The 144,179-nt window shown below is 42.7% G+C and overlaps 1 protein-coding gene across 1 annotated transcript; it reads left to right on the top strand.

Annotated features, from left to right (window-relative positions):
• Positions 1–44,027: 44,027 nt before the first annotated feature.
• epha8 (eph receptor A8) lies at positions 44,028–140,129 on the top strand (the record flags this gene model as incomplete). The annotated part of the gene is made up of 20 exons (XM_079156746.1): positions 44,028–44,115; positions 69,122–69,186; positions 87,593–87,646; positions 90,087–90,230; positions 91,025–91,174; positions 94,359–94,674; positions 118,639–118,794; positions 118,959–119,372; positions 124,339–124,463; positions 126,742–126,904; positions 128,144–128,240; positions 130,215–130,282; positions 130,560–130,685; positions 131,242–131,427; positions 132,467–132,528; positions 133,205–133,414; positions 137,607–137,756; positions 137,843–138,033; positions 138,900–139,058; positions 140,015–140,129. 20 exons carry the CDS (start codon positions 44,028–44,030, stop codon positions 140,127–140,129), a joined length of 3,039 nt encoding a protein of 1,012 aa, XP_079012872.1.
• Between the last annotated feature and the right edge of the window lie 4,050 nt (positions 140,130–144,179).

Here is a 144,179-nt window from a genome sequence, read left to right as displayed (position 1 = left end):
CCTCCCACCAGGGATGCATGGAGAGACGCAAGGAAACCATGCGAGGAGAGAGGAAACAAGGAAATATATTTTAAGAGACATGAGACGTCCTTTCCTCAGTTGCGTCACGTGAAGCGATGTCTGTTTCTGATGACGGAGGATCAGCTGATCACAGCTGGATCAGCTGTCAGTTGGCTTTAACAGCTGGAGAGACTTTTGATAAGTTTGTGTCTGTTCACATGATCACTGTACTTAATAATAGTAACTAATAATACTAATAACTAATAAAGACACACAGTAATCATCACTGTAGAGGTGTTGTCTCTCTGTAGCCTGTTAACAAACTGTGTCCTGTGTTCTGTTTATAAGCGCAGGATTGATTTCTAGCGGCGCAATGCGATCGTCTTATTTATGACTTATTTGCGTCTGTACGTTTTGAAATTGTGACTGTGACGTCATTATTAAATAACCCAGAATATGATTATTGTTTCTCTTAAATGATAAAACTCATCGAACACTCTGAATGATCAGCCTCACGTGACTGAATGAAATGATGATAAATGATGTAAAAAGCTCTCTCTGACTTTAATTGTTTCCATAATATAGTTATTGAGGGAAATATCAGATCATGAAAACACAAATCCTTCTAATAAATGAAGAAAGTTGTTTGTGGTCCTTTTGTTGTTCAGTCTACAATGAACATTTATTTAAACCAGACGGTGAATCAGAAAACTAATCAAATATAAACTAGAGTTTAATCTGATCTTTCTTCACTCTGGTGTTAAACTCAGTCAGTCAGTCCGATCGGCTGCAGCGTCCAATCACATGACTGATGAACAATGAGGGGGCGTGTCGGCCGTTAAAACACTTCCTGGAAGTCTGTTCTCGTGGTTCCTCGCTCATGGCTCCTCAGAGATCCCTCCTCCCTCCTCGCTCCTCGATCCTCCGAGCTAAATAAGAGCTTTGGGACGGTCGTCAATATGGCGGCGCAGAACAACTTCCGGTTCGAGCGAGGATCGAGGAGCGAGGAAATGACAATTAGGAGACTTGGCATGTACCCATAGTGTGTAGTGCACTTTTATCCAGTAAAAATACGGGCCCAGTTGGGTTTATTTAACGGACGCACAGGGCTTTGCACAGAGCAGAGCGAGCCTGACAGGAAGTGGAACCTCAAGAGAATCCCCTCAATTTTCTAAATATACACCCTTTGCATATTCCGGATCCTATCACATCACTACAGCTACAAATCTCTCCATGTCCTTCTTATCCAAGGTGTTGTTCTGTGGATTAATTATTAGTTGTTTTTTTCTGGATTGTTTTACGTTCCATGTTATTATAAACATTATTATTACTGTACAACTGTGTCATTCTAAAAACGGTTATATTGTTACTTATTCGTTAAAGTCATGAAAGTAGTTTTTTCGTGTCTCTTTGTAGTCGTTATGGGTCTGTCTGAAGTGTTTTGTGACTCTTTGGGGGGATTTAATGTCTTTATTTTGGTCTTTTTGTGTCTCATTTAGGTCGTTTTAGTATTTTGTGTCGCTCTACACTCGTGTGTCTTTTGGTAGGTCTGTCTACTCATCCAAGGATAGGTCCAAACTATTTACCTTTATAGTTACTATTCTTTAGACGCTTCCAGCAACATCCCCATCTTTCAAACTCCACATCCCCCAATTTGCAGGCTTTCCATTATGAGTTTGTATTCTCCAATCCCAGGCTAAAATAACCCTGATGACATCACTAGATAATAATAATAATACATGAAGAGAAATGAAGATGATCTGCAAGCTTGTCAGAGAAGACACATTTTTGCATACTGTAGGTGTTATTGGGAGGAGAAGGGATGAAAGGATGAGGGTAGAGGGATGAAAGGATGAAGGTACGAAGGGTTTTGGGTAGAGGGATGGAAGCATGAGAGGAAGAGAGTGAGGGGTGGAGGGATGAGAGGATGAAGTGGTGTGGCTAAAGGATAGAGGGGTAAGGGGAAGAGGGTGGGGGATGAGGGGAAGAGGATGAAGGATGGAGGGATAAGGGGATGAAGGGCTGAGGCTAGAGGGATTTAAGGATGAGGGGAGGAGAGTGAGGCATGAGGGGATGAATCAGGGAGGTGAAGGGATGGATGGAGAACGATGTTGGACAGGTGTCAGCTGGGGATGGGACAGCCGTCTCTTTGAGACGTCTGATTTTTTGACAGATACCCCAGTGGCCCCTGTATTCAAATGAGAGACAGAGAAAAGGGTTGTTGGGGGGGGGGGGGGGGGGGGGGGGGGTGTGAATACTGAGTCAAGAGGAAGTGAACAGATCAGGTGTACTTCACTACTTTTGTGCTGTCGTTTAGGTAAAAAACGACATCCCCCGCCATTTTCTTTTCCCGCCTAAAAACGCCACCACCGGTAGGCAACAATCCGCACCGCTTTGTCCCCCCCCCCCCCCTGATGAACGTACGCATGCAGGACGCAGACAAGGAGTAAGAACAGAGAGCCGTACAGAGCGGGAGGCTAAGAAAAACATGCAAGCCGGTGATAAAGAGACTGTGTGTGTGTGCATGCTTGTGGTTGTAGCGATTGCTGGCTGAGGAGATAAGTGGACGGAGTTTGCCGCCCGACAAAAACAGCGGCCATGAGAGGAGGAGAGAGAAGAGAGAGGCTCTCGGGTAAAGACGCGTGCTGCACTTAAGAGCCAATTACCCGCCATGTACACATCTCCTCCCTCCCTCTTCCCACCGCCATCTCTCCCTCTCTGCCATCCAACATGGCACTCATCTTAGTTTAATGGCCCACAGGGACTCTGACACACACACACACACACACACACACACATGTACAGGCATGCTTGCATGTGTGAGATTGCCTCATGATGTGTGTGTGTGTAAGTTTGCAATCATTTAATCTCTCTTTTATTTGTCTGTTCTTCTACTATCTTCTTCACTCTCTACTTCTAACACACACACTGCTGCACGCTCACACATAGACACACACTCATCTTATTTTAATGCGTCTGAAGGGGAGGCACTCAGCAGCACAGCAGGGGGGCTTCCTGGCAAGTCACGGAAGCACTGAAAACATACACTGCTGCTCACGCTACCACCATACACACATAGAAACACACACACACACACACACAGAGAGAGGCAGTATATGCATGCATACGTGTGAGCATATAGCACAGAAATGAAGCACAATGCGGTATGGTGCACATGCTGACGGTTGTTTTATACAGGGGACACGCTGCCATCACGGTATGGCAGCAGAAAGTAGAAGTCTTCCTAATTCCGTGACTGGGAGGCTGAAAACACTCTCACCAGTCTACCAGCGCAAGACAGGGAACTCTGCCAGAGGCTGTCCTGATCTGACAAGGTCCTCTGGTCTTTTCATCAAACCCACTGAATCAAGAACATTTGCTTTCAGTCCGCACGGGTATAAAACTGTAACAATAAGATGTGGGGAAAAAAAACTAAAAATAGAGGTCTGGTGTTCCTGAAGCGTTTCCCAAAGTAGGATTACAACGATGATCAAAGCAAATCGCAAGGGCGTCGATCCATTTAGCAGATTTCTAGTGTTTCAGTTGAAATCCCTGCATGTCACTTTGACATTTTTTTCTTTTCCCCCTCCGTCTGCCTGGTGCGACTTCATTAACAGTCGACCTTTGATAAATCGGCCCGCTGAAGTGTGTATTCCCCGCTGGCATTTCGGCTTTGTTGATTAGATCGATAATTGCGTGAGTGCTGGGGTTTGGGGGGGGGGGGGGGCTCAGCTCGGTCAGTGTTAGAGGTGTAATTTTACAGGCTACAGAAGACGGAAGAATGGGGATTGTTTAAGGGGCCAAAAAAAATGACTACAAGGAAAGTCACTTATGGTGGTTTATTCCTCAAGAAGTTACATGCAAAGGAAATACATTGAAATATGTCATTTTATGAGAGAAAAAATCAATTCAAGTAAAAACTGAAATACAGAGGTGTTTGAATATGAAGAGTAATATAAACATCTCCATCCTTTTTCATGTAGCTTTCTCTTTCACATCCCAACAGCTGTCTGGTCAAAGAAGACTTTGATGAATGTGTTTTTTTTTTTTTTGTCACATCTTACTGGGTGAAATTGCCAATTTGGAGACCGAGGTCTTCGAAATTTAGTTTGCTACTAAACACTTGCCAAACTGCTGCACACTCACGACCTTCAGTGCACTTTAACTTGGCTCCTAAAAGCTTTTTAAATTGTTTTATTATAGATGTGTAAAAGGAAGTCTGCTGGATGCTTGAAAAAGATATTACAGCTCGTTCTTATTTCCAAGTCGTCAAATACCGACACTTTGTCAAGCACCTTGCCGTCTAACACCGTTTTTTGCGTCTGTATGAGACGCTTTCAAGTAACTCCAATGTGAACCTATCGGCATCATTATGAGATGGTCTGCGAAAATGCTATGAGGGTGAGATAAAAAAAACAAACGCAGGACTTTCAACCAGGAGGCCTGAGTTAGTGTCCTTGTTGAGTTATTGAAGTGACGTTAGCGATGTTTGTCCGTATGTTACGTCCGTGATGTTTTTCTAAACCTAACTAGGGGGTTATGTTGCATAAACTTAAGCAAAGTGTTTTTGTTTGAATTCCCAACGTTAACCACGTGTTTAATTCAACCGTAGTGGAGTTTTATAGTTTGACGCGGTGGGCTACCCAGTGCGTTAGAAAGTGATGCCGAGGGGTTCCTGAGCAGGTGACAGTATGTGACGAGTTGGGATGAGAATGTGTTGGATATTAGCAGCAACTGCTAAACTGTGAGAAACTATTCGTGAAGTAGATTGACTTGCCCCTCTCAATAATTCATAACTTGTCATTTTCCCAGTGTTATCTACAACTATATCTATCATTTTTCGATAGCACTAAGGGTTCATATATTCTCTCTATACTCTATCCATCTATTTATATATTTCTTTAGCCTAAGTCATTCAGAAAATATCAACATTTGGTGTAAGACGATTTCAAGATTTTCAATACTAATTTGATACCACGGTCAAAACCAAAGACAAAACAATAATTCCATATACTTTAACATATACTCCTTTATTACTATATGCATACAGTTATTTATTTAGTTAAACAGCTCATAATTCCCTCTCTATTATCTATTTCATATCGCAGTGAAAACATCTTCTTCAAACTGTATTTGTTGAAGTTTTAACACCAAAAACTAAATTTGACCGGATTGCATCTGAAAGCACCCCAATAACGTTAGAATTTGCCTTCGCCCAGTACTCACTTTTACTGAATAGAGCCTGAATGCATTGTATTGCAAATGAATGTTGGCTTTTCTACTAACCATTTGCAAACGTTGCTAAAGTTGCTAGCTCTCCTCCTGCAGATTTCAACACAGATTTGTTGATTCACAATAAGAATCAATGCCCCGCTACTGGAGGCCCGCTGGAGGGAAGGAAGGCCGGGAGAACCCGAACCAGGAATGTCTGTCAGGACTCTGCTGCAGTAAAATGAGAGGTTTTCTAAAAGGGACACTTGTTCTCGGAACCACTACCACTGTTGTCCACAGGGAGCGCCAAAATCGACACAAAAGGAAAGTTCCTCGTCGTAGCTTTCAATAGTAATAGTCAAGTCAAACATGGCCAATGTGTGGTACTAAAGTTTCAGAACTTTCCATAAAGAGCACTTTTGTATATTTATCTGCAGTGCAGTTGTTTTGATGTTTCTCACAGTGGCCAAAAGGGGAGGAGGGAGGGGGGGGGGGGGGGCAGGCTCGACATCACCGTTCCAAATTGCCTCTGTGGGACAAAGCCTGTTTTTGTTCAGCCCTGTATGCGGACGGAGTCACAGCGAGGCCAGTGGGCCGAAAGTCTCATGGTCCATAATCCCGATTTTACACTGCAAACAAACTGGCTGCAATTCTGTCGAGATGTACGACCGATACCGAAACATCAAGCTTATCAGCCGCACAAACGCACGCGGTCCGACACGCCAGCCGGATTGTCGAATCCCTTCCTCGGCAGATACAGACCATCCGAGAGGAGCGGACAGTAAAGGAGAGTATGGCCCCCGTCATGCTATGTATTATGCAAAATCCTGCAGTTTCCTGAAAAAAAAAAAAAATCAAGTTGTGTGAGGTTTTCAGAGCAGAACTGAAAGCGAGCAGAGCGGGACTCTGAGTCGTTGTGGTGCTGGTGGCGGTGTGTGTGGCTTTGAGCTACGGTAACAGATGTTTTAGCGAGAACACCCAGAGTGCCTGATGGGATGCTTTAAAGGTCACTGTTCTTCTGTAATAAGAGGCAGTTCTCCAGAGCCCCGCCACACTGTACCTGTCAGCAGATACCAGACCCGGGGTGTTTAGCTGCAACTACTTTTCACTGAACAGAAGCAAGGTACTATTATTACATTTCAGCAGCTTCAGAAGGCGGTGGACTTTTAAATATGGGATGACTTGAGGCTCTAATGCAGCTGTGATATAGTTAGACTCCTATTCTACCGTAGATACTTTTAATAATACTTAAATGATGATAAATTGATCTAATATAACATGTTAAAATGTTAATCTCCTATCACTGAATTTGGGCAAAAACTATTTTTCATGCACCGCTTGATTTGGAGATTTTGGTGCTGTGTTGCTTATTTTATTGTCTTCTTTCAGATTTGTGTAAAGAAACATTAAAAATACACATTTAGGTGTTTATTTTACTACTTTGTCTATTTGATCTGTAGAGTTCTACTGAATTCACCAACAGTTACCATTAGATAATGACTCCTTTACATATTGAAACATAGAATTTCAGAAAACATGAAGTACAAAAAAATAAATGTCTTAATGTTAATAATGAACTGGCAATTTTAAATGGTGATATGTATCGGTTAACTTGTTCCTCCTATTCACCTGTAGTGTCTTGTAAATTTACAAAACATATCTTTAAAGGCCGTTTTCTCTAAATATTGTTTTTAAACGAGTCTGTGCCAGAGTTCATATATCATTCATTTACATTATTTATACAAAATTGTATTTCTAAAAACATGAAGAAAATGTTTTTCTGATGTCTGCTGACAGCATTTTCTGATGTAAAACTGATACAAAAAGATATCTCTGTAAAAACATTTGGCTGTAATATGTGAACAAAATGAAACAAGAAATCTGAACGTGGCTTTATCCAATATATGCACATTAGCACATATTTAATTAGATAATGCCTCTATATTTAAACATACGTTTGTCTGAATGTAAATAATCAACCAGGGTAGTTTCATGATGATAATCTGTTAATTACATTTGTACCCGATTCACCTGAGGTGTGTCCCTGAGATGATTGAATACCTTTAGATACCCAGTGATTGCCCCAAAATCCATCAGTGAACTGTGCCGGTTTACTCCACAATATTAACACAATATCGCCTGATTTTTTTACGGAGCATGGGGCAACTTTTTTGAAAATCAAAGGAGCTGTTGTGATCACTCTCACTCCACTATCGCTCCCTCAAGCCAACTGCATCTGCATCCAAATGATGTCCATCTCTCTTTTCTAAATGCTGCACTGTTTTTTCTATTCATGTGTGTTTTGTCTCCAAAAAAGCTCACCGACATGTTGTTCGACTGACCGTGCTGATCTTTTTTTCTATCAACATGGTAATGTCATGCACCGCCTGTGTGTAGCTCAGACAAATTCATAAACAATAACCTCGTACTAATAACCTCAGTAGTGTTTGTTGTATTTCCCTGCATGCTCTCGTCTTCATGCTCCCGTCTCAAAACGTTGAGGAAGTAGAGACATCCAATCTGAATCCAGAGCTAAATCCCCGAGAGTGAATCATGTATGTTAGGGTCTGTCCAGTATTTATGCATCCATCCCCTATATTATCTGTTTACATCATTGAATGCATCGGTACAGGCAGCGCCGCACCACGTTTGCTGTGGGAAAACAGGACGGGGTTTTGTGACTGAAGGGTGAGTGGAGAGCAGCAACCAGAGAATGTGGAGAGCAGCTGAGAGTTTTAAAATTTGACAAAAAGCGTTGAGAGGGGAGCAGAAACCACAGCTCTGCTCACATACGTATAGTCCAGGCGCGGCGTTGCCTCTGCTTTCTCAAAGCACAGCTGGTTCTGGCTGTTAGAAAAGTCATTACCGTACGTACTTCGTCGTAAAAAACGCACAGAAAGGTGACAGCAGACGGTGAAGCAAGATGAGCTTTATTCATTGTCAAAAGTTATCTTTTTGTAGGCAATGTGAGGACATGTGGACCATCATGGCGGCAGTTCAAGCACACTTATTTGATGTGCGCGTGATGATTGCTGCATAGCCACCTCGCCTACGGCAAAAATGGCCGCCATACCCGAGTTTGTGTCCAGTATCCGAGGCTTTTATTAAAACTGTGCTGGAGCCAAAGAAAGAGAATTCATTTGACACAGTTCCACTAAATCAGCATCGCTACATTGTTAGCATCAATGGAGGTTGCAGAGCTGGCTAGAAGCTTGCTTTGTTAAGATTGAGTTGCTACAAAATGACATGTGTCAATGTAACACTCGTTAGTTTAGCTTCGTTTGCACCTTCATCAATGTGGCAAATTATGAGTAAGCACTGATTTGACTGATATTGAACAGGAAAACAAAGTTACTAAAAAAAAGTCAGCAGCTACTTGGCGTTCCTGTTTGGCATAAATGATGTGTGTGTGTGTGTATGTGTGTGTGCTCATATGAAATCACATGGAGTTGTTGAGGGGACGGAGGATTGGAAGACGGCAGAAGCAGGCGGTCCACATACCTGTCCCTTCCCTCCCTTCACACTATGCCACGGCAACATGAGTTCAGCATCCCCGTCAATGGGCAGCATCTCATAGTAATAACAATAATAATAATACAAAATGGTGTAATCAGTAAACACAATATGGACCTCATCAATAGAAGACAATCCTAGGGATGCACCCTGTCGTTGGAGGCTTCGAAGCTTCATTCAAGACGCTGACATTCAAATTCTAAATAAACGTTTTTTTTTGCACGTCTAATTATTCGGTTTAAACTTGGAGTTTCTACACAGTTGCAGAAAGAGATCAGGCTACACAAATATTATTTGTTTTATTCTATTTGTAGGATTAAATTCCAGTAGTATTGTTTCTTACTTCTGTGATCCAAACATTTCAAATAATTTCAGAGCGTTGCAAAGTCCAAAAGTCACATTTAAATGGAGCGACGTAATCATTTACAAAATGCACAGCAGGCCTTATCTACACATTCTGAGAGGTGCGAGTTTGCGAGTAAAGGAATGTTCCTGAAGCTTTTTTTTCTGCCATTTCCACAACTCCTCGTATTATGTTGAATATGTAAAGCAGCCACTTCAAAGAGATACAAGTTTAATAAATCACAATTTCATTGTATGCACTTGTTATTGAAAACATGTATGTTAAATATTTTATAAATAAGACTAAATTAATACATTTTAGACCAAATGAACAGGTTCTTCTTCACGGTAAAACCAACAGTATGTACGCTAGCCTTTCATAACCACACACACATGAAATATGACTTCTTCTTTTTAACATCGGGCAATATTACATTTCAATTTCATATGCAATATTATTTGTATTAATCTATGTGCAATATAACTTTCTACTAGTTTCTCCATATCATGCTCAATATTACCTTTCTATTTGAGTTTCCATTAGGCTCTCTAAAGACTTTGTATTTTCACTCTTGTATTTAATCTTTGTATTTAACTTTTTCTATTTTAGTTGATTTTCTTTTTTACTTTATTTATTTACCTTACTCTCGTTGCTATTATATTCTGTTTTGCAATGGTGTCAACATTATTTCTTTTACATTTAATAATTGTTATTCTACTCTTCATATATATTTGTATTCTATTGTTTTTTGCTATTGTTTTGTTGTATTCTTTAATGAAACTCTGGCACAAGAATTTCCTTCGGGACGAATAAAGTTATACAAATTAAAAAGTCTGCAATTATCAGAAGATTCAATGGTTTATTGCCGATGTATATGTCAAATAAAAGACGAGAGATAAATTCTGTACATTCATTTGCTGACCCAAACAAGACCTCCTGTCCCGACCCAGCCTTTGTGAATGGCTGCTTTAGAACATGTGCTATGGATTTAAAAAGGACCCGCGACGTCAGATGTGTGTGTTTTTCAGCTTGTTCTATTCCTCTGCCAGCATAATGCCGTTTTGTATAATAATAATAATTAGAAACCAACAAAGTGCATCAAACTCTTTTGTCGAGTGGATGTGAAATGTTCGGGTCTTCCTGTTCTCCAGCGAGAACGCTGTCGTTAAAAATAAAACCTCACAGCTCAGCTCTGTCCCCGACCCGGAATGTGCGGAGAGCTTTATTGCAAACAAACGTGCGCGGCTTCATCTTAGCAGGTAATTACTTTCTCAGCCCGCAGGGTAAGTTTCAGATGAAACTCAGCTCGCCGCTACGCTGCAGTCAAAGTCATTTATACCAATCTCTCCATTATCCAGTCATTTCTAAAGGTTCCCGGGGTAATATCTGCTGATGATCGCGTCACAGTACAAAAAGGTAGCGGCTCTTCGCCAGTCGCTAATTCAGCCGGCCTGGTGGAAGGCGTGGGATCGGAGCAGACAGCTTTTTAGGCCCGCGTGCAAAGAAAACGGATCGCTCTGTTTCGCTGCCGTACACTCCTTTGTGTTCATTGATGCGCTGGAATGAGAACAAACGGCTGACAAAACGTTTCAGCAGAGACGTCTGCGGGAAAAACACATGAAATACCCACAACGCGCGCACGTGCACGTCCCGGGGCGCTTATATCAGACACGAAAAAAGAAATAATTCAGCTTTGCACTCCGAATCACCTCTGATCGTCCCCCACAGCCATGAAATTTCAGCTTTGGCAAAGACACGGGGCACAAAAAAAGGGGGGAAGACAAGAAAATAAATCACACCAACGGACGCAGACACTCATGCACCTTCCCACCCACAGGGGGGCCTGCCAAATCTGGTTTTTGGCCAGAGAGCTGTGTCTCTCTCCACGTCTCACTCTGTGAGTTTGAGGACGGCACGGTGCGGGTGATTGGCGCCTGACGGGCTTGACGGGCTTGACGCCACCGAAGGGGCAGATGTTAATCGCCGGTCCTCTCGCTCTCTCTTACATAACGGGCTGTTTTATCCGGCCGGTTCCCCCCGCGGCGTAACGAGGCCAATAAAATCACAGCCTCGTTAGCATACTTATGTAAGCTGAACTAATGAACCGGGCTCATCCGCGACAGGAACCGGGGGTTTATTTAGGGTCCCGTATATTTATATGGGTACAAGTATTTCATCAATACCGGCTGAATTAGTTATGAGGTCCTGCTTTTTTCGTTGTGTTTTTTGTCAGCCTCTGTAGTCAGGAGTCAGCCCCACTTTGTGATCAAGAGCCATGGAAATGGTTTATGGCGCCGTCGACACATTCTCCCTTTAATCCGCTGAACACTTGCATTAGTGCGAAGACGGCGAGGCAAGCATAGCGTAAGCCATCCCTAAAATGCTTTCCAGGGTGACAGTATAGGAGAGGGGAGGGGGAGATAATAGCAACAAAAAAAAATAACTGGAGAGGGTGAGGGATAGGTCGAGGAGTGGATGAAGGAGGAGGACTGAGAGCAAAGAGGAGGCGAAGACAGTTAAGCTGGACTGAGGCTAGGACCGACGCACAGCGTGTCAAAGAGAGGAGGGGAGGACGGAGCGAGAGGAGGGGGGGGCAGAGAAAGGAGGGGAGGGGGAGTCAATAGGGTAGAGCAGGGAGTCGGGGCTCCTCCGTGGGGGTTTGACTTCGCTCCCCCCCCCGCTGTTCCTTTTGCTGCTTTTCTTCAAAAGCCCCATGTCTGGAATCTCACTTCATTTCTTTCATGACATCTTTGCCTGGCGTTGTCCATGCATCGGTGCCCTGCCCTCCTTCCACTGTCTGCTTCTTTGGCTGTCTTTGCAGAGTCGCGGTTTGAACTCTAGGTGTGTGTGTGTGTGTGTGTGTGTGTTATATCAAAGCTGGAGTTCAAGATAAGCCTCTCCTAAACAGTGTGAGATCGACAGAGCAGAAGGCAGCCGGCTAAGATTAGGAACACCCGCCCTCTGAGGAGACCCAACACAAACACACACGTACATTTACACAAGTACAAAAGTACGTCGCTAAAATCAGGCGGCAACCTCTGGGGTTTGAAAAGTGAAGCCAACTTGCATTCTCTCTACTGACCAGCAGGGGGCGACTCCTCTGGTTGTATAGAAGTCTATGAGAAAATGACTCTACTTCTCTCTTGATTTATTACCTCAGTAAACATTGTAAACATGAGTTTATGGTCTCAATCTCTAGTTTCAAGTCTTCTTCAATACAGCATGATGTTCATTTAGTAAATGATGGTCCATTTAGAGTCAAACAGACCATAAAGCAGAGTATGCTTTAGGGCGGGGCTACCTTGTGATTGACAGATCGCTACCAGAGCGTTGACCAGTCTAGGGGTTGTCTGTGTTTTCATTTCATAACTGTAACCCTTCCTCATTGTGTTTTCAGTGCATTAAAGTTAATTGTAACTTTTATTTGTTGCCTAAAAATGTCTTTTTCAGCATTTGGTTGAACTGGAGACTTCAAAACCGCAGTCCACAAATGGTTGCTGTCACAGTTACTTACAATCTATTACTAAAGTGCAGTTTGAAGCACATTACTTGAGCACTTACACTTTGCGCCCCTTATACTGCTACACCACAACATCTCAAATGTTAAATATATCTGACCGCTTTGACTACTAGTTACTAGGATTTCATACACACAAAACACAGTTTCCTTCAGTAACATTTTGAATGCAGGACTCCCGATGAGTGATGGGGTCTCATAGGAACACACTCTTATCTGCCATTATTTTCCTGTTATGTTTTGCTCTGCCTGTCATGTTGGTGGGCGGTGCTTGTTTTTTGCTGGACTGTTTACAACATGGCAGCTAGGTTGCAAACTTCCTCATGTTCACAGATTAAATAACTAAAATATGTTCCTGAAAACGTTTGAGGAGAGAAAAAGGCAACGCAGTATCAGAGTCTTGATTTATATTTGATCAGCGCTGCCTAGTTTAACGGTTTGATTGGAGTTCACGAGCAGTGATTGACAGCTGATTTAGAGACTCCTCGGATCTGATTGGTTGTTTTTCTTCAGACGTGGTGAAATCTGACAAATGTCATTAGCAGCACTAAAGGCAGACAGAGGAACCAGTGTTCTACTGTCAGGATATAGTGACAGTTTGAGCAAATATGATAACAAGTCATTTTTATTGTAATTACCAGCTGCAACTTTAAGTATCGCCACACTATCATCACACTTCCTCCAAGGAAGCCCTCATCTCTCCGTTCTATTTTCATTTGTTTCCATCAAAACAATAGCATTTGGTGTGTGTAGCTAACTCAAGTAAGTGTAAATGAAAAGTGTTAGTTCTGTAATGTGAGGCATTCGGTTTACCTTATCGACAGCATGATAAAGTTCCTTATATTCCATATCGAGGAAATGCTTTTTTGTTGCTTAGTATTTCTATCAGACTATTTATTCATCCTCTTGGGGAAATCAAATTTTTTCACTTGCGTTTACTTTCTTCTACACACACACATTAGCCGGAAGTACACACCCGTGGACACACAGGACCTATGGACGTGCATTTGTGGGCAGATGTCAGAGTATTTTTTACATTGTGGTATTTACTCTCCGAAGACTTTCTTCCACCTCTGCATATGAGGCCCACGCATGCATACCCACCCACTCTAAATCATGCCATACCCACACTTACATGTACTGCACAAAAACACACACAGGCTATTTCAGTTTGCCTTGAGTTTGATGTCTAACGTCCTCAGTCCCGCCCTCCCCTTTTCATCTGTCGGCAATGTTTCCATTTGGGGAAAAGTAGCGAAGCCCGAGATTACAGTCATCAGAGGCTCGGCTTTATCTCCGTTTTAAAAGAGAACGGAGAGAGAAGGGGAGAAAAGGGAGGAGGAGGAGGAGAGGCGGCTAATAATTGCAGCTGGCTTGTTTTAATTGTGCCAGGAGTCCCCCCGGTGTTTGCAGGGGCCAATGGAAGGACGGAGGCACCGTTGGGTTGATCAGCATGCTCTTTTTCTGCTCCACACAAAGCAAAAACACGCATAAACGTTGAGCCTCAGCGATTCACGCGCACGCAGCGTTTTCCACAGCAGCCATGCCGTCAACAGCAAGCACAACAACAGCGAGCATTATGCACCGCCCCCCCTGCAAGGCCCATTCCCATAGAGTGTGTGTGTGTGTGTGTGTGTGAGAGAGAGAGTACAGGATGTTTAGGAGCATTTGTGTGAGTGTGTGTGTGTGTTCTTTGAATCTTCAGAACACCCTGTCCAAAAGCGCCTCTGCCAAGTGAAAGCCGGTGGCCGGCCAAACACTTGACTCGACGAGCGGCAAAGCATTCACACGAAAGAAAAAAGAAAAACGTAAAAAAAAAATCCACTTTGATTTGGCTAATTTGCATAACGAAGGAGAAAGCGGCCCCTCGCCTCGTTTTTTTAATCTGAGGACGTCTTTACCCGGTCGCCTCGTTTTTTTCCGTCTGTGAAGTTGACCAAGGTTGTGCTGCTCAAAGAGAGCAAACGGCAATCAACCTGGTGGAGGAAAAAATCCTCGCCCATCTTTAATCAGGAGGAGACGAGCGCGTCAAGGAAAAACTTTCCTCTGGTCCGTCTACTTTTCTCTCTCTTGTCCTTTGTTTGATGTGCTCACGAGAGACACGACGGCGAGTGTGAGTGTGTAAGAGGGAAAAAGAAAGAGGCTGTGTGAGATTCATTATTCGGATAATGAGTCCATCTGGGACAATATGAGACAGTTCACTTCCCCCGTGGTTGTCTCCACCATTCGGGGAGAGGACACTCTTCCAGCTCGGAGCCAGAGGACGCCGAGCAGCGGCATCGGCCTCGTTAGCATGCCCGCCGCCGGACGCCGCCATGCGGAGTACCATTCAAGAGCACCGTTGAGTGTGTGTCCCTTCAGGAGTTTTCTTCTCTTTATCTGCGGGGCTGTGTAGTTTTTGTCCTCTGGTTAAAGGGCTCTCAGTACATTCAGATGGGTTTATTGTCAGTGTGACCGGAGCGTAAACAGGAAGTGACAAATCCTGCTTTTTCAGTGAAAGCCACGAATCCTCAAAAAAAAAAAAAAAGGCAGCTAGACCAAAAGTTTCTTCTGGGTGTTTATTGTGGAGCATGCAAACAGGTCACATTATCCAGTTACTTTTATCCAGTAAGGTATTATTTTAGTGGGTTCTGTCAATCGGATTGGTTCAATTATAGTTCAGTTTTAGTAAAGGCCTGATTTTGGCGTGAATCGCCATAACGCCCATAACGCCCCTAACGCGTGAGATGACATTTTTCAACTTCGGCGAAAAAATGGCGTGTCGCTGCGGCGCGATAGCCTATCAGCGCTGAGATGCTCCCCGTCATCACTGACGTCCTGCCGTTGTTGAATCAGGAAACAAATACTGTAGCCGTCTGTGTTCACCCAGATCTCTACGATACCTCATATCAGTAGAGACCGGACCAAACTATGTGTATAAATGTGTATAAACCATATGGTACAAACAATGAAAAAGACGCTGCCGTATTTACGTCTAGATGACGTTATTTTGAGTGTTGATGGAGCTGCTACAATGTTAGCTTAGCCTAGCACCGACCAATGCAAGCTCCATTGAGAAAACAAGTATTTAAAAAAAAATGTAATCTGCATAACAGTGCAGATTAAAAAAATATTATGGACGTGTGTATCATTTGGGCAAATTGATCATTTCTTTCCTCTCAGCCTGGTCGCCAATTTTTTTGGGGGAGTATTCTACATTTCTGCAAATCACGCATTTGTTAAATGTGGATGTTTTTGCATTCTGTCAGAGCAAGTGACTTGCAGTATATCAGGCAAACATTGAAAGTTCCGTGGTATAGACAGCCTGCCTATGGTGGTGGATAGTTCAAACAAACACAGGACTTTCGCAGGAGACTGCTGATCATTTGGGTTTTTTTCTTTGTATATTCTCTGTATGTACGTTGAGAGCAACGGAAAAAACAGAGTCAAATTCCCTGTATGCGTATGCATACATGGCCAATAACACTGATGCTGAAATCAAAAGTTAAAGTTAACTTCAAGGTTCTTAGGTAATAAGCGCTAAACGTTGTTACTAATTTAGGGTTATTAACAAAACTACTTAGTATTTAACCGAGAAGTTTTGTTGCCTAAACCTCACCAATTGTTCTACAACGTTAACCACATTGCATTGTGCGTTTTTGCAAGCATGATACTGATTTGAAACGTATTTATGAGAAAACATTATTCAGAAGCGTCGACATTCAACGTTGCAGAAACGAACAATGCAAAAAAAATTTTGTTCAGCCGACTGGGTAGCTCTTCTGAGTAGTGTGATTAAGATTGACAGGGCGCTGAGTGAGTAGTTCACTCGGCTCAGCTTGACACGCAATGACATATGCTGAATTAACAGCATGACATATGATGGTGATAATTGATAACTGTCAAAACCAAATGTCATTTCAGTTTATTACAACTGACTTGGATCCTTTTTTCCCCATTCCAATTATTCACAGCTACGTGATAAGAGAATTGTACAGGCTTATGACTGTACATATCAGTGAAAACTTGTATTTTTTAATGACTTTGTATTATAATTCTGTCATTGAGATTGTTTTTGAATCATACTGATAAAACAGAAGAACGCAGGTGAAAGGAGGGATTCTTTTTTTGTCTGAAAAACTGCCCAATCTGCAAAACACCAACCTCTTGCCTTGTTGGACTTTAGCTCTGTGAGTAAATTCCCAGACCTCAGCGATTAACTTACTGAGTATAATGTTATTATAACTAATGTACATGCGTTCCCTAAACTATGAAAAATGACAAGTTAAAAGATAATACACTCTACTGATAAAGCACAGTATGGTTTAATGGTTTAAGAGTCATACATTCATGAGCAACAATTATTAACCAAAGCCATAAAGTTGTTTGAACTGAGCCATGTTGGTTTTTAAAAAGCTGACTTTTCAAAATGATCACTTCACAGTTAAAATACGTCATGTCAAAAAGTCCCGTATTTTACATAGTTTACTTTATTCTTTATTGTTTCATTTAAGAAGTAGTAGTGTCAATCTGAAAAGTCATCAGCCTGAGATCGATAGCTAATAGTCACATTGGTGAGTGAAAGGCCCTGCACACCCACACAGGTGTGTTCAATTATTCCGGCTGATCAGACCTGTAGCCAGCTGGAGGTTGGGTGTGGTAAGTTTGTTGATAACGGTGTTGGTTGCCGCTTTCAGCAAGTACAATAAGCCCAACAGAACGGTGAGGGAGATGTCAATCAAGCACAGCACTAATGAGCCAACATAAGTGAAACACCTGCGTGGGTGCACTATGGGCGTGCAGACATTATGTTTCCCTTTGTACAATATGGTGCATTATTATTTATTGACAGTAAAATAACTCATTTGTGAGCTCCATCTCGACCAGCTACAGAATTGAAATGCTGCTCATACTTCAATCACTTTTATGAATAGAACACTGATAGGGTGCATTGTGCATTATGAATTTTGACTTTTGATACTTCTAATACATTGGTGATAATATTTACACACTTTTACTTAAGTCAAATGTTGAATTTATTTTACAGGTTACAAAAATGATAAATAATAATTATTTTCCATTACTTTCACTGAGTAAATGATCAGCCCTGATCATGAATACCAAATATTCATTCGTTTTCAGAATTGTAAGCCTTTAAAAAGGCACGTTTACATGGTGCCAATAATGTCGATATTTGCTGTATATTTAATGCTAGGGAGGTTTTTCTGTCTTTTTTTTCAATGATTAGCAAAAACATTGGTTTTGATGCATTTGATTTTTACTTGCGGTGTCAGATTTAATAAAAGACTTAAACTGCTATAAGATACTTTAGATTATTATTTTCCACTTTTACTGAGTACATTTTTAAATACCAAATATGTATACATTCTCAGAATTTGAACACTTTAAAAGCCACTTTGAAAAAACACTGCCGTGCTCCATAATGCAGCAGCAATGCCAGTGGAAACCAGGCCTACTGTAGAAACATGAAGAGGACCTGCTCCTTATGTAGAAACAAACAACTCATTCTAACCAAAACCCAACAATTCTTCGTCTCAAGTGATTAAACAATAATGATAACATACTTATTAAAATGATATTCCATTTCTGCCAAAATATGCCCCTACCAGCTACACACTGGCCCTTTTTAAGTAAAGCAACCAACCACTTCTTCTTCTACTGTTTAATGTAAGTATTTAAGTACTTAAGTAACTGAATGCAACGTTTCCACAGTAACTTCTCATCTGCAACATGGACGGCACAATGCAACTCATTTTGTCCTGTTTCTTTGTGTGATGCATAAGGTCTAGTTGCAGACTAGACTAACGTGAGCTGTTTGTGACACCAGAGAAAATAACTATGACTATGAGGCACGGTAAAACGCAGCATGATTTGCTGTCAGTCCATTTAGCGCTGATGAAGCAGGATGACATCACCAAAACCATCCAAAGAACGACTTGACCTCTCAGTCCGTATGGTTTCAAGTTTACAGCCCACGGTGTGATAGTGATAACGAAACATTTTCATTTTGTTCCAACCAACCGTGTGCTTAACCCAAGTTGTAACATATAAAACACCTGATCCATAGAAGCTGCTGTATGCACAAATTACAAGATATGAACTTGACATTAGATGAACAAAGACATTCAATGTGGAGGTATGAGGAGTTCAGACAGCTGCAGCATTACTCTTTTATTCTTTACTTTGGGGGTTCTTCTTAGCTTCATGTGGTGCACTGCTGCGTGGTGCATCCCAATAGCTGGAATAAACCTTCAAGTATGGATTTGTTCCATAGCGTTGAGACTCCAATTTAGCACCCATGGCTGATGTGATTTTACCCCAGCTGGGTATGGAGCTCACTTCCCGATGGGAGAATCAGAAACTTTAATCAATAGCCTCTCTCCCTCTCTAACTCCTCCTGTTTCTCTCCCCTCGAAAAACAAGCAAACAAAAGAGAGGTTTGCCCTCCCCGACGAGGAGGCAGGCGCGAGAGCAACTTTACAGCAGGAAGTCAGAGCCCTTTGAGGTCTTTGAAGCATCTTGGTGAATATGTCACCTTTGTCTTTTTTTCCTGTCACGGTGCCATGTCTTCCTTCCTTTTGCTCCTCCAAAAAAAACAACAAAAAACATCAGGCTCGACGGGCAAGCCCTGCAGGAGAGAAGAAAAGACGGTAAACGTGTGCAAGGTCGCAGATAAGTGGAGGTATTAACTTGTGGAATGAGACAGAAAGAGACCAACACGACGCGCACGCCTGCCTGCTAGTGCACGAGGCTCTGTGCAGAGCTGCACACAGGAAGCGCGCTGGGACACTTCCCTTGTCATTAATCACAGCGACAGGCCTTTTGTTGTCACTAAGCAGCGGTGCACTGGGTACCATAGCTCTCCCTGTTTCTGATGACACACTCGCACACACACATACGCTACACACCACAGTTGCATGTGCATGTGTGATCCTGTAGGACCATGCTGGCGTTGTTTGAACCCACAAAGATTGTTGCAATAGTTCTGTGTCTGCTTAACTGGCTCTGGTATCAAGGGTTTGATAAAGTGTAACTGCCTGGCACAAGGCTACGTTTACATGCACACTAATATTCTACTATTGTTCCAATCATGACAATATTCCAAATTTGGTACAGATCATGTAAACAGCATATTCCATTTGAATATTACAAATTAGACCTTATTCTGAATAGAGCATTTCCCGATTAAGATACATGTATATTCTTTTGGGAGCATTCTTTGGACGTATGTACAGTGACTTCAGAATTTACGTCTCAATTGTTTTTTTTTACCACAGTTTGCGACACATGGCCTCTTGCTTGTTTACACTCAGCCTTGTGCATTGTACACAAACCAGCCCATAATTCTGGTCGGGAGGAGAAACACACCTTTCAAAGATTTTGAAGGATTATAACAGATTTTCGGTTCTGCACAAATATCTCAACCCCGACCTTTTCAAGAAGGTGGTTGAAGGAATGAAAGAGGGAGGCTGTGTGTGCCAAACAAGTCAGCCACGTTTATCAGAGTAGGCATGTTAACGGGAATATTAGTGAAATGTACATTTTCATTAGCCATGTAAACAGCTTAGTGGGAATATTGTATTGGGAGTTTGGAGTGAGAACAGGTTGAAATATTAGATAACCAATGATAACCTTAAGTATTTCAATAAGGAAACTCAGAGGTTTGCATAAGTAAGGATGTCCATGGAGAGAGACTGACTGAACAAGCGTTTATAGCTCAGGAGCAGCCAGCTCAGCCGTCCTTCTGATGGACTTCATGATCACGTTTCCTGACAGGAACTGGAGGACTACAGGGCTGTCGAGTGCCATGTCATTAAAGTGCATTGACATACACAGCTTCGCCGCTGTATTGTATTTCTTTCAAAAGGTCAACTGTAATTTCTGTCCAACAATTACGGTAACATTCCAAAACAAATAATGGGACGAGCACGTCCACGTCACGCAGTGATTGGCCAGGTGTGCATTGGCGGTAAAGGACTCGGTAAAGGAGGCGCTAAGCATCACCGTAAAGTCCTCAGTGATACAGAAAGATAAGAGAGTAGGAACCTCTGCACAAACTAGGAGGCAGGACGTCTTCATTAATAAAGCATATAACTCCGGTACACTTTCAACGTCTTTGCATCAGTTTGCTCCAGCCTGAACAAATTAGCATCTCCTCAGCTTTTTCCATTGACTTTGAACACAATCGCGACACCACTTTCAATCTCTCCATGTCTTTATGCAAATTACAAATCCACTATCAATTGATAGTATGTGATTTCCCGACAAAAAAGTGTATTCAGTGTTAAAGTTGTGAGTTCGAGAGACAGAGACGACGACGAACTCCAGGAAAATGATTGTGTCTTTACAAAGTGTCTCTTTTTTTTTTGGTCACACTGAATAAAACGCTGCTCCATCTGATCCGTGTGTCATTATGCGATTCTGAAGTAAACAGCAGTCCGTAACAATAATTTGAATTACAGGTGGATGTTTCTGGCCCTTATTGCCATTTTGAGACAGCCTCTCACCAAAACAATCGGTGTAAAACTGTGGATAATGACCATGTAACATGACCATTACTTATGAGTGTGCATTATCGTGGTTATGCATAACTTGACCTTTGAAGAGCCGGGCAATATGCAATTTAGAATTTCTCACCTGATACGCCAAACTATCTTCCAAAGCCACACACACTTTGAGGAGTGATTGTGGATGCAGCCCCACTCTCCATACCAGTGGTTGTTGTTGCTTTGTCTGTTAAAGCTTAATGAAAGTAAAGCCTATTTTAACAAGACAATTCTCCATGCAGCCAGTTTAATTCAAGTATGGCTGCTGGCTGCCACATTGAAATGAAGTTAAATTAACTGCCGTCCTTCGCTCTCTGCAAGCCTGCAGCCCAATAGAAACAACATATATGCATTTCTCACAAGCAGCTGCAAATAACATGTACAAAGATCATTAAATTGTTATTGTAAAGTGCAACATAGAGCTATGCTACAGTCCATTAGCTAAAGTAAAAGACACCCTTATTTATCATTTTATTTTTTCTTTACATATTTTAATAAATTCCATTGACCTGTGTGCCTGTTGTTTCTGTAGTAATGGTAGATGCTAAAATGCATACAGTAAGCAGATTGTGTACAATCCATGTTTTGGATGTATGAAGAGATACAGCGTATAAAAGTTGCTCATTGGCAAAGGAAGCCCAGATTGCTCAACAGGGGACTGAAAAAATGAACCCGATCTTTTGCATCCAAGGGCACTAGAGCGTCCTTTAACCCCGCCTCCCAATTGCTCGGTCTCGGGGCTCGCTCACATAACATCGTTATGCCGAGAAAACAACTCCGACCTAATGATTTAAAATGAGGGCTATTCAATTTTTCATACTGTGAAGTTGATTTACAGACTCCTCTTTCCCAATGTAAGTCTATGGGAAAAAGCCCTTTCAGGCCCCATGGCATCACATGACGCATCGGGAAAGTTATAATTACACGGTTTGGCCACAAATGTCAAATTAGCTTGGCTCTTCCTGGGGGGGGGGGTTGGCCAAATAAATTGAAGTGGCAACAGACAACTTTTCAACCCCACCTCACTGCTGTGATGAAGGCAGAATAGAATGGTAAATGGGCTTGTACAATGCTATTCTTAGTCTTCCAACCACTCAAAGCGCTTTAACACTACATGTCATCATTCACCCATTCACACCTATTCATTCACTGATAGCAGGGGCTACCATGCAACCATAAAACACCCCATTGTTTCTGTTGCATTCTGCAGCAGCCGCCCGCTGCTGCAGAATTGTTTGTCATGAAGTCATATCAGACAAGAATAAGCCAGCTAGCGAGGAAACTACTTTGCGTGGGCTGAATTTGAGTTGCTGCAGCCGGTAACTGAAGGTCCGTCTGTTTTTGGTGGATTGGTTGACTTCCTTTGTGCTGTAAATGGAGCCTTCATCAGACCCCATGGCTGACTCAATTGCATAGTTAGAGCGAGGCTTATAGGGAACCAATCTAAACACTGATGGGGTCATTATTCTACAGCCGTTGCATTGTGCAATCAACATTTCACTCCGTAACGGAAGCAAAAAAAAACACGTCTATTGCAGCTTTAGTAAACGGTGAAATAAGAATTGTTTTTTTGTGCAGTATGGCAAAATGAAACAAAAGAACAAGAGTCCTGATTTGGTTCGCCTTACACATCTGCATTAACCGGCTGATCAAGAGAAGCTGCTCGATGATTCCAAATTAGCACCGCAAGAGTCGCCGCTGAATACAAATGTCCACCAGCTTCATGTGGATACATTGAGCTAAAGGGCTGACATTGAAGAGCGAGGAGCCCTTGTGTGAATCAACTAGAGCCGAGTCGGTTGATACTGGGCCGTACCCGGTAACACACATATGCTCGGGCACACACACACACACACACACACACACACACACACACACACTTTCTCTCACACATAAATGGATTTACAGTGGCGGGTGTTTTTTGTTCCCTCTGCTTTATCTCTGCTCTTGGCAAACACGTGAATAGCCCACATTCAGACGAGATAAGCTCATCAACTGTAGGAGTGTAGCGGGTGTTTGTGTACGTTTGTTTGTGTGTGTGTGTTTAAAGGCTTTAGATGGTGCTTTAAGGCACCACGGGCATTATGCCCCCAAGATGCTACAATTTGGATCAGACATTATCCTGTGTGTGTGTGTGTGTGTGTGTGTGTGCGTGTGTTATTGTGACAATGCTTCTGGGTCAACTCTCTCTGTGTTGAACTTTATATGACCCTACCTCCCATAATGCAACACTCCTAGTAACCTCCCACGGCTTCCCACAATTCCTAACATGCTTTTCAATCATGAAGGTACATTCACACAAACACACACACACTTATTGCAGAGATGCTGACACAAACACATCCGTCCTCTCTCAGCTAGATCCGTTTGCTCCCTCTCCTCAAAGTGACAAAGAGCTCTCGAGCTGGTTGGTGACAGTCCTTGTTTACTTCCCTTCCCTCCTCCTCCTCCTCCTCTTCCTCTCCCTATTTCCTGCTCATTTTTTCTCATAAACCACCCGTCGCTCTGAGAGAGTCTGTCACGGTTAAAAAAGATCCTCAGACGCGGACCAGGATTGTGTGCAGTAAGTCTCACAATACCTGAAGATCCATTTCTGTCCTCCTTCATTCACGCATAAGAGCGTGCGCGCACACACACACACACACACACACAGCAAGCCGTCACAGTTTATCAGCTGCAAAATTTTGTCCCATATCGATTCTACGCCTTAAATGAAAACGGGTGCGGGGAGAATCATAAAACACTGTGCAATGAATTGAGATAACGGTTCTCGGCTTGTAAAAAAGGAACCTCAAGGGGGCAAAGACAAAGCTTCCTCTAATCGTCCTCACATTGGGATGCCCGTACTCGCACTTATACACACACAAGGAAGTACCTCCTTAAGGCAGGTAGGCTTCCTTTAGAAGTGTAAATGAGCGGGGGAGATGTGTTTGGAGGTGACAGGAGGAGGTGCCTGCAGTCAGATCAGATGGTCTTACCGTCAGTAAAAAGGCTCTACTCACCATTACGTTCCTCCTCATGGACAAGTGTTCCCTCGGCAATATTGAACACGTGGCTCTGTAATTATAGTGCAACATATTCATATAAACAGTGTTTGTTTTGCTTCTCTTTATTGCTGATTTGCAAAGACATGTCTTCTCAGGAAACAGTCAGGTGGCACGCAGGAAGTGATGTGATTCATATCTCCAATGGCAGGAACAGTGGTGTGTTTGAGATAAACAGAAGAACTGCACCGGGGGGAGGATCCCACATGAGTACAGCTGGGTGACGAATTCAAGTTAAAGGAGTACCTTACCCACAAAATGGTCATTTGTATATCAGTTACTCACCCCGTGTTACCATGAATTATGTTTTTTTCCGCACATGACTCCACAACAAACGAAGAACCAAACAACTAATCAATGTTGATACTGTGTGCTAATAGAAATAAGAGTGATGATAATACTGTTCATGCTTTGTAATCCTTAGATATTAGATATATTAGCAGACCGTTCATTATATATCTAAGAGACTCGAGACTTGAATTCTAGCTCAAAGACCAGAGACTTGGCTTGGACTGGAATGTTAATCAATATGTATCATGAAACTCAATCTAACTTCTACCTGATCAATTTCTTTTATTACATTGGAGGACTCATTTATTTTGAATAATGATCCTTTTTTTTTCTTTTACTGTGAAGCACTTTTTGGTTGCTATATTGGTGCTATTATCTAAATCCCTGTTTATCTTTCTGCCATTTAAAAATGATGAAGATACAGGTCCATGTGTTGCGTTATTGGAACTTGTGTTACGAATAGCCTCCGAACCCCACTCATTTTTTTTGTCAGGTTTTGCTTTAATTCGTCTCTACAGTACATAACTGTACTCTCAATATTTATACTAAATGCTCTAAATGTTTTCATTCAAGAGTATACATATGTACCCCAAATGCACCTATGGGCCGAAACATAGTAAGATTATTAAAAAATATTGAGGAAATCCATGTATTTCTTTTCTTCTCTGTCCTATCAATGTGTCCCTGTGAAGAGATTAGCTTCCTTCCTCAGTCTGTCTTTAACACTAGGATGTACCCTCTGTGTCTGTGTGTGTGTGTGTGTGTGTGTGTGTGTGTGTGTACTTTGGGCGTGGCTCCGCCCTGGTCTCCTCCCGGCCCACTCCTGATCACATTCATTCAACTCATCTGCCCAGTCCACCCAGCTGCCTTCCATCTACTCTTCACCCAACAGTATATCTACTCCGGTTCCACATCCACTCACTGCCAGATCATTGTTGTTTCAGCCTCCTCAGTATCCTGTTGTTCTTGGCCGCTCAGTGTAATTGTATTCTGAGTTCTGTTTCCCTTGTGCTCACCTTTGTCTTCCTGTGTCTACAGTTTGGTTCAACCTCCTGGTTCCTCAGTCTGCCCTGCCTTGTCCTGCCCGGTTCTCACCCTCGCCTTCTCGTCTTTGGATTTCCGTGCTGTTCCCTGACAAGTTTCCCTTTGTGTCCACCTTGCATTAAACTCTTTTTGTTTTCCCTCTGTATTCCCATCTCATGTCTGCTCTTGGGTCCGCTACCACACCCCGTGACATGGACAGCCGAATGGTGCGTCACTTTAAATGTGGCCGCTGCAAGGAATTGAGGTGCGGCATCATCTTTTTTTTTTTCTTAAAGGAAGGTCCAGTGTATCCTATGCTAAAGGAGGCATTGACGCACCTTTCTTAACATTTAGAGAATGTAAACCGCTCATGGCTGCCACTTGGATACTTCCGGGTCATTTCACTCAGTGAGGAACTTTCCAAAGCGAAAAGATTTTTTTTCACAAAGAATGATGTGAGGTAAAGTGTAATGGTTTGACTGGCGCTCTCAGTGGCACTCAACTGGTTCAACTTACTCCTGATCATCAGTCTTCTCACCTGACCAAAGCGTTCTGCTGACAGGGAGCAAACACGGTCACGTAACCCCCTAACAGTGCAGCTGTGGAGGCAGCGGCTCACCAGGCCGACGAGGTGATGGAGAACAGGTGGGTGGAGACGAACTGAGGCAGGACAGGTGAGGCATGACTGCGCCTGAAAACAGCACAGATGCATGGCGATGATGTAGCAGGGTACGGTGCAGATGCTGCCATAACCTGAAGCAAAAGATGTTTGGGTAGAGTGACGTATTCACTCTCTGGCATGGGAGTCAGTAGATGAGTGAGATTGATACCGCATCATAAATATGAAGTGCAAAGACATCAATTCGCCGTATCGTGGGGGTTATTTGCAGTAATATTTCTTGGCGCTTCGAGGCACAGAGTCAGTGCTCCAGGAAGCTACTGTGCCTGGTCAACAATTTTTATGCTTTTGCTTATATTGAACAAATATAAGCTACATGCCAATTATTGAGCTTTACAGTTGCTTGTGGGCACATTCTTTGCATTTTCGAAGGATCCAGGCTCGCTGTTTCTCCCTGCTTCCAGTCTTTATGCTAAGCTAGGCTAACCACAGCCTGACACCAGCTCTATACAAATAAGAGAGCTGAAGCCTTTATATCTATGCCTTTTGTAAAATAAGTGAATTGTTTGTTTTCTTTTTTTAATTTCTGAACAAATATAATTAATTAAACATTTAAGTTTTCTAAATCTACTCTTTTGATTTACAGAATATGATTTTACAGGGCAAATATTTCCACAAGAATTACATTTTCAGACGAAGGCTTTGATATGTGTAAATAATGAGTTTTGTTGGACTTTAGGCATTATATATATATATATATATATATATATATATATATATATAGAGAGAGAGAGAGATATTGTTTCCCACTTAGAGCACTGATAACAGCTTCAGTTCTTGTTGGCTGTCTGACAATAAAGTAAAGAACCTCATACAACCCCCCACTTTCAGCTCCTTCCTGTCTCCAGACCATGGTCAAGCCCTACACCCCCGCCTGACCACTTCGCGGCTGTTTTCTGTCCTGACCCCACAATGGTGGAATGAACTCCCCACTGACATCAGGACAGCAGAGTCGCTGCCCATCTTTCATCAAACTGAAAACTCTTCAAGAAGGCCTACCCTGAGCCTTCCTCTTAGCACTTATTAGCATTTATTGTATTCGTATTAGTTTGTTGCACTTATTGCATTCGTTTGTTTCTGCACTGTACGTTTGCTCTGGTTTATGCTCTTAGATGCTTGTGTAAACAAGGAGATGCACTTATGACTTCTTCTGGTAGTAGTTCTCTTGAATACCGATGTTGAACACACTTACTGTAAGTCGCTTTGGATAAAAGCGTCTGCTAAATGACTGTAATGTAATGTAATATCTTCCGTCATGTCACTTCTTTTTTTTCTGATTTAAGACACAAGCCGCGTGTCGCACAAGCCCCTCGCTAGCACACATATAGGAGGACAGAAAGACACACACACACACACACACACACACACACACACAGTGTCTGACAGGGTCTCGGCGGAGCAGTCCCTGTCAGTCCGTCAACTCTCGGGGTTTCAAAACAAGTCAAGACGAGCTCTCCCGGAGACAACATACAAGACAACTCATCACTTTTGGCTACCCGTCTTTTGGGATGTTAGTGTTGTGCTGAAATGTCATGTTCACCCCCCCCCCCCCCAAAAGAAAACAACAAAGGACTTCGGGTCATCATGTTGTAGTTTCAGGGCTGATTCTTGTTTTCATGGAAATTGATTGTGTGGAAATAATGTGTATTGTGAGAGGACACTTGAGGCTTAGAGGCAGCCTGCTAATTAGAACTAAAGCGTATTAGCACAACAACAACACTGACCCCTCAAAGCCCTCTCTCTCTCACACACACGCTTTCTTTGGCTTTTCTCAGACACACGCCGACACATACACAAACATAGTTTCTCAAGTACACATGTGACGTAACGATTTTGCAATTGACCTTGTTATTGACGTTGTTATTGATGTTGTCCTTGGTTAAGACCCTCTCACGGTCTGTTGAAAACTGATTTTTAATCTAAACTACTCGCACTATGCTTTTCTATTTCAATAGTAAATAGACACCATCTGTTTCCACTCAATCACTGTGTATTGATGGTATGATATATTGGGTTGATGATGATCTAAAGATGGATGGCCACAAGCAGTACGTGTCGGCAACAACACCTCGAGGAGCATCACACTGAGCACAGGGGCCCCTCAAGGCTGTGTGCTCAGTCCACTGCTCTTCACCTTGCTGACACAGGACTGCGCAACAACCTACAGCACCAATCACATGCTCACATTTGCAGATGACACAACTCTGGTAGGTCTCATCAACAAGGATGATGAGACCTACTATAGGAAGGAGGTCAGCCTTCTGACCACGTGGTGCAGAGACAACAACCTCCTTCTGAATAACAGCAAGACCAAGGAGATTCTTGTTGACTTGCGGAGAGGCCACACTCCACACCCCCCACTGACCATCAATGGTGCTGATATAGAGAGTGAGCAGCACCAAATTCCTGGGGGTGGACATCAGTGAGGACCTCTCGTGGACAGCCAACACAACATCACTGGCAAAGAAAGCCCAGAGGCGCCTCTACTTTCTCTGCAAACTAAAGAAGGCAAGAACACCCCCACCCATCATGTGCACTTTTTACCGAGGCACCATTGAGAGCATCCTGACAAACTGCATCACTGTGTGGGGCGGAAGCTGCACTGACTACAACAGGAAAGCACTGCAGCGCATAGTGAACACAGCTGGAAGGATCATTGGTGCCTCACTCCCCCCACTCCCCCCCCCTGCAGGACATGCTGTATATGACACCCGCCTCACCTGCAAAGCAACCATGATTGTGCGCGACTCCAGCCGCCCCTCACACAGTCTCTTCAGCCTCCTGTCCTCTGGGAGAAGATACCTGAGCCTCCGTGCTCGCACCACCAGACAGAAAACAAAAAACAAATAGAGAAAATGACCGTGTACCAAAAGTGAGTTGAGTCAAGCTGAACCATGCAGTTGAAATAAGGCCAGGGGTGGACTGGACATCAGGAAGTTTGGAAATACTCCCGAACGGCTGATCCACTCTCGGGTCAACCGGAGGCTGGTAATAGAGGTTTCCTCGACCGTGGTTTGAATACACTGAAGGAGAAGGTTTTTATTTCCGCCTGGATATTGTTTTGCAAACAGATGCCTGCAGATGACTATAGCTGGACTTATTAGCTGGAAAACACAATGGGACCGCAGCATGAAGCCTTACCTAGTCCAAGTTCAAATCTGATAACAATACCACAGAAAATGAATATTTGACACATGTTTTACTGAGGGTATGTCTAGGCGCTTTCCAAAAAAGCCCATTTGGAGACCCATGGTAACATACCTAGGCTGTGTAGAAATGTGTATTCATAATTCAAACTAAAGCTTATTTATGTCTATATACAGTAATCTATAAGTTGTTTCGACATTATTCACTTTCCTAAAGTCTCCAAAACTCTCCAAAAGTCACACTTTGCATTTAACGCACGGACTCAGGGACCTGACTCGCGGTTATGCACGTTAATTCCGGGTTGTGCCTATAAATCGACCCCCTGAAGCTGTTTATCGTTATTTTCGAAATTGCATTTTTACGAAGCGTCAGTCATCAGAACGATCGGTTGCAATTGGCTCGAGCTTTACACGAAAGAAGAGGGGCAGGCACTTTCCTTCAACGCGGACTCTCGTTGGCTATTGTAGGCTGTGGACAGGACATGGAAGCTCCTATTGGGTGAAGTGAGGTGTCAATCTAAACGTCAGAGTGAAGCCGCCATTTTGAGACCCAGAGACCGTCAATGTTTACATGCGAACTGAAGTTACGCTTGAAAATATATTAATGATTAGGCATATCTGCCGGCTAATTTGAAATGATGCGACAGCAGTCTGTGGGTATATATGGACGTAATAATGTGTTTTGGACTAAATATTTTACTGGATTGGATTGTCTGGACCTTTGGCAATGTAACAAGACCGTTTTTGTTGGAATATTATGGATGGGTGAATTTCTATGAAGCTTCATCGGTGAGTTGCCTTGATTTTGTAAATGTTTGTTTGTTGGTTGGTGGTCTGACACAGGCGTTGAGTGTACCTGCTGTTGTGATTGTATCTTGAAATGGAAATCGAATCACAAGAATCTTAGCTTTCCAAAGATATGTCGCATCAGTATCTACCTATATATAGCAGTTGTGTACATAACACAGATGTACAGTTATCACTCCGACGGCCCGAGTGTTAAGAGGTACTTTCAATATTCAGGAGGGAGGGATTCAAGCAGCACCTCCAAATTTGGACTGATCCTTCTTTCTGTTAAGATCCGATTGACCCAGTCATGGTCATCGTGAATGTGACGACCTTCTACTAGTGTTCCAGCTCACCTCGGCTTGTCTGGCCAGTCTTGTTGGTGATGTGCAATGGCAAACTGAGGAGGCAGCTGTCGGCAAGACATCTTCAAGTGTCTTGAAGGTCCTCGGCATTATCAGTTTCTCTTTATACCTCAAAAAACTGTATCAGTAATTACTAATAAATACTGCCTCGGGCCTCTTCATCTCGAAGCCCCAAGCTGAATTTCAGTCCCAGATTGAGGCATATGTGAGCATCCACAATACAAACAAACTGGGTACCCATTTGTAGAAGCATTGCCCCATAGTGCTACTAGGTACCTTTTACTACCAAAACCTAAAGAGCAGCGCACCTTTGTACAGGAAGCATCAAACAGGGCGACTGCACCGCTCTGCTTGTCTTTTTAACAAACGTTCAGCAGCAGCCAAGACACTTAACTCTTGGACGCTGTTGCAGTAGGAAAAAAAAACACACCAGCGAGGCAGCAATCAGTAGCATATGCAGGTAAATTAGACCGAATAATCAACACTCATTACTCAAAGGATAACATACCAATCAGACTACTCAGTCTGTAGTCTCGTCTGAGAGTTCCGATTTCACCGCAGATAACTTTGAGTAAACGTATTTCAGCTGTGCATCAAGGTTGGCTCTATGGGCAGGTCTGACAGTTTACATTTAGGATTCTGTTCGGTCCTGGCAGAGTTCAAAAGAAGAATCACAGATTAGCTGAAACGGAGGTTCATTAAATCCAGTGGACCTGAATGCTCTTCGAGATGTCACTGGGGGTTACGTGGTCAGGTTGAAGTAGTTGCCCGTAAAAAGATTAAGAGCTGGTGAAAGGCCTTCTGAACAGACAGCTCAGCGTCTCTATGGTCTCTGAAGTCTGCTGGGAGAGCAGTTTGGGTTACTGTGTGCCTTTCATTGAGATCTCTTTAAATACACATACAACAAACACACCGTCTCATTAACGTAGACTCATGGTGCCCCGGACACCTCGCACAGTCCCATGAGATATCAATGCGAGGGAAGATTAGATGGATTGGGTCAATAGTTTTTTTAATTTATTTTTAATTTCACTCATATTCACGTTGTAAAGAGTGCCTCTGTTAATGTGTGAATCCCTTAAAAATCTATACAAATATTTGCAAACATTAACTCATGATTAGTTTTTAACAGTGGCGGATGGTCAATAGAGGGCCATGGGGCCTGGCCCCACCTTGAGCCCCGAAAAAAAAAAAGAAAAAAAAAATCCTGCGCTTTTATTTTGATGGGGATTTTGTCTGCTCGTCATCTCCGCTTGTGTGCACGTCTGAGAACGCGCACCTAGTGGGGCTGGCCCCACCGAGGCGGGTCTATGAAGCAGTTTAGCGAATTGCTGATTAAAGATAGAAATGAGTGACATACAATTTAGCCAATCAGCGTCCTCAAATAGATTCAGAGTGGGGCCAAATCGTTTTGGCCCCACTAGCTGCGCGTTCTCGTCAGCAGAAGTCTCTACAGGCGAGCGTGAGCGCCAGCGCGAGCACTACTCCTCCAAGACCCGTCTGAGAGGAGAAGTTTGAGGAGAAAGTACAGTGAAAGAGCTGATCCCAGATCAGCCTGACCTCACAATAAGACAGCAGACTAGCGGGAAAGGGAAGCAGTACATGAAGCTTCTCTACTAGCTGCACCAGACCGGTTTGGCTAGCTGGATGCAGTCATGCTAATAACATATTTAGCTTTTTAAAACACAGAGGACAGATCCAGCACGGACAGTTAGGGAGTGAGGGATGAGGAGGTAAGGAAACATGAGAACACCAGGGCACACATGAGAACTCTGTCAAGCTACATATTAAGCAAAGTGAACATCTTTTCTTCTACATAGTTTCATGACAACTTGGTCATGGAGGAATCAACATTTAATTGAGATGGTAAATTAACAGTGAAAACTCATCATAGCTTATATCTATAAGCGTGGGTTTTATAGTATACTGAATATTATTATATGATATATATAATACTGAATTCCCTGTGAGGGTGACTACAATAAGATGTCCTGACGTGTTTATCAAAGTGTTATTTACTGCTTTTTTTTGTGTTGGAATAAATGTTAAATATTTAACTGCAAAGTAGTAATGCGTGTTTGATACCTTAATTTTTTTACATTAAATCATACTGGGGTGTTTGCTGAAATTGATTGGATGGCCCCACCTAGAAAATTTTCCACCAGCCGCCACTGGTTTTTAATGATGTCAACCACTGCAATTTCTGATGAATTTACACAGTTGAGTGCAGTATACACAGAAGAGTGTGTTACAGCACATTTTTGTCAAGTAACTGGCCTATATATATATATATATATATATTGCCTGAATATTTGTTGAATGTGTTTTGTATTAAATCTAAAGGGCAGGCTGGTTGGACTGAGTGGAACCTTGGAGTGAGACCATGAAAGCTGCCAAAAACAAAAAACCCTGTAGCGCTCCTCAATACAAAGGGACGATGAGGTGGTTTGGCACCGGAAAACTCTGTATCTCCAATAAGCAGGAGTAGTGCAAATTCATTAACAAAACAAATTCTGTAAAGGGCTAAAACGAAACCTGGACATTTTGATAAAACTAAATGCAACTGAAGCAAATGAACACCAAACAAAGAAATCTGCAGCATCACAGCCAACACCTCAATCTATCATTACATACCAATGAGCTTACCAAATTTACCAGAATGTCATTCACTGCACAACCTTCCTGCATCCCAACAGAGCCCAGCTCCTCTCTAAAAAGAAGTGAGGAGGCAAACTGTTTGCACTTTCTTTGATTGAGCTGCTGAGCAGCTGATCCACCCCAACATCCAGAGAGAACAACAAATCCTATGAACCCACAAAACAAACAAACCAAACCAGCTTGTGTCATTTATACACCTTGATTGACAACATATCAAATAAACACAGACATTTGACTAAAATGAATAATGAAGCAGACGCTTCACTGCATCAGCGGACTGCTCTCATACTGGGGAAGCCCGATCTGTTGGAATAACAGCATTGGTGGCTGGTGACTCAACTAATTGACAGGAGGAAAACCAATCCACGGCTTGATGTTATTTTTTACACTAGTTGGCTACTGATCTCTACGGTCTTATGTTTAACAAAGAATTATGCAGTACATTTTCTCATAACAGCTGAGGCAGCGAGGCCCGAGGCTTCGCCAGCGGAGCGGAGCTCTCCATCTGCTCCCCAGTGGCGTCCTGTCGCTTCCGCGCCCCCCCCAGTCCAAAACTATTCCCGCCGCCAGCTTAACAGTCCTTCAGGCCTGCTACAACAAGCTAGCTGTTACGTTGGCCAACAAAAGTCACTTGGGTGTTTAGTCTTTCTAATCACGTAGTTTCACAGTCTTATACTTCAACAGTTTTACGTCAAAATGCAACTTACTTAACTTGCAAAATTGTTTTTTTTAATTTACAAACATATGTGTAATTCATAGCATAGTTAAAAGTTATTTGTTTCTCGCCATCAACTTTTCAGCTGTCTGTGTCAAGGGGCAGTCTGTGTTGATTAGGTGCAGCGTTGGTTTGCAACATGGCTCTGAAGAGATTGGTGTTACTAAATGATATACAGCTCACAGAGTCTCACAGTAGCTGCATTCAAACAGTTTGCAGTTTGTCTCAAGGAATTGTAACTGTTGACTTTGTCCCCAATATCACATATTGTACATGTTAACATTTTGTATAACTCCTTATAAAATACTGCCATGTGCTACCCGATAGAACTATTTTTGCCCTCAGTGGCCGTATATATTTTACCCTCTTCTTGCAGCCTGTTGAACTCAACACGTCTCTGTGGGGCTACCTGTTGAGTGCAGCACCTCTGACCCCAGGCTGTGTAAGCGGTAGCACCCTGATGAGAGTTCACTGACCTCCGTGTTGAAGGGTGGGGGGGGGGCAGAGATTTAAGGGATGACAGGCAAAACGGATGTGGAGATGTAAAAGAAAAAAAGATCTTTGCAGGAGATTTAAATAGTTTCAGATTCTCTGTATTTCTCTCTTGCTGTTGCCAGAGACGGGAGAGGAGGGGGGTTGGAGATAACACTCAGGACACTGGAGAGGACAGTGGGGTAGCAGAGTCTGACCAAACAAGCCATTCAGATGATGGGAAGATTAGATGAGATGAGAGTCTTTGCTGATGATCCTGTTTAACTTTGAGATAGCAAACATCTTCATGTGGGGATGTAGCAGAGAGGATCCATGTCAACTTGGTCTTTTGGGGAAATATGGTATGACTCCTTTAGCCGTGCATGAAGCAAATATCGTTATTCCAATCCAGCGACCAGAACATTTATTGGCATTGCACTTTTCTGCAAACCACGGGATTCGTCAAATCTTGGCATTTCTGAACCAAAACTACTTGTCAGATCAGCCCTGTGTCACGTTTGCAGAAACACAATGCCACAACGTTAACGTTGTGAAACAACTGGTAAGGTTTAGGCAACAAAACTACTAAGGTCAGAAAAACGTCATGGTTTGTGTTCAAATACAAGCTTATAACCGAACATTACAACATAACGTAATGCAAGAAGGTAATGTTAAACGTAACATAAGAGAGGGACATGGACAACACAAACGGATAAAAGTCAGGTAGAAAACAATAATTTACTTTCACACCAACTAAATGGGAGATTAAATATCTCTTGCTTGTTTGTCTTTTTAACAGAAATGCTGTTTTAACTCAACACTCAATCAAGCGTAACCCTTCTTGCAGACATTTCACATTAAAAGTTCATCAGAGAATGGATGGATTTTAGATATTGAGCCATGGGAAGGCTTTTAATGTGATGCATCTGAGAAAGGAGTGTTTTAAATATTAAGACTTCGGCAAAAATGCATGTGTCTGGGAACTATTGAGCATACAACTGGTTAAATGAGATTGGGATTTTACTGCATGAGTTCTGAGAGGTTTTGATTTGAACTGGACGTTTTGAACTGGAGTTTTGCTGTTAAACTTTGTAGGGGAAGTATCTCTTAAAGGTTAGGAGACCTTTGTTATCATGGTTAATAGCCACATGGGGAATGATTGCAGTCATGATGAGAAGCTCTGGAACTACTGATTTTGTCGACGGATATTTTTTGTTTAAAGACAGTCTGGAGACATCTGTGCAGAAGAGTTGCATTTTTATTGACAACAAATTAAAAAAAACAAGACTTGAATTGATTTGTGAGTGAAAACAGTATTTCAGTGAAAAAGAAGGAACTCAGCAGAGTGGTGGATACAACAACCATGTTGCATAACAATGCTGTGGAAATACATATATTCACATCATAAAACAGTTAAACATAGACAAATAATTGAGTTTGCACGAACAACAAATAGCATCTTCAGCAAACACAAATGGAAGCAAACCAGAAAAAAAGGTGAATTAAGTATAATAAAATATACTCATAGCACAGAGGTTTATTTCACAATCTGAAATATGTGATATAATAGGATGTTTCAAATAGAAGCTTGGTTCTCTCAAAGGACGGACAGGGAATGAAAAGCCCTGGACTGCTTAACTCAGTATAGATACGTATATTAGTTTAATATTAATGCATTAAATTAAAACATTAAAAAGTTAATATATTAGTTATTATATTCATATAGTTATAATATTATGTATCATTGTAGTATTGCACATTGTACCACTATCATATCCAATTGAAAACTACAGCCGTTTAAGAAATACACAAGAAACATTTATTATTTTTTGTAGGTTTTGTGCCTTCATTAAATACTTGTGAAAGGAAAATGGTAGTTAGTCTCTAATCTTTTACGCGAAGAACTAACTTGTCGATGATCATAACCATTCGTGTGTAACAATGAGTTTGATATTTAGAAATTTCACCGTAGAGCCAAATTTGAACGTCAACCCTTTGTTTTGAATGTTCCAACCCATCCAGGCTTCGTTGGTTCATTGAAAGGGGACATTGACGAACGCATTGACTTCCTTTTGGACCCGAACGACACCCAAAAGGTCTCCGTTCGGTTCCAAGGCTCGGTTCCGTATGTCGTAGAATGGACTTTTCATAAAGACTTTTTTTTTCTTCGAAAAAAGTCTCAGCAACTTAATCACGTAAACCATTTTACACACTGCAAACACCATTATAAACTATTATACTAACTAACTAAGAAGATCCGCCACAATATCATGTATTTTACGCTGCTGCCAGCGATCTAAGAACTCGGAAAATGCTTCCGAAATGCGGCCATTGCATCCCACCAGTCATATCACGCATCAGGAAGCATGAGAATTTGACACAGATTCTAGCGATAACATCCAAATTTCTCTCTCTCAAAGCACAACGCCAACACTGCCAAGATTACAACTGCACCATACCTTGAGTTGGTTTTCAGGTCGAAAACGGAGAAATCCGAAAGAAATCTTTATGAAAAATGTGTTTGCAAGCTCACTGTGAGCATCTGAAACCTAAAATGGCGATTTTCCGTTCATCTGAAACAGAATGGTGGTCAATATGCCGGCCGGCGAATCATACATGGGCGTGGAGCTTCGGGGGGAGCTCGGCACGGTTTTGGCTTTTTAGTGGCTGAAGATTCTGTCAATCACTTCATGGAACATACTGGTGTGTTCAAAATAACCACCCGGTTCGAACAAGGGGTCACATGCTCAGATCCGCCCACCATAGGCTTATCAAGCGCTCCATACACACAGACAGAGACGAGGAAAATGCATACAGGAGAGATATGACCCCAGAGAGGTCAAAATGGCTCAAAAGATGCCAAACAGCTCTGTTATGATAGATTGTACAATATGAGTGATAAACAAAGGGAAATATGGTGAAATATATAGTTATATAGTATATACAAGTACAATGGAACAGCTGCAACTCCTAGTTCGAAAATGAGAATTTGGCATGTTTTTTCGTACATAAACTTCTATAACTGGGGTTTGCTTCACTTTATTTACACCAAATCTTTTTGTGAGGCACCTGCACCATTTGTGCTATGAATTGGGAATGTTTTTAGGCTAACCAGGGTCTCATTAAAAAAATTACAATGCTTTTTCTTCAGGCGAACCTGGGAATTTTCTTTGCTGTGTTCTGTCTTCAGCTACTATTAACCAGTAACATATACACAATATTTACTCATCTCATCAAATCTCACAATCCCTAGTGTTATTAAAGCATCAACATTTTAAAAATAGACGTTGTAGTTACAGAATTATAGTCTCTTTAGTATGGGTTACAATTTTTGAGAAGAGGCCTAAAAAATTGCTTAGGGTTCAAGAGGTTTTAATGAAAAGATGAACATGTTTAAACAAGAGGCACTTGATCTAGCTAAAAGCTGCAGAAGCGTTGAACTGGTATTGCTGGGCTCACTGGGCCTGTAGTCTGGTGCACAATCAACACGGGCCAAACACGCATCTCTCAGCCTCTTGTTTTGTGTAACGGATCATAGTATCCGTGATACGTATGCACCATAGACTATATAAATTATGTACGTAGTCTCTGTGACTCTGAGTTATTACACACTTTAACCATCAAAGTGTGAAGTAAAGTTTTACTGTAAAAACATGCAAACAGGAGCTCGTCATTAATACTTTACTAGTCACCAATCCCTGATAACGCTACATTATGAACAACGGCATTGTGTGGAAATCGGCAAGAGGAAAGCAAATAACGTCGGCAGCATCGGAGCTAACTGCTAATGTACGGAGGTTTCATTGACTTACATTATGATGCGTGCATTCATTTGGTAAAAACGGATATTGGGCGAAAGTGATTTACAACGGTATCATGATGTGTTCGAATGTATTCTTGTAAGATGTAGTTTTTGATGAGAAACTTAAATACAAAATAAATACAGTTGTTTGAAGGATATGTTTTCACAGTAATACAAAATAGTTATTACATGTTTTGGCCTTGCTTTCTCGATTTTGTTTTGTTTTCTGTAGGCAGTTTAATATTAAGAATACAATATTTTAATCATTTGAATTGTGTGTTTTTATGCCAATAACCATTATAGATGACAATAACAAAACACATTTTTGATGGTTACCACTGAATTCGGGGGCGATGGAGTTTATTTTTCTGGACGTTGGTGAAAAATGAAACAGTCTGTGGCATTGTATACCAGCTGCTATGACAAAACAACAACATCAGCCGATATGGCTCATTGACAATTGGCAATCGCTGGCAAAAAAGTGAATCGGGGCATCTGTAAAAGTTCTATATATTTTCTGCTGATCTATATCTCCTGGTACTCCTAATGGCCGGTGGGGCAGTTGAGGTAAATAAAGGGGCCCTGACACTACTTGACCAAACCATTAGGAAATAAGTTGAAGGAAGAAAGGGAGAAATGCTTGATGATTTCAGTTATCAGGTAAAATGACTCCTCTTAGTGTCCTTCTGCGTAGTTAGTTTACAGTTGAAATGAATTCACCTGCTGTGTAGTGGCTCCGTCACACTGAGGGTGAAATGAATGGAGCCGAACTGATCAAAGAATTAAAGTCGGCGACCATGCTCCGAGCAGCTCTGTCGCTAGCGCGCTATATTTAGCCAACACGCACCGGCGAGGCCCACAACACCAGGCACGCACTGACCCCCACCATCTGCTCGCTCACAAGCACATATCACACACACACACACACACACCTTTAGGTTTTAATGCCAACTGCTGCCCACAGACCCCCCAGGTAAACACACACATATGCAGGGGACTCCCCACATTGTCGCTGTGGCGATAGAGTCGTTAGTAAATTTCCTCATTATGGCGGATGCATATACTGTATGCTTACACACACAACACGGTTTCTCAAAGACTCACTGTGAGAGCAGGGAGCTATGGGGAGCCATTTTAATGAGCTTGCCTCTGTGTGTGTGTGTGTGTGTGTGTGTGGAGGTTCAGCCAGTGTTTATAATAACACATCTATCACGCATTTCTCTTCCTCACGCTGCTTCGATTACGGTAAAAGGACAAAATGACCCGACAGTATTAGCATCGCTCCTCTTTGTGTTTCTATTTATATTCACGCCCCCAGTCTTCGGAGTAATATCGTCCACGTTTTTTACGTCGGACGTGGACATTCTTTGCCACCTACTGATGAACAAGAGAGAAAGACTTTACAGCGCTGCCTAAAACTGAGATGTGACACCGATGCACCTCTGCGTAGGAAATCAATTACCAGAGGTGCGAAAAGGTGACTGAGACAGCAGATTCTTCTGGGGATGGACATTTGATTGTGGTTCCAGATAATTCAATAAGAGAATCAGGTTTGGGTGCAACAACAGAACATTTTGTACCTGTATTTTATAACAAGTAGCCCCAGGCCGAATGAAAAGTCACTCCAACAGCAAAAAAAATGTTTTTTTCCCCGATATCCTTCATGCTATGCTATTAATGGGAAGAATATAGATTTAATTCCTCTGCTTTTGAACCCTCTTTTGTCAGCCTTACAAAGCGTCCTTCTTTTTCTTCTGCAAAAAATCCCCTATGGTCGTGTGTTTACATCAGAGACATTGACATAAATCAGTGATTATTTGTGTTGCGTGTAAGGGTTCAGGGAACGTTCTCTCGTGGAAGATAGTGTGTGTGTGTGGGGGGGGGGGTGAAGATGACAGGCGCGCAGCCTATTATACAGGCAGACTGACAGTGCAGCCTAGTGGCAAAGCAACGGAGCCTCACGCGCTGCGGATCAGGGACAAAACAGCTGCAGGGAGCAGCCACGTCTGGCCGAATATGATGCGTAACCCTCCGCACTTTTATGTGTGTGGGTGTGTGTGTGTCTCCAGCCTTTACAGGGACACTGCACGTAGGCACAAGGCTCCCCTATACATACTGTGGAGGAAGCATTCTGAACTCACACAGAAACCCCTGTGTCTCCGGGCCTAAGAGAGGGGGAGGGGGTGGAGGACCCGGGGGGGGGGGGGGGGTTTGGCAGGGTAGTGCTGCCTCAATTTGGCCTGGACACTCGTATCAACTAACCCTCCATGTCCCTCACTAAGCGGGGGGGGGGGGGGGCAGCTGCATGTATGCTCACACTCAATATTCAGGGACATTCCTCACTTATAGTCTTAGATATTTTCCTTGGATTTTGTGTGTGTGAGGAAAATCAAGCGCTCCCCATCAGTGATGCTTCAGCGGTGGTGGTGGAGGCCGTTTGTCGTGATGGCAGCCGAGCGGCAACAGTGTTGTGCTGCCACGTTCCGGGGTTTACGGGCGTACAGTGCCTCGGCACGGCAGCAGTGCTGGCAGACCTCTGAGCAGCGCTGTGACACACACACACACACACACACACACTTCCTGCACACATTAGACCCACAGCTACAACTAGAAAGCGCGTCTGGCCACGGTACACGGCGCTGGTCTCAGTAAACACACTATAAACTTACAATAACATCAATATTTTTGTATCCACAAGCCTTTTCAATTATTAAATGCCTTAAACAACTCTAAATGGTGTTTTAAAACCAACAAAAGTACAAGTAGCATTTTTATTATATTATATTATTTGTATTATTATTTTATGATTATTATTTGCTAGTTGTATTTACACTAACTAGAATATTAATAGTAGTAGTATTTTTATTAGAATTGGTAAAACAATGATTATTATGTTTTATCAATTGCATTAATTACTGGTAGTATTAACAGTAAACTTCACTATTATTATATGTTGTAGTATTGATACAACACATCTTCATAATTACTATTAGCATTATTATTATTTTCTCGTAGTAATAGTGAATTAAGCACAGTATCATTTTCATTATTAATATTTTATTATAGTTGATAATACATCTGCATCATTATTGCCAGTATTTTCATTATTGTTATTATTACTAGTTGTTTTTATTGTATTAATAGCAGTAGTTGTGGTAGTGACAGCACAAATATTTGTAATTAACCCTAACCCTGTCTAGATTCTGTGTAGTAGTATTATTACCATTAATAAATATATTATTAGTAGTAGCAGTACTAGTAGTAGCATTAGTAGTATTTGTGGGAGCAGTTACAAAGTTCAAATAACACATATTTCATAATTCAATTTTGTTAGTAATTATAATGGTATCATTAGCATGAGTGAAATTAGTAATAGTGTCTTATTATTTTTAGTAATAGCGGATAGGGGTAACAGTATAAATTGTAGTAGCAGTGCCAACTAAATACAAATAACATTATGTCATAGTAGTAGTAGTAGTAGTATAAACTAAGTAGTTATTATTGTTATGAATCATATTGGTAAATTATAGTAGCAGTGGTTGTGAGACGTAAAATAACTCACTAATATACAGATTATTAATATGAGTCAAATTATTGTGGCGACGGGTAATTTGGGGCAATTAGGGCAAAGCCTGCCACCTGCTTGCAAAAGTGGTTTTAGTGATTATTATGTAATTTAGAAAGGAATATTAGGATAATTTATTATTTGGATTAATGTATGACATAAACATTCTTGGTTGCTACCTTCATTTTCATTATTCTACAATTTAAGGTCAGTAGCAAGATAGAATCCTTTATAAACTGTGTTATAATTGTGCTTGGCTCGAGATGGCGCCATGTGGGGATAGCCCCACGCTCTTCCCAAGTGTAGGAAAAACAACAATACACTTGCTCAAAGCTTTTGGCAAAACAATAATGGCACAAATTTGATGCCAAGTGGGGCAGATTGTCTGTTGCCCCGCCCTGCTGCAAATTGTCATTTGCTTATAATTGGCAGAAGTTGGTATTGCTTTTAACAAATACCGAAACTGGGGACACCTCAGTGCCCACTAGTCGCCGGATATTGCTTTAAACCAAAGCACTGGTAGAAATAATCAGATTTAAGGTGGAGTGGAGTAGAAAAAAATGGCGAGCTGCTAGCTTGTCAGAAAAGACGTTGTCTTGCTTCCGGCTTGTGTCATAGGTAGGGGATAGTACCTGGTCAAGACCAGGCTGTCAGAAATGTAAGCGTCTTTTTGAAAAGGGTTAACAAACATGGACAACGGGGTCAAATTGGGTTTGCTCTGCAGAGGAGAAATAGCAAATTTTGCCAAATTGTACAATTGTGCAATTTTCTGGTTTTGCATCTGTCCAAATTATTAGTTGCCAAACTATGTTTTTTTGCCTAAAACCACCATTGATAATTATTATACTAATAGTTGTAGTAAAATAAGTAGTTGTAGCATAGAATTAGCAATAGTTGTAGTAGTAAAACAAACTACCAGGAGAAGTTTTAATATTACTATAAAGAGTAGTAGCATAGTAGTAGTGAAAGAGTATATTTTGTTGTGCTATTGTTGACATTAGAAACGGAAACTGACAGAAACAGTCTCACTTCCATCTCTTCCATTCAGAAGTTGTCCTGGAGCTTTCGATAAAATATCACATGATTTCCATGAAGAGCTCAGACCCAGAACAGCTACCACATGGGCCTCGAGGTGAGACTGTTTTGTCAACCGTTTACAGTATCAGTTTTAAAAAGTTAAAAATATTCTATCAGCTTTTTAAACTACCAGTAATGATTTTACTTCAACGCTGCTCAGGCCACTTTGCAGCAGTGTGTGAAGGAAGATGTGTGTGTGTTTCTGGGCATTACTAATGTTGTGGGGACCTCTGTTTACGCCATCACATTGTGGGGACTCGCCTTCCTTTTTGGGACAAAATGCACATCCCCACAATGTAAATCATTACATTTTAGGGTGAAGGCTTGTTTTAACATAATGTTAGGTTTAGGTTATGCTAAGTCTCCAAATAATGAATGTAAGTCAATGCAATGTCCTCTACAGTGATGGAAACACGACTGTGTGTGTGTGTATGTGTGTGTTGCAGCATAACCAGAGAGAAAAACCAATTGATCTGGACAGGTGCTGTGATCTGGCACATTTGCAGAGTTCCCGGCTATCACACAAATCAATAAATGATCATAGTCCTTGAATAACACACACACAAACGCACACACAGCACCATGTGAGGACACACTCCTCTGCACCTGGACATACTGTAGACAATAGCTTTATGAACACAATACAGGAGATCGATAAGCGATCATTGTTCTTGAGCCTCGCCGACATGCTGCGGTTCATCCCATCACTCAGATATTTGCCACTGGGTAGGTGAGAGTGTGTGTGTGTGTAGGGGAGGGGGGGAGCAAGCCGATGATGACAAAGTGGAGTAGAGAGAGCAAGAGAGAGGGAGGGTGAGGCTCATGACCCAGAGAGACAAACAGAGTGAGAGTTGGCCAGGCAGGTAGGATGGGAGGGTGTGGCAACGGAGAGAGCACTTAGTGTGCAGCGCCGGCCGATCCCGCGCTCTGATTGGCTGGTGAGACTTTGACAGACGTGCTTGGTCCCTCCCTCTCCACCGGCTGCCTGCCGAAAGTGTATGTATGTGAGTGTGTGTGTGTGTGTGTGCGAGGGAGCCCGGCAGACTGAAGCGAGCCACAGAGGCAGGCTCTAACTCCAACCCAATGAGCTCGCAGCCCTCACACTCACACACACACGCTCGCCTCACCGCCGGCTCTCGCTCCAAACCCTGGGACACGGTAGGAGACGGAGGAGAGGAGAGAGAGAGAGAGAGAGGCAGCGAGTGGCAGAGAGGGAGAAGGGAGTAAGTGGGGAGAGAGGCAGAGGGAGACTGGCGGGGTGCGAGGGAGAACACCATGGCTTCAGATCCGGGGCTGGCCGCGATGCTGCTATGGACTATATCACTACAGGCTCTGGGCACCGTAGGAACTAACAGCAACGAAGGTAAGTGTGTGTGTGTTAAAAAATACATCATCTCTGACTTTGACAGCCGATGGGATTAACTTCATACATGTGGAGCTCCTGGAAAACACTGACGCATGGCACAAACAGACGCACTTAGAGGGTGCGTTTGCATGTCACAATCCGTGGGGGGGGCACGACATCAAAGTTTGCCTCGCACGGCAACTCAAGGAAATCTGGGTGTGTGTGTGTGTGAACTCATTTTGACATCGCTCATATTTGCCCGGGGGTTGCGTGTCGGGCCGCAGCAAACGGCGCATGTGTCTGCAGCGAGGTTAGGCGGTGACGCCAAAAGTGTGCACGTCTACGCCTTTTTTTCGTCCCTGATCCGAAGTGAACATCTTCTTTAGTGCTTTGGAAATTATGTGTGCGTGTGTGTGTGTGTGGTTTTGCGTGCGCGTGTTGGTGCTCTTGTCGCACACGGCACACTTTGCTCCCTTAAGCCCCGGCCTGGGTTTGTTTACTTCCATCCTCCTGCCCTTTATCTTTCCACCACGAGACAGGAAACTGTTGTTGTCACTTGTTCAACTAATACCACGCACACACACCACAAAGTCCCCTGGCGCCTTTCTTTCTTTATATGTGTGTGTGTGTGTGTGAGACAGGGTCCTTGACATAGGTCTGGTCTCAGGAGGTTGAGTGACGGCAGCGATTCGACTGTTAGGGCCTTCTTCGTCCCCCGACGGCAACATTCAGCTTGCCCCTGCAGGGGGGATGGGGGAGAAAAAAAAGCAAAAGAAGAAGAGGAGGAAGAGAAATAAAAAGAAAGCGAGATCTGTTGTGATCACCTCAGCAGTGGAGAAGTGAGGGCAGCGCTTGTCCTGTGTTTAAGCTGAGCAAAGTGGCGACGGGAGAGTCGGGCCGCCTCGGGTCAGACGGAGCATGAGGGGGGACGGACAGCCTGTCGGGTCCAGTCGCCTCAGCGACGGCCACGCGTGACATCACCACCCCTGTGTTATTTGCACGTCGTTACCTTCTCCCCGCCGCTGCTCCTGTTTGCGAATGCGCTCACCAACTTCCACGTCAAGCGTCCCAATCTTCCCCTCCCTCGTTCACATTCATTCGACCTCTCCTGTGATGATCGTCGCATATTTTGCCGATTAACGGTTTCAGTGCTATTGGAGAAATAACGCGCAGTGTGCCCCGTCACCTGCTCGCCGCTTACCGAGTTCAAAACATTTGCTTTATTTGATCCGGTTTGAATACGGAGCGCACCTGACCGTCTGTTTCCAGATGTGTGAAAACAAGAGTTCCTTGTTGTGTGTTTTACCGTCCCGTCATTCGTCTGAGCGTGTTCCCACCGTGTTAAACCGCAGGAGGCATCGCCGTGTCGCTGATCGGTTGGAAACACAAACTGCTACTAAAATCTAAATCACCACAACAAAATCTTTGCAATCAGTTTCATCCTATTATTTGTTAGAATTGATAAAGATTTTGTTAGTATATCATTTATAGGTATTTAAGTCTTATATACAGTACGCGTTTAATCCAGATTGTGAGACACATTTCGAAACTGATATGATCCACTGAAGCTGGTTATATTTCCTTTCGTTGGGTTTTTTCTTGTTGTTGTGTGGCATTTCTACCTTCAAGACAGTATAGAGAGAGACTGATAGGAGAGGGATGTGACATGCAGCAAGGGTGTTCGGCTGGATGTTGCGGTACGTCACACCATGATGCTCCTGCAGTTCCATTTTGGGCCAAAACTCTTTCCTAAAAATGACTGCGGGTTGGAGAACCCCCTTAAAACAGCCATTAGGCATGTGACACTGAAGCCGAATCTCGCTGAAATGATTCTAGCTTTCCTGCTAATAACAACATGAACCTTTACAGACCAACACATTATTATGTGCACGTCTTTTGAACTACCTGACTGGAGTCATGATTTGTTATTTGTCACGATTTGTTATTTGCTGTCATGAGCAAAAAAACTGAGCAGTTTAAAAATGATGGTCCCATTAAGTAATTTGACATTTTAATAAATGGGAATGAATCAATTGATTTCTATTGACACTAGTTCATCCTAGAAACTCTCACTCACTACGGCTGTTGTGAATATAACAAAATTAGATTTTGCTCTCATCGCGCGCACTAATTTTAAACAAGTCCATTTTTTGTATATATCCTGCAAAAACTGCTTTCAATCTATTTTGGAAGTGATTAGGGGTGAAAATTGTTCTAAGCCCAAACAAATAGTTAATGTCTAATTGACAACTAATGCATCCTTTAAAAAGATGATTGTGGCAAAAATGTCATCTTGCCTCCTCGCTTTGGTTTTCGGCTGCGACTCGAGGGCAATAACGAATATTACATGTTCGTGGAGGAGACAACCTTTGTAACGAGCTTGAAATTAAATAGGTGGAGGAACAGACAACTGCTCGCACAACCATGAAGAGCTCCACTTGACAACACACACACACACACATTTAACTCTTAAGGGGCACTCGCGAAAGACAGACGCTGTGTTTGTATACGTTTGACGTAGGAGCAGGAGCCATGGCCGGCCATTTTGTTTTTTGTTCATGTCTGCAGTCATGTTGCTCTTGTGTGGACACAAACGCACATAAAGCAGACAGGCTGCACTCAGCCACCACTCACTGACACCATGAGGTTTTTCATTTGTGTAATGTATATTTTGAATATATATATATATGTATTTGATCTGGTCCACATCGTCACTCAAGCGTCCGTCACTTATTTGTTAACGGAGTGCAGTGTGTGTGTGTGTGTGTGTGCATATGTGTGTATGTATGGTCAGGTGGAGGGACAGGACAAAAGACAAACCTGTAATATTTTGACATTTCGTAATGTGTTTCCCTTCAATAGAACGTGTGAAAATAAATCCATCGTGTGCCCTGAGAGACACTGTAATTATTAAAGATTTCTTTTCTAATCCAGAAACAGAAAAAGAGAATAAGCGGCTGGGATCAGTGAGACCAGCGGGGGATGTAGTGGAGGAAGGTTAGAGCTCAGTTTACCAGCAGGTTTCATTTGCAGGGCCGGAGTTTGGAGCTCTTTAAGCGGATGTACGGCTTTGCTTCCTTTATCGGAGCGCACGCTGTAGTATCAGAGGTAAACGGTTAAGACGATTTCATTGCAAAACACGGATTCTTTATAAAGTTTTAAAAAGCGCTTTCCGATGCATACTGTCACTGTGAAAACCATGTATCTCCAAAGCCTGGTGTTACCTGGTGTAGCTTTGTATTTTTCAGATAATCCAATGGGTTTTTCAAATGATTTATTTCTTTATCAGTCTTTCAGGGAACACTTCATCTTTTAGTTTTCCTCTATAATGAAATGTTAAATATATATATAAATATAAGATACATGGTTTTCATTGGACAATACTGTAGCTCAAACTGCAATCTCGCCGACTTTTAGCACACAACCTCCGTCTTTCCTTTTCGCTCTATTGTAAAAAGTGTGTGAGACGATGTTTGTGCCAAATATGGAGTCCGTCAAGTCAAAATACATTTTTTTCTTTTAGTAATTTATCAATCACGATTTTTAATAATTCATTGAATAAATAACATAAATAAATACAGATGGTTCGTTAAAAAAATACAACTATACAGCTGTAAAATAATTGTATACACTTGTGTTGGTTTATTATGATGAAATGTTAGGAAATGTTATTGCAGGTCATTTTTTATTTAATTCCAGCTTTTATTTCAAAGTAACTCTTTTTTTTCCCAAAGTCTCTTTCTGTATATCATAACACCGTTTCCCCCACAATGACCATTTTATTTCATTTCATCACAAAGTCTGACAACCTGACACAAAGAGCGCAGATCCGGTCTGTGATCAACTCTTTGCTTATAACAAAGCAACAGCCAATGAGTGTTGAGATGAAATATATTTATAGTAATGAGCTGACGCAATTTCATGGGTATATTATGTACTAATTGTATGTATTTGGCATGTTTCACCATGTGTATTATGTCATTTATTTTTCTGAACACAGGTCGTGGCATTTTCCTGCGATACAAGGGCACATTTTAGGATTCCACTTTCTAAACTTTGTTTCAGACACTTTTCCTCGCCGGCAACCAAAACAACAAACACGACACAAACAGTACGTCCTCAAACCAGAACTGTGTAGTCCGAGGAAGCTTTGAACTCTAAACATCCTCACTGCAGTAAAAAAGTCCCTAAAAGTGCAGAAATAATATATTTTCAAGGAAACAATTCAGAGGAGAAACATCAAATCTGTCTTATTTTGAGGGACTAAAATGGCCGCATTTAAGATGTCGGCACAACATTCTGAAGGGGGTCCGGGTCCGGCTGTCTGACTTTGTGATGAAACTAAATAAAATTGTCATTGGGGGGAAAATGGCGTTTGGATATACAGAAAGAGACTTTTGGGGAAAAAAGTCACTTTGAAATACAAGCTGGAATTATATAAAAAAAATTACCTGCAATTCAATTTCACAATGTTTCATCATATTAAACCAAACCCGAGTTTGTCGCATTTAGTGAAACGTAACCGGCGTCTGTTTAACTCACATAAACATTCCCCTCACGCGCTATCTGCTGGACGGGGAAAATACAAAATAAAATGAATGTTACAAGTTACTGTTGTGTTTCTTGAGTTAGTTTACAGAAGACGGCGTCGGCGTGGATCCATCGCGTCTCGTTTACCGAGACTCCCAGTAGGACCCGGTGTTCCGTTGCCGGATTGGAGAAATCACAATACTTTCTGATTTTGTTCAGTGAGTTTCTCCATCGACGTCGGCTGGAGGGAACGCCAAGTTGCAGCGCACGAAAAAATGAACTCGCTTGACATTGTCATGTGTCAAACTGCCAATCTGATTTTTTTTTTTGTACTTATCAATCGTTCTGGCCCCGCTTTAAAGCGATGGATGTGAGTGTGTGACTCATTCGCCTGTATGGAGGCAGTGTCTTTCAGGCGGGGCACTGTCCCCGATTCAACTCCTGAACACTTGTTTCGCACCGTCGCCTTCCCCAGCGAGGACAGAGAGCATTCCTTCAGGTTGTTGTTAGCACTGAGGAACATGAAAAGACCCATGCAGAGAGCAGGACTCGCTGCTAATGAGCAAAAACCGTAGGTGGATGATTATTCCCACATACCTCTGCTGCAGGAGGACCGAGGGGGGAAAGAAACACGGAGGCACGGAACCACGAGCACCAAAAAAAGACAATCCCTTTTTTTTTGTTTTATTCATTATTTAAAGATTTGAACATGTAATTTATAAGCAACAAAATCACAGGAAAAACAGGAAATGAAGAGGGATAAGTTGAAAAGGAGCCAGGCTGCTGGGAGCTGCAGTTCTGTCCTCTTTGTGAAATAAAAAGGCAAAGATGGAATTTTTGTCTGTGGAAAAAAAAGGGTTTTCATTTTGATCGCTGCTACAGCAGATGCTGCTATTTGTATTGATCTCTCCTCAGTTAGTAGAGTGCACCTGCTGCATGTTTAGACACATCACATGAGAGGAAAAATGCACAAGAACTTGTCGTGATTAATAGCTCGGAGTGGAAACCTTTCTGCAACAGATTACTGAGGAAAAAGGCATTTAAGCTCTTGAGATAAGTGACGAATTTGCAGAAGTGTGAGGTCCTCAGTGTCTTGCTCAAGGACACTTCAGCAGGCTCGCTGACAAGGAAAGATATTTTCCTTCACGGGTCTCATATTTGAGCTCCTAACACCTTTTAGTGACTTGTAGCGCTGCCTCTCTCCACCTCCACCACACAGAGGACATGTGTTTGTATGTATTTGTTGATTTGTTTGTGCCGGTATATGTGAATGTATGTGTATATGTATTTGAATGTTTATGTGTATGTATGTATGGATGTAGATGTTTATGTGGATGTTTATGTGATGTATTTTCTTTTGATTTTTTTAAAGCCTCCTGTGGACAGGTTTTTAATGAAACACTAGAAACAGTGCATCTGATCCGTGTGCATAAATGTGTGATACAATTTGAATACTACTGGGATGTCCATATAAAATCAGATAAACTAAACTATATCCTAAAGTCTCATGCATCAGAAATAGACCGACGGCCTCATTAGTCAGTGTGTCAGTGTGTTTCCTTCACACACACACACACACACACACACACTTGTTTTTTTGTTTTTGTTTCGCTCAATCACTCAGATCTGTCAGTTCTTGGTCTATAATAGATAGAAGAGCATTAGGAGATGTGGGAGGCTCTAGGAACAGTCTGTAAGGTAGGACGTAGGTATCGTTTCATAATTGCGGAATCACATATGAAGCAGGAGGGTCTGCTGATCAGGACGTTTTGAGTGTCAAACACTTCATTTCCTGCTTTCTGGTGAATTTCCACGCACCACTTTATGGTAGAATATTGTTTTTTTAATTTAATATAATGCAGTAAGACCCTCAGGCATCCTGTATCACTTTCAAACATTTATTCTGGACGTAGATCTTTTCTCATTTAATGATACTTCCGCTGAGTCAGCACACATGTAGGCATGATTCACTCTTCCCTCCTCTTTTGGGAAGTAACCTCGTTAAATGTGCATCTGGCACCTATTCATGTCCAATGATTCATTTGTCTGAATCCGGGTTGTGTTCTCTGAGAAGTCTTTAATATTCGGAGGAAAAAAAGTAATATGACAAAATAAAGTGATAATCTAATGAAAATAAAGAAAAAGAATCGACCTGTCCTGTAGTCCGCTGTGCATCATGTTATCGCTCAGCGCTCTGCTCATATGGAAGTATCCCCCTTCAGATGCTCATGTGTGCTGCAGTGTGGGCTATAGAGGACAGGAACCGTGGTTCAGATGGGATCGGAAGTGCCGCCATATGCAGCCGTTCACACCGGTCAACAAGCGTTTCTGTCCCATGCTCCTTTCTTTGAGTGTGTGTGTGTGTGTCCGTATAGATGCAACCCCTTGGTAAGGGGTTGCATACCGTGCTAACAGAGTACTGTATTTATTACTCATTCTCAGTTCCTGCTCGGCTGTAGCAGTTCCCAGCGTGGTCCTGAGGGGGGAGGGCTTTAGACTGTGTACGAAGTGGACGTAGTCATCGTGACATCACCCATTGGTTTGTGGACTGCCGTTATGAAGCCTCAACTCGTCTCCATCTTGTAATACAGCCGTCGTCATGTTGTTTCTTTTGCAACTGATGAACAAAGTTACCATATTTGGAATGTGGGGAGCGACGTAGAGACGGCGTATACGGCTCTGGTAGCAGCAGCAACCTGTCAATCACAGTAAGCCCGCTCTAAAACATACTCTGCTTTATGGTCTGTTTGACTCTAAACTGATCCATAATTTAATCATGTTAACAATGTTTAATGGGGTAATAAATCAAGTAGAGTCATTTTCTTATAGACTTTTATACCATCTGACTTCTTTTTGCAACCGGAGGAGTCGCCCCCTGCTGGCCAGTAGAGATAATTCAAGTTTTAAGACACTTCGGCTTCACTCGGCAGAACCTGAGGTTGCCGCCTGGGGAGGGCCGGTATGTGCGGCGCCGTGGGAGCGCATTAGAAGAACCAAAGAGGGCGCGAGCCGCTCCCTCTATCTGTCTGCCGGTTCGCCTTAACACAAGTTTCTGTCGGCCTCCCCAAGGCACTGGCCTTTATTGAGACATCAGCCTTGTTAGCCAGCTGTCGACAGGAATATAGGAGCTACCAGATCAATACGGCAGTGTCTGCCAGTCCTCCAGAAGCTCACCAGGCCTCAGTAAAGCAGGGGGCCTCTCTTGAGCCCCTTTTCCACCCATTAGCAAGACCTGACGCCGGGCTGGCCAGAGTTCAGCAGCCCCTGGGCCCGCCTCCGCTCTGCCCTGTGATCGCGGCTGCATCGGTGGGTAATTCATGTTTTCGCTTGCTCTGCTGGGATAGTGGGGCAGAGGATCCTTCCCTGATGTTAGGATGAAGCAAGAGTGAGAGACAGAGACAGTGGCGGGCAACGGGCTGACAGCTCTGTAACGGGCTGGTGTTGTGGTTGTGTTAGCGCATCCCTCCTGGAGAGAGATCTGTGATGTTCCCTTCGCGGGGGGACTGACGAATGACGGAGATGTGGTTCTGTAGCTGCAGCCTTCCTCTCCTCTGTTATAGACGGACAGGGGAACACAGCGTGTGTTGGGAAACGAAAGAGAGGCTGCGTGATGGAGGGAGAGAGAGAGAGAGAGAAGGATCGAAGGAGAGAAACAAGGAGAGTGTGAGACGGTCACGAGGGAGGGAACAAAGTGAGAGGGGGGGGGGGGGAGGCGACCGTCTCTTCGAGTTCCATCGGCGGGTGTCTTTATCAACGCCGGCGGAGAGCGTCTAGCTGATAATTCGCCCGCTCTCAATTCCCCTTCAATCCATTAAAGGATTTAAATGTTCATTAAGTTTAATAGAAGCCCAGCGAAGGTCTAATACACTCTTGATAAACGCCGGCAAAACCTGCCAACCTGTTCCAATAGCTGCGCCTACAAAGAACCATCCGACTAATAAGGTCAAACTCAAGAGATTGTGCTCGGCTCACTTTGTGAAAAGAGTCCCCCCCCCCCTCGAACAGCAACGAGCCGAGAGTGTGAGTTCATCAACAAGTCCTCCAAACTAAACAGGTTGTTTGTCATTGCCGTCCCACAGCTGCCCGTATTAGCGTCGTCTGAGCCGACCTAATCCTTTCAGCAGGACGACGTTGTTCGTCAGGGTCAAGTTTAGGCAATTAATAGTGTCGTGTTTAAATGAAACCAACAATTACAGTTTGAGCATGAAGTGCAGTCAAGGGTGGCCACCAAAGACTATCAGCCTCGGTAACCTCATTGGCCACCATACACATCACCACCTTTGGGGTCACTTTTTTATCATTTCACCTTTTGAAGAGTTTAAACAGACGCAAAACTGATGCAAGTTACGTAACAAATGTAGTTATTTTATGCAGCAGACATTTTTATTTGAACCCAAACCACAATCTGTTCCTTAACCTAAACATGTAGTTTTGTTGCCTGGAATCAACAGGTTCTGCTGCTGCTGGCTGGCTGAGGACTACCAAACGAAGGTTCATTGTATCACTACAATGACAATAAAAACCTCTTTATCTTTATCTTTTCAAAATAAACTTCCATGTTCACGGGAAACAAACAGTTTGTGCTTGTTACGATCAAATATAGTTTTACTCAGTGTTTAATTTGGCTCACTTTAGGCACCGAAACTACTTGGCTAGGTTCAGGAAAACATCGTAGCTTGGGTTCAAATAAGTAGCTTTGTTATGTAAGTTACATAAACTACTTAAGTTAAGTAGTCGACGCAAATGAGTCAACGTGTTGACTTTTGGTTTCACACAGGACATGAACAGCAGTCTCCTGGGTGGCGCTCTTTCCATCTAGCGATGTATCATGGATAAGTTTACATTGGTGAAAATTGAAACCCGGTGCTCGGTGGTCCCACGATGAGGGGCACCGACCAGCATCAGTAATTGACGAGTTGTGAGTGAGAAGGGGTTGAACAAACACCTTACTAAGAGTTTTAAGAAGTTTAAAGTCAACTTGCCAGGTTACCTCACTGTAATCCTTGGCTCTTTTGGAAAACCAATGCTGTCATTGTTCCGGTGAGGACAGTCTAGAATTCCTAAAAATTGCACAGGAGGACTGCTTCCTCTGGTTGTGGCAGGTAAGCAGCACGCTCACGTGTGATGTAGCGAGCCCCGAACCGACCGTGATGCAGGCTGATGGATCGCTCCTGGGGCCTGTTTCCATAAGGAAATAATGCGTTTTACACCCTGTAATCTGTCCATATATCACAGGTATGATGTAATTAATATGTGGCGGGCAGACGGGGGGCAGATAGCTCATTTCTCATCTGATGAAAACCCGGACGCGCGTGGGCACATAATACAAACACGCACGGACAAATTAACGTGCTCGCTCACACACGCACCTCTGTGGGAACGATGTTAACTCTGAGTGTATGTGACTCGTCTTAAAGGAGCTGTAGCGTTTAAACTGTCTTAACTTATACACACAGGAAGGGGAGGACGAGAAAGGGAGGAGAAGAGGAGAAAGTGAATAAATTAAATGAAGGGTAATTTTGCAAAAAAGGTTTGTAAAAGTCTGTTTCAATGTCTTGCATCAGTGCCTCGTCTGAGTTACCTCCCGCTGTAGTAACCACAGCGTTTAATGTAAAAAAAAAAGCATGTGCTGTACAAAGGTTCTCCCCCTGCCTGTCCTCACCTCCTGACTTTTAACGGGCGTACGATCACCGTTTTACAGCAAATGTATCATAGTATTTAACAGAGTATTTCGAGACTCTTTAGTGATGTAATGTCTTCCGGTCAGAACGATTCAACAAAAAGGTTAGAAAAAGTTGAGTTGTTGAAACTGCAAATTTACATTTAGCCATTCTGTCACCTGTGAGTCATTTATTTCATTTATTACTTGTTTTATTTCTGCTTCTTTTTTTTTTTTACCACTACCTTCAACGCGACTATTCGGGGCAGTGTTGAGATCCCGTGGAAATTGAGCAAATTTAAAGATAATCATGGCAGTATCTGGAAATTTGCCTGAAAATGACTTACAATTGAAAGAAATTTGAAAAGTGAATCCTGAAAATAGAAAAGAAGACTAAAATCTTACAGACAATCTTTCCAGTGTTTAATGGGAGGATTTAGTCGTGGCTGACCCGCAAACAGAGCCACTTTATTCTCCTCTGTTGTCCTCTGTCTTCTGTTCATACTAAACCCACACTGCTACAGTCATTCACCTACTCACACTCAAACTAGATTAACAACAAAGCCCGTGTACCCCTGCAGGGCTGGAGACTGTGATGACAGAGGAACAGCTCAGGTTAGCTCTGCGCTGCAATGCTCCGCACTCCGACACGTCACCCTGTGGTGGAAACAAACACATTAATGCAGCGGCACGTCATCACATGGAGTCAAAGGTGGATTATAAGACAATGGGCCCCTGGGCACTGACATGCTAGAGGTCTCACCACCTCTCGTCATGGTACAGTTTACAGTCGTCCAAATGTGTCTCCGTTTATTTCCTGCTGCAGAGCAAAGAATATATAAAAGCAGGAAGGTTCACTATGTCATCGTGACAGCATTCCTTCCTTCGTTCTTTGGTGCCAGTTCTATTAAAGTGAACGGGGCGGGCAATCCACACGATGAAGAAAAAAAACAGTCAGTCAACTGATATTTTTAATCCAAATGTGTGTGTTTGTTTTCCTTATTACTTCTCACCAAACAGATCATGGCTCTGTCCAGCAGCTGCGTAGCTAGTCCAGCCTCTTTTGTTGTCATTTTGTGTCTCTTTGTGGTCATTGTGTTTCCCCCTTTGGTCATTTTGTGTCTTTGTAGTCGTTTTGTGTCTCTTAGCATCTCTCTTTATGACCAATTGATTTGCCCCTTTTGTAGTTATTCTGTGTCTCTTTGTGGTCATTGTGTTTCCCCTTTTGGTCATTTTGTGTCTCTGTAGTAGTTTTGTGTCTCTTTATTGTCATTTTAAGTCACTTCCTGGTTGGCACGTGTCTCTGTGACCGTAAGTGAAGGCCAGGGGCCCCCCTGACACTGTGGGCCCCTGGGTCTGGACCGTTTGGTAATCCATCGATGTGTGGAATGTAAAGATGTATGCTTTGATACTGCACCATGCAGCTACGTTCTTGTTGCTGGTGTTTGTTGACATTCAGGCCCACAGCATCAGGACCACCTACATGCATGCGGACACTTAAACAGTCAAGACCTTCGGTAACGAGAGAACACTTATTAATCACAATTATGATCTATAATACTTCAGGGATTACTGGCTTGGCGCCTCATGCCGGTGTTGTAGTAGTAGTGGTCGAAAACCTATTTTTAAAGGTCTATGTCTTGTCTCGGTCTCTAGATTTTTTTATTTCAAGACCGGTCAAGTCCACAAAATTGCCTTTGCATTTATTTATTTATTTGTTAAATTACTGTGAATGAAAAACGTCCTGTTTCAATTACGACCAATGACTTCACTCATTTTTAATTTGAACGTTGTTTGACAGTTAACGGCCGTCACCGCTCCGTCTCCCCTTCACACTCACTACAATACAGAGAATTCTACTGTGGAATAAAACGGCTGATCGATTTCAGCTCCTGAAGGTTTGCTTGAATTTGTTTGCTCGTAGAAAACAAAAGTAAATCCACACGTGAAATTCACCTCTGTAATGCATTTGATTAATTTATCAAGACATTTCTGATGGTATACTTGCACGGACACACACGTGCAAGTATACACGGCAATGAAGGAGGTGAATGAAGACAAATCTTCATTTGTTTTTTGAGGGATTTTTTTTATGGTAATACGTATCTTTCAGATCAATTTGAGGAGTGCCTATGGGACGTTCTCTGTCTTTTTACTACGTCAGTTGCTCCGACTTTCTAATAATAACGTGGCTGGCTTGACATTGGAGTTAATTAAAAGCCTGATGCTTCTCAGACGCAGAGGGACAATGACCACGCGTTGGTATTTGACGAGTTGGGAGTGAGAACGTGTTGTAAAGACATAACTTTATTAAGCATCGGCCCATGTCCTGAGGGTCGGGGCCCCCTCATTTAATTGATATAACTCATATTTTATGCGTTACTCATGGCTTCAATATGTGGCCCACTTTATGATGTTATCTCGCTAATGATATTGCACGCTCGTTTCTCTTCAAGCATGCACACTTCAGAGCAGAAACACTGACGTGACGCCACTGACTGACAGTAATTATCACCATTCGTCATTAAGCGCAAGCCGGAGATGATGAGAGCTCTGTATGTAAAATGTCAGCTCGCTGAAACGATGAAAATGATTAAAGGCGGCGTCGGCGTGAAATAGAGACACACATGCAGCACGCGGGCTGAGGCGAGCCGACCTGCAAAGGAGAACCGTACAGAGGGGGGTTGGAATAAATAAAGAATAAAAGCCGTTTTCACTTATTGAAGAGGAAGGCAGAGCGAGAGCCGGGCTCGTATGGAAACATCACAGAGACCTCTGGACTGCGAGGCGAGTTGGTATCGATCAAATATCTCTGTCGTCTCAACTCAACTATTCTCTCTGCTCTCGCTGCCTCTCAGTGCAAGCGCAGCTGACCTCCGCGTGAACTCCCTCCGCCATAAATCAATAAGTTGAGGCATACTTTGTTAGCTTTCACACTAGTGGACCAATGGCAAAAGTCAAGGGCTTTGTCCGGTTCCGCGGGTGTTTCGGACATCGATGACCCGGATCTCCGAGGCAGCTCAGACTCTTCTGTTTCCCCTTTTCTTTCTCACTCTCCCCCGTCCTACTCTCTCTCTCCATCCTCACCTCTCCTCCTTTACCTGCCTCTATAAATAGCTCAGCAAGCTTCTCCCCTGCAACGTCTATGCCCCTCTGGATGTTTTCCCAGGGGGGGAAGGCAGGCCCGGGCAGCAGCAGCCTGCTATTCGCTCCTCTTTTCCCCCCTGGGAAAGGATGAGCCTCTCCTGGCCCTGAGCATCCTCCGCCCTCCATCATGCAGCAAACACTATGCAGGCAAATGCAATGCTCCAGGCCGGGAGCACCTGCTAAATTAAGATACCCGGGTTGCGCCGGTCAGCGTGAACCGAATCATTTCAACAACACTCCAGCTCCGCCGCCCACTCCCTGTAATTTTTAAAAAAGGTGCGAACTCTGGTGTTGTACCGATACATTCCGCTGTTTGTTTTTTTTGAAGAAAAAGCGCTGTCTCTATTGCATTTTGTGCTGATATTATGGGAAAAAAAGTTGCGTACCTCATTTCCATAACAATTCTGGATGCTCCAGCAGTGATGATGATGTGTGCTGTTGTGTCTACAGTGTAAAAAAAAAGGACTGAGGTTACAGAAACAGCGGATCCATGCATGAAATAGGTGCAAAGGAGTCCCTGCCTTGGTGCTGTGATAACAAACAAAAAAAGGTTTCATGACTTCTTATCAATAAATAAGAGGCACTGCAGGCACATCCACAGGTACACTCAAATCTGAAATCTTGCGTTCATGTCTTTCTAATTTGATTATTAGTTCATTACATATGAGGACAGTGCCGTCTCACAATGACTCCCGTGTTTTTTTTTAGCGATTCATCAGTAAACTGAAACGTATCAGAATTCTGCGCCGTGCTCGTCGTCCCCTAAAAGCATCGATCTGGTTTAGTCAACAAATCAAAAATGTACGAGTCGGCTAACGATTTCATCAAAAAAGTATCAAGCATGGGACGGAGTCCTATTACTCTGGGTGCACTTAACAAACCAAGTCTACTGGGATGGATGGTGCCCATATGTGGCCTGTAGAGTCCTCCTGGGTCTCCGTTAGTTTATACTGTCGTCGATGTTGAATGTTAAATACTTCATTGGTAACATGCATCACATACCAATTTCTGAAATGACCAGTGATGGAAGAAGTACTCAGATTCTTTACTAGAATAACAGCACCAATACAACACTGTTAAAATGATCCATAGCAAGTGCAGTCAAACTTCTACCTAAGTAAAGGTACAGAAGTATTGTAAGCAAAATATACTGAAAAAGAAAGAAGTAACAGCACTGGTGCTGCAGTAGAATATCCCTGTGTTTGATATGTATTCATGTATTACACTATAGATTGGTAATACTCCTGCACTGATATGTGAATAGCATTTTACTGGTTGAGGTGCAGCTGGTTTTTATGACTTAATATACTGTTAGTTTAGTCCAGTTCTCCTCAGCGAAGGATTCGGGCCCCTCCTGAAGGATCACAAGATGAATGTGAGGAGTCATGATAGAATTAATATGGCTGGAAAGGAGACAAAATAAAGTTCTGATACACAAAGTTGAATAATGTTTTTGTTCATTGTTGATGCCTTTCAATTCTATATCTCTGATCACTGTGATTCAAAAACCTTAATGGAAATGGAAAAATCACTTAACTTGACTGAGATACATGGTTTTCCCCCTTGGGTATGCTAAAGCGTGTGTGTGTGTGTGTGTGTGTGTGTGATTCTGGCTGGTTACTGTTGTTCGCTCTGTTTACCACTTGAAACCTCTTAATTCTCATTCCATGCACTCACCATACAAACAGAGGAGAGTTCAGAAGGAGACGATGAAAAGTAAAAAAAGAAAAAGCTTTTTTTATGTTGGGGCGTCTGCATCAGAGTGTCATAATAAGTCTCTCAGCAGTCTTCTCCCTCCATCTGCCTGCACTGCTTCCTCTGCAACGAGAACAAAATGCTTACACCACAATGGAGACGGAGGGAGAAAAAAGAGGGCCTCTGGGGAGAAGAACTTGAGGGAGAGTTTGGAGAAAGATGAGACGGGGAGGAGGAGGAGGAGGAGGGAAGAAGGTGAGTGTAGGTGTAGAGGTAATGAGATTACGTTTTAATGATCCCTGTGGGGAAATGGGCCACTGCTGCATCAAATACTAAGAGGATAGAGCAAGAAAGAAAGAAAGAGTGTCAACAGCACGGCTAAGATGAAAAGACGTTACCATAGAAATGCAACACCACTGACCAAACCACAATTTTAGCTCGACATTTTAATTTAGACGTAAAAGGAGAGTGTGTCTCGATCGATTCCTTTGTGTCACTAGCTAACGCTAGCTAAACCGTTGTAAATAAAGTTCCTCTGGCATTTATGGCCATAATCAAATCGGCTTCAGGTGCATCACGTACCACCTCCTTCTGGACTGGAGGAGGGGCGCCCTGATGGCGGGCACCCTGGCAAAACAAAGGCGCTTTGCAATCAGATTTGTGATCTGAAAAACAGCGGTGCATTTATTTAGCGGAATGTAAATGGAAGTGTCTTAATCGGTGTGTCTCATGTGGATTTTATATGGATTCCAGACACTTGAAATGTATATGTAAAGTGTCAAGTGTATATGTGTCATTCCAGGGCGTACTTTGATCTTTACCCAGTGCATCCTGGGAAGAAGTATTGAATTTGAATCATTGATATCCGGCCTATACCCCATGTGTTAAGGTTAGCGGGATCAGCGCAGTCCTGCTCACCACTCAAGTATTGTATGTGTCCTAATATAGATCCCAACACATTCCAACTCAAATACTTAGTCCCCGGCCTTACGCTTCAAACTATGACGCACTGGGTTCCCTTCAAAATAGACTTCTACACGTACAGTTTATGCTTGTTACATGCAAGTTAAATGAAGTACTTATGCTACGTAACTAGCTTAAGTTAACTGAAGTTTCGTAACACAACTAAGGTGAAATAAGTCAATGTTGACTTGGTTTCACACTGGACGATAACAGTGGTTTCCTGGCTGAAAGTCCTGTGTTTGTTTGACCCAGCCTCCCTTCTATCCCGCCATACACAGAGTTTCTCGCTCTTTATACAACATGTGTTGCTCTAACCATCTAGGAATGACGTGGATGGGTTAACGTAGAAGTTGGTTGAAAGCCTGGTGCGTCTTATACAGATGCTGAAGGGCACTGACCAACTGTCAGTATTTGAAGAGTTGGGAGAGAGAACGGGTTGCTTATTCCTCCTCATTATTATTATCATTATTCCTCAATCCAACATACACCATCCTGCTTCCCCAAATACTCACTGGAGCACCAAATATATGTTAATACGCAGCAGAAAGTCGTCCCCAACAGATGCACTAATTCCTCCTGTTTGAGGAACGTTTGTTAAAAACTACAATGACCAGATATTCAAGGAAAATACTGAGCCTCTGAAAAAGTGAAACTATGTATTTGCTTGCCGATGAAGATTTGCACCTTTTGGTGAGAACCAATGACTTGGGGTGGAGGAGGAGGGCAGGAACAACAAAAGTAGTTCTACATGTTTGTAATTCACGACTGCAGCGAGAATGTCCCGTTCCTTTTTTTTCCACAGAAACAAAATATTTTCTGTCTACAATCTCAGCCAAGTGTAACATGCCGCCTCGGTACAATGTCAAGGACTCTTTCACCAAATCTAAAAAAACCCGGCAGGTTGAACTCTGACAATCGGCACTTCATGGTCCTCGTCTTACTGTTTAACAGAGCAATAAAGCCTTGAAGCAGCCGGTCCAAAACAAAATCTGCAGAGTCGCCAACGTGCACCCCTGCTCTTATCGATCGTCTCTTCCTCAGATGAGTGTTATTAGAGTGCAGAAAGTTGGACTTGATGGTGTTTTGTCCCACTGAGATTAGTGATGAGTTCTAGGTGGGTTGTTGTGAATACATTTCTCAGGGCAGCTCACACACACACACACACACACACACACACACACACTGTATGTGACTGTGAATGCTCATCACTGATGAGAAGGTAGTGATCTGTGACAGAGGGGAGCAGCAGTTGAAGTTAACTTTTACACTTAAAGGTGGAATCAGCGATTCTGGAGAAAGTTTGTTGATATTTGAGCTCAACACCCAAACGGAACCCCCCCCCCCTCCAAAAACTAAATACCTTATATATTATTCTCTTGTAGATGGTTAGATGGCCAAGGTGACTTGTTTAGTTTCTGGTTTGTAACATCTGCTTCTTCTACTCAGTTTACCTAACGCTCCTGACCAGTTGATGGAAACTCTTGAAATTGAATTGACTGAATTGAATGTTACCGTTTTGAATTTTGTTTCAAACACTTGCACTCGATTGCACGACTTTAATTGTGGTTTGAATTGAGTCATAGTTCAAATTTCATTTTTGCCACGTGTAACTGTTGTTTTGAATTTAACAGCAGCATACAGCATATTTGGATACTTTAAATTATTTACACACTATGATATAGTTTTAAGCTCATGTCAGGACATTTTTAAGTGTTTATTATGTATTTGTCAACTTTTATGATTATATGTTACAAAACATTTATTAAGTGTTTAAACACATGTACAAATCATTAAAAACAATTTTTTTATAAATGACAAAAGAAATCTTTCTCAAAGAGAATTACAAAACTAAATTTCTCCCCGAGCTTTCAGGCGCATTTCATGGCCCTAATCAGCATATGTTGTGAAATAGATAAATACTTTATATTAACTTATTTACATGTCATATCCATATAAAATGTACAAATGTGTTTTATTATATTGTCAGTTGTACCTCTCATAATACACCAATTACAGATGCTTCACAAGATATAAAAGTTGATAAATCCATTAATTAACAATTTCGATGGGCCTTATACCCGCTTACAACTATATTATAAGTGTTGTAAATCATTATTCAAAGTGTATTATCTGTTTAAACATGCTAAATAGGATGTTCTTCATGAGAACATTGTTATCAGTTCTTAGGGTTTACAACAAAAAAACACACACTAACATAATGTTGAGGGAAAGAAGAAGGGGAAAGGAGGACAAATCACCAGAACAAAGCCGGCATAACGTGTGGTGACATATGTCGGGGTGGGAGAAAGCAGTTGCAGCAACACAAATATGTTATGTATTGGGTGTGATCGCAGCTTGGAGTTTCGGTCCCATGTGTTGTGGTTTATTTATAGCGCACTTGTCATCCAGAGGGCCACACAATTTTGTTCCCTGCTCTGTAAAATAAAAGGGGTTCCTGGCATAGTAAACCTTTTACTGCTGCACTGTTTACACTACCTCTAGTGAAGGAAACATGTATTCTAAAAATGAATGTGTGGCATTGTGTTTATGTTTGTTATGTAAGCATACAGGATGTCCTACAATATATTTTTTTAATTTTAAGTAAAATTGTAAAATATAAAAGCGAATTAAATAAATCATGATTTAACAACCAAAATAATATCTTGTTATTTCTTGGTTATTTGTTCACGGCCCAAGCTTCCACTGATGGCCAATGAGGTTTTTATCGAAGGATTCAAAAGGCACAAGGAGGAGATTACCTCCTTCAAGTAGATCCGTGTTGCACATGAGGTTTTTTTAAAACAGATTCAGATTTTTTTGTCAATTACATATTTGAAAAGATGACTTTTTTTTAGCAGCACCAGCAGCATGGCTTTAGCAATGGCAACATTGATCTTTTGATTGGACTGTCATGGAATTTGATACTATACTTTGATACATTTGTGTATTTGCCCAATGCTTTGGTGTATGACCAAATACCCAATATAATTTCCATCAGACTCAGCTCTACGTTGTGTTTAGTGCTAATTAGCAAATGTTAGCATGTCTACACGCTAAACTATAGTGAGCATGGGAAACATCATACCATCAAAACATGCATTCAAACAACAGCATGTTGTATATTAGCATGATGACGTTAGCATTTAGTTCAAAAGATAATTGCCATTAACTTTACGCTTCTTATAGTGTTTCGTAAGAAAAGGCTCGAAGGGCATTTGTTGTTTATTCACGCTAGTTTTATTTCTACATTATGTTATTAAGTAACACAAACCATGATGTTTTTCTAACCTGAACCAAGTAGTTTTTCGAGTTTATACGAGGCTGATACGACACATATAAATGAAACTTATTGTTTCAGGTACGTCGACATTCAACACATCCCGTGGTGTATTGTGGAAAAGAAATTTCAGCCAAATCTTTCTTAAATATTCCAAAACCTCAGGAGTACGTATTTTTGTAAAAAATGCCTGGCGTCTTCGAGTGAGTCACATCCTTATTGCCTAAAAATAGAAAATATTTTCCAATGTATGTGGTGCAGCACAGTCATGCCTGAGGAATCGCTGTCTCGCCTCTCTTACTTTATGGTTCAGATCTGAAAAACGCTTGAAGAGACTTGTTTTCGGCACCCGCCGTGCTCGTGAACTTGAGTGTCCTTGTGTGCATCAACAACATGATCCACTCTACCTCTGTGCGCCTTTCTCCCCTATTTGGCCACAGGGGCACCAAGCTAACAATTCGCAAATCAAAGGAGCCATTGAGCACCCTTAATTCTATTCCACCTCTCATTTCACGTGTCTAATTTAGTTCGGCACATGTCCCTGAACGGATCACTATAGTTGTCATCAGCGTTACTGCTAAAACACATTTTTTTGAAAAGGCAAAAACAATTATTTTGAAACATTTTGTATTGGTTTGTGCCGCCTTGCAAGAACAAAGGCTGGGAGTGCTTTTTTTCTCTTTTTTTTCGGAGTTAGTAATTTATATGGACTTGTTCTCGTAATGGGAGAGTGGGGAATTGGCGTTAGGACTGTGGAGCAAATGCAAAACAAAACTAGAAAGGATTGAAGATGGCTGTGTGTGTGTGTGTGTGTGTGTGTGAAAATAAAAGAGGGGGGGGGGGGGGGGATGGTGTTTTTCGGTGGAGCTCCTCTCATCTCTGCGGCGAAGGCTTTTATCGTCTCCTCTGTTCACGGCGATGACGAGGAGCTTCACGGGCGGCGAGGAGAGAGAGAGAAGAGAAGGAGAAGCTTGTTAGAGAACGCGAGGTGTTGAAGAGATAATTACACAGCTGTCATAGTCCCTGTTTGGCCCCAGAGCTGCACCATCAATGTCTCTCTCTCTCTCTCTCTCTCTCTGTGTACATATATGTGTTAGCTGTCCACGTGTGTGTTTGCTTGTTTCACTTTTTCTCCCCAAAAATGGAACAACCCACATTTTTCTGTGTGCATGTATGCATATATGCCGTGTGTGTGTGTATAGGCGTAGACTAATGGCTGCACTTTATCCTCTTTTAAAATGTATGGCCGTGTCTTTTGGGGTGGAAATGAGCTTTTGAGCATCTGCTCTGTTCTGCCATTTACTCCCTCCATGCCTCCCACTTCTCTCTCTCTCTCTCTCTGTGTGTGTGCGTGTGTGGGTGCGTGTGTGAGTGTTTTAAAAGGCGTCATTGTTGTTCTCGGCTGTATGGTGCTGCGGGCAAACTCCACTTCCTCCACATAATTCTTCCATGTTGACTTCAGACACATACGCTCCCTCTTTCAGCCCGCCCGTGACCACTGTTAGGGACGGATGGAGTGTGTGTGTGTGTGTGTGTGTGTGTGTGTGTGTGTGTGTGAAAAGCAAGAGCAAGTGAGTGTCATTTCCAAAAGTGTTGGCGGGGGCCTGGCTGATTTGATACATGCCTGCGACATGAATGCCAGGCCGCGGGGCGTTCCACGCACGCCCGCTCACCAGCCCGGATAGAGAGAGGAGGAGGAGGGGGGAGTAATGGGGCAGGAGGAAAGTTGACCACCACCCCAGGAAATATGTGGCACGTCTCCGAGCGAGCGAAGAAAAAACAAGCTCTCATGTCGGTGGACAGCTTTTTCATTCGGCGCTCTCCGAGATGTGGAGGAGTACGGGGGGTGGAGGGTGGGGGTGCGAGAGGAGAAATTGTCCGGGCTGGTGTTGCCGGTTTGTTTTGCTGTTATGAACAGAACGCTGTGAAAATGGTAACAAACTCAATTTCAAGACCAGAGTCCTCGAGGAGAGGCACTCGGCCCCTCCACCGCCTAAACAAAGGCTTGAACCTCCTCACTGCTGTCGAATCGTTCGTTCTCGTCAGCCAGTGTGAAAATAAAGGCTTGTTTCAATCCCATCTGTCTCGTCACTGCACTTGTAGCTCGCTGTGACGGAATCTGTCCATAAAGGCGGAGGTGGGATGCAGAGTGTGAGAGAGCGAGAGTTTCCGGGCTGCACTTCTGTTTTTCTTCTTAAAGGATGTGAAGGAGCACCGGGGGAGAAAAGTAAATAATGAGCAAATCGTTGCCCGTCCTCTTGTTTTTTTTTTCCCCGCGCGGTTTCCTGTCACATTAAAGCGAAGCAGCAAACACGGCACTGAACTCCTATCGCTCGTGTACAAGTCATAACTCAGACAGCTCGAGCAAATGAGATAAATGACTCCCGCCACCTTCAAAGACGGTGTGATTTCTCATTTGAGTGGAAATTAAATTAATACCACTGGGACCGGCTCGTGAATCTTTACACAGCCTGCTGTGGCCGATAACACACCGCCTCACGTGTTTTTGCTGGATATATTTGTCCCTTTTTCTTTTTAATAATAATAACAGTATAGCAGAGCGAAATTCCCTCGTTGCCCGGAAGAATGATTAAATCCACTTGTGCCGCGACACTGCTTTCATTATGTCACTTCGGTGGGCCGATGAAGAGCACTCGCAGGAGTGTAATTGGCGGCATCCATTTGTGACCTTGGCTCGAGCGCGAGGAGGAGGGGGTGCGTCGCATCATCAATACGAGATGGCGGGACGTCGGCGCCCAGAGGGGTGGGGGGGAGCCAGAGAGAAGGTTAGGCGGATGGGGGGGGGCACTGCCATCTGTCTATGTGTTCTGACCCACTGCCCTCCTCAGCGGCCCGGTGCCCAGATTAGGAGGAGCAACACACCGGCTAATTGCCACACGTGTGTTTGTGTGTGAAGCGACGGTCTTTGACGGAGATATTACAGAGGCTCCACTCGGCGTGATTTTCATGGAATAATACTCCCGTCTTATTAGCCGAAATCATGGAGTGGAGCTGTAGCGGACGAGGGTGCTCCATCCCCATTACCCCCTTCCAATTTGCCTCAATGAATTGTGGGTTCTTGACCCACAGGAAGTGACAAATTGACACTTCAGAGCAAAACACAAAACTATCTGCAGTTTACTGTCACATAGCAAGACTTCTTGCAATTGAAATGAATCATTTTCAGAGTGCTTGACTCCTGCTGTCTGGAGCCACCAAAGAGACGGATCGTCTGGTATCATTTTAATGAAGTGGTCTGCAAAATAAGTGAATCTTTTTGGATTCCATTTAAGTAAATGCTGCAAATAACACTTTATCATATTTGAATACCTACATCCTGACAGTTGAACATGAGACAAAGGACCTGTGAACAAATCAGGCTCCTTTTAGTGCTCTTAACTTTTAGGATTCCATTGGCCCGAAGACTAACAACCAATCAGAGCCGAGGAGTCTCTAACGCAGCTGTCAATCACTGCTCGTGGAGCTTGTAAATCCAGATCAAACTGTCACACTAAGTGTCAAGTTCAAGTATGAATCATGCATATTCTGTCCCTGAAATGTTCTGCTGTAAAATGAGAAAGTTCGTGAGCCGGCCGCCATGTTGTTAAACCAAGCCCACCAACCGGAGCAAACTTGTAACACCGGTCCACTAGAATTGAGTTGTCCCATCCTAACAGGTGCAATAGGCCCTTTTCACAGCAGCCATTTTTACAATCAATAACATTAATTATTGCCCTGTTCCATTTGGGTGGGCCAGGCCCCTGGTACTGTACCTGCTGGCTCGCCGTAATGGCTGCGACACACTAAACAGAATGGGACCATCAATATTTATATTATCACACCTGTTTACCCTTACATGACAACATGGCTGCTGTAAAAAGGGCCCATGAAAGTCATATGTCAGTCAGACAAGACGTCTAATCAGCAGTAAGAACACCTGTGTAAGTGTACCACGGCTGTGCAGGCGCTTCAAGTGGGCACTCGTCAGTCAAAGTGTGAGGGTGGTTTGATTTTCCGCCTGGGTGCTATTTTCTCCTTTTCGATCATGATAGTTTCATTAACTTTTAAAAAAAAAAAAAAAAGAAGGATACTTGTCATAATATCCTTTCTGCTGGTGGACTACGAAAACAAAGCATTATCTGAAAACTCATTAATATGAGTAAAAAGTATTTCGGGCGTGAACTTGGCCAGGCCGAGAGGGCGAGGAGGCCAGGCCTCTGTGGTTTTTACGCCCTGCATCGAGGCAATAAAAAACGTTGCATATTGCGGCTTTAACATGCAGGGGAGACGGGGAGGGAGCAAGTGTCAAGACAGAAAGATGAGGGATGGGAGACGGAGGGCTAAGAATTGTGAAGCCGCTTTTGTTAAACTCATTCTAATGTGAGGAACATCGCTCGGCTGCTTGACAAGCCGCCCGGGGGGCGGAGATCATATTAGCTGGATGTGTTGAAGGGGAGACACGTACACACACCTGTTAGAGCAGAAGATATGGACACTGTCAGAAGTAGTGATTGATTAAGTTCTCCGCTTCCTGTTTCCTCACCTGTCCATCCCTTTTACTCCACTTGCCACTCGCAGTCAGACAGAATGTGAAGTGAGTTTAAGATGCAGCTAGACTGTATACCGAGTCAAGAGGAAGATGTGAGTGGGCGCGAACTGATGCAAATAGAGGTGGACGGGTGTCTCGGCCTGCATGAGGTGAACATGTTTTAACTTAAAGAGGACATATTATGAAAAACTCACTTACTTGTGCTCATACATTTTAGTATCTGGAGCTGTGAAATAAGACAACCTGGTCACTTTTTTTTTGTGAGCTGCCTACATCAGAAAACATGTGGCTCTTTCAAGAGGTAATGCTGTGTTCACACCAAACGCGGCGCAAATTATTCCCGAAAATAGTCTGTGATATTTTCGGGGTTTGTGAGACGTGGACTCTCCTCTTTAGTATTTTTACTAGTAGATGACATACAAAGTCTATGCACAGACGCATTGAGACTGGAGTGATGCAAATTTGCGATGGCGCGGCGCAAATTTGCGTAAGTTCGCACGGCAAAATGTACGACTATTTGTTTGAAAATCACTAAACATGAATGTTGCCTGATAACTACCTCAGCAAATCCTTAAAATGTATGAAAGAAAATAAGATTTAACATTTGAAATTGTTTCGGCAATATGTCAGTGTTTAATATTTTAAAAAAGTATTTTTCTGAATTTGTGGCAGGTTGGTAATATGTTGCTCATATATGCATATATTTATATATATATATATATATATATATATATATATCCATCCTCTTTTTACTTCTTTGTCAGCTGTCTGGATTTATATAGTGTTGCTTTCACATACAGTTGTTCTTTTATACTTGAAATGTATAATGTCTATTGAGCTGTAAACAACTTTAAAGGGAAAGAAAGCAGTGCCTGAGTCTTCATATTTAAATCAGCAGTTTAATGGATGTTTCACCAGCGTGTAACAGTAAACGGTCTGTATCCTGTTCTATTCTGAGCCTGGACCACTGAGGTCCCAGCTCCGAGGGGGAAGCCGGGTCAAGGTGACATCACACACTGTGACACCACAGCCCGGAGTTGCCGCGACGACTGTCCCGACTCATCAGTCACACCTGTCAGACAGGTGTATGTGCGTGACTCTTGCCGGGTGCCCAGTGCACACAGGAGGTTGGCGATGAAGGACAGGATGGACGAAAACAATCATTTAAAGTTCATGTGTTGTTTTGTTTCTTCTCTCTCTGCAGTGAACCTACTGGACACGACGACCATCACGGGAGACTGGGGCTGGCTAACGTATCCGTCACATGGGGTAAGAGCAAAACACCCTCCACACAAGAAAATACATACTTTAAAAACGTTGTTCCACAAATTGATGCCAAAACGACTACAGACGTTGAATCAGCGTCTGGTCAGCAGCACGTTTGCTGGGTAATCCTTATTGAACTGCATCTCTGTGAAAAACTGCACACATTTCCACCACAAAGCGACACCTGTTGCAAAGGTAGTTTTATCCCATCTGAAGGCATGCGAGGTCGTGTTAAATGGGATCTGACTGTAACGCCAACGGCACGCGATCAGGCCTGACACCGCTTTGTAGAGAGGTTGACATCACAGAAGGGGGGGGCGGGCACTGAGAGAAGAGGGAGAAAGATGAAAGAGAGTGAGAACGAGGTGACGTCGATTATGATTAGCATATTGTAATGCCACACGATGATCCCCCGGGGTGATGAATTAGGACAGCCAGTGAGATGCCACCGCGTCCCCCGACTGCCCCACCACCACCCCACCCCGGCTGTCGGTGGAAGCGGTGGAAACATTTAACTCACCTTACGGCCCCGCACAACAGAAGGCGGTGTGATTGAGCGGCGGCCAGGAGGAGCAGATGGGTTGTCTTTCAAGACCTTAGAAAAAGAGCCGGAAGAATTGCATTTGAGTTTTGAGCGAAAACGACTCCTTCTGAGAGGAGAGCTTCTCTCGTCCCGACAGGCCCCCTGCGTCATGACATCCAGAGTACACAAACTCAGCCTGTGGGTGTCTCGTTTTATTGGTTCAATGTGTCACAAAGCTCCTCCTGCGCAATGAAAAGTTTGATCGAATGGATTCGGAGCCGGAGCTCATCTCTGTGGCATTATGGTCGAGGTTACATAAGGCGCGCGGCTTGTGCTGAATGGCAAGGATCTGAGGGAGGTGAAACAAGCTGCGTGATGTTTTTGTTCTGCTCAGACAGCTTTTTGTGCCGATGTTGAAGTGAGTCTACAGGGGAAATACTGACTACACTTATCTTTGAAGGTGAAGATTCCTTTGTGCGATGTGCAATGTCTAGCCACATGATTTAAAGAAACATGGCGCAGCATTGACGGTCATCGGTTTAGAAATAAATCTACTTATTAACAGCGGTGCAAAGACACGCAAGATTCAAGCAAACTCCTGAAACTCAGTCAAAGTAATGCTGCCGTCTAATAATCGTAACATTTGGCATCGGCCTGTAGTTTTCGTTAACCATCTTTGTTTTCGCTGTGACACTAAACCGTTTATTGGATGAAATCCAGTCGACCACCCTGCCCGCTAAGTGCTGTTACAAGACGGGACTCATTTCAGTCGACATCTCTGCATCACAACACATGAACATCTTTAAATGTGACGACAAACAGGTTAACCTCTTCACATGCAGTTGATAAGGTCAGTTCATTAGTTCAATATTTTGAACCTATATTCTTGCTAGATGTTACATATTACACCTTTAATGAAGTTGTTACCAAACTTTTAAAACCCACGGCGCCCCCTCTCATGGTCCCCAGCACCGACCCTGTGTGACTTTATACACAGTCAAAGTACCCGTTGAGCAAAGTCACAGTTCAGCAGGTTGGGTCACAGGAAAACCTGCTTCTTTGCTTCTTCCAGCGCCGAACATAAAAACGACGTCTCATTCTTCAGATTATGCATCTTCTCTCGGGCACACAGTTTGCCACCTGTTAGAAGGAGCACACTCAAGTCATAAGCTATTTGCAATGATTAAATGATGACTTTGAAAGTCATGCCAAGTGTTATTCTAAATGAGAGGAACACTAAATATTCTTGGACTGTTTTCTTTGGGGGGGGATTTATTGAGGAAAGAAGTTGCAAAACACTTTTACGTACGACATTAAAGAATGTTTTTATGCAATAATATATGAAAATGCAAGCAACTGGCCAGATGCCTCAGCAGCATTTCCAGCATCCGGTGCATCTGCCATGTCGACAGATGACTGTGCACCTCACAGCAACACATTACTGCTCAAACACAGAATCTAGATAGCCGGCATGGAGACCACTGACAGCGCTGGTGTGTGTTTTGACAGCCGGTTATCCGGGTACATAGTGTGTGTAAGTAAGTCACCATGCTGAAGGAGCTGCTCTCCTCCATGTGGGGAGGGTGGATTTACCGCCGTAGTGCCACCGGGGTCTGGCTGTGTTTTGAGCTCGATAATGAAGCTTTTTTTAAACGATTCTTCAGCAAAGCTATCAGAACGGGCAGCAGCCCTTTGTTGCCTCTGCTTTCAGGTTGTTGTTTTTTTCAGCCAAGCTGATGGAAATTGGAGAAGTACCGTGTTGCACTGCTAAAGGCAACACTTTATTGTATACTTCAACTCAAAAGCATAGCTTAGCATTGCACAGCTGTTCACAACTGTCTATCGAGATGTGTTTGCTACGATGGTGCAAAAACATCTATAGGTTCAGATCTTTATTTCAATACAATACTCCGAGCTGAGCTGAGCTCAGGGCAACTGCGTGATCACCGATCACATAGAAACGCCGTAGCTTTGGCGGAACAAGGATCTCTTGGCGTCCTTTACTCTATCGAAGGGAGAAACGGTGACAGCAACAAAGACGCCTTTTAAAAAATCCATATGGCATGTGTGTGTTGAGTTAAGATGGACTTCAGTACATGTGAACCTTTTCTTTAAAAGAAACACAATTTGCAATGACCAAGTTCACAATCACACTAATAATTCATCATGTGACAACATTCATGTTGTAAACATCATATTCCGTTTGGATTAGGCCTCATTCCGAATGGAGCGTTCTCCGATTGAGACATGTGGGATGTGCCGATATTATCCGGGTAAGGAACGTGCTTCGGATATATATACAGCGCATTCGGAACATGCGTCTCAATAGTTGTTGTTTTTTTTGGGTGTGGGGGTTATGTTTATCTTAAAATACATGGCTGCACTTAACAGCAGTATAAGTGGAGTATTCATTTTCGTTAGCAATGTAAACAGCTAATGACGAATATTGTCTTTTTTGGAACGAGGGCAAAAGCACCATTCTCTGCTTATAAACATAGTCAATGACTTTATTTACATGCACACTAATATTTCACTATTATTTGCACTTTGACAATACTCCAAATTAGCTAAAGGTCATGTCAGCAGCATATTCCGTTGGGTTTTTCTGAATCACTCCTGTCGCATTTTCCGATGAAGAATTGCTTTAGGAGCATTGTTTGACATGTGCACAGTGACTACGGAATATGAGCCTCAATTGCTGTTTTTAACACAGTTGGCGACACACGGCCTCTCGCCTGCCTACGATCAGCCCGCTGAACACGGGGAAGTATGGTTCTACGCTTCGTACTCAAACCGACTCGTAGAGATGCACGCCCAAAAGAAACACCTACTTTCAGATCATATATTATGAAAGCTTTGGATACAACAGGTTCTTTTGGATGACGCCGACCTTTTCAGAAAAGGTTGTTAAAGGAGGGAGGGAGGCTGTTTGACGTGACGCACGGCTGCATGTAAACAGGAATATTCGTGGATTACTCGTCTTTATTAGCCACGTAAACAGCTTAGTGGGAATAATGTCTTTTTTTGGAAATGGGGGCAAAAACCAGAATCTTTTGTGCATGTAAATATAGTGTGTGTGAGTGATACGCCTCCGCCAGTGTCTGTGTGTGTGAGAACATCACCGAGACCTCATGGGCTCTTTGATAAATGGATGTTTTGACAGCTTCTAACTCTCTCACACGCTCACTCTTACACACACACACACACACACACATACAGTCGACATATAAGGTCATTTTTTTTGCCGCCCTGACAGTTTAGGGCGTTATGAATGCTGCATGCTAGCAGCATCAGTTTTTCAGCTGCCCTCTTCTCCGGGGCGCCCAGCAGCTTCTTTGATGGTCTTATGTGGAGAAAATGCAGCTGCAGTGGAAGGAAAAGATTTCCGTCAGCCGACGATTATGTCGCGAAAAGCTGTTATGGTTTGGTGCTTGTGTGTGTGTGTGTGTGTGCTACATTTGATCCAAAAAAAGCGGTCGAGAAGTTTGGATTCTGCAATATCATGAGAAATCTATTGTTGCTGTAAATACATCAAACCTGGCACGGCTGTTATCCTGCAGCTTTTATATTTTACATTTAAAGCGTTGTTCAGGAGGGGACACACATGTCCCTGTGAGTGAGCGAGTAGGGCAAAGGTGAGAGGGAGAGAGGGGGAGGAAATAGATAGAGAGGTTGCCCACGGGGAATACAAGAGGAATAAGTGTCAAGTCCACGCTGGAGGAAGATGGATTAAAATTGTCAGCGTGAAGTTTCCTGAATGGGAAGTCATTTTCAGACGGCGGGAGGACAGGGGGTTGGGGACACACATTTTCTTCTCTGCAGCTCAGGCATCTGTTTATATTTTCATTGTACTCCTCGTCGGTGTATTCCCTTTGCATTTAGGCATACTGTATGGTGTCTTTAATTAAAGCTGCACTTACTCAATATTTAAAATCAATGCTAGAGTGGGCAGTGTATTTAAAAAATATTTTTTGTTGAAACTCTCTTTGCATCCCAAATGGCAATCAAGAAATCAAATTAAATTTCACAATGATAATTTCGGGGGAGTGGCTTTGGATGGAGGCCTGGAGGTATACGGGCTGTCAGTGTTGCTGACATGGCGTCTTTCTCGCTTGATTTGGTGACTTCTGGAGCTAGTGCTGCTAGCTGCTTTCCTTGGAAAAGAGTACCCTTGCTGGTTTATCCAATGTTACTTCCCCCAAGCTTGAAGTGTTGCTCAAATGACTACGTGTGATATGAAAGGGGTCACCCATCGTGATGGAGCCACAGAGAATAGAGTGCTGCAGGAATACGTCCTAAAACTCTGTTAAGACCTTATTTCCTGAAATAAGGTCTGTGGTTAGACACATTTAAATGTGTTTAAATGTTTAGTTCTATGATACAAAATCCAGTAAATACACCTTTAATGCTTTTGCGTGTCTTAAATAAGGCGGTTGCTAACAAGTGGCTAAATGTGACGGCCAACCTCATCAATAGAAGAACACTAGTGCGCCTTTATCTCAGTGGTGGTGACATGAAGTCATGTCACCACGGTGTAGTTTCTTTAAAGCCTGTTGTAGCTTTTGACTTCTTTGCCTTTACGCTTCAAAAATCATAAAAAGTGTAATTAATTAGTGAGGATTATTGTAAGCATCATAAGCGTTTATTTGCCACAGAGCTTATTTTAGGATCAAGGGATCTCATGCCAAATGAAAAGCCGTCTGGTAATGCGTTTTTTTGTCCCGACCAATCAGCGTCCAGTGAGAAGCTGCTGTCCGCTACGGGCATGGCTTATGTGTGCGACGTCAGGGGGAGGCCACTGTGTTCTAAACTACAATGGCTGAAGAGGTTCGTGTAGATGCTGCAGAATTATCGGTTCTAGGAGTACTTGAGAGAAGAACAAAGAACGACACTGAAGGCTTTTCTCCACGCTTCGGTAAGAGTTTGATTGGCAGATGGTTCATCCATTCACTTGCTAAATGCCTGCCCTATTCTGTGTAACAAAACATCTGGAGGGTCAGGTTACTTATTTTCTGCAATAATCTGCAGAAAGACGTCAACACAGCAATACACTATTATCATCACACCATGCAGCTCTTTGAACACATCACGTGTGACGAGGGCGAGGAAGCCATTGGATGTATAGATTCCATTATTTGCCAATTGTTGTTAAATAAATTATGAAAGAAATTCAACTTGCTTTTTTTTTTCTTTTTTATGATTTAAGGCATTATAACTATGTTGTACTGCAAAGACATTTTTGACATCTCTCTGCTTCTAGCCATGATTGGTGCTGTTTCCATAGAGGTGCAGGACTTATATATATATATATTGCAGTGAAAATCAAAGTTACAGAGAGTCCAATGCAACAGGAGCGAAAACGTCCCTGAAAAGGATTAGGGTTCAGAGGGTTATTAACTGATGTTGCTGGATGTGTAATCGTTGGCCACGTGTTTGCCTTTTTGAAGCCGTTTTACTTCAAACATGTGTGTCCTACTGCCCTAAATACTCAATAGAACACTAACTGTGTATCAATCCACGGCTGAAAATAGTCCCGAAGAAATTAACCATATCCTCCTGTCTGATGTAGTGATGCCTACCAAACTGCAGTGCCCAGATGTTTTCGGAGATTGTTGAGCCTCTACATATGTTGAGATGCTTTTTAAAGATTTACAAATGGGCTCGGGGCTGAGAGCCACAGGCAGGCCAGAGACGCCATGGAAACGAGCTAACGCAGCGTTTCGTGGATATGTTTTGGCGATATGATAAATATAGAATAACAGCAGCCTTTTTTCTTCAACAACCAAGGCAGAAACTCACTGTGCAACACTGAGACAGAGAACCAGGCTGTGAGCTCGTGCTCATGGAAGATGGAGAGAGCGAGAGAGGCTCAAGTCGAATTTATTCTCTTTTTTTTTTAGCAATGTTACAGCGAGATTAAAATGTTTCCAGGAAAATAGCTGAAGACTGTCAGCTTGCACTTCCTGTTCAATCAGTGGTGTGTGTGAGTGTGTGTGTGTGTGAGTTAGGTCTTTATTAGCACCCTGACCTCTCCCTTCATACGAGTCTCGTTTGGATGACACCATGACAGATCACGTCTTCCACTCACAAGGCGCCTTCTTTCCATCCAATTTATTCAGGCAATGGTTAGAACGCCCGTGGGCTGTCCCGGGAGCATCTTTCCTGTTTTTTACTCTCTCACACACACACGCACACACACACACACACACACACACACACACACACACACACACACACTTTCTTGCTCGCTTTCTCTCGGAGCTTGTCAGATAGGGCAGGAAGACTTCATTATCCTCCAGTCCGATCTATGTTGGCCATGACAGGTTCATCCACCGGCCACCCAGCAATCGATACGGCTGACAGTACAGGTAGTGTGTGTGTGTGTGTGCGAGTGTGTGTGTGTGATGATTAACGTGGGCTGTGGAAGCCATGATGTGGATGAGCTGAGGTGTCAAAAGCCCACAGTCTGTTGCCATTACTAACTATTTCTCCAGCTCCCTGTTACTTCCTCTGACACACACACACACCCACACACCCACACACCTTTTTCTTTGCATATTTCTAGCTGCGCCCCACTGACGGTGTCCTCCACTGCTGGTTCTTAAAGTCACAGTGAGCGACAGTTAGAGCATCTTTAGACTCTGCACTGTGATGTCTCTTCTTTGATGCTGACATTTTATTATTATTTTCACATTAATAACATCATCATTTTGTTACAGGTCTGAGCTCGCTATATTACATAGCAGAATTAACTCTAAATAAATAAATAAAACAAATAATAGCAAATACCAAATGAAATCAATTAAAATAAAATGAGGAAAAAATAAAAAAATACAAATAAGAGGGGGGGGGGGGGGGCATGATGTTTTTGGAGTGAAACACATAATAATCATTGAAAGATTAATTTCATGCACGCATACACACAGTTACTACCACACTATTGTTTACAATCAATCAAGGACTGAATTATGATCGATTGTTTCCGACGTAGTCTAATCCCAGGAGTGAACAGGGACTCTGTCTGTGAGTTTAGAGCCGCACATCCTGCACACGTGTGCTTTTGTTTCATTTCCAGCAGGTTATTCCCCAAAACATCTCCCGGAGTGACTTAGTTGTCTTTTTTTTTCTTTTCTTTCTTTTAATGGGTAATATAAACCCAGGGGCCCCAAACCACCTTAATCTGTCTCTGATCACATCTCACTATCATACCCCATTTTTGAATTATGCTTTTATTGTTGCAATTATCTTGTCAGTTTATATGATAAACGAGGCAGTCCAGATGTTTTCTTCCAGTTGGAGCGTTTGCTCCTCTTCGACTTTATCCAGCAAGGTTGAAAGGAACGCTTGTTTGTCATCATTCCACGGGAAAAGAAACCGTCTTAATTCAGATTTTATAAGGCTGAGAGGATGCAATTTAAAGTTTCTGGGGGTGAAAGAGAAAAGTCACACGGCAGTTGGCAACAAAGCAATGAAAATCCAATGAGACACTGAGTTACTGCCTTTCATACAGAACAGTGTATTCAACGCTAACTTCATTTAGCTAGAAAGGGGAGAAAAAAACATTTATTTAACTGTTAATTGATCAGTTCAATGAGCAGCTCATTTAACTTAATAATAAGAATAATGCCAAACCTTTAAAACTTTTAAACCTAAAAAATACTATTTCTGACTCAAGTTGTGTGTAAATCAGCTCTGCAAAACTTTTTGGACTGTTTTTAGGTGTTTTTTTGCTGCTATCAGCAGATCTGAATAAACACTTCTGTAACACACCCTCAGCTAGTCCTTGAAGCTCTGCTGCCCCCCCGATGACCGTCTGCTATGGCGTAATTGGCCACGTGTGCTCCCACGAGACGGCTGCTGATACACCTTTGCAGTGGAACCATCTCACTTAATAAACCCCCCCCAGGTAAAGGCAAAGATGTGCTGCGGGCGCTGGATCACTGGAGGGGCAGAGGAGCATGTGTGTGTGTGTGTGTGTGTGTGTGTGTGTGTTAATGTGTGTATACGCAGGCTGGGTTGGTGGAAGGAGTTGGGCCATTTGAAAGCAGGGCCAAAGCCAGCATGATCCCGGTTTGGATTTCCCGATCAGTCCTGGAAGGAGAAGCTGCCCGGGTGTCTGAATGAGTGGATCAGACAGACAGACCGCTCCATTCTGCTGTCGGCTTTAACAGGCGCAGCAGGGATGATCTGCTTGGAATGAGATGTTTGGAAATGTGTATCTCCTAGAGGCTCGTAGACTCCTGTGGGCTGTTGCACTAGCTCCCTAGCTAACTACGTTCTCTTGTAGCTATATTCAGTACCATAAAAGTTACTTTCAACATCCAGCTTTTTCATATACATGCTAATAGAGAGGCAAAGTCCCGCCCATAGACTGTATACCGTATAAGAAGTGGACGTTGTCATCATGACGTCACCCATTGGTTTGTGAACTGATGTGAACTCATGTCTTGAGGCCTCGAGTTCGGCGATTTGGCCATCGCAGCTTTTTTTTTAACTGATGAATGGCTCTGGTAGGTCATAAAGATATGGTCTATGTGACTCTAAATGGAGCATAATTTACCAAATGAACATCATGCTGTATTGACGAAGACTTGAAACTAGAGATTGAGACCATAAACTCATGTTTACAATGTTTACTGAGGTAATAACTCAAGAGAGAAGTAGAGTCATTTTGTCATAGACGTCTACAGTATACAATCGGACTTATTTTTGCAACCAGAGGAGTCGCCCTCTGCTGGTCAATAGAGATAATTCAAGTTTTGAAACACCTCCGCATTGGCTTTTCTCAGCAGAACCGGTTGCCGTCTGGTCCCGCCCCCTTCTGGTGGACCACCATATTTAGGAAAAAATATGTACAGTGGTCAACGGCTAGAGGTAATTTTGCACATCAAGAACGTCACTAGTGTTTTTTTTATTAAAAATAATGTGCCGTAGTCCGTAGGTATTCCACAAAAATATTCCATTTGTTCTCCGCGTAATCATGAACGAGAAAGTATAAAGACCACAAGCACACATCGCGTGGATGGATTAACATGAACTAGTACATTTTTTTGCGTTCAAAATTCTTAATTGTGATGATCTGATCTAGTTCATTTGAATCTATGTGAACTGAACTTTGAGCTAGCTCTTGTGACGTGTGAACTCCCACAGCACTTTAGCTCGCTAGCGAGCCGGGGTAACGGCCACGGTGTCGGTGACGTAGTCCACTGAGCGGTTTCGCACAAAAAGGACATATTTTCTTGCATTTAGATAAAATGTATAAAATAGTGTAGTGCGTGTCTGTGTGCGGAGGGGGGGGTGGCGGTGGCCTTGAGTCTATTCACCCCCCCCCCCCCGCACACAGACACACACTACACTATTTTATACATTTTATCTAAATGCAAGAAAATATGTCCTTTTTCTTCCTCTTTGTTAGGATTTTTTCCTCTTTTTGCACACACACAAACACACACAGTAAAAAATTGAATCTCAGAATAGACATTACACCATCTCCCCCACTGATCCCAGACCAGTGCAATTAACACTTCTATTCCAGAAAGGTTATCGCTGTCAAAGAGCCAGAGCCAACAGACAAGACACGTGCGCACACACACACACACACACACACACACACACACACACACACACACACACACGTAGAAGCAAAGTTATTAAGTCTGTTCTGGTTGTGTGGCTGATAGTAAGAGAGGCAGAAAGGTGTTGGCACAGCCTGATATTTCCGACTGAGTTAATATGCAGACCCGTTACTTCACACGGAGCCCAGCGCTAAGCCTGGAAATGCCACCAGTGAACACACACACACACACACACACACACACACACACACCGCGTGTGTTACGCAGCCATCACACCTCAGCGACTCTATCTTCATCATCCTCTTCCCATCCCTCCCTCCCTCTCAGTCTATGAGTTCTAAAGAAACCTCCATCAAACATACTAATCTGAAATGAGATCTCTCAAAGAGGACACCGGTCTACGGCTTTGTCTTTCTTCAGTCTTTCTTTTGACGCCTCTCCTCTTAAAATGTGTTGTCTGCACCGCATGGATGCTTGAATGCAACACAAAGACAGCGAAAGAGAGTTGTAGTAATGGATTACAAGAGATTGGATTATCCCATAATCTGAAGCCTGACAGGTATTCCATTAGTTATTGGACTGATCGCTTATTGGATTACACACAAATGTATGAGGAGGACATTTGACCTCCCTATCATTATCAATGAATATAGATCATCTTCTCTGACGTAAAGTAATCCCAAAAAATAAAAAGATATTTAATTCCCTTATAAACTGAGTGTATACTTCAGCAGTTTGACGAAACAATCTCAACTCAAGATCCACTTACTAGCCTTTACTGGAGCTTTCAACTGTATCAAACTGTGTTCATCAGAGGATGGAGTTTGCTATATTGTCACGGAGATGAATCAATTGATATGTGAGCTAATAGCTGTAATAAATGAATAAATCCTAAGACTTTAAGGACTTTGCGTCCACATTGGCTCAAATTAAGCATTAAAGTTTATACCTGATCTTAGGAGAAAAGATTCAAGGCCCTCTTAGAAATGTTTTTCAAACTAAATGATGTGTGCTGTGTAATCTGATGAAACCTTTTTGAATCACCTCTAATCTTGCCAAGGCCAATGCCGAGGTAGTATCGGCCGGGTGGTCGTTTGAACTTTTTCTGTAACCAGTGTAGCGTCACAATCACAGCACAAGCCTCTTCTCTCTCTGTGGACTGGAAGCTATCAGCACACTACAAAATCTGGGGAATCCATGTAGATGATTGATTATGGGGCCAAATTTTACTCATTTAGCTTCTGGCTAGTTAGCTAGCTAACGTTAGCTTGCTAACGCCACCATGCTTTCATGCTACACAAAAAAATGAAAGGCCAGTGACAGCACTGTGTATAACGGTGCCTCCTCCCGCTTTCATCAAACAGAGATGGTCTGTTTCATTTCTTGCCCTGTTTTTTATTTTAGCATTTTTTTTTCTTATAGTGAACTCAGACCTGAGTTCTTGACCTTTTTTTTTTAGTTATGTCACAAAAACTGTTTTCATTGGAATAGGAAGCTTTTCTAAAAGTATCTTGTAGCCTAAGAGACCTATTGTTTTTTTAATTCATTAGTTTTTTAATAGGAAAGTTCCATATGCTCACCGCTCTATAATAAAAATCCATATGATCCGAAGACTCTGACAAGAAGTTTTTCTGCACATAAATTAACAACAGCTGTCACATAGCGTTACATCTTTACCCCGGCCCTGTCAACCACACATGATTGACAGAGAACACTGTTTAATTTCATTTCAGTGTTTGCTACATTAGATGTGTCTATCGTATATATTATTGAGGCTTCTGTGGGATGAGACAAATATAGAACAAGCAAGGACAGTGAAGGTCATTAATACCAACTGGCTGAGTGTAACTTTTGTATCATTTTTGTCAGCCTGTTTTTTTTTTTTAAAGTTGGTAAATGCAATAGTGTGTTTGTTTGTGTGGTCTGGAGAACCCGGGGCGAATTTTGTGTATAGGACGTGAAAGCTGAGCACACCTGCAAGAATCTGTGTCTAAACCCGCAGCTACCTTCATCTTCCTCACAAACAACAGTGATGAATAGAGCCTTAAATACTTTCCATCGTCACTCACACCAGCCGCACATTATCATCTTTTCAACCAGTTTTCTCTCTGTATTTGTTAATCAGTCTTTCAGACTCCCTTTCATCTGCTTTGGCACTCCACTCTCTTTCATATCATATGTTATGAATAGATGGAAATTGATTTCATGCTTCAGGGCCTCGGGTCTCGTACGAGTAGCCCCCGAGATTCAGACAAAAAAAAAACCAAACACTTTCATTGTGCTCAACAACAGCTTCTCTGATCTTCAGGCAACTCAGATGGCAACTTCTTTTGTCGTAAGTGGAAACACTAAACGGGCTGAATAAAACAAAAGAGATTGAGATTAAAGAGAGAAAGGGTGCGCGGAGAATCAGAGAAATCGAGGAACGCGACACGTTAATTGTGACCCGTTAATTGACAAAGAGTCAGAGGAGGCTGAGCAGCAGCTTGATTTCTCGACCCCAGAACGTTCCATCAGAAACGCAATGAGCAATACAACTATCTCCCCTCATCATCTGTCTTTAGGAAAGGATCTTGGTTAGAGTTAAACTAAGTCAACGCAACATAGCTACTACAGTACGCACGTGATGTAGTACGTGATTTGGCTTAAATAACTCGGTAACTTAAAATGAGTCAAATTTGACTTTTGGACTCACGAGCCCTGGGTGAAAGTCCTGTTTGTTTGACCCTCTGACACGCAGTGAACACCAGCGTTCACCTACACACTTGCACTGCATGTACAGTCTGTGCTTGATTGACATATCCCTCGCTCTCTGTTCGCTTTGTTGCAGCTGGGAGGGCGGGACCCCTTCATCATCATTACCGGCACATAGTTTAGTGACGTCAACATTTCAACCTGTGCTGTGGTTTAATCAGCCTGTGAAGTAAAAACAACTGTGCAGGTGCGCAATGGCCTTTAAGAATGTCATAAAACAGCAATCAAAGACAGAAAAATGTAATTTGAGAAATAAAACATGGCAATAATATCTCGACATAATGCCCTGAGCCCAGGCCTTTGAATAGACTGAGGGAAGTGACAAAGCCTTGTAGCGTCAGTGGTAACACTGGCCGTGTTTCCACAAGTATATTTAATGCACATTTTAAGTATATTATAAGTATAGCGTTAGAATAGCTGTATGGAAACGTACAATTGTGTTTAAGCTCGCTTGAGGTAGTTTTGAGGTAGCAGGCCCATCATTACCCAGCATTACTCTGAAGCACAGATTCAATCTAAAAATCAGTCAGCACTACATGCACTATTTTAACTCAAATCTTAATGATACAAATTTATAGTTTTATTACAAAAAAATAATAATCCTTGAGTAAAGGCAATTACTTTTTTTGGTGTTTAGCCAACATTTAGTGTTAGAGTGTAGATAAATTATAAATGTGTGTATGCTGTCTTTTGAAAAATGAAATCAAACCTGAAACTAATTTGTTCAGCTCAGTTTAGAAACGTCTTTTTGTCCGGACATAGTTTGGAGGTGATTGAAACATCCAGTATATATTTCTATTCTTATACTTGTGTGTACCTGCAGCACATTTGCATCAGGTGTTAGGTTACTGGGTGTGTGGGGGAACAGTGTTGCTGATGAGAAATCCGATGAGTTGACAGGCAAAGAAACAGATGTTCAGTTTGCAGCCAATTAATGTCTCATTCTCTCTCTCTCTCTCTCTCTCTCTCTCGCTCTCTCTCTCTCTCGTAGTTAACTCTGTCTGTCTGTCTCTTTCTGTCTGACATACATATATCTGCACACACCCACACTGCACTGTCAGTGGGCCGCTCCGTGAAGCACTGCGTCTCCGTTGTCGCCGCGATAGAGAACTCTCTTATCGTGCTCTCACAAGATAAACACGCCCCGCTGAATCTCTCCGACTTCTTCTTCTTCCCTGGATGTCTGCTGAGAATGAGCAACCATTTTTGCACATTATTTACACGACTAAACAACAATCTCTTCCCTGCCCTGCTTTGCCGTACAGCTCCCAACCTCCTGAAAATCTGCTCTTAAGCTGCTTGGATTTTTTACTCTGGGAGAAAATTACATAGAAGAAAAAAATCATAAGATTTTCCTCGCCAAAAAAAAAAAAGGTGGATAGTGCAGCGATGGCAAGATGGGAATAATGAGGGCGATAGAGAGGTTATACACCCCACTAATTAGCCGAGGTCCTCACAAGTTCAAGGACAGTTTCAATTTAGCAGATAAAGATGAGAGGATGAGGAAGGGAGGGAAGGGTGAGACTTCCTACATCTTAATTATCCCAGTGGTTTTTGGCTGCTGGTGCCTCGGGGAGTGTGTGAGTGTGTGTGTGTGTGTGTGTGTCAAGGGATCGTGGTCGGGGGGGGGGGGGGCACGAGTCGAGGCTGAGGAGAGGAGTTGGAGGGCTTCCATGCAAAGCTCAGTCGTCTTATCCGAGACCGAGTTCAGCCGGGCGCGGCCCCAAAAGCTTCCCGGGGTCGACGCTTTCCCTTTCAATTACTCCGCCGCTCACGCTAGGATCGCACAAGCCCAGGATGCTCATGGGTAACACCGGGGTTAAATACACATGCATGTCCTGCTATTTATACGTGCACACAAATTGGCTGTATTTTCACATAGACAAAATAATCATTGTGGCATATCGTCGAAGGTCGACATTAATTGGGAGGATGGGAAAACTGCTCTTTCCTCGGTAGAGGAGGAGGAAGTCATATAGTTTGGCACAGAGTGAGTCTGGTTTTGTTTATGCCCACTGACAATTTATTTTCTCCATTTTTTAATCCTGGAAAGGAGTACCGTTCTCTTTTCCTGGACCGGCCTGCTTTACATCAACACACAGGGCTGGTCTTAGTGTTTTTGGGGGCCCCTGGGTTAAATGCTGCATTGGGGTTCCCCCCTCCTCCACATCTTAAAGACCTAATTAAATAGCATCTTTACTTTCTTAAAGGGTTGCTTAATTGATTTGGTACCAGACTTCCATAATCTTTAGGATTTGCCAGAGACATAAAAAAAGTCTTCAAAATGTGTAATTTTAAACACAAGCTGATATTATTTTCTCAGACTTAGAAAGCTCATTATTAATCACAGAAAACATTACACACTATACATATTAAACACACTCTTTATGACGAGTAAATCTAAGAATCTTACTCAGAAAATTTAACTATCTAATAAGATGTCTTTCATGTTAATATCAGGTGAGGTGGCACACAGTAAGAATATTAGTTGAGAAGAGAAAAGCTGTTTCATTAGGGTGAGAAGTGCAGGATTAATTCAAATCTAAAGTTATAGCTTTATTGGTAAGAATTTTAGGTTTATGCCTTATATTGCATATGCCTCCACCTGCAAAACCTCGCCCACTATTGAGCAAGCCAATCAAATTCCTGGAGGATATGATAAGACTCTCGAAACCTTACCCGTCCCCACATGATCCGTTTGACTTGGAAAGGTATTTGCTGACGACGCTCTTACAAGCAACTCCTTCAGGTTTTTTAAGATTTTCCGATGTTTGTAATTTTATTTAATTTCCGATGATCAAAGTGTCCTGCTCAGACTTGAACATTGGTAGTTTATAGAAAACAGAGTGGGGGGGACTTGCGGTTATTCTAAAATTCCAGTAATCAGAAAAATGGCCCATAGGACCGAATGCCCGTTTGTCCCAAAACCAGATGCCCAGTGGTCCGAAGGCCCATTGCTCCAAAAATACAAATACAATAACTATTATGCAGAATGACATTATTCCCCTCTTTGCCCTCACTGGTTGGGTTGGGTTGGTTAGGTTTAGTGCATGGGAGTGAGATTAGTTAGGGTTTAGGGTAAGATCAGGGTTAGCCAATCAGAGGCAGAGTAGGGCGGGTAGTAAACCATAGTAGTAAAAAAAAATATTGTGACTTGGAAGTTCCGGTGAGATCATTTTGCGTAATAATTAGCCATGTGATTCTGTTTATTGCTTCTATAGTTTGCATTTATGGAGCAATGGGCCTTCTGAAAAATGGCAGGGCACCAGTAGGGGCCCCCAGGAAAAGGGTTTCCTCCCCTGTCTACATCCGTAGCCCAGCACTGTTAACACCCAGTTCAGCCGGTCTCCTACTGGTGGGCAGTGTCATTATAAGACCCTCATATTAAATAAATCTCTAACCTTTTGAATGACCTCTACACTCTGTATGACACATGCAAATATACTAGAGAAGGGGAAAAAAAGCTGCTCTCATTCTCCTGGAGTTTGGCTTGAGCTGTTTGCATGAACTTTTGACACCCTGCAATTGAGTCCCCATGTTACCGTGAATAAAGCCAGTTGACAGAACTTCCTTATTTCCTCTTTGACTGAGCTGTGGTGGGTTACTTCCAATACAGGAGTGGGAGAGGATGTTATGTTCCCCCTGACATCCAAATGCAGCATGTAACCGTGTGACTGGATTTGACAATGAAGACCATAAGTAGAAGGTGTAAAGTGATTGCTTGCGGCAGTAAGCTGTCGGGGAGTAAAGCAGGTACCTTTGATTGCATGTGCTTAAAGGTAAATTAGGCTACTCTGTTTTTACATGTTTTTTATTCTGATATTTTTCGTCTGTTATGACAACATTGGTTTTGCAGGTATTTGGACATACATGTAAAGTATTGAACAAAGATTTGATAAAGATCTGACCTGATAATGGCACTGGTGATGAAAAAAGAAAGAAATAATGGATCATCAAAGTTACAATTCACTTTGAAGGAAACATAAACGTATCTACCGAAAATGTAATCAATCTGTCCAATAGTTTTTTCAGATGTTTTAGCCTGGAAAGAGGTGGACTAACCGACAGCCTAACAGCTAGCATGGCTAACAACTTGATCTGAAATTGATCTGTTGGAACTCCCTTTAGCTAAAATTATTCTAAAATAAATACTATAAAGTTAAGCTTTGGCCAGTGCAGACATTGTCGCAAAATCTTAGCAACAAAAATTTAGAATAGATGTATCAAATTAGTTCCTGTACTGATTTGGCATTTACACGCCAGGGTAAAAAAAAAAAAGCTAAATACTCGCCCTCAAATATTCTTTTGCAACAGTTGTAGCACTTTTTTGATAAAAGGGTAGGTAGCTAATCAAATACCAAAATCCTATTGACCCAGAGCGGTGTCCGTCTCAGGTCAATTGTTGGACAGCTGAAGTTACCGTAAGCTATTTTATAGAGTTCCCGTTTTTTTTAATGTTTCCGTTCTGCTCAACCTGATTATCTGCTGTGCACTCATGACAAAAACAACAGTTTGTCTAAAGGCCTTAAGTCTGATTGACTCATTCCACTGTTTAACCAAGACCTGACAGTTTGAGTGACAACTCATACAGGTTGTGAATGCATGCATCATGCCTTGTCTCTGTTAGGGTATGTGGAGCTGGGCTCGGATCTTATGCATGGAAAGGAAATTATTTTCAATTATTGTGGCCTACATTGCAAAAGTGAGCCTGTGTACATACCAACCAATGTATTTAAATCAATTAGATCATCTAGGATTTTCCTGGGCTCCTGATCTATAGATGGAAGTCTCCTCACGATACACTCGGGGGGGGGGGGGGGTGGTACACACTTTACTTCCTGTGATTGCATTTCCTTTGGGTGCTGGCCGTGCGCTGGGAGGTGCAGGAAGGTGTAACGCACATTAACACATTTTGAAGTACCAACACATTTCACTTCCCGTTCCTCCTCGTAACTCTATTATTGGCCCGCTGGCAGCACTCAGCAAACAATGTAAATCTAATCACATACATAAGGGGCATCTCATTAAAAGAAAATGTGTCCCGATGGAATTACATAAGTGAATTCCAACATGCTGGAATGTAGAACACATGATTGCTCGAGTTAACAGTTGCCCTCCCGGACAGAATAACGTTAGCATATTTAAAACCAGCATTTAATCTAACGTTTAACAGTGTTTGTTGAGATTTAAAAAAAATGTTTTGGACAAAGAATTTGAATTAGGAGATTTAAAAAAACAGGTTGATTTTGATCGTCAAAGTGTGCATCACTAATGAGGATACGACACGGAAACTTCAACCGCACCGTTCTGTCTTCTGAGAGATAAACATGTAGCACAGCATACACCTGACACACTGTGGCTGCCGCCTGTGTGACAGGGAGTCGCCACACGCTTCATTTGAAGTCAAAGCTAATAATCTTCCGAGGCGGTAAGGGAGGCACAGGCAGTCACGTGGGAAATATAGATGGTATGAATCTGTAAAAAACAGACAAAAGAAAACATGGAGATACATGTGACTGACCCCAAGAATGTTTTCTTTTCCTTCCTCTCTGCACAGTGGGATGCCATTAACGAGATGGACGAGTACTTCAGCCCCATCCACACGTACCAGGTGTGTGACGTTCATCATTACAGGAAGTGGAATTTATCACTTTGATCTCTGGGAAACTTTCTCAACATGAATTATTTAACAATACAAACTGGATAGTTAATCACCAGTTATTCTTTTATATTTTGTTGGATTATATGGGAATCATTTTCATTAAATTATACAAAAATAAAAGATTATGCAACAATTCCTGCTGGTGTACAAACGTTGAGATGAATTAGTAATTTTTCAAGGTCGTACATTGGTTTGTATGACGGTTGTGGCTTTGAGAAGGTGGGTTTGTTTAAGCACATAATAGTCCTCAGCTCAGTAAAATGATATGATTGTTTATTCAGAGCTTGGTGCTAAATGATATTGTCTTATTGAATAACCGCTGATAGCAACACTCTTTTGATCAAATTCAGTAGTTTCAGCTTCTTGAAAGTTGGCTGGTTTTCTCAGTGTAGTAAATGGAATGCCTTTGACAGTTGGACTGTTGGCTGAACAATATAAGTAATTTAAAGACTTCACATTTCTTTAACTTTTTAATTTTTTCTGACATATAGACCCAAGGCTGCATTAAAGTACCATGGCCCCCCCGAGCTACGACTTTTTCAAGGCCCTCCCTCGTTCCCCCAAGCACCATCACCACTCCACTACTGCCCGGTCTGACCTGAATGAACAACAGCACACAATAATACATCAACTAGAACTCATATCACCATTATAAGCCCATAGGGAAGCGTACATATACCATACAGAAACGGTGTCGCCAGAAGGTAGCCTACGGGCCGGCTCCATGTTGGCCAATAATAATAATAAGTTGAAGTGCAAATATGTCTGAACGGCTGTAATAAAAGGGAGCACCGATGTCCAAAAACAAAGCCTGCATTTTTCTGTCCACTCACAAGTGTTGCAGAAATATGAATATGAGAACAACAACGGCAGGTATTGATGTCTGGCAAAGTCTTTGATTAGGGAGGTAATGTCGGGAGTACAACACAAAATCTCTCCCTGTGAATTTTAAACTTTTCCCCTGAGCCTCGTAAGCCTGTGCATTACACATGCAGTATATAGACCAACATTATTAATTGGATTATTAATCAGAAAATCAATTGATAATGAAAACAATATTCTGTCGCAGCCGTAGACTATAACTTCTATTTCCTTACATCAGGATCTAAAGAGGATTTCAAAGTGTTTTCAACAACACTCTAGTGGGGGAAACGCTTGATTAAGTGATGACTAAGAAATGTATTTAAAAGTGGTTCCATTTAAATGGTTTGAGTCACACACTAAAAAAAATCCTAGAAACAGCCAATAAAATATCCATCAAGTGGGTTTTTTTAATTGTAGGACATGAAGTCACTACAACCAGCGAAGCTCAGAAAAAAAAAGACTTCAGTGTCTTCAGTGGTAGCACATGGAGAACAGGGCAAGTTACCTGTGTGTTTCTAAAATTCTAAAACAGTGTTACACATGCATGTGGAGCGTTCGAGTAACTTCCACATAATCATAAGTTGGTCAAATGTCCGTGTTCACAACCTAAATTGCGTTTTACATTGTGTGACACCGGGTTGAGTTCGGTGAACAAATGTTCGCCTGGAGACACAAATCAGGAAGCACTTTATGATGTGAGGGTAACACTTTTCTACCAGTCTACCACTCATCTTCATGTCAGCTCAGGCTCCCTCACCTGAATATATATTAGCTGCTGTGAAGCAGCCCAGTCGGCAGAAAGAATGTTGGCTTTGTACATTTCTGCAAACAAAAAATCTGTTTCATATCAGCCTTGTGTCACTCAGGGACGCAGGACGCCACGTGGATACATTGTGAAACGATTGCTGAGGTTAACAAACTATTTGGTTAGGGTTAGAAAAAAAGAATGGATAAAAACATAGCTTGGCGGACTTTCTTATGAAACATTATGTAAAGAGCGTAACACCGTCAAGTAACAAGCGTAAGGTCAACGTTTACTTTTGGTTTCACGCTAACAGTGGTCTCTTGTCCTCGGCCAAAGCAGTTGTTAGTCGGCTTGTTGATTTAATTAATCAACAGACCTGTGAAACTGAGTCTCTTCACAAAGAAACACACGAAAGCCCCGCCTCCAGAGGTGTGTTCAAGAATTTCTTGGAAATAAAAAAAAGCTTATCTTAGACCTGAACGACATATTAGTCGACTAACTGACGGAAGGGGGGCACCCCTGGTGAAAGTCCTGTGTTTGTTTGGCCCATCCATCATCCGTCCCACACAGCAACTGGGCTTTGTGAAAAGCTACCGGCTGCTCTGCTTTTCCAAACAAATAGAGAACCACACAGGACTGTGGACAAAATCACATCTTTCAAAATCACAAAGATGAGAAAAAATAAGACCCAAAACGCTTTAAAGACTATAATGTTTTGTTTTTATTGACTAAGTATGGTGCTGCCGGAGATGCTGATTCCAACACTTTTTTTCCAATCAGGTCTGTAACGTGATGAGCCCCAGCCAGAACAACTGGCTGAGGACGAGCTGGCTCCCCCGAGACGGAGCGAGGAGGATCTACATCGAGGTCAAGTTCACCCTGAGAGATTGCAACAGCATGCCCGGAGTACTGGGCACCTGCAAGGTAACACTCAGACAGAGAGCGGAGGGAGAACGAGGATGGAAATGTGTGGGAGAGGGAGAGAATACTGTAGAATAGAGTTCTTAAATGTTCCCAATGTAATAGTTAGCATTTCAAAATCACAATCTCTGATGAAGTCTGTTTAAACTCCTACGCAATCCAGAGACTCACAATGGCCTTTAACCAGTTAGGAACATTTAGGAAAATAATTTCCTACTAAAGTACTTTTGTGACTTTTGACATACTGCTCACTTTTAAAAGGTGAATATAGGCAGAGGTACCAAATAACCGTTCTCTGTGTCTGGTAGATGTGTGCTTTGAGTGGAGATTTTCCGACATCATCTTTTCCTCCCCGATATCGATCCAGATACCTGAACTGTCCCGCAAATAATCTTTATGAAATCAGTGTTCACAGTCACAAATTTCAAACGTCATCCTTTTACCTTGTTATTGTCGTCTGTAGCGCTGTTTTGCATAAAAACACACAATTCAAATGATTAGGAAATAAATTGTTGATTTTAATAAAAAAAAGAACATTAGTTGTTCACAACGTGACATCATCAGGGGAAAAGGGTGCAGGAGAGTGTTTAACCACAGGTGTGTAGTACTAGTTCAGAGGCAACTCCTGATACCGGTGTCGGTATGGGAAACACTTAGCTTAGCACAAAACAGCCTAAATACACCAGAGGTGTTTTCAGTCCATCTAAAGCCTCGTGGTTGCATTTACACTAGTCTTCATGTTCGGTGTACTTTACATTACACACTCATGTACTCATGCTACTTTGTTTATTCCTCAGGAAACCTTCAACCTGTACTACTACGAGTCTGACAGAGCAGTGGGCTCGGCCGTACGGGAGAACCAGTTCGTTAAGATTGACACCATCGCTGCTGACGAGAGCTTCACAGGGGTGGACCTGGGAGTCCGCAGACTCAAGCTCAACACCGAGGTATGAGCAGCAGCACGGATACTGATTGATGCAACAAGGTACAGTGTCGGTCCAGGCTCTTTGAAGCGTACATGTATTTCACTTTCTGAATCGTACGTTTTTTTCCAAATTCTCAACATGCGCACCTCCGCATGAGTTCAAGGCGAGCTGGAAACATCCACCGCCCCGGAGAGCCTCTTCCAGTCTCGTCACTCAGGCTGTTTTGTGCTCCGTTCTGCGGATCTGTAAAAAGAAAACAAACAGTAGGGCTCAGTTCGGTATCGTGGGAAATACTTTCTTGATAAAAGCTTCAAATTTGATATCAAAGTGGAGCTTTACTCTTTTATTGGTACCGTACATTGTTACAAAGAGGAGGATCTGAAAGACGTGGTATAATTCATTGAGCGCCGACTTTACATTTGCGACACATTAATCCTGAGAAACACAACAAATACAATTAGGTTGGGGCTTTGTTGGTGCAGGGGCTTTGCGTTGACTTTTTAATCTTTCATGATTCCTGAGCTCAACCATATAACAAATATAAAAGTCAACAGATCTCAGGAAAAGACCAAAGACAACACGGCGGTCCGTCTCTCGATACTTTCTGACTTCCCGACACTGTCTGTGGCTCTCATGCCCAGGCTAATTGGTTAACTGAAGCAGATAATATTTAAAAGTAGCTACAAAGGCTTCATTTTGGAAAACTATCAGTCATTTCCTAAAACAGCTGGGGACTGTAGCTTTTTAGGTAACTGAAACAGGAGGCTAAAGTGCATTTTGGGGCCAATTTTAGCTGCAGATCAATTTATATTTGGTGCTCTGGTGATTTTTAACATTTATTTTACATTCTATATATATTATCATATAGTTTACCTTCCTACTATATTAATTTAAATGTAATATGATTTTAGTTAATATAGATGTATAGACATTCTTTATTTAAATGTACTTTCTTTCACTCCGCCATTTTTTTCACGGGGAGTCCAACTTTGGTGAACAAGCGAACGTTGCTTTAGACGAATAGCAAACAATTAAGACAGTTCTGACCTGTGAGCTGACGGTGAAGCGGAGAGACCAAAATGGAGGCAACGTGGCTTAATAGCTTTGTTACACCATTCACTTTTACTTTACCGCCTCAGTCGGAGTAATAACTGCTTCATAAATAAGGAATGGTTTACCAACTGCTATGAGACAGGAGTCCATGGTACCAATATGTCTTTTCCATTAAACCAAGCTAAGCTGAAGAGCTAAGGAATTTGCTAACTGACCGTTAGCAAGCGCGTTAGCTCATTTCCCCTCAATAACATGGTGTACAATGGTGAACAAAAAGCCGGGGTGGGAATAAACAGAACAGTGGAGGGAAAATAGAGAGAATCATTTACGGAAAAAGCCGTCCTTATATTTTCATATGCTTCCACAACAAACTTATGAAACAGTATTTTGAATCAGTTCCCAGGTGTTAAAAAGATAATCAACTGTGATACGAGATGAAAAACAAGTGTATAAAAATGTAAAACCATCCATGGTTCCAGGCTGCTGTTGGAGGCGGAGCAGATGATTAATGACTGCTGCCAAAACACAACACCAAACACCAGTCCAGAGATTAAATTAAGGCTGCGCTCACACTGCCTCCACCTGCTTTTGTTGGGAAACCACTGCGGCAACCACTGTTTGAGCTTTTAGGCTGAAACTTCCCCGAGAATACTTTCTAAACTAAGTTTGTCGAGTAAGCGAGGCAAAATTACACGGAGGTTTCATATGTCTCCCGTGTACAGGACTGAGATAGATTTAGTTATACGGCACAAATTCCCAAGTGATATTGCCTCGTGCTTTAGGGTAGTGGAACCTTTTTTGCATAACGACCCCTCAAAGTGGAGCTTTGTCTTCTTGTTATGAGTTGTGAGCTGTTAAACCATTGAACATTGAAATAATTCTTAAAAGTTTGAAAAATAATATCTATCCAGTATTTCGGAATAAAATGCGTCAATTAAGGGCCCTGAAAACGTATTATTCTTAGTGATGGGGTTATACCAAAAATAAGAGCACTTTTGTTTATTTCACAGAGATTTTTTTTAATGTCTTTTCTCACTGCTTTGAAGGTTCAGTTGGAAAAAGGCAAATACCACCGTGGACCAATCAGAATTGAGCAGATCTAAGCAAACCAGACAGTCCTGACGAAGCAGATTATTAATTTAATCAGTTATTAAACAACTACCAGGGTAACACACTAGATATTTGTGACTGAACTGTGGGCAGCTGAGTTGCATTGTGGGTAATGCAGATGCCAGATTTTATCAAGGAAGAAGAATGCATTAAATAAAAAAGCTGATATCTCTGGTTCTGCTTTTTAATTTCTCCGTCCTGAGGCCAACAATTTCACCGGAGTGCTCTGTTAAATCCTGTACTTGTTTGAGATAGTTTCAGGATTCTTACATTTTTTTTTGTGCGTGTAGTTTTTCTACCGCTTCGGTTGCGAACCATTTTCCCTTAATTGGGTGAAAACGCAATTTCAAGTACCAGAAATACACTGCATGGATTAAACTGCAAATGGAATCTGTTGGAGCCAAGATATTGTGACTGTGTTAGCTCTATTGCTTTGTGGAGGTATGTTAATAGCACAAAAAAGATTACCTTCCTATAGACTTAAATTACATTTTCAATAACATTTAGAGGGAAACGTGTTTCCTCACAGGTTACGATCGCAGTTTGAAAACACCTGGTTAAACAAAAAACACAAGAAAACCAGAAAAAAAGATCTTGGTTTGGCTTAAATAAGTGTGTTTGTTACGTCGCTTTACCTTAATACGTGGCGATAAATATCTTAACGATTTCACGCGAGATATGAACAGCTGTCTCATAAGAGAAATTGCTGTGTTTGTTTGACCAATCCATCCACCCTGACCTCAGACCACCGCAGACTGAGATTAGAAGCGTTCTTGTGATACGTCAAACACAACCGTAATCCAGGAGGAAATACGTTTCCTTGAAACGTACGTTGACAATGCAGATTTGTTGTACGGGAACGTAACTTTCAGGAGACATTGCATTAAATAGGGACTTTAATGCCTTTTTTCCTTATTGTTAATATAAAGACTGCGCACACACTCTCACTAATCATATGTCCTATTTAGTATTTGCTGTCAATGTCGAAAACAGATTGTTAACACTCTCGTGATGACCTGAAACCCCTCCCCCCCTTTCCCAGGTGCGAGGCGTGGGCCCCCTCAGCAGACGGGGCTTCTATCTGGCCTTCCAGGACATCGGCGCCTGCATTGCCCTCACCTCCGTGCGGGTGTACTACAAGCGCTGCGTGGGTGTGAGCCGCAACCTGGCGGTGTTCACCGACGTGGTGACGGGTGCCGACTCGTCCTCCCTGGTGGAGGTCAGGGGGCAGTGTGTGGACCACGCGGAGGAGAGGGACACGCCCAAGATGTACTGCAGTGCGGAGGGGGAGTGGCTGGTGCCCATCGGGAGATGCGTGTGCTCTGCCGGATTCGAGGAACACAGAGACTCCTGCGTGGGTGAGTTGACTCGGGGTGTTTGGTTCTCTGCCCAGAACCCAGTTGGGCCGATCCGGGATGTCATTTTTCAAATTTCCCGCTGGGCTTGGTTCGATTAGGGTTCACCCCAATTTTCCTGGGTTTTTAAAAATGTTTAATTGTGTTATGTCATGAATCATTTTTAAGTTATAGTTATAGTTTTTGGGCTGTGCTGAACATTCAATAAGAGAAAGGCGCATGTCGGAGATCCAACAGAAATATCTGTTTAGTTTTACCCCAATAACTATTTTATTTTCGCACCCAACATGGACATTTCCCTCCCCCTCCATCAGTCACTCTAGGTTTCAGTCGAAATCATATATTGTATTAATGTACGACTATGTTTTCTTTATTGGTTTATTTGAATGATTAGAGAGGCTGCTTCTCTCAGTAATTGTTAAGATAAGATAAGATAATCCTTTATTAGTCCCGCAGTGGGGAAATGTACAGGATCACAGCAGCAAAGTGGACAGTGCACACAAGATACAGCAGCAAGTAATATAAATAAGTAAATAAACAGTAAAGAATATCAATTAAGTAAATCAATCGTTTCCATGCACACAATAAAGTCACTGCAGCAAATATCGTGGGACGTATATGAGCAGCAAAAACTAGTTATAAACTTATCAAATGAAACAACTAAATATTAAGCCTCAGTAAAAAAAAAATTAATTAAGTTACGCTGCTATATACTTTTATCTATATTCATACAAATATGTAAATTAGTTTTTTTTTATCTGGCTCAGTCCCAAAACTGCGGTGGTCGTAATATTTAATAAAACTAGTTTAACTATAAAATCCAACACATTGTGGGTAGTATATATATATATATATACGTATATATATATACATAGATGTGCCTACGCCAAAACGAACCAACTCTTGGTTTGGTGTGTTTGTGGAGGGAACGCAAAGAAGACTCGATTGTGTTATCGAACATGTGATTTAAGCTTGAATTTAAAAGCTAAACCACGATAGTCAATCCATGTACTGCTTGTGGAAACTATCAAGAAAGTAATATACATATACATATATATATATATATGTATATATATATATTCATTTTGCAAAATAATAACCATAATGAGGCCCAAATCACAATCATAATTAGCTAAACAGTTGTAACGTGTCTCTTCGTCTTATTTTTGCTCATAATGTCCGATCTACGTATTTATCAGAAAGTACAAATTCAAGTATCCTGATCTCATTTGCAGAAGACTAAAATTGCACCGTAGAGCGTAGTGGACGCAAGGCAAGTAACGCAAGGCTGCTATCTCTACTATCTGTTTACAGCATAAAAATATCTGTATGTGCATCAGTATTGGGATTATGCCAGAAATTGTTGTTGTTTGCTGCAATTTTCTTTTGCGTTAAATTGTTTTCTAAGTTAAGCTGCTAAGACAATATTTCACCAATGTATCCAAAATAGTCCAAAAATGAAATATGGATCTTTATTTGAACTCATCTTTAACCAGAAGTAACAAAATAAAAAGGTGAAAAACTGAGTCTAAATAAAAGCTGCGTTACTGTTAACGGTCTGTAACAGTAGAGTTATATTGGCCCTATAGAATGATTTGTATTTATAATAGGAGGAGGCTTAAGTATCTATGATAGAAAATGAGAACACTAAAACAGGCCATAATAGCTCATGGGGCCCATTACACTTTTTTATGTCCCCGTATCTGTTCAGAGAGCTGTGCTTCTCCTAATGACTGGTATTCTTTACACCTACTTAACACGGAGTCACATAAAATGAGAGTGAGTTACCCGTCGATCTATATGACTCCATATCTACACCTCGGGGTGTGAACACTTACCGAGCAAAGAGCAACAAGAAATCCGTCTTTTTCTTTGACCAAAGGAACCAGATTCATGGATAGATACTGCCGAGGATGCTGGGAAAGAAAAAAATCCTTTTTGGCTCGTTTGATGAATTCCCATCAAACCTTCTATTTCCAAAAAATAACCGTCTCCACAAAATCACGTCAGCATCGAGGAAACATCTCGAGAATGTAAAAGAAAAAGAAAAGCTTTTCGAAGCGACACGCAAGTTTGGAAAGTTTCTTTTTTTTCCGGTGAATCGAGAAGTCTGTTTGAAGTTGTGACTGTGGATCCTGTGAAAAGTTCAAGGACTGGTCAAAAGCTTTTTTTCCGAGGTCTCAACGCTTTGTCTCGAGCAGGTAAATACTGAGGAAACCGTCTGAGCTGGAGGTTTTCGCCTCCTTCAGACGCCGATGATGAATGAGAAGTGAGACGTTTCAGATGCAAAGACTCTTGATTTTCTTTTGCATGTTAGTTTTTTGTCTTTTTTGATTTTCCGCGGGGGTTTTTTGATCGGTTGACCTCATGCGGAAGACCCGCGAGCGTTTCAGGTTGCCAGGGGTTACAGTGATTAAAACCTATTAATCACAGAGCGATGGATAATTAAACGCTAAAAGCAGTTTGTCAGCCAAACGAGCCGAACGAGACACGCAACACCGGTTGCCCCCCCCTCCCTACACCTACACACACTCTCTCACACAAATCTCTGTTGTGTCTTACCAATCTGAGGCCAGCGGCCTCTTTGGTTCGACACAGCGAGAGCTCCTTGTCGAAATGTGTTTAAAAGCGTGGGAAGTGTCGTTTGTGTGTGTGTGTGTGTGTGTGTGTGTGTGTGTGTGTGCATCCAGTTCAGAGGGCCACTCGCAGACGTTCTATAATTAGTTGCAGCCAATTAGCATCGGCACAGAAAATGCAAAACACATCCCGTAAAGAAAGCCGAGAAAAAAGATTAGAAAAAAGAAAGAAAAATCACCTGGTGTCCCGTCCTGTTTATAACGCTGATTTTAAGGGGGATTTGTGAATACAACACACTGTATTTATTTAATTTTTTTTAACTTTAGGGTGTAAAAGCATAAAAGCGTCTGCAAATAGAAATCACTGGCGTTGTCATGTAATCCCCCCCCCGGTATTCCATTCACCGTTACACTATGTCAGCCGGAGCAGAGAGAGAGAGACAGAGAGAGAGCTCCTCACTATCTCCTCCACTGACATCTCGTCTCTCTCTCTGGCGCCAAAACTGGGTCGCCGTGCTAATTCGGCCCTCGCCAAAGCCAGCCGCAGTCACGCACACACGAGACCAGACGAGACGCGGCAGAGGAAGGGGCGGGGCCGGGGCACGAGATGGTGAAAGGAAGACGGCTTAAGTGGCGAAGTATGTGTGCGCACAGAGAGAGAGAGAGAGAGAGAGAGAGAGAGAGAGAGAGAGAGAGAGAGAGAAATCATGAATGTGTGTGAATATGTGTGTGTATATGAGCGTGCTTAAGTGGTTCTCCCCTGACAAAGGTGCAGGTCTCCGGCTGAGAGCACGACATGCTGTGTGTGTGTGTGTGTGTGTGTGTGTGTGTGTACGTGTGTGCGTGTGCAGGGTTGCGTGACATGCCGTTGAAAGTGTCACAGCGAGGGAGGCGATGAAAGAAAGAAGAAGAAAAAAAAGAGAAGGGAGGGAGAGCGGTTGACTGGACCCCTCGTCCGCTTGAGTTTACATCAAAACAGTGTGTGTGTGTGTGTGTGTGTAGTTGTGCATACATGTGTGCAGGTGCGTACTGTACTGTGTGTGGGTGTGTGTGTGTGTGTGTCTCCCGGTGCCAGCGAAGAATGGGCTAAAGTGCCCCATACAGTCAGAGCGATCGAGGACACACTGATATGAGACACACACACTTAGGCTGGTCACATCTACTCAGCTCAGCCGGACCCACCCGAGCCTGACACACACACACACACACACACAGAGGGAGCTGCGTACTACTCACACATGTGGGTTAGTTCACTCCTCTGCTCGGTCAATGGACCACAGCCTGTCCTCCATAGTCTGTGAACTGCACCGTGCCTCCTGGTACTTTCACGGTTTATGGTTGAGTTGGTAGGAAAGAACACAATCCAGCTACTAGGATGGAAGAGCGCACACTTACCGGCACTATTACATCTAAAATAAGTACGGTGCCCCCCTTTTATGGTCCCCCTGAAGTCCTAAAGTATCACTTCTATATTCTGTATCACCTCCTCACTGAAGCTTTATAGTGCCGAGTAAAATCTTTTCAAACCCAAGATGATTTTGATGCCGTACCATCAAATATAGACTAGAGTTTAAAAACTATGTGTTTTCACATATGTGCTGATTTGGAGGAATTACTTGAACACTGGATAAAGTGAATACAGTAAAAAAGTTGATTACTGACATTAAGACAATTCATTTTGGTATTATAAGTTTTCCAACGATTTATGTTTAAATATGCAAATGTGGCATTATCTATTGGTAACTTTTGGTGAATTTAGGACAAATCTACAGATGCAAATCGACACTCAAATGTGTACTTTGGATGTTTTCTTTCCAATAGTCTGAAAGAAGGCTTATACCGTATGCTAATTGCTGCATTGGGTATAAAACTGGTCATTTTGAAAGGCTGATTTTGATTGAACTAGTTTAATTCAATTTACCGTGTCTGATTTTCTTGTTCCTTTCTCATAGTGCTGTTGTTTGACAGTTCCACATGTTTATCATCATAGATTATTATGGCCTTCAGATTTGTTTGATCCCTTTGTAAATTGCTCTGTCAGTAAGAGCCAATTGCACAATAGAAAGGTTATTTCAGTGTTTGATAACATTTGAATCTGAAAGTATTAATTTACCCTCTGTTCTATTCTGACTGTAGTATTAGACCACTGTTTATTACCCGAAGTAAACAATGACTTCACGCTTGTTACCTAGTGTTGTTTTACTTCAAATTGTTACGCTTGTTACGTAACATCATGCAAGGTTTTTAATTCACACTAGTTTTGTTGTTTTTCTTTAACCTTTATTTAACCAGATAAGTCCATTGAGAACCAGTTTTCATTCATAATGACGACCTGGTCAAAAAGGCAGCAACAGGAGGCAAGTCGTTACTAAACAATATAAAACACAGATACGTCTCAAAGAATCTCCACATCACAATACGTACAATATATAAAAAACAAAGTGTTCCTGGAGAAGCAAATAAGCAGGAGCAGTGATCGGACTTTTGGAATGACCATGTTGATGAAATTGCTAGAGCGTAAATTGCGATTACTGTCGGAGATGATGAGTAGAGAGTGGAGATATGTGGGGGTTTTTCAGATGAACTGATACTAGTGGATTAATCTGCGGGTGTGGAGCGACGGCCAGTTGACGAGAGAGCACAGGCTGCAGTGATGAGTGTTGAAAGGAGCACCGGTGCGGTTGTTTCATTATTAGTTGAAGACAAACGATGATCTTTTTTCTAACTCTAACCAAGTCGTTTTGTAACCTAACCCTGGCTTTTCTGGGTTGCGAAATGTTTGCGCGTGCGTCCATGTGTGCCGTCCTGGCAGGTCCTCGTAACTCGCCACTTCCAGACGGGAATTATTGGCTCCTCCAGTCACTTGAGGGTTTGCAGAAATTGCTCAGAGGCCTTTTTGACTCTCCTGTAAGCAAACTCTCCTCCCGCTCAGTCAGAGGGAAGGCTTGAACAGTGCAGGAAAGGGATGGGACACAGAAAGAAAAGAAAAGGACGTGGATAAAGGGAGCGCTGAGGAGAGAAAATAAAAGAATAGAAACAACAGAGACGGAGATTATGAAACAAAAGTCAAACGAGAGAGGTGAGGCGTTAGACACATAATGTGATCGTTATCTGTCAACGTGGCACCTTGGAGAAATATCAGAGGAAGATAGCGGCAGGCGACAAGGAGGATTTAATATTCCTGTCTTATATATTTATATCTCATCACACGCACAGAGGAGCTGAGAGCTTTGTCCTTTCTCTGGTCTGTCAGCACCTCCTCCCTCCTCCTCCTCTCTGCTGTCACTGCTCCTCACTTTTGGTATTTTCCTACTTCAAACATATGATGACATACACACGCACACACACACACACACACACACACACACACACACACACACTGGTCATTGAAACTCCAGAGACAGAGCAGTGATGGCCGTTTGTGACAGGGTGAGGTATCCTCATTGGCCCGGGGTCCCTAAGGTCTAAACAGGTGAAAACAGCTGACAGGGGTTACACCAGTGTAATGGCTTTATTATATACTGTCTGGTGCTATGTACATATATATCTATCAAACACTGAATACCATTACTTTAAACCCTCACAAAATAATTAGTTTACTTCTTGAAAACAGCAACAACAACTGTTCAGTATACATCCAAAACACCACTGCTGAAAAGTGAATTCATCAATTCAGCATAACGTTTTTGAAAACATTTCAATCCTCAATTATTGACCACGTCTCGTGTGCAGCCAAAGGTCAATGTTGACTTAAGTTACGTAACGTACTTAACTAACTAACGTAACTTGAGTAACATAATAAACGTACTTATTATTAACCCATACCACAAGCCTTTCCTGAACATAACTCAAGTCATTCTGTTGCCTAAACCTGAACTAGTTGTTTTGCTTCAATTCACAACATTAACCAGACTGTATAAAACATTACACTAGTAGTGAAAGTAGTTTAAGAGTTTAGGAGTTAAAGGCAGGTGGTAGACGACGTCCACCATCAATCAACATTGATTTCAATGGAAAGAATATTAGTTTCCGATTTAACAATGTATACCTACGTGAACCACCCTGTTCAGACAGCTGTATACAGAACACACGTCATCTCAGTTACGGAGTTTAAGGCGGAAATTAAGCTAATAAATCTAATTCTCCGGCATGAGCTGAGCGCTACGTCTTTCATCCGAAACCCTCTATGACTTCCTCAGGGCTGCAAAGTTCCTAATGAAGATGCAGTTAAGTGATTTGGGGGAACAGATGATGGTGAGAACTTCATTATTCCCCGGCTCACAACCACTTGAGTGGAACACGATATTCATAATTGCTGTCAGAATCAACTTGTGCCGGCCTGCTATCGAGAACGTATAAGGAGCTCAAATTGAGGCGGTCTCCCGGGAGGGGGAGGCGGGGGAATACGAAGTGATCAAATTAGTTCCGTCCTCCTGGCGGTTTGTAAACAACTGCTGATCAACAACATTGTTACTGTTTGCAGGCAAATGACACGGAGGCTCCAGAAACACACCCACGCTCACAGCCTCGGGGCGGGAGGCTGCCTGGTGTGATCGCACACACACCAACTGACTTTACACTGAAAGTGACACAAACTCGCATGTACTCGAATTTGAATCCTCGCTCATTTCACTGGATATTTGTATCTACGTCATCTGAACTCTAACTAAGGTGGTGATTTTTTCTCTAAAAGGAAATGGTTTTTTTTGGCCAGCATTCTTGTTGTTGAGAACACTGGACATTTGCGAATGCCTGTACCTCGCTAGAGAGAAATGTCGCTGGGAAATAAAACACAAACAGTCTGATGGACCGTTAATTATGTTTTTTTTTCCAGAAGATCAGACAAAATATACAGTATTTGGGAAATGAAATACAAGCAAACTGTAAAATTTCATAATTACCACTTTTTAACAGACCGGCTAGGTCGGCCCACCCCTCTGCGTGACTTGGTTAGGTTTAACAAAAGTTTGTGGTTTGTTAAGTAACTTCAGATATGTAGCCTACATTACGTAACTGACGTACTTGCGTAACTTAAAATGAGACAACTTTGACCTTTTTTCTCAAGAGACACGAACAGCAGTCTCCTGGGTGAAAGTCGTGTGTTTGTTTGACCCACCCGTATGGGACAAAACAGTCGGGATTTGACGCCCTGGGAATAAGATCAGCTCAAGTGTTTGTTCAAGTCTGGGTTTGTGCCCAAATGGCAACTACTTCCAGTTGGTTGGAGAGACATTTGCCCAATCAGAGCTTTGTTGGCAGAACTAAAAAAAAGGGGACGTCATCTCCCTTCGTAGATAGCTAGCTATTCAGTAACAATAGAAACAGGAGAATGGTGAAAAGCAAGGTTAGGTTCTACTGCTGACTTAAATCAAGACATTTCTCCAATGGAACTTCCCCCTGTCTGACTGCGCTCAAGTGATGATGTCATGTTCCCAGATCTCAGCAATCATTTTGTCCAAAACAACGGAATCATAAGCGACAAAAAATGATGGCCAGGACGTTTTTTTTAATGAGCTGGAATTGTGCATCACACAAATACAGCGCAGTGAGCGGCAGGGCACAACAAGTGGGTGATGGAGACGTCTCAAAAAGCCTAATTATGGTATTCCACTTCACTGGGAGGTTGTCCTGTTTGCACTGCGCAGACACAAACACACATAGCGCGGTTATCGTCCGCGGAGCGATGTCAACCATCGTCGGATGCGGGGCAAACAAAAAAACTTTACAAAACACGAAATAACAGCTAGCTGCCGCGGCCTCAAGCTATGTGTTGTGAAACATGTGCGTTAATGCGCAAATGTGTGTATGTGTGTGTGTGTGTGTGTATGTCCAAATGTGTGAGCGTCATTAAACGTGTAAGCGGTGTGCATCTGTCTGAGTGTGTGTATGAGCGCCAGCACGGTGGGATTTGTTGTTGCTGTGCCAAGACTAATTAGTCTTTTTGTGTGTCTGGATGGTCCTCATTGGTGGATGGCCAAGGGGCTTTGATTGGTCAGTGTGGAGATGAGAGCAGGAGAGGGAAAGAGGAGATGAGAAGAGGAAGGGGGAGAGGAGAAGAAAGGAGGAAGGGAGGGAAGCAAAGAGAGGTGCGTAGGAGAGGAGACCGGGAAGGGAGTGTGACTGTGTGTGTGTGACTGTGTGTGTGTGTGTGTGTGTGTGTGTGTGTGAGCGCGAGGGAGAGCGAGCGATAACAGAATGAATCATATCTCAGCCAGACACAGCACTGTTGTGTCACTCAAACTTCCCCCCAATCTTTGTTGTGATTGGCCGAGGCCCTATCTCCACAGCAGGTGCAAAGGGCTACACGTCGGTACACAAAGCAACTCTGCTGACACACACATACACGTGTGCGCTTGCACACCCACGTTACCAGCCACACAAAGACACACGCAAACAAATCCTCTTATGTTCAGCCCCATACAAATGCTTAATTCGGGAATAAAAAAAAAAGCGCACACGGGCGGGCCCGAGAGAGCCGCTGGGCAAACTATTGATTGAGTGTGTGCCACCCTTGGCCCCGCAGTAGCCACCCGTGTCCCAGTCCGGTGTCTAGGAGCTATTAGCGCTGACAGTAAAGAGACAGGCAACATGATAGCGGATCACTGGGAAGCTGGCAGCCTCCGTCTGAGGGGACTGCGGGACTTCTTCAAATGATTTCCTGCCCCGACTTCTTGTCGAGTTAAACTGATGTGCGCACGGGGCGCTGTCATTTACTTCTCCCTCTTCCAGGCCTCCACTGACGGGAACGCAGTTTGTATGGATGTGGATGGTTGAATGTATATGTGTGTGTGTGTGTGTGTGTGTGTGTGATGAATTGCAATGATGTTGGCATTTAAAAAAAAGGGGGAAGCAGTGGCGACATCGTCAGTAGGGAGACTGGATTTCACTCTTCCATCAATGTCAGTTGATTCCTTGGATAAATCAAACTAAGACTATAGAAAGACTGAACGTTTATTTTATATAATTTGTCCAGAGTATGCTCTAATGCAGTGAGGTAAGATGTCAGTTGTAATAAGTAAAACGCTCCATCTTGGAAACGCTACACTTTGTTTTTTGCATGCTGGGTTGGAATGACCTGCTAACCTCCGGTTCTGCCTAATGAAGCAAACGTTGAAGAGTCTTAAAACTTGCATTCTCTCTACTGACCAGCAGGGGGCGACTCCTCTGGTTGCAAAAAGAAGTCTGATCATATAGAAGTCTATGAGAAAATGACTTCTCACTTGATTTATTACCTCAGTGAACATTGTAAACATGAGTTTATGGTCTCAATCTCTAGTTTCAAGTCTTCTTCAACACAGCTTGATGTTCATTTAGTAAATTATGGTCCATTTAGAGCCAAACAGACCATAAAGCAGGGTATGCTTTAGGGCGGGCTTTCTGTGATTGACAGGTCTCTACCAGAGCCGTAGATATGTTAACTTCTGTTCATTGGTATCTAAAAAGCCAACATGGCAATGGTTGTAATCTGAGATGGTGCGGCCAAATCGCCGGGCTCAAGGCTTCAAAACGGCGGTCCACAAGAAGCCAAAACTGTCGGTAAAAGGGCAGGCTCTTTAAAAAATTACTAACTACAAACCTGAGCCAGCCCTAACTACAAACCTGAGCCGGCCCTAACTATAAACCTGAGCCGGCCCTAACTATAAACCTGAGCCGGCCCTAACTATAAACCTGAGCCGGCCCTAACTATAAACCTGAGCCGGCCCTAACTATAAACCTGAGCCGGCCCTAACTATAAACCTGAGCCGGCCCTAACTATAAACCTGAGCCGGCCCTAACTATAAACCTGAGCCATCCCTAACTATAAACCTGAGCCGGCCCTAACTATAAACCTGAGCCGGCCCTAACTATAAACCTGAGCCGGCCCTAACTATAAACCTGAGCCGGCCCTAACTATAAACCTGAGCCGGCCCTAACTATAAACCTGAGCCGGCCCTAACTATAAACCTGAGCCGGCCCTAACTATAAACCTGAGCCGGTCCTAACTATAAACCTGAGCCGGCCCTAACTACAAACCTGAGCCGGCCCTAACTATAAACCTGAGCCGGCCCTAACTACAAACCTGAGCCGGCCCTAACTATAAACCTGAGCCGGCCCTAACTATAAACCTGAGCCGGCCCTAACTATAAACCTGAGCCAGTCCTAACTATAAACCTGAGCCAGCCCTAACTACAAACCTGAGCCAGCCCTAACTACAAACCTGAGCCATCCCTAACTATAAACCTGAGCCGGCCCTAACTATAAACCTGAGCCAGCCCTAACTATAAACCTGAGCCATCCCTAACTATAAACCTGAGCCGGCCCTAACTATAAACCTGAGCCGGCCCTAACTATAAACCTGAGCCAGTCCTAACTATAAACCTGAGCCAGCCCTAACTACAAACCTGAGCCAGCCCTAACTACAAACCTGAGCCAGCCCTAACTACAAACCTGAGCCAGCCCTAACTATAAACCTGAGCCATCCCTAAATATAAACCTGAGCCAGCCCTAACTATAAACCTGAGCCAGGGAGAAGGGGGGGGAGTATAAACCTGAGCCACCCCTAACTATAAACCTGAGTCAGTCCTAACTATAAACCTGAGTCAGCCCTAACTATAAACCTGAGCCATCGCTAACTATAAGCACTATCAAAAAGGAAAGTTTTTTCCCTCTAAATGCTGCACACTGGCCCTTTAAGAATAACATCAACTGAAACAATAAGGATTTGATCAAAAATGCAGGAGCTGCTGTAACGCCTTCATCATTGCACTTAATGCATTTCTTTAGTGGTATATATATTATATGTCTACTATGTACAGTTGGTAATCCATTAATCCAACGTTAGAAGGACACTTCTCAATTCTCAAACTTTTTGTCAGCTTCTATGACATGCTATTGCTTGTGATAGAGATATTTTTAGCATTTGAGGGAATTCATAATTTGAAAGGATTACATGTTGGGTGAAGCACAACTTTTAAGCAATATAGTACCACTTTCGTTTATTTATCAATATATGAAATCCTTGTCTGAACATTTCTTCCCGCAATCTTTAAATGGCAATTTTAAAGAGAAATAAGAGCCAGTTTAATACCGCATTATTCACATTGCAGTGATGACGTCTTATTCCGGGACATAAAGTTTGTGTCTAAACTGGCATGGGGGATAAAATAATAATAACATTATATATATATAGATATATATATCTATATATATATAATAAAAATCCCCATATTAGTTTGTGGTGAGATATTATCCTCCTAACGGTGATGGAGAAGTCGTTCATCCTTATGACCTCAATAAACAAACTAAAATCCCAGAGCAGTGAAAAACGTTTCACAATTACAGATACCACAGGTTAATCAGACCATTCCAGGTGTTGTTGAACAGCTCAGATTGAGCTTTTTTTTTGTTCCAAAGTTGCTCTGTCTGTACTTCCTAATCCGCATGTGGACTCCCACCTCGTTATGTGAGCTGCTTGATGAATCCGAGAGGACTCGCACCTTGTTTTGAATGTTAAGTGCGTTTCTTTTCATTTTTTTTTCATCCTTCTGAGACAGATATGTTGTGACTGAAGACCCGGCTGTGACCATATTAGCGCAGCGTGACTCCTGCCTCTGAGCACCTCTCTCTCCCCCGCACACTTTGTCCTTTTCAAATATATAAATAATAAAAAAAAAACAACAGTTGATTAATTTCCCCTTCCGATGCACCGCAGCAATTGCTAGTGTCGGATAAAAAAAGGGAAAAGTTTAGCCTCCCCCGTCCCCCCCTCCCCCCTCCCCACGCCTTTCCCCTCTCGCTTCCATTTCCGACACACGCGCTTCTCACCGTCTGATCTCCTCAATCCGCCGCTAATGCGCCATTCAGAGTGCCCGTCGTTTTTTGAGCTACCCTTCCCCTCGACCCCCCCTTCTCCCTCCATCAGACACAGTTTAATGGTGACAGCCGTTCAATCGGATAATTAACATCCGTTTAACGCTCATTACCCGGGATGTATTTGTCTCGTTTGATTTGTAATTACCAGGCGTTTTTCACAGGGAAAACACTGCAGTAATGTTTCCTTTGTGACGGCTTCATTGATGGAATTGATTTGAACCCAGCAGGGAGGCGAGGAGAGGCGAGGAACGCATATGGACCGGAGATATTGACGCCATACGTGTTATTTGTCTCCGTCTCTCTCTCGTGTCAAGAGTTCTTCAGGCAGACGGAACCTCTGACAGCTCGAGAGGAATCAGTTGGAAGTATCTGTACCATGAATTCATTATGATTTACACACAAATACAAAATTAAACTCATTCACATGTACAGTGTACATAGAACACACCTTTGACATAATAGTTGATATGGCTCTAATGTTGGAGCCAAGACACCTGCTTATATACCGTATACATCTAGCAGACACAAGATGAACTTTCCTTCAGAGTCGTGTGTCAGTCCACCTGATAAATATTAGTCCAACCTGAACTCTCCTTCCACTCCTGACATTTGTCTGTCATTTGGCGCCAGGCCGGTGGAATACATTGAGCTTCTTGACGTTCTGCTGAAACCTGCTGGAAACAAGGTTGAGATTGGTAACACTGAACAAAAAAGGACGACACCCTTCCAGGCAGTAAAACCACAGCATTAGCTAAAAGGCGCTAAAGCGTCTCGTAGAGCTGCTGGGTGAACACAGTATGCTAATTGTATCCGTCGTTGATGTAAAAAAAGAAAATACAATGAGTCAAGCTGTAGGTAATAGCTGTCACCGTTATATTATTGGCTGACAGCAACAGCCAGGCAGCAGTGACTCAACACAAAAACTAGCCCCATACTTTGAACTGAAATGTAATTTAGCTCATGTTTCCTTCTTGTCTTCTAGTTTGGTCACATATCTTATGCTGCGTCTTATCTTATGCTAAAGTCTAGTAAGCTGTAACTTTAGCACGATGAACGCCGCAAACCTCAACTTTTTCCAGTTGTTAAATGTTGGGGTGCTTATTCTTCAACACGCTTACCAACAAACGCTGCCTGTTCTTGTAAATGTAAGCGACATTTATTTTACACCTCCACCATTCATTGAAAATTAACTTTAACAATAATATTTGACTATAAGCAGTCGGACTTTGCGTACAGAAATACTGAGATTACATTACAGTCATTTAGCTGACGCTTTCATCCAAAGCAACTTACATTTTAGACGCTATCATACCGTAGGCACAGTTATGGGAGCAATTTTCAGGGTTAAGTGTCTTGCTCAAGGACTCAATTGACTTGCAACTGCTGGTGCCAGGGTTTGAACCAACAACCAACAGGGTTTGAACCAACAACCCTCTGATTGAAAGACAGCCCTGCTCTCCACTCAGCCACAGTCGCAGCCTGTTACTGGTCTGTCTCTCTCTTGTTCACTCTCAATAAGGTCAGATAATTATATGCTAGATGGTTTTAAAGTATGCTGTGATCTTATCGCCAGGGGAAACCCAGGTTGCCAGTTAAAACAAACAAATCACTCGAACAGTTTAGAGTTTGCCATTTTTCTCCAGGTGATTTCTTTTCAGTTTCAGTTGCATATGTTCTTTCCCCCTAATAATTATTGCAGTCACTGTCTGTGTTGTCCTCTGAGCCCAACACAAACAGGCTGAAGCCACATATCTATCTATCCTCCTTAAAGGATCCTTAACCAGTCCCATCCATTCTACCCCCAAGGTCATCGATCACCACGCACCTAGATGTACCGCCGAGTGAATCAGGCTTACCTCAAATTAGAAGGCCGCTCATTTGTTGAGAAGTGTACAGTGGGCTGAGGCAGAGCAGGCGATCCAGCTGTTAGTATCTGGACTTTGCGATGTAACGGGAGAGACGATGTGGATGGCTAGTGTCCCATTTCCACAGTTGATCTCGCCGACACGTTCATCCATCACTCAGACAGCTCCGGCGGCTCGTTAGTGGCTTCATGGCGCTCCCCAGGGAACCAGACAAGGAGCCTTCGGCTCACTTTGTAGCCGGATTTCAGAGCGCGCTTGATTCTTTACGAGGTCGACACCGAACATCAGGAATTGTTCCCGAAGCACACGGATAATTTTTAGACCTGCTCTTGTTGACGGATACGTTTAAACTTGCTGTACTGAAACCCAGTTTAGTAGGTTTTTCCAGGAAGAATTGGTTTCATACTGGAGCTGAAATAGCCTCCACTGACAGACAAAGAACATCAGATATTGTCTATATTGTGTTTGACATGCAGGGCTGTGGTTCTCAAGTCTGATCTTGAGTCCTGTCTCAACCCAGCGAACATTTTTCCATTGAAAAGACATCTACCGATGAAAAGACGTTCAGAATTGGTTCAAAAGTGAGTTTTTTCGCCGACTATTTATAGACGTTGATCGAACGTTCACGCTTAGACCACATTTCAACGGGATTTGCAATACTAAAATGTTTCGTCCTCTAGATTGTGCTAATAATAATATAACATCATTTTAGAGGCTTACTAAGAAATCACATCCACATGTATCAGTCGAAAGCCAATATTGCAAATCCCGTCTTCAACTAGTCAACGAAAAAACTTTAACTTTTGAACCACTTTCAAACGTGTTTTCAACGTCAAAATACTCACAGTTCAATATGTAGCAACTAAATAGTCTCAGTAACACGTCAACAGTTTCAACTTACAGGACAAAGAAAGACCAAGCGACACAGGAAACAATTCATTTGTATTTATTACGCAACAGTAAGATAACAAACAATGTTCTTAATATACAACCATCATCTCCCTTTCCTGATTTAAATGTCGTTGTCAAAGCCACACAGGAGCCGGTTTCAGAAGATCTGCCATATTTTCAAGGTGGACATCTGTAAATAAAACAAGTATTAGAAAAACATATTGACTTTTAGACCAGCTTTGAATGTCTTTTCACCGGAGACCACAGTCGTGTTTTCAACGGAACGATGCTGACCTGGATATTACACAGTATATACGTTATATTGTTTGTATATTGCTATAAGCTCACTTCCTTCACAATTAAACGGTGTACAGCCCCACTCACGTGTTTATGTTAACTGTTCCTCCATTCATCCATGCCACAAGCTAACATGCTAACGCTACAAGCTAGCAGCTTCGACCGCATGGTGAGCATAAAATGATATTAATGGTGGATATTTCGGTTTGCAATACTGGAATACAGTAGTTCAAGTACTTACAGAGTATGCCGTTAGCGTGAAGCCTCGTGGCGTGTTTCCAGACAGTGCATGTTTCAAAGTTAGAGACGATAGCTGAGCCTCAGAGCCTGCGCATGCGTGTTCCAGCAGTAAACACACACTTATTTTATGTGAACATACAGACAGAATGTGCTCTGCTCTCATTACAATGTCCTGGGAGCTTCTTGTTGACAGCACAGAGTCTATAGTTCCATATTGATGACATTTTATATGAAACATTAAATGCGTTATAATCACGTCTTCGTGTAGACTACTTTTCACCGGCCAGCGTAATATGACTTTGGAGAAATACGTTAAAAGTAACCAATATCGTGTCTCTTTCAACCTACAACTCAACAAACCATCAATATTTTAAAAGAAATTGGTGTTTTGTGACACGTTGATATTGTAACGTGTAATGTTAGCCGGTTGAAAAGAAGGTGAACATAGGTCCAAGATGTTCAGACCCCATTTCAACCCGTTTTCAACCAGAAATCAATGTTGAAATCCGGGTTAGTGCTCACTGGGAAGACATATCTCTATTATCTCGTACTTTGCCACTGGTCTCATCTATTGTTGTTTTTTTGCCTTTCCTGCCCAGTGCTACTGGCTGCTTTGGTCGGAGACTGGAGAGGCTGCTCTACTGTCAGGCCAAAATGAAATAAAATATTACATGGACTCATCTGCACAATCATTTCAGAGCCACTATCCGTGGGATTTATGTCCACCCTGGACTGATCTGCACCTCATTGCACCAACACTGTTTTAATTGACTGTGACCACAATCTGTTGTAGTATGAAAGATTTAACGGGGCTGAACAAAAACAAAGACAAAAGACATATGGTCAAAAAACAATACACATTATTAAATGTATTCCGTTTTAATGTATGCATTCAAAGTTTCGCAATAAAAAAAAAACTTTAAAAACGTAAACAAATTATTTAGCTATTTGTCTTTATAAAATGGTTGTTTTTTAATGTGACATGAGTTTTCCATGCCACATTCAAATTGTTTGTTTTTTTGGACATTTAACTTGATCTGGAAACTGCTTGGACTTTTCTCTGACTAAACCTAAAGCTACAGTTGGCAAGTTAAATAAAAAGCAAGTATGTGACCTGGCTGTCTTGTTTAAAACAGTCGAGCCAAAAGCACCAGCCGTAGCAAACTTAGTCATTTTACAGCTAAACAGTCCACCGAAAGTGTTTCTGAAAACATTTGAGGCAAGAAATAAGTAATATAGTGAAAGAATCTTGATTCTTATTAGTTTGACAGTTAGATCTGATTGCAGAGCTTTGTGAGCAGTGATGGACAACTCCTAGAGCCTCCTACGCTGTGATTGGCTGTTTATCTTTGGGCGTGGTGGAACTTCCTAATGCCATTAGGAGCACGAAAATAAGACAAAAGAACCTGATTCCTTCACAGATTGTCTGTCTCGTGTACTACTGTCAGCATATAGTGACAGACTGAGCAAATATGATTGTTTTATTTTATATAAAATCCAACTGCAGCTTTGAGCGGTCTTAACTTTTAAAAGTAAAGGAAGAAACTTCCTGACTAGCACTTTGTGTATGATTTCCGAGCTTTAAACTGAGCGGAAACTCACTTGTTGAGATTTCATTTTCACACGTCAGCTTCGAGGTAAGCAGGAGAAAAGGGACCAAACAACCTCCACTGGAGAGCCATTAAGAAACAGCTAATGCGGCTAATTGATGGGTGTACGACCATCACAAGATGCTAATGCCTTTCAGCCAGTAAGCCTTCATTTTGCCACTATACAAATACAAATACAAATATCTTTCTTCCACTATTTTGACTTTACTGCCGCTTTCCTTTTTAGGGGACTCTTTCAACAACCACAACCCCATAAAATGTTAGTTTTTTTGTTTGTTGCTTTTAATGAAGAAATGCATTAGATGTACTTGAAGCAGAGCAGGCTCATAGCCAGCACCGAATGGGAGCTTACACCAGCCGAACCCAGCTGGCACTCAGTCTCCTCATGCGTGGGACGATGATGTGCCCCCCCCCCCCCTCCCCCTCCCCCTCCCCTTTTTCTCCCCCTAATGTATTTATTTACTCACTTATACAGGGAATAAATCAAGGTCAGCACATAAAGGCGCACACGGCTATTAAGATTCATTGTAATGTAAATTCTCCTGCAGCGAGTGCACTACATTGACAGGTGCTGACACGCCGGGGAAACACGCGAACGGCCACACGTGAACACATACGGCAAGACGCGCGAGTTTACCAACTTACAGATTCTGTAAACACTTTCCGACTTTATCTATTTCTATATCGCTCGTCTGAAAAGTAATCTACTCATCAGTTTTATCAAAATGATTGTCCAGTAAATTGAAACATCTACCCTGAAGTATATTAAATGATATTAAGAACATTCTGTTTTGGGCAAACCGACGAAAAATATTTTTTTTATTTATTGTGTTGATCTGTTGGATGCTGTCAAAGACCCTTTAACTTGTTGTTAAAAACCTGGAACTTACCTCTAAAGTTGTGCCTGTAGTCCCTCTGTCCAACTGTCCAAAGACCTTACCGTGTTCATGTTAGTGACACAGAGACGCTGTGATCCTGCTCTCAGAACGAGTGGCTTAATTAACTGTAACATTCATTCATTAATAGGACCCTATTGCTTCACATGCATAGTATCCAGACTTTAAAAAGCCTAATGTAGATCCTTGCTGAAGCCAACAGGAGCTCAGTTTATTTGGGGTTGGCATCTCCAAGACACGTAGGACTGCTCCAGAATCAGCACCCTGGACAGCTGTCACGACAGTTAACTGTTTTAAAGACAAAAACAACACCACATGTAAAGCAGCAACCCTGTCTCCTACAAAGGTACGTACAACTCAACTGCAGGGGGTTCATACAGCCTCTCTTCATCCTCACAGGGAATAAAGTAGTCAAGTTCATATGTAGATTTCAACCAGTTACAGCACTGATAGGCTCTGAGACACATGCAAAGTCACTATTTGCATTATTAACTGAACTCACTGCCGATGTGGACAGCATCAATGAAAACAACTGGTTGCTATTGACCTTCGATTCAACATCCTGGTATCACCAAATAGTGTATGAATAAACACAGCAAGAAATCATGTGTGGCGTTTCATGCCGTAGTTCTAATAGACGCTCAAAGCAAGTGCTGTGGAAGTCAGTCAAGTTCGTATAAAGAGCAGTCAAGTCCGTGGAACGAGGATGGAACGGGTCAACCAAACACAGGACATTCACCCAGGAGACAGAGGTTCCTGTCCTGCTCGAAACCAAAAGTCAACCCCTGACTTATTTACATTGACCATGTAACTTCCTTTACGTAACAAAGATACTTATTTTAACCAAAACCCTGATCTTTTCCCTAAATATGAGAAAGTGGTTTGGTGCTTAAAACTTAACCAAGTAGTTTGGTTGTGTTTGATTACTCAGCTCACGTATGGAACTCAGTTTACATGAGAAACCTAGAAGTAATACAAAATGATTGTATGTATTTTTAACTCAATGATCTTTTCCTGAACATAAAGTAGTTTTGTTTGAATTCACAACATGAACATGTGTTTAAAACTGCGTCCGTATGTGTCGGAATGAGAACGGGGCATTAAATGACGCGCGGAAAGTACAAAAAATGCCGAGACATCACAACAGGAAATGCGCTTTTAATTGCTCTTTATACGCTTTCCCATGAGATCCTGACATGTTGCTGTACTGTAGGTGAGATCTAATCCAACCCATTGATAGACACGTTCTGGGCTTCAGCTCAGTTTGTGCAGGAAAGAAAAGGGCTCACTTCCTGTTTTGTGCCATAAAGCAATCTGACAGATTCCCTCTCGTGTATGAAAGCAGAGCCTGCTCATCGGTCCTTTAATGTGATGATGATGATGATGATGATGCATTTGAAATCATATCTTAATATTTCCCTCCATTCAGAGCATCGAACGAGCATCAGAAGTGAAGTGAAAGGTTATCACAGCTGGTCTCGACACAGACCGCTTTCCCCCCTTGCCTTTGAATATTCACCTGCGTGCTGATAAATTCATGTTGCGTGCGTGCGGTTACTGCATCAGACACGCGGCGCATGCATTATCATAACCCTTGTGTGTTTGTATGTGTGTGTGTACACTTGTGTGCAGAACTCCCGGTGAATCTGTCAGAGGCTTCAAAAGCGCTTGGCCTGCCTCTTCCCTTGATGAACGAGCAGCTCCGATGTTTATCGTGACCGGCTTCTCAAGTCAGGGGCTTCACAAAAAAAAAAGAAAAAACATCAAGGGATGGAGGGATTAACGGGATAAAGAGGGAGGGAGAGAGAAAACAGTCCGGGATAAATATTGGGGCCCCGACAGCGCCAGAGGAGAGCGCCAGTGGAAATGTAATGTAAATCAATTAAAGGCTCATTATCCTTTTACTTAATGTCGCTCAAAGATTAAGACATTTACACTTATTTCACACTTCGGTTGGCAGTAGCAGATACCAAAAGCTGTAGCATGTGGAACTGTAGATAGTTAGATGAAATAATAATCTAGCATTATAAAGAGAAGAAGAAAAAAAAAAAAGCGCCATTTTAAGATGCCCTCCAGACATGTCAAAATAATCGGCATCAAATCTTCTTTTTTTTCCACAGCAGGTTTTTATTTAACAATGTTATTATTTGGAGTAACTTGAGAGTCAAACAATCTACATGTGGAAATGAAAAATAGGGAGATAACTCCACACCCTCCACCACTGAGGTTGGCCGTAGCGCTCATTTGTAATCACTTAATGCAGCCAAAAGAAAAAAACTGTTGATTTTGTGCAAACACTGTAGAATTTAAAAGTAGAAGTCAATCTGATTCGAACTGTGTTCAGACATCACTGGGGTAGAAAACTCGATTTACCAGAATCTGAAAATATCTGGAAGTACGATTTTGAATACAAACTGTTGTGTTCAAAGATAATGCTCACTCCTGTCAACTGTGCCTCACATGTTTTTCTTTGCTTTTCATGCACTTGCTTTATGTTTCCTCACCTCTCTTCTTGTTTTAGATCACTTCACTTCCTGCCTGTGTGTGTTTTTCCCGCTACTTTTGATTGCCTGCCCCCGTACTGATTAGTTTCACCTGTCCCTCATTAACCCTGCAGTCACCTGACCTCCTAAAAGGTGGTCTCTCTCTACAAATACCAGCCTAGGTCCTTTGTTTATTCATCTTCCTCATGTGTTTGGGGTTTTTCTGCTGCCTGCCTACCTGCCTGCCCTATTCACGCAGGACTAGCATTACCTAAGGACCTCTAGTAATTTGGCGTAATTGCTGAGGTCGTCTGTAATCTGCCATGTCTGTACTTTGTCAAGTGAAAATGTCATCGCGAATTACCTACAATATTTCGTCAAACACGTATACTTAAAAAAGAGGAAACTTTATTTGTATTGTCACATATATATATTCAGTTTGACCCATCCTAAGCGTTCAGGAGCAGTGGGCTGCAGTAAAAACGCCAGGGAAGTGACATGGTGTTCGTTGTCTCACTGGAAGACATTTGGACATGACAGCCAGGGATTCAAACCGCCAAGGTAAATGGACGGCCCGCCCTGTCTACTGAGCCACAGCTACACCACCACACACAGAGGTCATGTGAGGATATTAGTCTTGTGCCAATCAGGCGGCAACCTTCGGTTCTGCCAAGTGAAGTCACTTGCATTCTCTCTAATGACCAGCAGGGGACGGTACCTGGTTGCAAGTCTATGAGAAAATGACTCTACTTCTCTCTTGATTTATTACCTCAGTAAACATTGTAAACATGAGTTTATGGTCTCAATCTCTAGTTTCAAGTCTTCTTCAACACAGCATGATGTTCATTTAGTAAATGATGGTCCATTTAGAGTCAAACAGACCATAAAGCAGGGTATGTATGTGATTGACAGATCGCTACCGGGCGTCTCTAAGTCACTCCTCCGCATTCCAAATATGGTAACTTCCAATTATCGGTTGCAAAAAAACATGGCGACGGCTGTAATGCATGATGGTGAACTCAAAACAGCAGTCCACAAACCAATGGGTGATGTCAAGATGACTACGTGCAACTCTTATAAACTTGGTAACTTCCGTTTATCGGATGCAAAAACAACAACATGGCGACGGCTGTCTATGGTGCCAATCTGCATGTCTGTGATTTGGGGTCGTATTTTTTTGCAAGGTTTTTCGTTTTCTCCGCACCCTTTACAGTAAAGTCGTAAAGACGGTAATGATGAACAACCAAGTGGGGAAGAAAAATGTACTTTAGCCTCTTTATAATAATTCCATGTAGGAGATATTGGGAATTTCTACGTCTAAATAAGAAACCACGTTAACTCAATCTCAGCACAGGAATCCTTGGTAAACAGTGCAAGTAAACTGAGCTGGTGAATTATTTTCTGCAAGCTTTTCAAAATAAACTTCTGTGTTCCCGAGAAACATACTGTACATGTAGGTTTAACTAGTTTTTAGGTTACCTTGGTTAAGTTTAGGTAACAAAAGTACTTGGTTAGGCTCAGGAAAAGATTGGGGTTTGGGTTCAAATAAGTATGTGTCTTACATAAAATAAGTAGTGTTGTAAATATCTGTTTTCATGACAGTCAGAGCATGTGAATGCAGCTCCCTGTTCATCAATATAATGCTGTAACTCAGAGGTGATGATGGTTACCCAGCGATGTCCAGTAGTCTCCAGTGAGAGCAGCAGCTGGTGCACGAACGCACCTTAAGAACGTTCCTCAGACCGACATCTTCCACAATACCAATCGAGCACTTAAAAAATATGCAACTTGCCTACTACCTACTGCGTATTTCAAATTGTCACTGGTTATGTTGCAGATTCAGATTTTACTCACAAAATATAACAATTAAGATTTAATACATTATTTTTTGAAACTATCCAGCATCATATTTGAATTGAAAGCTCCGCCTTGAACAGACATTGAGTCAATGTTAAGTGCATTGTGGTACAATACCTCTCTTTCTTTAGAGAAAGTCCTGCATTAATAGTTTTACTATTAATAGTCTTCCCTAATCACTAAATCCGGACCCTAGAAACACACCCAGCTTGCAGTTATTCGCGGTGAGAAACATCGGCGAAATACACGTAGCGGAGGTGATTTTCAAACTGTAGTAGTCGCTTTGCTTTGCTGTAACAGTCGAGGGTGTAGAGTAGAGAATACAATGAATAATTAGGTGGAAATAAAATAGCTGTGAAAAACTCAGCCTATCAAATTAAACACATTACCCAGAATATCATCAGAGATCTAATCACATGGTTGAATAGCACATCCAGTGTGTGTGTGTGTGGTGTGTGTGTGTGTGTGTGTGTGTGTGTGTGTGTGTGTTTTCTCTGCTCAGTCATGGTGAACTTTTGCATGTGTACTTTTCGGGTACAAGCATCGAGGAAGGTTTCATTCCTATTCAAACGCATCCAAAAATGTCTCAGTCAGTAGCCCAGAATACATTTTTAACGATTTGCTTTGTTATAATTTCACTCATGTTGGTTATCCAATTTCATGGTTCTTTCAGCACCTTTTGAAATCCAAGCACCTAAAATGGCCCTCTGTGAACTTTAACAAGAGAAAGGTTCGGAGGACACAGCATCTGTAAACTAATACTCAGCATTCTGGGGGAAGCGTAAATCACCCCGCGAGGAAGAGCGAACGAGAGCGTGTCCGGCGTCTGCGGCTCCTCTCTGAGCGTGTGCGAGGTTTTCCCCTGCCCCATTTACCATGGCAGAAGCCTATTAACCGCCTGGAAAGAGAATATATTTATCAGAGCACCCCTCCATTATTAATCAGTTCAGAGTTAAAAGTGAATACGTATCAGAGGAGCTGAATAAGGTTGAAACACGGTCTGGATTCTGAAGGGGTCTCACTGGGAGTATCAACAGTGCAGAGCCTTTTCAGCCCAAATCTGAGCAGAGAGAAATACGACTTTCATCTCCCCTGCTCCGCGGCCTCTACGGTTACAAGGCCTGTAATTATACATAGATTTGGAGGATGGGGGGGAGGGGGAGGGGGGGTTATGTCCTTAAAATGATTGCCTTGGAGGAGATGACACAGTTTTGAAAAAGTTGGTATGCACAGCTTCCTATAGGGGTGTGATTGACGCCTTTCTGGCCACACTCTTATCAATTTTATCACGGCCTCAGTGATTATGGGAGTGCAGAGCCCTTCCTTGCAGAGCTCTCTATTTACTCTATTCATCCTCTCTTTCTCTCTCTCTCTCTCTCTCTCTCTCCCTCTCTCTGCAGCCTGTGAGGTGGGATTCTATAAGCCGGTGGCGGGCAATGGCCTGTGTGGTAAATGTCCTCAACACAGCCACTCGGAGACCAGAGCCGCCCTTTCCTGCCCCTGCGACTCCAACTACTACAGAGCGGCAGATGACCCACCAGCGGCTTCCTGCTCCCGTAAGCACAAACACACGGTGCACAAGATCAGCTAATCCCACAGGCGAAGACCTACGCACACACCCACAGACACACAGCAACTACCGAACATCTAAAAATCCAACTCATTTCTTTATGATCAAACCTGTGAATGAACTCAAACCTCCCGCTTTCTTTTCCTCCAGGCCCTCCATCTGCTCCGGTAAACGTCATCTCCTCGGTCAATGGGACGTCCGTGAATTTAGAGTGGGATCGCCCTCAGGACACCGGAGGTCGCAGCGACCTGAAGTACAGCGTGTTGTGTCAGAAGTGCTCGGGGGAAGCGGGGCCCTGCGGGGACTGCGCGTCCTCCCCGGGAGGTGGCGGGAAGGCGGGCGGAGGGGCGAGTGCCAGCGTCGGAGGGATGGTGGAGCGCTTGGGCACCGCAGCGATCCGATTCGTCCCCCGCCAGACCGGGTTGACGGAGCCCTGGGTGACGGTGCTCAACCTGGTGGCTCACACCAACTACTCCTTCCGTCTCCTCGCCATGAACGCAGTGACCCACCTGAGCAACGAGCCGTCACCTTACGCCTTGGTCAACATCACAACGAACCAGGCAGGTAGGGTTCGGAACAAGTGACAGTTTCTCATCTTGGAGGCGTTGGCTCATGGCACACACTGGTAACATGAATCCAGCACCCTGCAACAATGGACAGCGACACATAGTAAGACGGAGTGCCCTCCTGAGCAGTGAATGTGTCGCTGTCCATTGACGGGGGGGTGCTGAATTAATGTTGCTGTTGCATATTGTGATCACATAGCTTTGTCTTGACTTATTGCTGACATTTTGTCTTATTGATGAGTTTCATATTGTGTTTACTGATCAGTAGGGCACTCTGTTCACTATTTGTTCCAGTCCACTGACGGAGGGTGCTGAATTAATGTAGCCGCGGCATATTGTGAAGGGAGGGACGGGCCACTAAAACCAGCTATTTTTGCGAGTTGCACATAAATATTCACAATGTTTTATCTCACAAAACATTTAGCTTCAATCCATATTTGTTGGCGTTTAGCCTTTCAAAACTACATTTTCCCTGCCAGCCCGTGCATTAAGGAGCCATTGTGCTTAGGGTTGCATTGATCGTATGTACTTGTGTGAGCCAAACATTTCCAATAACTCAAAAGTATTGTGAAGTCCAAAAGCACACCAAGCACATTGTTAAATGAAAAAAAGAATCCAAAGACGGGATCTGCTGTTGTAACAATTTGATTTTCAAGATAATAGGATTACAGCTGTTCGAGCAGCTGGGCGAAGCTACTTGCAAAGTCATTTCATGTTTTCAGATGTGAACAATTATTTCCGCGAACAAAGCTACATTCAATTATATCTTTAAAAATATACTTTCAAATAATGAATTGCTGTGCATCACGCACGTGGTTTGTTCAGCCTCAAACAGCGGCCTTGTTTAATGGTATGATGTCCGCAGCTGACCTGTCTCCAGTCCGCAGGCTGTTGATCCGTTGCTGGTCTAGTTCACTGCTCCATTCTGTCGAGGGTTGGGCCCTCTTCCATTAAGTTAATGATACTCACGTTTAAATGATGAGAGAAAGTCATTATCAGGGCCACTTGCTCCCTTCTTGTCCATCCAAGATTCGCCTACTCAACACTACGTAACAATGACAAAGTCCCGGTGTGATGTAAATCTGTCACAGTCTTATCTTTTAAACAATGTGTATCCGAAATGATCCGGTTTGCAAAACACAGTAGAAATACAAGGCAGAACTTTGCATCCAAGCCTTCCAGGGGTCTTGGAGGTCCAGGTTATGTGGAGCTTTAGGTTACAGGTTGTTTGCTCCTGTTGAATAGAGATACTGAAAGACTTCAGACAGCACACAGGTTGTTCAGGGCTGCCAACGTTTTCAGTTAGTTGGGAGTGAGAATCGGTCGCCTATCGGTGAAGTCGGTGCGTTTTGTGAGTAGGCCTTCTTTGACATGATCGCAGGGGGGTCGGGGTCATCACTCCTCAACCCCCGGTCACTTTGTTTCAAAAGTTCAGCAGCTAAATTCTCAAATTTTAAAGCAAATGTCGACGCAAATTCCAGTCAATGATCACGGTCAAACATTTATACCTATGGTTGCTCAGCATACTTGCCAACCTCCAGACATCATAGTCTAACTGTTGCTGACGATGAAGATAAAAAGAGACGTGAGAAGAGACAGTTTGATGCTTTATGGTGCTTTTCCATGATTTCTATATGACAATTTCTATTTGATAATATGGATTCCTGCGATGGCACAAGCTGTTAAAGCTGCATGAACCGAAACTTGAATTAGTTTGGTAGTCATGACAGTTTTTAGTACTTTACTGAAGGCCTTTCCTTTACAAACTTCATATGCAGTCTTGAACTGGAGTGATGTTGCCCACTGTGGAGCCACAGTTGACTCTTTGCTTTCAGAGCAACCATGGAGCCCACACTGTCACTAAAACTCCCTGAATAAATATCATCTCACTTTTGAGAAAACAAAAATAAAGCGATTCCAGAGAGAAGCAGAGAAAACGGTTGAAAATGTGCATTTGAATGAAATATCCAGGATGTCAAACTGATTCGGCAGTGAAAACCGCTTGAAAAGATAAAGATAGAAGCCAAAGCCTACAGATCACAGTGTAAAGGTGAACCACCACATCACCTGGCCAGTAAACAGAAATAGAAGACCATGAAATTAAGGTTCATGCAAAGCTGGTAGGTCTTTATTCACTGTTACGGTCATTAAAAAGCAAAGCAGTATGTGTAGACACTCAGTAGCTTTTGAGTTATTATGCTCCACAGTCCTTTCTGCATGTAAACAGATGTGTTGGAGACTCTCCTGTATCTGATCCAGGGTCTCTGCAGGTTTCAACAAGTTCAATTGAAGACTTTTTTACGGTGAGGCCGTTATGAACGCAATTTAAGAACCTATTTCACGTCCATACTGGAAAAGTGCGAAGGACATGAACGCAAATCTGACACCCAGGATTACTTGCAAAGTAAAGTAATTGATTCATATTCAACATGAACATGATTTCACAGAACCATATGTGTGTGTGTGTACACAACCAACTAAGAAACATTAGTTTGAGCTCTTCTCCCTTTACCGCAATCTCCTCCTCAATGTTCTCGAGCTCGGCTAACTTTTCCCTGCTGCGGCTCCTCGGGGCGTTGGACTTTGTTGTAAGCTTGGCCATCCGACCTCCAGCCTTGCCCTCGGCTTCTTCCGCAAACCTGTCTGGCCAGACCTTCTGAAACCTCTTGGATGGTTTTTGCCTTTTTCTTTTTTAGGTCCTCCAGGAAATCCCCCTGCAGCCTCTCTCTCTTCTGGCCCTGCGCATCAGACTCCAGCTTCCTCCTCTCTTGAGGTGGACACGGTGCCTGGACCAGGCTGGTGCCACAGAAGTCAGGAGCTCTTTAGTGAGGAGGAACGTTAGTAACCTCCCCCCGGTGTAGAAATGACAAAATCACACACTAGCTTGTGTGTCTTCCTGCATGTTGCAAGTCTCTACAAAGGCCTGTCCATGGGACAAAATGGCACAAAGCCCAAAGCTCCGGAGAGGGCTTTCTGAGGAAACCACACAAGATGTCCAGCCTCTTTTGTATGGATGGTCCCACAGGACGGGAGAGCCTCAAATTGTTGGAGAATGACATCAACTAAGAAAATAAAAAAGGTGTTATATAAAATATATTGATAAATCATTACTTTATATCAACAACTTATAGCGGTGGTAATGGTGTCAACACTGTCAACACCTCTTCCAACACAACAAGAGAGAGATCCACTCTGAAAAACATGATTCTGATTAGAAAACGTTCCACTGAAAATGGAGAAACTTGTCAAAAAAGCACTACAATTAATTATGTGAAATATTCATGTCTGCGATTGGCTCGTTAATAATTGTTTAACAGAAACACACTGCCCGTGTTTACAGCCCTACGCTCAACAGTTCAATTAAATCTCCAGAATATTTCTGATTGCGGACTACTTACTTTCTTTTAACGCCTTATTCCAGAACTATTCCCACCAGCAGAAACACCTCCTGCCGGATGTTTGCCTCTTGCACCTGTCTGGGTCTCTGAACAAAGCAAAAGGGATCCGGACACATCATCTGCCGAGCCGTTGGGATATTTGAGGAGGCTCTTGTCCCGCACTTTTCTGGCGATATTTAACTTTTGCAGCTCTAGACTCTTGCTGTGCTGCTTTGCATCCTGAACATAATAAAAAAAAAATGATCTTTGACTCAGAAACCAAGCTGATGTCAACGTCCTGCGGTTGGAGCTACTTCTTCTTGTCATCTACTGGATGTTTTGGTTAGAGTTGATGGTGCAGTGATGACTTGGAGGACCTCTCTCTTGATAGCGTCTAAGCAGAAAAACACCTCAAAAGCAAAGCAAAGGTTCACAGCTTTTTCTAAAGTTTCTCCAGCTGCCACATGGAGAAGCCACTTTAATTAAGTCCACAGATACACACAGCAACAGGCTGAGCATCACCCATGGTGTTTTGAATGGTTTTGTTGGAGATGTTTAAAAAAAGAAACTTGACATTTCCTTTGGGCTCATTATCAAGACGATATTAAGCTCCTGAAGTATCGTTGGTCCACACACTCCTGAGGAAAATTAAAAATACAACCGTCACTCTTTTTTTGGGTCAAGTTTGTTAATAAAAGGTTGATGAGTAGGGTGACATTACTGTTAACTTTCTTTTGTTAAGGGCAACGCGACCTCGCAGAAATGCGAGAAATGACCATGACCTTATTACAGCGTAGTACGTGGTGGAGGCGTCTGTGGCTTTATGCTTTTCTGACTTCTCATACGAGTCTCACGGTCCATGTGAAACGGTTGGCAGCCCTGGTTGTATCGGGACAGATGTGTTCACTGTGCTGGGAATCCAGGAGGCCTCACATGACTGTAGTTCTCACCATGAACCTGTAATGTCCTGGTTTCAAATCTGACCTTGAATCGCTGACTGTAAATTATCCCAAAAGAACAGAAATGGCTCTTTGAAAAAGGGAAAGATAAACTTCGCCCTTGGGGCATGTTGGTTGCTCAGTTGCAGCCACATCATTCTTTAGTTTGAATCCAGCCTTGGCCCTTTATCACACATACGTCTTACTCTTCTCCTCTTGCTGTCTCTCTCTTGCTGTCAAATTTAGCAGAAGTGCTAAAATAACAATCTGTGGATGAAATGTGCTGCCTCCACACATTTTTTTTTTGTTGCTGATAATGAAAAACAGGTTGGGGCCACACGCTTAGTTTCTGTAAGGACTAGTAGGAGCAGCTGCCACTGTCAGCAAACAGCTAATGTCCAACTCGTGACATCAACTTTATCTGCATTGTGATAATTGTTGCTGTAATCAACTGTAACTGTAAAAGTTAAAAAACGTTTTCTCAAGCAGCTTGTTCCACCCTGCCTGAGTATATTTCAGGAAATGCAGCCGTTCCTGTGTAAACATGACTTAACTGCAGGGTAATGTCATCACCTCATTATACACGTGGTCGCTGAGGATCCCCATCTTGAACTGACAAAGCAGTAATCTCTCCTGTTTTCTTGTGCAGCCCCCTCTGAAGTGATGGCGATCCGGCAGGAGAACACCAGCCAGAACAGCGTGATCCTGCTGTGGCACGAACCCGACCAGCCCAACGGAGTCATCCTGGAGTACGACATCAAATACTACGAGAAGGTACCGGAACCAGCTGCAGCATCCGCACTGCTCAAGAACTGCACTGTTTTTAGGGTTGCTTGTTTTCCAATATTTATTCAGGCAGCTTATGAGAGGGGGGAAAAGGTGATACCTGGAGAACATGAGCTCATTGTCTTCAAAGGACTGCGACTAAACTGAGCCAAGATATTTGTGAATGCGGAGGAGTGGATGGATAGACTCCGGATAACTTAATCCCAATAAAAAAAAGCTCAGCTAATTGAAAGGAAATGAGGGTCGAGAGAGGAGGATGAGACGGCGTGGATTCCACCTCAGCCAAAGTGACGGTGACAGAAAGCGGCTGACGGGCGCGTAAGCCTCTCGACGGGGCTAATTGCCGCGAGCGCGACCATGCACCATGTAGTGTGTGTGTGTGTGTCTGTGTTTGGGGGCGAGCGCGTGGTGATAGGAATCAGCTAATTGCAGTGGGAGCAGCCTGGAAACAGACAGTCTCATAGCCAAACAAGGGGAGTGATGGAGGATTAGCTCGTCTCTTGCGCTGGCGTCTTAATCTGGCCTCGCTTGGGGGGGGGGGGGGGTTGAGATGACCGCGGGGGGGATTTCAAGTGGACAAGTCAGCAATGTGCTTTCTTAAGGTTTCTATACGGCTGCACTTAAACAGCAATGAGTCACAGCGAGGGTGCACGGCCGCTGCAGCAGCAGCAGCACACTACAAAGGGTGATAATGAAGACAAAAAAATGGCTCTCATTTCTGCACCCGGCACTTCTTCTTAATTAGGCTCTTATCCTTTTCCGAGGACACATGAATGATTCACTTATTCTGCTGTTTGGATGCACCTTGCACCTCCTTATTATTGCTGAACTCGTATTACCTTCCACACTCATAGAGATGCTGCGGCAGGCAGACGGGAGCAAGGCGAGGATAGCAGTGACGATGACGATGGTTAATGATAAACTTCATTGTTGATCAAGTGTTCACAAGAATAAATGTGTTCCTCGAAAACAAAAGTCCCACTTTAATGAATATGCACATAAAAACAAACTTTGCACGGCAGATAGGGGTTATAATCTTGAGAAATTCACATTTGAACATATGAGGCATCACAAATGAATTATCTGAGAGGAAATAAATAATCCTCATACCTGTCATTTTTCAAAAGATGCCTGAGGTAATTACCTGCCAATTACATTTGAGTGGCAGACAAGGTTGCATTCATTTACACAACGGCAAACAGTTTCGAAAATCTAGTGAAAGACCCCAAACAGCGGGGGGGGGGGGGGGTGCTTGCAGCGCTGTCGAGAACTGTTCGTCGCTCGCAGACTGCGTGGGAAGTGAAAAAGAGTTTATTTTATTCATGTTGAGCGTGAGCGACACTGCCCTCCCTTGAGCACCTAGCGACACACCTGCCAAGTGTGAAGTAGATCAGAGGAACGGTTCCCGATGGACACGCAGACAGACGGACAGAGGCTCCTTGATTTATTGTTAGATGCTATTTATGTGACATCAATATATCCATGGCTCCCCAGCTGATCGTTTGCTCCTTAATAAAATAAAATGTACGTTGAGGAATCCCCTACTATATCCTCAAAAATTAGTAGATAATTAATAATCAAATGCAGCCAAGTCCTGTGGTTTATTTAAACCAAGATAAGAACTGATGCAAAAATGCAAAACCATTTGACAGACGCACAAGGAATACTTTCCATGCTTTTCTTTAAATTGAGCTAATCAGAGATTAAAATGACTAGTAGTGGTGTGAAATTGTTTATGGATAGAGTAGTGAGTGGGGCTGTCTGTTTTCTTTGCTATTCTGGAGAATCAAATGATTGACAGATGGGGATTCGTGAGAAGGGGGCGGCCTTGTCCGAAGGGTGGGGGTGACGGAGAGATGACACTACTAGACGTAGTCATGGAAGGAAACCAAACAAGTTGAATTCATGGTTAAAGAAACAACTAAATCCCTGTACATGCATTACGTTTTCATTTATTTCAACGATCGGAGGGGTTGTGTTCAGTTCATTGATAGCCAGTGTAACTACTGCAATAAATATTACATTATATTAAGAAGAAATAGAAATATATTTTGCAGTAAAACAGGAAACTCCTTGTATTTTTCCCCTGATTCCCCCCGAAAATGTGTTATTTCAGGTTTAAGTGTAACCAGCAGTAAACTCGGTGACATCAGATGCATTGAGGTCATGGTTTAGGCTGTGAAGTGTTCAAGCTATAGCACATACCCTGACCGACATGCTAAGATCCCCAACGCTGACCATTTAAACGTGGCCGTTTCTGTTACAGGACAATGAAGCGCACAGTTACTCCACTCTGAAGTCTAGAAATACCAGCGCCCGGGTATCAGGGCTGAAGCCGGGCACCAAGTACATCTTCCAGGTCCGAGCCAGAACGTCGGCGGGCTGCGGACACTTCAGCCAGAATGTGGAGATTCAGACTGGGAAAGCAGGTGTGTGTGTGCGTTTGTATATGATGGTCTATAAGAAACAGAAATACTTTGTTGCTCAAAACCTGCTGCCTGCCCTGAGCCACGGGCCGTATGCTGTTTAATACAGTTGAAAAAGTGTTAAAAGACTTCCTAAACCCAGGCCAGACTGCCCAGCATGGTCCTGGGCTGAAGTCCGTCCATCCCTCTGTTCTATTGATCTGAGCTTTGTTAGAGGGTCACCGCTGTCAGCAAAACTGCAGCCTATCCCAGTGCTGAGGGCTAGAAGTCTCCATGAATCTGTCCACCTGAGGCCAGTACAACACTAAAAGTTTAGGACTCACGGAAAAAACTTTTATTGGAACATTTTTCTTTCCTAATAGGGGATTTTGGCAGAGAACCTGCGGAGCAGACTGTAGGTCTGCAAAGCTAAACCTCCTGCCTGGTCGGAGTCCCAGTGCTGTTTCACTGACTAATAGTCTCCCTTCATTCTGCTGCTCACTGGACCCAGACTCTGCTCCTCTTGATACTGACTCTGAAAACAAGAGGACTGAACATGCCCCCCCCCATACATGCTGAGTAATCAATAAGTCCTAAAGTTTATGGAAACCAGATTAGCCTTTTTTTCGTTGTGTCCGTTCCGTGTAGTTCAGTCTGACCCAACGTTGAAGCTTCAATGGTAACCATGTTTATCTCAAGGCTCTAGGGATGGCAAAGTCTTTCATCCAGACTGAAATATCTCTTTACATGGATTTCCGTAGAATTTTGTACAGATGTTCATGGTCCCCAGAGGATGAAACCTACTGATTTTCTGTGATCCTAAAGCTCTCACTTGTCCCATCAAAAAAATGTATCTACATCTCCTAAAGCACCACTGTACCTGACTGTGGTGCACCCTTCACAGAGCTGCCAGTGTGCAGTTAGCAAAGAAATGTATCCATGACACACTTAATTATTTTATTAGGGCTTGTTATTACACTAAATGGTGAATTAAAAAAGTGCCATTCAATCTTTAAAAGTAAATGAACATTAGTGGAATATTCCCTCCATATGATGCCACGCACAAAGTTTAAAAAATGCAGACAGGAGGTCATCACAAAATGTTGAGCTCTTTAATGAAGCTACACATTCTTGTTTATCTTGTTTGACCACGAACTCTCTACCTTTGCTGTTTATCTGTTTATCTGTTTGCCGCCGTGTGTGTCAGTGTAAACCGCAAACTCGGCTAACGCAGAGCGGTTTTGTTTGCGTGTGTGTTTCCAGCTCCTCTGCGCTACAACACCATGACCATCATCTGGATCTGCATGGCCCTGGTGTCCGGCCTGGTCACCTTTCTGGCCATCATCATCTGCAGGAAACGGCAAGGCTACACTTTACCACACTACCCATCGCTGCTGTGTGTGGAACACTTTCTTACGCTACTCTACCGTATCTCTCTTTGTGTAAATGTTGCTTGTGATCAGAAGCCCTGTGTGCACTGTGTTTCTCCCTGCTGTTTCCTCCTGTGGTATTGCCTGCAAAGTAACATTTTAAAAAAGTGAGGTCGTAATCTGAGTGAAGAGTTATTCCATGAATCTCATTTAAGCCTGCTTTTGAGAAGCTAAAACACCTCTAGTCTCCTTTGCCATGTTGAAATGTTCATTTTCTTTAGCTTCTCTCATCTCAACCCTCCCTGTCCTCTCACCGCCTTGTTTAGCTAATTTCCGAAATCATAATTTCCACCTCGTAGCGTATTTAATTATGTTGATTCATGTCCAGTAGCTTGCAAGCCAAACGTTCCCACTTATCCTGTCAACCCCACCCATCCTCCCTTTTTTTGATGTTTTCAACTTACATCTCTGGAATGCTGCATCGAATAATTAATTCCAATGCACTTAATTAATTTGTGTTTCACTGCATATTAAGTTTTTCATTTCCATTCTGTTAGAGAGGGGAATAATATGTCGGAGGATTTAAATGTGTAATCCAGGCAAAATCATGTTGTCCAATGTATTCAATGCAATTAAGATGGGGGTTCAGAAAAGGAAAGCTTCACTGATGGTGGAGTTTAAAATGCTAATTTTTAATGAATACGCACAATGATGTTAAACTGATGAGAAAAAACAACAACTACGTATGGCAGAAACCACCAGGTTCAGTTTGATGGCCCATAGCTCCAAAAAAACACGCTACCCCGTAGAAGCACATGGCTAATTATTATGCAGAAGGACCTCATCAGACCTTTGTACAGACTGAAGAGAAGTCCTGCCATGTGTTTGTTCCGTAAGCTCCGTTAGCTATGTTAGCTTGTTAGCTGTTAGCTCTGTTAATCAAAATAGGCTTGATATACAGTCATAAATGAGCACAAAACGTGTTAGGCTGCTGGATCCGGCAGTTTCAGATATTAGCCGTGGACAGATGGACAGACACAGGGATACACACACACACATGCACACACAGGGCCAATTACATAACCTCCTGGTGGAGATAATGATTCAAGTATAAGTAAGGAGATGGGAGGCGATAACGATGGTTTCTGCCACACAGAGTGAGATCCAAACAGTTTGAAGAAACCTAAACCAGCGCTCACACATGAAGGGACAGGAGACAAACATTGTGAATTAAACCCTCAATGTGTGTGTGTGTTGTCGCCAACCACCATGACTCAAGAAATCGCCCAACAGCAAAGACGTGGCCAGTAGTGCTTGGAATTTGAAGCACCCAAAAAAAAGCTGTTTTTACGCCACTCCCCTACATAAGTGAAATTTAAGAAAAACATAAATATGACAAACCTATATAGTGATGCTAGATGTAAAAAGTGTTAGTCAACCCTTTCAACGCCAAGTTAAAAAAAGTATTTCTGTCGCGTGTGGCTTCCCCCACACCACCCGTATGTGTGATCGATGCGTTAAATCTCCTCAATGCCCTCCTGAGATGTGTCCGCTGTTCCTTCGTAGCATTAATATATGATGTTAATCATAAACATGGAAGCAAACCCATAGAAACAGGTCTGTTAATAAGAAAGGGAACCTCATGATGGAAATCATTGGGCTCGGTTCCACCTTGTTGCCGGTGGAAACCCTAATTAACAGGGCGAACAGGTTGACCGATTGCTCCTTATGAATTACTAAGTTTCACTAAGTGATGAATAGCTCTGTTAAAGTTAATAATTCATTATGAACAACTATTGATTTATTCATTTTGAGCCGAGTTTGATAGATTTTGTATAAATGTTTCACTATTGTCCTGTATTCATCCCACTGTATGTTTGTGTGTGTGTGTGGGTGTGTGTGTGTGTGTGTGTGTGTGTGTGTGTGTGTGTGTGTGTGTGTGTGTGTGTGTGTGGTTTGTATAGACACTGTGGCTACAGCAAAGCCTTCCAGGACTCTGATGAGGAGAAGATGCATTACCAGAACGGTCACGGTACGTTTGGCCCCACTCCTTAATTATAACCACTAAGCGCACGTATTGATTAGACTGCATGTAATAAAGTTCATCCTCCGAGCAAAACATTTTTCATCACGCGCCGAGTGATCACAGGAGCACCCGCTGTTTATTCTCTCTCTCTCTCTTCTGCTTCTCTCTGTGAGCCAGCTCTTCTCTTTCATCAAGTCTTCCCTCGCACACACCAGCAACCAGGGGCTGAGTCGCCGCTCTCATTCTCCGATATGTGACCGAATGCTAATGTCGTTTATCTTAGTGTCATTCCCCGACGCAAGGTTCTACATCGACCCGCACACGTACGAGGATCCCTGCCAGGCGGTCCATGAGTTTGCCCGAGAAATTGAAGCTTCCAGGATCAAAATAGAGAAAATCATTGGCTCAGGTAAAAAAAAAAAAAAAAGTGAAACCTGTGCACACACACACACACACACGCACACAGAGTGAGAATCATTGGCCGGGGCTAACTTAAAATCATTGGCCAGTGTAAAGGCTGCGGTGTGCAGCAGAGAGGAGGATGGCAGAGCGGAATCAGAGCGTTGCGTGGGGCTGTCAGTCAGAGCCCCTCAGACTGGTCGGGAATACTAACACTGTGTCGGCTCCACAATGCACTGTGCTGCTGGATGTGACTCCTGCAGACATGAAGAGAAGTGTAGACTTGAGGAAGACAAATAAGCCATCCCACTTTAAAAGTTCTTCTGAGATAAGAATTAATGAGAAAGAGGCTGATGGAGGATTAGCTTACTTCTACTTTTGCACATATGGACTTCTGTCATCTAACGCAGCAAATTAACTTAAGACACATTTACAATTATTTATTGTATGTTACATGTGTGGGGGGGGTGGGTGGGGGGGGTGTACAGTGCATGTTGAATGCAGTAGAATATAATTGAACGAGTGGGTTAATGCTAAATGGACTCTTTTCTTGTGTTTGTGTTAAGGGGAGTTTGGGGAGGTGTGCTATGGACGCATGAGACTCCCCGGGAAGCGAGACATCCCAGTGGCCCTGAAGACCCTGAAGGCGGGATACACAGAGAAGCAGAAGAGGGACTTCCTGGCGGAGGCGTCCATCATGGCCCAGTTCGACCACCCCAACGTCATTCGCCTGGAGGGAGTGGTAACCCAGAGTACGCTACCACTAAATCTATATATTAGTGTTAATAAAGTTGTTTTCACGACTACTGACTATGACTTAAGTGTTATGACTGTTAAAGAGCATGATAAATAACAGTGAACGTACATTTGTAGGCTGCATAGGCTACACCAAGCCTCATCTACTGTGTGTCATGTAGACTACTCGCAAAGCTTTCATAACTTGCTCCCTCAGTTAGAACTCTTCCTGTCCAGGAAGTAAGCCCATAGTTATTCTGAAGTGGACTTGGGCTGAAGAGCTTAGAGGAAAAAAGGGTTCCTCGAGTGCCTCTATGGCTCACTGTGTAAAAGTAATGGCTTTCTCTCTGATATTGCAAAAGTATTCATTCATATTTTTGATTTATTAAATTAGGACATCATTCTTTTGGACGTCACATGCGCCATAATCAGTGTTGAACATGCATGTAAATAAATATGAAAAAGTATTAAATATCCTGCAGATGTGCGGTTCATCCAACCTGTCTCATTCCAAACTGGTCACATACGAACGCTTGGTCACGACGCCTTGGCATCACTTTTTTAACTTACTGGGTAGCCCAACGCGGCAAGCTATGGCGCTCCACAACGGTCGCTTTGAGTGACAGGTGGGTGCCGTCTCAGGCCGCTAGCTGTCTCCTTTGCTACGTCACCAGGGCCCGCCTCAGCTCCACCGACGATCCACCTCTTTGCCAATTTTTAGAGTTGTGGCTGTGTCGTCACTGCCAAGATGCTTCACGACTCACCATAAAGCTTTGGGTGACGGCCATATTTCACAAGGTCCATTGTGAAAATTAGTACATTTGTTTACGAAAGCGAAGTTACAAAGTCAACGTTGATTTTTGGTTTCACATGGGACACCAACAGTGGTGTCCTAGGTGAAAAGTTATGCGTTTGAGCCTGTTGCGTCTCATACAGACAATACACGGATGCCTTGTGCGTCGAGGTCCGTACGAAGCGCTAATTGAGGACCTGGGAATGAGACCGGGCTGGTTTAGCATAGGAAGGAGTCCTGAAGGTTGCTGTTTGTTCCCTCAGGCAAACCGGCGATGATCATCACAGAGTACATGGAGAACGGCTCTCTGGACTCCTTCCTCAGGGTTGGTATTGAAGAAGTCAAGGTTTCTGTTTGCTTTTCATTTTCACTCAGTGTAAAGTGATTCTCCTGTCCTGTTATTGAGTCAGTGGCGATCTTTTCCTTCACTGTTTAGCTATGAAAGCTATAACTGCTCATCCTCCGGTGAAAACAATGTATTACGACTTCTAAGCAAACTTTACAAAGCTCTAATTCAAGCTCAGCGGATTCGTTTCCAATGGATTTCCGGAAGGTTTTATTAGTGTTGGAGAATTCTTCTCAACACACCGAGGAGAATGTACTCGGTAGATACATGGTTTCCACAGGAGAGCAACATCACTTCACATCACTTGCTATTTATCAGAGAATCATTGTTGCCAGGCACCAGTGGTTTAGAGCAAAGTTTTCTCTTTAACGAGATACAAGTTGATTTAACACTGTGTCATCGACAATGTCAAACAGCTCCAGTATTTGCTTATATGAAGATACCGTGGATTATTACTTAAAAAGCAAATCCCTGTCATGTTTTCTTCTGTTATCTGTACTCTCCTCTCTATCTTGATTAAAATCTCTTCTATTATCACTCCCCTCATCTGTTCTGCTGCTCTACCTTCACTTTTTTTGTGATCTGCTATTAAAACTCTCTCTCCCTACCTCCTCCCCCCCCAATCTTTCTCTTTTTCTCTTCCCCCTACCCGTAGAGGCACGATGGCCAGTTCACCGTCATCCAGCTGGTGGGTTTGCTGCGCGGCATCGCGGCAGGTATGACCTACCTGTCTGACCTGGGCTACATCCACAGAGACCTGGCTGCCCGCAACATCTTGGTCAACAGCAACCTGGTGTGTAAGGTGTCTGACTTCGGCCTGTCCCGGGTGCTGGAGGACGACCCCGACGCTGCATACACCACCAGTGTGAGTTTTCACATTGAGGCAAGCATTGATGCAACGCACACACACACTCACACAGCTCTTTAAAGGAGGCGGCGAGCACGTGTAATGGGTATGAAAAAACAACCACAGGTTGAAACACACATAAACTATTCCACTTGTCATATCAACGTTATATGTCACAATTGCAGTTACAGCCTCATGTAGACTTGCGAGAGAAAACACAATGAGTTCCATGCAGCGAGGAAGATTTTCACAGATTCCTAAGGGGTGCTCGAGCAATTTCGTAATGCACTTCCATTGGGGGACTACCAAGAGACATTGAAAATGGATTAAAAAAATTAAAGCAGCAGAGCCTGATATATCAGGACGGGTGAACTCTCCCAAAACCCTGGAATCCTACTTTTCCCATAATACAACCTATAGCAACCAATAGAACACCCATCTGACTTTTTTCTCTCCAGATAAAAATTATAATATGTATAAGAAGTGGACGTAGTCGTCGTAGTTTGGCATTTGGGCCGTCACCATCTTGGATTTTGGCAGTCTTGTCTTTTTTCTTGGTAACCAGCTAGCAAAAGTGAACATCTTTGGACAGCGGAGGAGTGACATTGAGATGCCGTATAAGGCTCTTGCAGAAGCAGCGACCTGTCAATCACAGAAAGCCCACCCTGAAGAACATTCTGCTTTATGGTCTGTTTGACTCTAAATGGACCATCATTTACTAAATGAACATCATGCTGTATTGAAGAAGACTTGAGAGTACAGATTGAGACCATAAACTCATGTTTACAATGTTTACTGAGGTAATAAATCAAGAGAGAAGTAGAGTCATTTTCTCATAGACTTCTATACAACCGGAGGAGTCGCCCCCTGGTGGCCAGTAGAGAGAATGCAAGTTAAATTAAGACACTTCCACACAGGCTTCACCCAGCAGAACCGGATTATGCTGGGCTCTGGTCATCAAAAGCAAAAAAACAAACATATAACCCTGATGATGATTTTTAATAACATGTAATTTCGTGTTCATGACTTAAGAGCATGCTCCACCATGTTCTTAATTTCCAGCTGTTTCACAGGTGATAAACATTTTTAGAAAATGGATCACCGGATTTCTTTTTTTTCTCACTTGCTGCTCAGGGCTTCCGTAAGTCAGGGTTTTTTACAGAGACAAAGTTCCTTCAGAGCCACAGAGGACAGAGTAGTGCTCAGCTCTGCCTTTAATGTATACATTGAGTTCCAACTTTAAAACTGCATGAGGCATACTGGCTGCCTTTAGCAGCAAGTGCTTTATATATTGAACCTCAGATGTAAAAATCCTTAAGATCATGTAAATATAGTGCAATGACAAAAGATGATGTCCTTACAGCCGTCACATTACATTCATCAGATATACAGTATATCTTCATATTTTGTCAAATTAAATTGACAAGTAAAGATGTTTTTGACTTTATTCTATTTATCATTCGTGAATAACTTTTATTTAAGAGGGCAGTTCCACTGAAATCCAGCCAAGAAAGAAGCATCAAGACCAGAGTTAAAGTTGGAGACAAAAGCAACACAGATACAATCAAGTCCAATGAAACTGAGAGCAAAGTAATGTCTATAAGTGCACCAGTAGAGAGCAGTCCAGTATTAAACCTACAGCCCGGTCAGCACAAGTGTATTAAGCCTGAACTATAAAATATAAAAAAGCCAAGTCTGATGCTATCAGCTCACAGAAGATGGAAATCAGCATTTGACACATTTGTCTGTTACAGTCTGTTAAAGCACGGCAATCAGATTACAGGAAGCTGGGTGATTACATGCAGCATCACTCAGAGACATGCTGCTTTAGGGGAAAAGGATTGTTAATGAGGATATTACAGACACTATAGCGTCATCTGGAAATTAATGGCTGATTACGGCTGATGATAAACACGTTACTATCTGGAAGTGAATAAAAAGCTGCCTATTGTATGGAATCTGGCAGCAAAGTAACTTTGAAGAAGCTACGAGTGTTGAGGTCTCGAGTGAAGGTTACAGGATTCCAGTCGTGTTGCAGGTTGTTGTGGTTTAGCAGGACGTCAGGCGTGTGCCTAATGGGCTGCGTTTTGAGAGCAACCTTCAAATGTTTAAAATAACCCACTCGGGAGCGCTTTGTTTGTTTAAGAAGTGACGCGTCCATCCGTCAACCTAATTAAGTGTCACTTTTATATCAAGAGTAAAGTGTAAGTAGTTCACATACTTGCAAACATTTGCAAGTCTATTCTCGTACTGGACCCGCAACACATGCGCCCTGTTTAGTCATTTAATCACGGTGTGTCTTTTAACTTCAAACGTTCATGTACTCAGTGGCGTAGGGAAGTACTTCACTAATCTCAATCTTTATGCTACTTTTTACCTCAATGTCGCCTCATTTTAGATAACTGCGTATTTTGATTTACTCCAGTATTGGACTGCTATAGATACTTTGTTGTATACTACGTTATTGATTAAACTACAGTATACACAGTAGTTAAAATGAGCCGCTTTCACTAACATATAAATGCTGTTTACACATTGAGGGAATAGTAATAAATCGATAATATGCTGCACATTATACCAATATGAATAAGGCTTTTCTGCATGAGTACTACTACTACTACTGATAAGACTTCTGTATCTTTACTTGTCTAGGGTTATGTTGAGACTGTGGTACTTCTAACCCTTGTGCTTCATTAGGGACATGTTTGGCTTTTTAAGTTAACAATCATTTTGGCTGCATGCATGTGGCAAGGGGTTTTTCTTTTCTTTTTCTAATTTTGGAAGTTAAGCCCCAGCTCTTATAATAGGTCTATAATAAACTGTGTAGTCAAAATACATTCAGACCCCAAAGGACAAAAATGTCCCCATTGAAACCCATAAAACCTCAATGTTTGATCCCACGCCCATTATAGCTTACAATCAAGCATTCTGTTATATCAGGCTTTGAACCCAGAGCTCATGCCTCAAAATGTTACTATTTTCTACCAGATTTAGCCATTTTCTCACAAATGACAAATGCATACTATTTCCTTGGTTTCCACTGTTGGAAGCATAGCTGCTGCATTTTGGAGCCCAGCAGTGTTTGAAGCAAAACATCAAAATCAATGTTGTTGCTAATCATTGAAATATCATGCTGATAACTTAAATAACAACAACAGTGGTGTCATAAAAATTATGTTAACATAAATAACATTTTAAATTAAGGGTTAAAATTCTGAAACTATTCGAATATTTGGTAGTGATGATCGGGGCTTATGTTGATATGTTGATGCAATTTATTAATTATTTTTACAGTTTTAGCAAGAGGACATCTTCTCAGGACATCAGAGCAACTTTTTTTAAAGGGATGCACAAGCGTTAAACCGTCCGTCAAACCAAAATAATGAGCTAAAAGACACTACAATGCTCCGTAGAGCTGAGGGCAGCTGTGCAGTCGGGTGATCATTTTCTGTGGGTTTGTCACTACGAGCGACCCCTTTCATAAAACACAGTCATTTGATCCAGTGTTAATATGAAAATGTGAATTAGGGTAGCTTTAAGATGTGGGGTCTACCTCACTGGTAAATGTTGAGGCTGAAGAATTTTATTTCTTTTTCACCGTCCCCACCTGGATGTAAAGGTTAAGGCCAGCATCAATCTATATTTTCCTTAGTGTCAACAGATCCCAGTACAAGACCAAAATCACACCGTCTGTGACCCTCAGCTCCAAATCCCCTCGAAGACACAAATCTTTAAAAACAAATACAGTTTCTTTTTTTTTTTAAAAGGCTCAGTCATTTTCATAGACAGCTAGGCACAGCAGTGTTTAGCAAACTTCACTCAAAACCCCCCCAAAAAAGAAAAAGATTGTTGGGGCTATTTTCATATGAAAATACACATGTGGCGCGCTACGGAAACATGTCAACCAGTGCAACAATGTGGCTGATTTATCTTCTTTCTTTTTTTTTTTTTACAGTTTTTGGACAATAATGGAGCTATACCGCATAGAGGAATAAAATATTTAAATAAAATATATCAGGCCTTTGATACAAAGAGTACTTTTAAGTAGAATCAATTCTTTGATGGCTTTGGTCTTTTCATGGGATGATGATATGATAAGAAAGAATATATACATAGCCACACTAATCCTTTATTCTGCGATCATGAGTTGGATTCTATAACTAAAGAAAGCCTGAAAGACCCTGGTCAATCATTTTTATTCTCCCAACAGGGCGGGAAAATTCCAATCCGCTGGACAGCCCCCGAGGCCATCGCCTACAGGAAGTTCTCCTCCTCCAGCGACGTGTGGAGCTACGGCGTGGTCATGTGGGAGGTGACGTCCTACGGAGAGCGACCGTACTGGAACCTCACCAACAGAGACGTGAGCGCTGTTTGTTTCACCAACTGGCCCCCCCTCACCTTATTGTGGCAGCAGACACTGTACTCTCGTGCCTATTTTTTGTTCAGGTGATCAAATCCGTGGAGGAGGGCTACAGGCTGCCCGCTCCCATGGGCTGCCCCGGTCCTCTGCACACGCTCATGCTGGACTGCTGGCAGAAGGACCGCAACGAGAGGCCGCGCTTCTGCCAGATAGTCACCGTTCTCGACAAGCTAATCCGCAACCCGGAGAACCTGAAGTCCATGGACACGCTCTGCAGGTGGGTGGGCCGCTGAGTAGATCCAACGTTTGCATCGTGTCACATGCCGAGGAGTCTTTTGATTCAATTTGGCCAGACGGTTTCGCCCGACATTTCATCAAATATTGGTTTGCGTGATTAGCGGATTAAGCCGCAACAATCTAAGCGGGACGCCGTCTGCGTGGGGCTGAGAAGATGATCCGCCGGACAATGTCTGGTGACGGGCTGTTAGGCTGCTAAGTAGCCGTCCTGGTGTGGGAGTCGTGGTAAATCGAATCTCATCCCGCTGCTTTAAAAACATGAGCGCAGTGGGATAAAGTTGCAGCTCAAAAGTTTCCCTCAAAGTTCTCCGGCAAATGAAGCCAGGTGGTTTTCCAATAAGCTCACTCCTGATAAGACGCGCTGTGAGTAAAAGCCCGGCTGTGATATTGACATCGATCCACGGCAAATCTGGGAACACATTTGAGTGCGACAGCCGGGCCGAAGACGGACCTGCGTAAATTGCTCAGTTCAGATCCCGGGTCCTACGGAGCCAGTGGTGCATGGCGCCGTGCGTCTTATGTCAGCGTGAGGAAGAGGAAGAGGAGAAGTGTTCAGGATTCCTCCCTTTATTAATCTACCCAAAGCAGCCATCCTGCAACCACAGCCACCACCTCTTCTCTATCATTTGAACCGCTATTGATTTTCTGCCTCAGCTACCAGCACGTTTCAAAGCCCCCCCCCCCCCTTTTCCCTCCCGGTCGCTCTGCCCCTTGCTCACTTTTTGCCACTTTTTCTCATTTTCGGACTCCCTCGAACTAATCTTTTTGTCTTCCCATCAATCTTCCTCTCTCTCTCTCTCTCTCTCTCTGTCCATCCGTCTCTCTCTCTCTATTTGTGTCCCGCAGTTTAAACAGTCCTCCGCTGATGGAGAGAGCTATCCCCGACTTCAGTAGCTGTAACTCAGTAAACGACTGGCTGGACACCATAAAGATGAGCCGCTACAAGGACCACTTTGCAGCAGGGGGTTACCAAACTCTGGGACACGTCATAAGCATGAACCATGGGTAAGTGCTGATGGTGATCAGAGGTGATGGTCTTCTCACATAATCAGTTAGACCACTGTCATGTTTCTGCATTTTCTTTTGTTAACCGCCACCTCTACGGTTCGATCTACCTTTGAGCTCCAGTCACAAGTAAGATGAACCCTCAGGATCTTAGCTTGTTTCTATTTCAATCAGCCTTTAAGTCTTCCCTTCACAACTACCATCATCTCTCCTTTAATTAGAAAGGGAAATGACTCTGGTCCTCTTGCAGCAAATTGTGCATTGTGTCTAAAATAAAAGCTGATCTATCAAATGATATGATCATGTGTGCAGGCCGCAAACAAGTGAAGAACTGGTAAGAGAAAACGATGGAGGGTGAAATTTCCTTCCCAGAATCGATACTGTTCACGCTCACAAAATACCATCACCTGGCATGGCTATAGTGCAATGAAAGGAGCAGAGACATCCGCCACTTTCTGTTCCATCCCCGCCTCCAAGTCACATTTCCGAGCGAGCGAAAAGCACAAGTTTTGAGACTAATTAAATTCCATAGCATTCAATTAGGAAGAAATAGGTTGTTTTAATCTGTGTGAACTGAACTCTTAGGGGCACGGGGTTGGTTGCAATCTGCAAACTCACCGCTAGATGCCACTAAATCCTTCACACTGCTGCTTTAAGTTGATATTGCTCATTTACACATCCAGCAGTTACAGAGCAACATTATTATCATATTATTATTTTTTATTTGTTGTTCTCTGTTGGCTGTTGAGGTACCAAAAGGCCCTGGTGACTTCCTGAAAATTAACTTTTTCGTCATGGATCACTGCAACTCAGATTTCTCTGTGTGTGTGTGTGTGTGTGTGTGTGTGTGTGTGTGTGTGTGTGTGTGTGTGTGTGTGTGTGTGTGTGTGTGTGTGTGTGTGTGTGTGTGTGTGTGTGTGTGCGTGTGTCTGTGTCTGTGTGTGTGTGTTGTGCAGGGACATCCAGCGGCTCGGAGTGACACTGATGGGCCACCAGAAGAAGATCATGACCAGCGTCCAGCTGATGAGGGTGCAGGTCCTCAACAAGAGTGTGCCGTCCGTGCACGTATAACTCCCAACAGTGAGGTTTCTCTCTGCTAAAAATCTAGAAACCCAGGCTTCTACAAGGCCTAGAGGGACTCCGTGGAATTCAAGATGATCCGATGAACGGGAGAGGAAGATGTGCGGGAACTTTACAAGACTTTTTTCCCCCGAAGAAATTGAAGAACAAAACGAGAAAGCTTTTAACTGTGGAGCGGGTAAAACACGTGACTTCTTTGGGACAAGTCCGACCTTTCATTTTTTTATTTTATTTTATTTTCCAATCCGAACCCATTTTTTTAGTTCAAACATCTTGTTTATGAATGGAAAGACTGCCTTAATTACCACAAATTATTTTAATTGAGTCGCCAGCGGAGAGAAGATAATTTATCAGTCCTGAATTTATCAGAGAAATATGATTTAGTGAACCAGACGATAGTACATGAAGTGATGTAGAGAGTGGGGATGGGGACGGGGGGGGGTTCAGATATTCTGATGACACTCGCAGTACAAGCTTGAGGAGACTTGAGGCCCAGAATGAGGCTCGAGACCGAGAGAAGTGGAGAAAAAGTGAGATAGCGCTCACCCAAGTTGCCAGATCGCCTCCATCAGCGGAGAAGACCTATTTCACCCCAGGCTATTAATACCAACAAGAGGCACATTTCTCCGCCGTCTAACCTTGATGAATGACCCCAGGAGGAGCCCCGGAGCACCTCGGGCCCCGTGTGAAGCTGCGCGGCGCACAACTGCTGTACTCGGAAGATGTGTGTGATTCAGTTGCAGTGCACTTTATTCTACAATCCCTCTGTGTTGTGGAGGCTTTGCAGTTGTGTCACAAAACTCCTCAACTGGAGTCACGATGTACAAATTGAAAAATAGTACGTAAATAATGACTACTAAAGTACAAAACCCAAGAAGAGAAAGAGATATTTAACATTAGTTTGTGTCATGAGATTTCCTTCCCAACTTTCTTCACTGTGACAGAAAGGAAAATATATTTAAATTAGAGGCAATATGTGTAGATACAAAATAACTTCAAATACCATGATAAATGCTGCATCTGATGCATTTTCAGTATATTTGGGGATTTCTTTTGATACCTCTTATTTCAAATAATCATATTAAAAATGCATTTCAAATCAGGTTTAAATGTATCGCAAATATTTAGTTTTGTTTTGTTTTTTAAATGCATTTCAAGAATAGCAAATCTATTTCAGTTTTCAGTGTGAAAGTTTATTCTTGACCTTGGGAATAGTAGTTTGACAAATTAATCTTTTATGGGATTCAGAGCATTCATTTAGCAGCAAACAACACAAAGTGGAGAAATGTCTACCAGAGCAGAGAATGATGTCGCTCTCCTTCTGTGTGCGAGTGTTGCAATTCAAGCTTTTCCTTGCTTCGTATACATAGCCGGACCGGCCCACGTGCCTTTGAAGTGCATGTGATTCTCTGTTGTGTCACACTGGCTAGCTAATGGCTGCCACTCTGCACTGCGCTCCAAAAATGTCGCCCATCACGTAAACACTGTTAGCTCTGTCAGCACTGTAGCCGTTGTTTGTGCTGTTGGATTTGTTAGCACTGTTAGCTTCTAGCCACCCACTCAGCTGTGTCCATGTTGAGAGCTGTTTAGAGGCAATAGATGTGCTCTGAATTACGAATTTAGAACCTTAAACTAAAGGTTCACTTACTACCACCGAGCATATATGACTACTGGCCATCATGTGACCAAAGTTTCTCACTAACTGAGCATATTTCAGTGTGCTGGTGAAGATCGTGAGATGTGGCTGAAGTCCAAGAAAACTCAGAAGCAGCTTGTAGGTGGACCCTCAAGATTAGTTTGTCAAACTCTTTCAATCCTATTCTTGATCTAGTTCAAATATATTTGAAACTACTAAAAATATATATATTTCAAATGTTATAAAGTCTATTTCAAATAAATCTTTAATATATTACATTATATACTTCTCAAGGCATGTCAGTGCACATGCTTTTTGTCATTACCTTTAGATACAGAAATACATCTTCATTGAGTTTAAAGACATTTTTGAAATGCATTTGGAATATCCCATATATTGAAAATGTATTTGAAATGTATGATAGTCAAAGCTAACATCAATTAGTTGTATTTTTAATTGTTTTCAGCCAAGTAGCTGGCAGCAAGCTAATTTAAGCTAAGCAGCTAACCATGGATGTATAAAGAGAACTGGATACAGCTTTTTAGGCGGGACCCCGTTCATTCCTATGAAAGTTGCACTCTGGGGCATGAAGCAAATAAAATTATCATATATTAAATATATATATTAGTAAGTTAAATCTGGGTATTGAATTACCCGGATCTTCTGCATCCATGGAGCCCATAATGCCAAGCTCACTACCTACCCCCCCCCGCCTTGCTCATGTGAACGACAGTTGGCGTGCTCGTAGCAGGACCACCATCAGAATCCGGATCAGAAAAATAACCCATATCAAAACTTGTGCCCATGGATGTATAATAAGAGCTTGTGCCCTGTGCCTTTGCCCAGCGTGTTGGCAATACTACGTTAAATTCTGTTTACGTTGTGCTCCCAGTGCCATTAGCTACTAGCCAATAGCCGGTTGTTTAGAATAGAGATGTTAATACATCCACATTACAGGCTTTACGGCATACAGCCAATGGATGTATTATAAAATAATAAAAGTGACAAATTACAGCCAATATATTCATTATTACAGCCTCATACAGCTAGCATGAAGTCGATGAACCGGGTATGTCATACGAGCGTGCAGGTTGGCACAGTCCCGTGGGTCTGATGCGCGTTCATTATGCCAAGGGAAAGAACTGTAGATTTGGCTATCAGTGCATTTTACAACTTTTAGGACCTAATGATTTAAATAAGGGCTATTACAGTGTTTGCACTGGAAAATTTAAATTGACAGACGTCTCTTCCCCAATGGAATTCTATGGGAAAAAGTGACGGACACGGAAGTTGTAATTACACGGTTTGGCCATTATGTCCATTTTGTTTCAAAGTATCTCTTCCTGTATCTCTTCATACATCTGTGGTATTAATGCTAACTGGCCACTAGATGCTAACACGAGCTTCTACTTCATTATCTAGCGTGTAAGCTAGCTGTACAACAGGAGGAGCACTAATACGTTTAGCACATTTCTTATGTTATTTAACCGCTGCTAGAATATAAAATCCGTCAGATGTGTTTGTGAAAGAATAATCAGTAGAAGAAGGCAGGGCAAAATACAAAATATCCGTCAGCTGAATTCGGTTTCAGTGCTAAACATGCTAACTTAGCCACTAAGCACCTAATATTGGCTTAGTCAAATTTGACCGTAATTCATGAATTTGTGTCAAAATCTATTCTTAAGTGTCTTCTTCAGTTTTATATTTCCTTAAAATTTCAAATTTTTGAAATTTGCTAATCATTGAAATTCTTTAAATATGTTTAGCTTTCAACCAAAATTAGACACGCATTAGGGCGGATAGTGCACTATACCCCATTCGTTTGAACGTATCCAGAGTCACATTTTGCTGGGAGGGCGCGCTGCACCTGGAAGCGCTCTCGTCGTGGCATTTGAAATGAATTAAATGGTACAGAAACGTGTCTAATTCAGTGGATATTTCGGGAGCAACGTCAGCACTAATACCATTCAGTGCAATAATTCTTTACCCCAGAGTACACTTTTTCTTTGTATGAATGATGGGGATATAGTACACATAAGCTACACAGACTGTAAAATAAAGTGTTACTTCTGATTAAATGTGATCACGCTGTTATGCCTCAGTGTTGATGAAAAGGTGACGAAGAACATGTAAGTAGAATGTTTTTATCTAAACGCTCTCTAGAGTACATAATCAGCCCAGATTTATACCCCCCCCCCCCCCCCGTGCCATCAAGAGAATGTCTTTTTTCTTGTGCACCGCCGTAGGTTTTCCTCTAGATGATCTATGTCAGTTTTTATTAGGGAAGAACCTCGTGATGTTTCCTGATCATGTATTATAGTGGCATTTCACAACCGGTTTCAAAAGATTTACTTTTTTCTTGAGGAAACTTTTGGAGACACTGGACTTGAACCGAAATCCCATAT

The sequence above is a fragment of the Pholis gunnellus genome (assembly GCF_910591455.1).
Source record: "Pholis gunnellus genome assembly, chromosome: 3".
Lineage (NCBI taxonomy): Eukaryota > Metazoa > Chordata > Actinopteri > Perciformes > Pholidae > Pholis > Pholis gunnellus.
This window is presented reverse-complemented; position numbering and strand designations above follow the sequence as displayed.